The sequence below is a fragment of the Agelaius tricolor genome, unplaced genomic scaffold (genome assembly GCF_023055355.1).
Source record: "Agelaius tricolor isolate 1412-34295 unplaced genomic scaffold, bAgeTri1.0.p SCAF_10, whole genome shotgun sequence".
Lineage (NCBI taxonomy): Eukaryota > Metazoa > Chordata > Aves > Passeriformes > Icteridae > Agelaius > Agelaius tricolor.
In genome coordinates, this window is record NW_027269270.1 from 23,619,223 (window position 1) to 23,760,460 (window position 141,238).

Consider the following 141,238-nt stretch of genomic DNA (forward strand, 5'->3'; position numbering starts at 1 on the left):
GCTCAGGAACATTCATTGTATCAGCTACTTGCATCTGAGTTCCACCTTCAAGGAAATATGAATATTAATGAAATATAACTTCCAGGGACAGGTTCGCTGTCTGGCATGTGTCAGGAAGAACAAACCAGAATGTGTATATTTTTACCACATTTAGTCTTCTTAGGACTTCCTGGGAAGGAAAAAAATCCTTGCCTTTCCTACCAAAATCCTTGCCTTTCAGTCATGTATAGACACACATTGGAGGGATGCAGATGTAAAAGAAGCATGCTATCCATTTCTTGTAACTTTATTTAAGCTTTCTTTTCAACACAATGTTTCAGTATGTTTTCCCATTCAGAATCTGAGCCAGCCATATTAGCTTTCAGACAGGTTCAGATGAGTTTTCATCCTGTGTAACAGAATGAAAACCTGAGTATGATATGAAAGGCTCAAGAACTCAAAATTAGTTCATTGTACTTTGGATGAAGCAAATTTCAGATTCAGGAAAAAGGCACAAGTCAAATACAGCTTGACAAAGATTTATCATCTTAACAGAAATGTAAGAGTAAAAGAACTTCCTGAATGACAAAGTTTAGTCTCCTGCTAATACCTGCATGATATAATCCCTTAAGGAAAAATTTAAAAACAAAAGGATTTACTTCAAATGGACTTTTATTTTAAAAAGTAGAGTAGTACTTAGTAAAAAGGAAAAGACTCAAAGTTTTTCAGTCCTGGCATAAATAGGTAGGCAAGGGTTAAAACAGAGAACAACAGCTTTAGTGATGATCTTCTGTATAAAATCAAGGTGACTGAGGAATTTAAGGAGTGCAAGGTGAGAGGATCAGTCGCGTGCCCAGCAGAAGCAGATAGGAGCTGCTGCTCTCTTTTATTCTAACTGGAGAGGAACACAGGCAGTGGCACAGGAAAAGACTGTCTGCAGTGATAAAGCATCCTGTAAACCTTGTAATTCTGTGCCTCCTGTGAAGTATGCCAGAACTGCAGCAGAAGCAGCACACCCAGAACTGAGCGACACTTTGCCAAGGAAAGGCGCAAGCGCAGGAATGAAAGGGTTGCCATCCTCTCCTCACAGCTCCAATGCCTCACAGAGATAAAGGTTACCATGAGTAACAAGTCTCATCTCCCAGGGAGAGAACATGCACGCCACAGCTCCTCACATACGGAAAGCGGTAGTGGAGCAGTGGGCTGGGGGCACACACAGGCTCGGCATCAGCAGCACCAACAGAGCTGACTTCCCCGCTGTCACGGCGCCAGCTGCACAAGTTCCACGCTGTTCCTAACTGATCTCTCAGTAAATCTTCAGGAACGTGGAAGGAAAACTACACTCTGAAAAATTATGCACCCTACAAACAGGAACCCTTGCTGTGTCGTTTCAGAGAGCTTTGAAAATGCAAAAAATAGTAGGCTATAGGATCAAAAATAGTATTGGCTTTGCCTGGGGCCTTGGAGAACTTCTGAAGTCATAAGGTCATCAGAGCTTCTGTTTTCTTCAGAATTTGCCTCAATCCCTTGTAGCTACTTAATTAGACTGAAATAATCAAGAAACAATTGATTCTGCATCCCAATTTAACTTCCTGATGGAATATGAGTCCGTCACAAAAATTAAAGCATGAAGTAGAAGACGCACTTAATTAAATGTTTAGAAGCTTCAGGAATAGACTATTACATGAAGCAGAAAAAACAATCCTGCATTTTTCTTAGTATTTAATATTTCTCCTTGAGCATCTTATAATAATTGATATTTTGCTAACAATTAGCCAGCAAGGCCATCTTTGATGTGCAGAAGTATCCCAAAGAAGTCAGGAGCACTGAAGGTGATTTGATCATTCTAGGATTATTGAGGACGTAGGTGAAATTACTCTTCTTGTGTTGTTGCCTGATGCCCAGAGATAAATCTAGTTGATGTCAGATGCCCTCTGCCCTTGCTCTCCACAAGTTAAAAAAAATCCATGAGTAAAAGCAAGAGTATTTCAAGACTTCCTTGTTGAATGTTCTACATCTCTTTCTAGTTATTTTGCCATCATTAATTTTCCTCATAGTAAATACTCCGGGGCTTTTTGATGTGTGCTGGTAACAGTGTTGATAATTTAGGGATGTTTCCATTATTGCTGAGCAGCACTTGCACAGAGTCAAGGCCTTTTCTGCTCCTCACCCCACCCCACCAGTGAGGAGGCTGGGGGTGCACAAGAAGCTGGGAGGGGACACAGCCAGGACAGCTGATCCCAGCTGACCACAGGGAAATCCCATCCCATATGGCATCATGCTCAGCACATAGAGCTGGGGGAGGAAGGACAGGGAGATGTCCAGAGTGATGGAATTTGTATTCTCAAATCATCATTACATGTGATGGAGCCTGGCTGTCCTGGGAATGGCTGAACACGTCCCTCCCCATGGGAAGTGCTGTATGAATTCCTTGGTTTGGTGTCCTTGTGTGCAGGGCTTTTGCTTTGCCTATTAAGCTGTCTTTACTTTGACCCTGGAGTTTCCTCACTTTTATTCTTCCAATTCTGTCCCCCACCCCACTGCAGTGCTAATTGCTGACAGGGGTTAAACCATTATAAATACTTGCACTTTTCTCCCTTCTTCTTTCTCTCTTTTTGTCTGTCTACCTACTAATACACTGACAGGATTAATGTAATGCTTGATTGACTGCTTGTTGTCAATCAAGCCTCTCTGCCTTAACAACCAAACAGTCATTTAGGTAGCAAATTCTCTCATAAATAGGAAGTGTAATGGAGGGAAGGCTCAATTTAGCCTCCCAAGATTCATCCTTATAAAAGAGGGGACAAAAATGCTGTTTCTGATTTCATCTTTGTGTTTTGTTTTGTTTTGTTTTTTTAATCCAGAATATGCCTGTTAGCCATTTGTGATGTGCAGTACGTAGTAACTGATGCTCCCCACCTCTCCAACAGGCTTAGTGGTATTCCTCTTTCCCACTTAGGGAGATTGAATTTCTTCCCTGTTTTCACTAGTCTTATCCCCTCGGCAGCCCAGTAACCTGTGCAGCTGCAGCAGGGAGGGGGCGGGCGGTTCCCTCCCGCCTCTGCTGCTCCGCCGAGGCTGCGGCCGCATCCGTGTGCGCCGTGTGCCACCGCGCGGTGCGGCTGCGGCACTGCCGCCCGGGCACTGCCACCTGCAGCACTGCCACCCCGGCATTGCCACCCGGGCACTGCCACCCCGGCATTGCCACCCGGGCACTGCCACCTGCAGCACTGCCACCCCGGCATTGCCACCCGGGCACTGCCAACCCCGGCATTATCACCCGGGCACTGCCACCCGGCCACTGCCACCTGCAGCGCTGCCACCCGGGCACTGCCACCCGGGCACTGCCACCTGCAGCACTGCCACCCGGGCACTTCTACCTGCAGCACTGCCACCCGGGCACTGCCAACCCCGGCACTGCCACCCGGGCACTGCCACCTGCAGCACTGCCACCCCGGCATTGCCACCCGGGCACTGCCACCTGCAGCACTGCCACCCCCAGCACTGCCAACCCCAGCACTGCCAACCCCAGCACTGCCACCTGCACCCTGGCAGTGCCCTGAGCCAGCCCGGCTGCACACACAGCCCCCATCACTGCTGCCCCCCAGCCTGCCCTCGGCCCTGGGGACGGCTGCTCCTCCAAGGCTTCCCACAGACCATCAAAAGCTCCCACAGAGAAATTAGTGAGTGGCCAAGGCAGAGGATGGTGGGATCTGCCTAGAGGATTAGTGCCTGTCCTGACTCCCAGAAGGAGCAAAATGGGGACTCATTCTTTTTCTATAGAGCTGTCTTCACTTGGATTTGGGAAAGATACAAGGAAGCTGTATTGGTTTTTAAGCACTCTTTACCAAGTGATCAGCCCTTGTCAGGTCCATCAAGAACATAGGGATGTAGGGCACACAGTTGTCTCCTGCACTCTGTCTTGGCTGGCTTGTGCTAAATTCTGAACAACTTTTTCTAGTGCTTCTTGCTATGTAAGTAATGGCAACATTAGTGAGGTTAGAGACTCTAGAAAATACATGGCTAATGGCATTCTAGCATATTTTCTAAATTACATTATATTTTCCAGTAGGTTCTGACAGGGAATAATCTGTCTCATTATCCCGATTTTCTGTAACAGCAAAGTTTGCAGGACTGTAAGTATCTCCACCATTCTTTCCTTCAGTTTGAATTTGTTTGACACTGTGGAAGTTTTAAAGACCTGAAATTCCCATACATTTTAGAAAAATAAGAAAAGATCAGAGAGACTCTAGTAGAGCTTTTACCCAGAATAAAGAGCGGAGCATAAACTGACCCTTGATTAGACATCAAAGTATGCACTTGAGAGAGCAGCTGGAAGACAAAGTCCATAGAATCACCGTCTCCTTTTGATATGTTACTTGAAAAATGACATGTTATTCTCCCCTATGCGTGCAGAGACAAAGCAACATAAAGTGAACATCACAAGTGCTTCTCACACTGCTGCAATTTCCTAACGAGTCATTTTATAAGGTCATGGCGATACTCTGAAATTGTTAAAATGGCATCTGGGCTGCCTTTTGATCTAGAGGATTCCATTATCATTCCTTTTTTACAGTTTATTGTAGCAAGAAAGCACAGACCCTGAAAATCTATAATCCAATATTTGCTTCTCAGGAATATTTATATTCTTATAAATATACAAAGAAAGAATTCTTCCAGATAAATAATTTGTACTATAAAATTATTTCATGTAAGGCCAAATACAGAAATCCATGTTTCTAATGAAGTACAGTCTTCTGAGTGAGTTGTCACAATAAAGCAAACAAAACAATTTTAGAATAAAAATTCCTATTACCTACAGATAGTAGGAAAATCCTTAAATCAATTCAGAAGAAAGTGTCCCAAAAAAGGGCATGGACAAAATCACACACCAGAAAGAAGTGACATATTACTAGAAGATGGAAAAGGAGCCAACTGTATCAAATAATTCTGCAGTGCTTTGATTACTCTTTTTTTTTTTTTTTTTTTAATATATTTAGCTCTTTTGAATCATAGGTTTGAGACCCATGGTACAGCAGGAAGCACGTGCCCATGCTATATGCAAGCCAAACTAAGTTACACCCATACAGCTATACCTGTTCCTCTTGGCCCCTTTAAACTCTTCCTTCCTGCACTAATTGTCTTCATGAAGTTTTTCTTAGAGTCTCTGTTCTCTCTTTACTTTTTCCAAGTGATGAGAGGCTAAGGAGTCCATGACAAATAGCAATTCAGTCAGCTCTATCTTAACTACTTTTCACTTTTACCTTTATTTCATCTTCTCAATTTCATCTGCCTTTGACTCCCTGAAACACTTCAGTTTAGCTTGAAGATTTTTTCTTATTATTAATACAATGGCTCATTAGATTAATCTCTGCTTAAAATTCATGTCCTTCTCTCTCACCTCTGAGAGACAACCACTGAAAAGTGGCCTCCTCTGATATGTATTTTCTGGCTGTTGAAGGTCACTTTGTGAAAAACCTATTTCCTTCCCCAAAAGTCTAAAGATTCAGGATGAATGGATGATAATCCATATCCTGTCCTCTTCCTTTATAGCTTGTTGTTTTAGATTTGAGGGTTTGGGGGTTTTTTCAATCAAAGGAGATTTAGAAATGCTTGCAGGAATTCAGTATTTGTTATTCAAATTGTCTGTGCCACTGTCTTGACAAAGCAGCTGTGCTCTGAAAATGATGACATTTTACCCCTCTGGGCTAGAAAAGGAAACTTCTGTCCAGGCTACACAGATCTCTAGTGACATTAGAAGAGATTTTCATGAAGTGGAAGGCAAACACCATTAAAAGCTGTAATTTTTGCTCTTAAGAAATTATGCATATTTAACCAGATGTCTTTGAACTCATGCCACCTATGTAAAAAAAAACAAACAGCTTTTTTGAGAATTTGAGGATTATTTTACATGAGAATTTAATTTGCTTTAAAGGAAATGAATATGGATGAGGATATTTGAATAGGTTTGGTGTGTTTGTCAGTCACAACTGCCAAGCAGGGACTAATCTTGGTGATTAGTACGGGTAGTGATAAAAAATATGCTTGTACCCAATGTGCCTCCTGATTGGCAGTTTATTGCTCCTAGAGGACCAGATGTCAAAAGCCATATGCTAATACTCAGCACAGAACAATCCTCTGGTTTATGCTTTAAAATGCACCATCATCATATGTCAATATTCAGCAGAGAACAATCCTCTGGTTCATGCTGGAAAAGGCACCGTGGCTGTCACTGCTGAGCAGTGAGCGAGCAGCAGCCCTGGAGGACAAGAGCCCTTTCAGGCAAAAGCAGCATTTGCTGCAGCAGTTGGCAGAGGGGAAGCAGGGGCTCCTGGGGCTGCTCCAGGCTCTGCTGCCAACTCCTGGCATCCTATGGAGACCATCAGGGAAGGGGACATGAAATATTTTACCTAAACTGCACTTCATACTTATTTAAACCAGGAATTATTTTCTCTTTACACAGCATCTGGCATAGTGTGGTTCTGCCTCATTACTGGAGGTGCAGCAATGGAGTTACTAAATCAGAATTTAAAAGTGTGTTACGTGAGAAGTGCATTAAAAAGAAAAGAAAAAACCTTTGGATATCAATGACTTAAAATGTCTTCTGTTTATATAGGATCTGAGTTCGTGATCTTCTTGAGCAGGGGAAGTTTATATTTTTACTGGAATGATGAGTTTTGAATACAGAATTAACAATGAAACAAAAAACCTCCATTAACTGGTTTCTTTAAAAATAGAAGTGCAAGCAAAAGGAAAAAAAAAAAAAAGCATGGAGGAAGAAATACCCTTGAAGCATTTCACTTACATAAAAACAAAGCCAGCTTCTGCCTGCAGTTAAACCTTCCAGCCCCAAAATTCAGTGATACAAAGTTTGACTATAGGCAGAATTAGGACAGATTTATTCTGGTACCATTTTCCATATGCCAAATATATTAACCATAACTATTCCAGGTAATATTAGCCATAATGTCAAGGAAATAATTGCCAGAGCCATCAGCATTTGCTGTCCACCCAATCAAACCACAGGGACAGCAATGGGCAGGTCTCTCTCAGGACAAACCAGGCTGTAGAAATGCAGAGAGCCAACAAGATTTCCAGCCACTGCCAGCAATAAGCAAACCCACCACACCATTCTTTAAGGCAATGGTGTTCTGCAACACACTGCTGCAGTTTCCTTAGGATTACTCTGAAGTTTCAATTCCCTCTGATTTGATGGCTGCTGCAGAAAAAACTTCTATTTCAAAGATAGCTGAGGTAGCTCACAGTAGCTGGCCTTACAGGTGGTTAACCTGATTTTACATCCCATTCTATTGTACAGAGACTGAAACAAGCAGAGTTTTGTAGCTGTGCAGTTCCATCTCCAAGTGCATCTACAGCCACAGCCTAAATGGAAAGTGTGTCTTTGAAACATCTCCATTCCAGGCTGTATTTTGATGTAAGATGAGAATTAAAAAAGCCTTACAAAGAGAAGATCACTTGAGTTTTTTTCTTTAAGGAGAATACTCAGGTTTCAGTGTGTAGGAGCAAGAATTTCAAACTTTTGTAAAGTTTGGTGGATCTTGAAATGTACTCTGGAGTACATTTAAATTGGAGCAGATACTCAGTGATAGTCCTGAGTGCAGTTCCTGTGCAGCTGAATTACATCTGGCATGAGCTTCCCCTTACCTCTGGGCTTTGGAGAGCTCTGTCTCATTCTAAAGGAGAACTGTCAATATGCTCTGGGTGAAGGAGATATTAATCCCATTCTTATGCTATTCCCCTCTATTTTTTTTCTCAAAGTAGAAATATAGTGAGGTCATATGCTTCTTCATAATGATCATTTCCTTTGCACTATTTAATGAAGTTCTTTTCATGAGTTATGTAATTCCACACTAATTAAAGAGGGCTTAATAGACCATTACATCTCCCTTGTGTTCCTCTTGGAAGGTGTCATACACAGGGAGGACTGAACAGGAAGAAGCTCAGTGGGGGTAAATGAGCTTCTGGAGGCAAATGGTCCTGTGTATCTGTAGCAGACAGTGTTTGAGGACAAAGGTGTGTGTTCCATGCTCCATAGTATGTAGATTATGCTTATTTTACTGTTGTTCTCTCTTGGTTTTTAGCTTTGTTGGGAGAGGATCTTGACAGAACATGCTGGAAGGCCCTGGGCTTCAGAGGATGCTGTTGGAGCAAGAGGTATTGTTCACTGTGACAGTGCTGTTGGGACTGTGATGGCTGAGGTAAAAAAAAAGAGACTTATAATGGCATCTTCAGAGAGTGCATGTACTCCTGCACAAGTAAGTTTTGAGTTGTGGACTGTGTGGCCAGGGAATAATGCACAGATGGAGGTTTTTTACAGGGCTTTGAACTAGAGCTGGTTTGGAGCCTGCCAGCTGGGAAATGCAGGCAGAGTTGGCATGCAAACCCTGAGCCCCAAATTATTGATGTGTTCTGTAACACCTTAGTTTTAATGTATTTCTTGAGAGCTGGTTTAATATTTCACTAAAGGCTTTGACAAGGTGAAGCTTTAGCAAATTCCAGACTCATCTGCTGTTTTAGTCGGGTGAGCAGAATGTGCTTTAAGATGCTCCAATGATTTGTAAAAACTAGTCTTGGGCTCCCTGAATTTTCCCAGTGTTTTTCAGTCTGATAGTTTTATTAACTGCTTTTCAAGTACTGTATTATAAATCCATTAATTTATTTAGTTCAGGCTGTAATACTGACGTGGGTGGTGTTCTACAGCCCTGGCTTTTAAGAATAGTAGCTTAAGAGTTTATTGAAAAGACTAACAAAACTACAGTGGTTTGTTTATGGGCAACCAAACTTCTGTAAAGGATGTAGGCTAAAAAAGGGTGTTTTTCAATAAGTAGGATCACTTGCAGTTTGTTTTTTGTTTTACAAAGGGGGAGAAAAATCAGTCAGGATGAAACTGCATTGTGGTTTTCCTGTCACATAAATGAGAAATGCTGAAGCCTTCTCCTATGTATTATCAGTCCCTTAACAAAATTGTTTATGGTTAGGATGAGCTCTACATAGACACAGATATTTTTCTCATGTACTTTGATAAGGTGATTAAAATCAATGACTTAAAATGTCCAGAGCATTGCACCTCAAGAGAGCCCTGTCCCTGAAAGTGGTTTACAAAGTCACTTACAATCTTGCTGTGAATCATAATTGATTAGCTGTTTTAAACACCAAAATATTTATAAGAATCTAGCTGAAACTCATGAGCTGTCAAGATCTAAAGGGCTGAGGGATTTCTGAATTGTCTGCTATTAGATTGGATCAAACTTTTTTAAGAGGTAGGAATACAGGGAACCATAACTGCACACAGATAATTATCTCTAGGGATGTTAATTAATTTCTGCCTGCTAAAAATCACTTGACTTTGGACTTAACAAAGATGAAACTTCCTTTTCATTTGTTACAACTCCATATATTCTGCAGCATTAGTACTAATATAATAGACATATTTTATTTTTTCAGCATATACTCTAAGAGTTCATGTAATTTTCAAGTTTCTGATTACTCCAAACTTAATGATTCTGGGGAGAAAAATCTCTCAAGTTTGATTCACTAAGTCTTAACAAGTAATGCAGATGCTACAAGTCACAGTCTTGTAAGCCCTTAATTTACAATTCTTTTGAAGCACATTATATATCCAAGTCACCTTGCTAGCAAGTGCACTTGGTAGAGGGAGGATGATGCTCTCAGGGGGGTTATTCAGGCTCTGTTTGTTAAGCTGAATGACCCTGGTAGACTTAGAATGACCCTGGTGTGGCTGAGACTTTCAATATTTATTTGAAACCCCATTCTATATTCTGGTTGAACCTCCACTAAACCCAGAGCCTACTTCTAACTAGCTCATAACAAGGCTGATGTGTCACTTTGGGGAGGCCATAGGATCACTTTTTCAGTGGAGCTGGGGAATCCCTTTTTTCTGGAAGAGGCTCTGGGTAGGAACCATCTCCAAGTGCTCCAAGTGCCCTTGGCTGTGTTGAGCTGCCCAGGCCCCTGGGTGAAACACAAGCAGGGAGCAGAAACAAATGACTTGGAGCAGGGAGGAAGCTCAGGTTTGTGTGCTTTCATAATCTGTTTTTTGATACTGAAAACAGCATTCTGATGTCCTGAGGGATGCCTACCCAGGGTAAACTGAGAGTATATCTGGATATTGCTAGACTTGCCTTCTGAATGGGATGTTCTGAAAAATCAGTGCAGGCTGGACAGGATGTGGTCTCACCATTTTCCTGACACCCTGGTGGATTTTCACCTGAGGGAAAATTTCCTCATCCTGACATCATTCCTTGTGGGGTCTTTTGAAAAGCAGCTGTCATCTGGGCCTATTTTGTGTCCTCTTTCTGTCTCAGGGGAGAAGCAGATGGAAGCTTTGTGCTTCTTCTCTTTTTAGATACAGCATGTTAAGAACACAATGGCTTCTGTAACCAAGGGTGGCTCCTAGCCAGGCCAGAAGCCAAAACATTTGTTTGCCCCATATGTGGCCCAAGTGCTAAGTTTTAAGGAATGTCCCACAGCTCAAAGTATGGGTATATGAAGAGTTTGTGCTCTGTAAGACAGGTGTGATGAGCTGTTCCAGCTTCTGTGTGTAAGAGGAAGTGGCTGCTGTAGGTGCCTCTTCCGTGCCTACTTTGCCAGGGACCCTTGGCACACCTGGCAGCACTTCAGTCCCTCTCTTCTTCTGTTTATTTAGACCCAAATGTGTCAGAAACCCAACTCTTTCTTTTATCTTCTTTTGCTGAATTTATCATTTAGCATAGTCTGCATATCCTAATTGTAACCGCAAATTTTTAAAATTGGAGGGAGGACACAGTTTATCAGCACATTCATTTTGATTTCCCAAGTATTACTGTAGACAATATTCTCACAATTGTAACTCTTTGGAGGCCAAAGAAGTTAAAAGCATAGAAATATCACTAGAGCTCAACTGAATTACTTGTGCTAAAATAGCCCCATGCTCCTGCAGGGCACTGTGAATCATTTCACTTGCAGCTTTAATTTAGAAGTGTAAGTACTTTTTTCATCTCTCAATCCCTGCAAAGCTGTTTCTAAGGCAATTCCTGCAACTTTTGGACAGTCCAAATTGATCCCAGACTCAGAGCAGTCCTGAAATCCTTTACAGGTCCCCTTGACATCTGCTGTTCCCAAAACGGCTGGAGCGGCCATCTGTCAATTTTAAGCCTACAAATGTCAAGTAGCCAGGATGAAAACAACCAGGAGAGGGCTGCAAACTCTTCCCAGCTGTGTCTGTTGACTGAGTGAAAAACATCCTTTGCCTGTTTATATCTCATCTGTGGACTGTCACCATTGGTGTTCCTGGTCTCCCTGTTCTCCCCCTCTTCTGCCTCCTGACTGGTCCAGGTCTGCTCACAGCAGAGCTGCCTGCTCCTAGGTTCTTCTCCCCTAGTAAGGGAACAAGGAACCGAGCACACAAGGGATTAAATTGCAATGCTTTCTGATGCCAGAGGCTTTCTCTAGCTCTACTTAGGCTGCTTCATCCTGCCCGTGCTGGGAAGTGCTTGAACGTGAAGCATTCACACATTAGGTGGTGCTAAACTCCAATAAATGTGGGCAAAGTGATTTCTGCAGCTGTTTCTCATCTCATTTGCTGCCACTTGCCAAGGCTCTGGACTCATCCTCATGTTATGAATGCTGCCCTGAACAGAAGTGATTGCCAGTTCAGAAGCTTGCCAGTTTGCTGTTAAACTTGCCATCAAATAATTTGAGATTGAAACTTTCCTGAGTACTTTTTTTTCTTTCCAAAAAAATTACACCAAATATTACCAAGTTTAGGAGCCTGAATTTAATGTTTTGGAACTTTCCTGCTCCAAGCTACATCTCTGTTGCATTTAAGGGGCAACATAATAGTGAATCTGCTGTTGGGTATCTGGTAGAGCTTGAGACATGCTGCAGGACTATGAGGAGAGAAGGACATCTGTGGTCTTCCCTGTACACTGCTGAGCACAATTTTTTCATGCTCTGCACACACCCCCAGGCTGCATAAAAGGCCATGGGATGCAGCAAGAATTGGCATGGAGTACGTGGAACTTGCAGACACCTATCAGAGTTTGCTTGTAAAACATTTAAGACACACGGAAAGGTTCCTTTGTGTTCTGTTGCACAGGAGAAGCTTTGCCTTAGGAGATCAGGACCTTACAGGAAAATTGTGGACAATATTAGGAATGAAAGCATGTAAAATAGCTGAAGAGGTGCTTTGAAACAAGCTGCCAAGTAATGAATAATCACAGGGAACTTAAATGAGACTCACAGTACAGCCTTTTGTTTCTTAAGGCAAGCTATGTCTCTTGGACTTCTTTTCCTCTCTGAGAACAAAAGGCAGAATCAATAAGCCAGTCAAAGAGACTACTGGAAATTACTTTGAAGTTGGTGATGAAAGAGAATTTTCCTTCCTGTTTGAATTGCAGATTCCTTAACACAAAATGTGGCTGGATCACTTCCACCTCAACAAATCCACCTGAAGAGTCTGAGTTTTTATTCTACCCTAGCACCCAGCCCTCCTGAGCACCACTCCACCAAATGAGTTCAACCAGCTCAGTCTCTGCTGCAGACATTGCCTTTCAAAAGAGGAGCTGAATCTGCTGTTTCACCACCACAGCTCTCAGGAAGTTTTGCTGTGGCTATTTTTAAGTTGTTATATGTTATAGGGCGGGGTAGGGGGAGGTTGTTTCTCAAACAGTCCTAAGATCTTTAACCTTTTGGGTTTTGCCTTTAGTTTGTGTTCATGGGTTGAGAGAGCTGCAGAAGTACCATAATCATTACCAGTAAATTAAGAGTTAAGTTATATTAACATGTAAATAAGCACTTCATAGTTCCAAACACTCCAAATAGTTAATGAACTATTGGCTGGAAACTGGTTGGACCAAAAACCATATAATTCCTAAAGAAGAACAAGTGCTACAAATCATATGAGTCTTACTTTCACCTTTTAAACATATAACACAATGAAGATGGATCTCTTGACTTTCTAACTCAAACCTGAAGGACACCACCACTTTTTCCTGGCTGATTCTGGCAGCCAGGGGATGTTTGCTCAAGACTTGGCTCCTACTTTACAGACACTCAGTCTCTCTTCTGCAGTTTCAGAACTGCTCAAAGGCAGGGCACCAAGGGGAGTAACTGGTTGTGGTTATCCAGGGACTATTACATTTTAATCTTATGATGTTCTTATTCTTTACTGCCATTATGAGTTAGTAGCCATGACAGAGGCATGGGTGGTCTTTATTGGCATGCAGTCATGCAATACCAGATTGTCCTTGACCACTTCCACTTCAAACATATCCCTGACAGGGGTGGCTTGTATGCTCTGTATGTTTGCAGCACCTGGTAATTTCCTTTCCATTGAGGCTCACTAATTAATATTTTACTCCATTTAAATATGAGACCTTAAACATTAGAATACAAACTTCCAGATAGATGAGTAATTGGCAAGGCAGAATTTATGTAAGCTTTCTTAATCATAAAAATTACCTTGCTAACCCTGGATGGTGTGTAAACTAATCTTGCATCTTACTGCATAATCACTCAGGCTTCATTTGTTGAACTACAGCCTTTCAAACCACCAGGACCTGCTTTCTATCTGCAGAAGTTCATGCTGCCCTAGTGGGTCTCAGGAGAGCTGCCCACATCCCACCTAGCAGCTCCCTGTAGGTCCTGTTGGGTCCTTCAGTTAATCTCCTTTTAAGAGGGGAAATGCAGAATGACAAAACTTGGTCCCTCATCTTACTGATGGCAAGATGGACCCAGGATGAAGAGCATTTCAGAGGCCCAAGAGAAGACATCTCCACCTTCCCTCAGGTTCTCCCAAACACATTTCAAAAGACCAGGTATGCCACAGACTTTGAAGGAAGTTCACCCAGCAGAAGTGCTTTCATACTGCAAGTGACCTTAAACACCTGGGTTCCTTCTGAGCTAAGGTAAAGTTGCAGGGAGATTTCTTCAAGTGAAGGGTGGGGAACAAAAGGTTAACCAGCTGACTGCAAAGCCATTCCCTTTAACTGCAGGCAGGGAGGCATGCTGCATTTTTTATAGCTTGGGACAGAAAAGTGCACAGCATGGCATGGATGCAGAATAAATGTTTCATGAGTCTCCTAAGAGACTCCTCCCTGAGAGGAAGGAGCTGGCATGGTGGTGGCAGCCTCAGGGCCTGCAGGAGCAAGCCATGAAGTCTCTGGTAGCTGAGGCAGCTTTCTTAGAGGATCTTCCCCCTTGGGCTTCCATTGCTTTTCTTTAAATAAAACTTGGGCCCTTTCTTAGCAGAAGGGTGCTGTGCATCCAGCACACACTGCACTGGACACAGAGGCAGGCAGTACTGGAGATGTGTTTGATGCAGCTCTGTGAGCCTGCTGGCCCTGTACTTGTGAGCACATGAATAATTGAATGCTCTGTCAGACCATGCTCTTATTTTTAGTAGCATTGTTGCCAATACCCTTTGTGCTACAGAGATCTCTTTCTGCAGAAAGAATGTCATTTGCAATCTAATTTCAACATGGTTAGCAGAGTTTGCAAACACGATAATAGCCTTGGGAAAAATTGTTTCTATGAGAGAAGAACCTTTGGTTTAGTCTGAGACTGTTATTATTCTATCTCTCATGGTATCTCTGTTCTATGGCAGAAAGATTGCAAGGAATTTGTTACAGCTTGCAGTGAAAACAGATGGTGCAACAAAGGAGTCAAAAACCAGGGATAAGAAAATAGACTGTGTTATTAGATTAGATTATGTATATATTATTATCTGAGATACTTTGGTCAGTTCTTTAAAAATGTCAAGCATCAGCTTTCTGGTATCAAATGTAGATGTCAGGTAGGTTTTTTCAGAGTAACTAACTAAATTACTGCACATTCTTCCACAAAATCCCTTTGCTCCAGTTACCAGGGAACAATCTTTACCCTCTGACTGTTGCAAATCCCAAGGTACTTTCATAGTCCCACCACGAGAAGATGTCAAAAAAAAGAATTGTCCCCTGGCAACAGCATCATGATCTTCACCACTCATAAATGATGACACTCCACAAGCAAAGTAAAAAATTCATTCATCACTTCCCATGGTCAAGAGGTTCAGCCACCTCCAGTGTAAAAGCAACTGAAGAAAACAAACACCATCACACTGAACAGCCCCTTTCCTTCTCTCCCCAGCTTTATGCTGAGCCTACAGGATATCCCTGTGGCCAGTTGGTGTCCTCTGTCCCAGCAGTGTCTCTTTCCAGCTTCTTTTACCCACTCCCCAGCCTCCTCAGTGGTGGGGTGGGGAGCAGAAAAGGCCTTGGCTCTGTGTAAGCACTGCTCAATAGTAGCAAGAGGTGTGGAAAGGTGTTTAGGAGGCATCTGGATCTGCAGCTGGGAGATAAGGTTTAGTGGTGTAGGGGTTACAGTGATACCTGGTTTTACAGTTGGACTTGATGATCTCTTCCAACCTTCATGACTCTGCTGTTCTAGGAAAACATCCCTAAATTATCGACACACTGGCAGCACAAATCAAAACCATAGCCCCATACCAGCTACTATGAAAAAAATTAACTCCATCTCAGCCAAAACCAGCAGAATCACACTGAATAAAATAAAATATTAAAATATTAAACTATCCAAGTTGGCATGAAGAAACACATCTGGAAGCGTGGAATAACAAGGGTTGTGATGCTCACACTGCCTGGCACAGGGACCAGGCTGTGTCATTTATTCTGTACAGAACTTGAGCAGTACCTCAGTGTGCACATCTGGAGGCCAGGAGTGCCACCGCTACCTGTGTGAATATTTTGCTATTTGGTCTGGCCACAGACAGCTCCAGTGACCACTAAAACCCCGGTTTTGTCCTGGTCTCCGGGCATGGGGAGCTGCCCTGTGCCAGGAGCCGGCTGCAAGCTGCTGTTACGGGACTCTCCACTTCGCGTCCTCGCTCGCCTGCTTTTGGATCAACGAGGAAAAGGAAGGGCTCTCGTTTCAGGAAGGACAGAGGCTGACAAGCAAGAAGACCTGAGTTTACCCGCATTTTTTACGACAAGAATTAATCTGAAAAATTCAGTCCTCCCCAGGCTCTGACTGAGCACCTTGAGGTTGCAGCATCTTTCCCGATGCCTCTCGGGTTGGAATGGCTTCAGGATGGGACCCACACTGTGTAGACATTGTAACCCACATTCAGGGGCTTAACTTGGCTCCTCGAAGCCCGTGGAGTATGGCAGACTGACCTGTAGGGTCTGATACAGAGCTGAAAATCCCCGGGAATCCCCTCTGATCCAGACATGTCTGCCTCACCGTGGATAAACAAGTGTGAAGCTTTCACACCATGTCTGCTAATTGGGTACTGGGCAGAAGGTATTGGTCTCATTTTGAGTCCTGATTCTCTAAAGCATCAGTCTGTGCTTCTGCTGAAGGTAATTCTTCCCTTCCCTTCACCGATAACTAAACAATCCAACTGGGAAACGTCCCATAGACCTCTGTGTGTATTTCCACACGGAATGGAGGAAAAACCTGACTGAGTTTTCACAGCTGTCTCTGTTAAGCTCCTATTACTACCTTTAAAGTTCAACTAGCTTGTTAATAAAACCTCATTCCCTGGATGTTCTCAAGGGAGAATAAGTTCTGTGCAGACCAGCTCATGTATTGCAATCACCTCACAGGACATGTGTAATTGCAGGGGAATCTCCTCACACTTCTTCTTTGCCCAATTCCACAAACCTGAAATGGATCCCTTCATAATGGAAATTATTTTAGTAAATGTAATGGAAGAATTTATAACTAATTTTATAACTTTAGTATGATAACTATTGCTCAGCATCATGAAATGTCTTTGCAGCTTTTATATTATGATAACAAGGAGTGCACAGAACAATGCACCTGCTCCAAAAGTTTCCACCAGATTGGACAGAGGAGGATTGAACGTTGCTGAGCAGCCCTGGGCCATGCCATAATAATTCTTTCAGGAATCTTTCTCTACTTGGGAGTCTGGAGCCCTGAAAGTTTCAATTCTGTAGCTGGTAGGAGACAAAAACCTATTTTGAAACTGAAGTCTGTCATGAAGGAACAACATTGTATTTCATATTATCCTCCTTTTACCAAATTCTCCTATTTTAAGGTAAAAACCTGTGGGTTTTATTTCAGATCTTTTCTCCATACAAAAGCAAGAATATGAGACAATCCAGCCCTTCCATTTGTTCCAATCATAAAAACTATCTTGCCCTATTTCTTTTGTGAAACATTTCCAGCTTAAGTTTGCAGCATGTTGCTCAAGTACTGCCAATGCTGCTAAGGTAAACTTCAGAGGGATAAAATCATCCTGTTAATGGTAAACATTCATGGCATCAATTCAGGAGTTGGACTTTCACTCCTAATAATAATAATAAGAGGATTATCTCCTTCAGTTCCCATTCCTGTTCCCCAAACTCAATGCTCATCAGTCCAAAGTCTCTTAATTATTTTCTAGAGCTTCTGACTTTTGTTCAATGGAACATTACCTTGACCAATTGTATCTGTCAATATTTTATGTCTATTTAAATCCAGCATAATTCTCCTTTGCCATATAATTCTTGATTCCTTTTCTTTGTCCTGACAAATACCAGGACACAGGCCTTTAAGCTGGGGTTTTTTTTGCAAGATCAAGAACAAAACTGAAAAAACAGAAGCATTTATTTCTCCAAGATATAGAGCTAGAGCAACTAAAAGGTTTGGGCAGTCACTGATGTATTAGGTGTGAAATACCCACTACCTTTAACAAGGTGAATCTCTGACAGCAAAGCCTTTTATTCATGGCACCAGGGAGAACTGCATCCATGGGCCAATTTTCTGTGCAGCTGAAAATCACACTATATTTCTTTACAGAAAATGCACTTTCCTTGCAGGAACTGATTGTATTTGGGTGAGTTCTACTGAAGGAATTATTGCTATTTTAAAAATAACTGCTATTGGTTTTATTTTGATGTGGAATACAATAAAAACTAGGCCAAATTATGCAGGGTTACTATAATTATTTTGAAAGCTCAGCATGGAAAAATTTGTAACAGCTCATGTGCTCACATCAGGGTTCATTTCAATTTTACCCTCATGAACAGTTGTTCATTCATTGCTGATTGCAACAATCTTTTAATCAAGAAAACAGTGTGGATACTTTACTCCAGCTGGTAACAGGGACTGGGGGAAATGGTGAGATTAATTTTACAAGCTGAATTTGAGAACCAAATTCTTCAAAGTAGTAATACTTGCTAAATAGAAAGAAGTGGCTTTAAATATTCTTTAAAAGGAAAGGCAGTGTCAAATTCAGCCTTTAAGTAGTGTGTTGCAAATGTTCTTGTTAGTTATTGAATGGCTTCAATGGCCCAAGAAGCAGCAGTGGGAAGGTCTGTGTCACAGTCAGACCACAGAGGGAGCTTTTCCCCATTGCTGTTCATGTGGCAGCAATGGGCAGCAGCTCTGGTTTGCTTCACCAGCAACAAATTATAAATCACTAAATGAATGAGACAACACACAACAAAACAGCTGGAAGCCAGGATCTTCCCTTTCCTTCTCCTCAACATTGCAATTAGCTCATGCAGCGCTTATTTACTCTTCACTGTCCAACCCCAGCATCTGACTGACTACCTCAGAGCTGGTGTCATCTGACAGCAGAAAGGTGGACAGACATCTCTGTGCTTCCCAGAGAGGCAGATATAGGGAGAGGACAGATTACAAATCTTCTCTCTGTCCAAGTCCCATACTCCTTGCATGTTACTCACCATCACAGCTGTCTGGAAAGCACCTTTCAATATTTTCCCATTGTTAATGTGAAAGAGGGAACAAAGGCAGAGAATGTCTTTAGATGTTGTTGTCAACTTTTGTGGATTTTTACCTCTGGAAAACGTTGAGGTTAAAAGTACTAGAGGTATCCAGTGGAAGCAGGAGAATTCTTGATGAAACCTGGCTTAAGGGTTCCCCCCCCAAACACACACACACACACACATACATGTACTTTCTCAACAGAAAATGGTACTTCTGGAGGAAAGAACCCAAACTTTTCTGACCACTGTTTGATCAGCTCCAGGATGACAACGAATCCTTCAGATTATGATTATAGTCTGATGGATTATAGTCTGCATCATTATTTTTAAATAGGGCCCATCCAGATATTGCACAAGAAACAGCACTTGCATTGCAGAATTCCCTTGAAGAAGGACACATTTGGGCATCACTTGCACCAACACTGTTCTGCTTCAAGTTGCTGCAGGGCTCAGTTGCCTGCTCTTACTATGCTGGCTTGTGTTTGCTTTGTCTCTGCTGTTGAACAGTTTGGATCCATTCTTCCCAACAGGACACTGCTCCGAGAGCAGGATGCTAATTAGGCTTTTCAGATGGCCCATCTGAAGAGACAGCAGCAGAGTTTACCCCACAGACCTCACAACTGTTCTCAATGACCAGGTTTGGAAACATGTGAAGGAGATGCCCAAGAGATAATAATTTACTCTCAATTCAGTTTTCAGCAAATAAGCAGATTTGGAACCAGACAAATATCTGGTTTGCAGTCAGGAGATATGACTAAATAGTCTATGGGACACAGTGCTTGTATCAGTGATCTTGTACTCTAGCAAGCAGAGGAAAAACTGCATCAAAGATGTACTTTTTAACAGTAAAGTTCCACTGCAAAGTTATATACAAGTTGGGGGCTTTCTGTCAGTGTAAAAGGACAAGGCCCAGTCTCTTCAGCCTTCCCAGGCACAGCTGGAGTGACACCAGATATCAAAGGTGCAACTGATAGGCATCACTCCCCCTGCCCTGGTTAATGCTTAGTGGCTTCACTGGGGATCTTGCATACCTGCATAATTCAGGTTGGGGCTGGTCATCATTACTACAACAAAAAGCAAATGAGAAATCCCTGGTTAGGTGTGTTATTAGTATCTGTTTTCACAGATTGCTCTCCAGACTGATTTATTTGGTTTAGGGGGCTGTTTTTTCTACTGGCTCTTCTGGAATGCTAATAGGGACTGGGAAACTTGAACCTATTCAAATTGATCTCTTGATATTTCCCATTCATTTATGTATTGAGATTATTCCATAAAGAGGAAATATTTGGATTTTTCATACAGAATCAAGCAGCTTTGATATGCCATACTTTACCCCAGCCAGTATCTTCTACATAGAGGGAGTATAGATTGACCTCTGTCATGGTGATATTTTCCTTATCTTTTTAGCAGCATGAAAACTGGCAAGTAAATCTTCTATAGAAGCTCCCAGCACAAAAGTGAAAATGAAATATTTAATCCCCATGGAAACAGCTTATCATGGAAGGAGGATTTCCCCAAAAATCAGATTGTCAGCTTCCAAGAACACATCCTAAAAATGGTGATTTCACATCAAAGCTGAAAAGGCAAGTGGGAGGAGAGAGATTTGGAGGAGGAGGGGGAACCTGACTGCTGGTGTTCACCAGGCCTGTGCAGTCTCACCCTCCAGGACCTAGCTCCTCTGGATTTAGTGTGCATTTGAGCACTTCCTCAGATTTTAAGCACTATGGGCAGAAGTGGCATTGTTAGGTATTTAATCTGAAAGTAAAGAGGATTGTCTTTCTTCCTTTCAAATCTAAATCCCTTGTTAGCTTAATTTCTTAAGAGGGAAACACAATCAGATGAGGTTTTTTCCCCCCAGTGCAATTGAGAGTCAGGCTTCTTTTCTGTCCTTACTCCCAGAGAAAAGTTATAAAGGAATGCTTACTTTTATTTGTAGCTTTTTTCTGATCACTTAAGTGCACGTGATATGTCAGTCCCTTAAATCCCTTTATTCTGTGTCTGAGTCTGCACTCATCCGAGTATTTTGTTTTCAGTCTGCTGTGTCACTTCCCATTTTCCTCAGAGGTTCTCCTTTTACCTACAGCATTTTAAAGCTCATAAACCACATCCTATCACACAACCACACCATCTTCTCTTAAGTTTTAGATTTTCTAATCTACTTCTAGGCAGTGATCAATGCACTTGATTGCTCATGCCATCTACCAGTAGTGGAAGAAAGGAAAATCTGTCATGAATGGCCCAGACCACTTTTCACAATCCATGGTTGAACTAGGTCCTTCTGACTTTGTGTCCTGGAATTTATTTTCTTTCTGCAAGTCACTGAATTGTCCTCATATACTTTTATGATGATTCCTTAAGTGTCTCAAGTCATGATGGCACTTGGACTCCTCTTTTCTGTGGCTTCTCTGCTTTAGAAACAGTGCTCAGGCACTCAAGTTATTTAACTGTTCATGATCTTTGCACAGCTGAGGGAGAACAGATTGTTCCCAGCAAGTAGCCCACTTCAGAACCTTTTATTCCTAATCTCACTGATGTGGATCTTGGCTGATGTCTGAGTAAAAACTGACATTACTTGACAGCTGGTTTTGAAATGAACTGGCAGTTTCTATTTTCTAAAGGTATGTGGTTGATATGGAATACTGGAAATTTTGGTGACACATTCGTAACAGAGAAGAAGCCAAGGATGGAATTAGCATGCAATCTGAATTACTGCAGCATGATGAAACATCTCTTTAGATCAAATTAACCTCTTGTCAGTGCAAACCACCTCCATGTGTTCAAACTGTTTGGATTATTCCTTTGGAACCTGGACTGTTGCAGAATTCAAAAGATTACATTGTCAGATATAAAGACCTGTGCAAGCAACAGAATCCTTTGGACAAAGGGACTTTGGAGTGGCAATATACTGAGGGTGAGGTGGAGCCTCAGCACTGCAAGCAGCTTTGCATGTGCTCACCCAACCACATCCAAGCAGAGGCTCTTCAAGCATTGGAGGCCTTCATCCTCCACTGAAAGCCCGAGATCAGCTTTGCTTCTTGGAAAGACATATCTGTGGAAATGTCTGGCCTTCCAAAAACACCACCCAGTCCTAGTGAGTGAGGGGATGGGGGTGTGAAGGGCTTAGTCCTTCCTCGCTCAGGCAACATATCATTAACTTCTTTCTGAAAAGAAATAGTTCACTTTTATTAAAACTTGGCAGCAAACAGAAGTCTGAAGAGCAGCACAATCCCAGCAGAATCCCCATGAGGTGTCCATGTGGGGCATGGATGCTGGGCAAGCACTGTCTCTTCAGGCTGAAATCATTGCTCTGCCTTTGAAGCTGTTCCAAACCAACTCCCCTTGAGGAAGCACTGAAAAAGAGTGGACTTGTACCAACCATTTGGGGCAATTTTAGTGACTTCCATTCCAACACAGTCCTTCTTTGAGTAAGGAGTTTCAGTTTGTTTGTGACCTGATCTAATGCCTGCCTCATTCACTGAGCTGCAAGGTTGTCTCCTCAAATTTGCTTTGCTTGAAGGCTTTCCATCAATTGCCTGTAAAACAGTGAGGCAAAGAGCCTGTTTTCCCATTTCCCAGTGAGGCTTGTTTGACTGATGTTTGTAAAGCACATGGTAGTTTCTGCTTGGGGATTTCAAAGATTTGCACTTCTGCCTAGTCTAAGTACCCTGACCTCAGCAAAGTTATGAACCAGATTAATATCTCCATCTTGTGCTAGTAACTCCTAACTAATTTTATTAAATCCTTTCCAGACCCAGATCAATATCTGAAATGCACTCTGTCCTGTAATTAATCTGATGAGCCATGCTAGCCTTGCTTATAAGTCCCTTCAAATTTTTTCTTTAGAGATTTTTATTTTAAAAAATAAAATGGCTGGCTTAGAAGAAGCACAGTCATGATCTCTGTTTCTCAGTAGCTTTTTCATGCCCTTATTAAATCTCCTGTGCTGAGTGCATTCAGTAATTCAGTGATCCTGCCTGGTGAACAGGGCTGGACACCAGGTTCTTAGAGACCCTGCACGAGGGCACGTTTGGCAGTCTGATGGCTCACTGTGAAAGGAATCAATCAAAACAACCTGACAGATTTGTGGATTTGTTCCTCAGACACATAAATATGTGATGAAGTGTGTGGAACTACATGAGTTAGAGTAGTGTCAGTAGTCCTGGCTCCTGCCTCGTGCAGCCACGTGTCCTCACCAAGGCTTGGTCTGCTTCAGCTCTTGAGGACAGGGTCCACCTCTTGGCAAGGATGGTTTCCTGACACCTGGCTCTTTCAAAGTGAAGGGCTATTCAACAATCAGTGATAAACCACTAATCAGTGCTTAGTGCTACTAATTGATTAGGGCATTAGACCACCGTCCTTAAGCTTCATTGCTCTCCAGAAAATTATCTTTGTTTATTAATAGTATAGATGACAGCAGGACTTAGAAGTAAGCTTAGGAACAGAAGGAATGAACGGAGCAATATCCTGACCCAATTCTGTTGCCATTGACCAACAGTCACATAGCTCACGTACACGAGAGCGCAGGAAATTAACACTCCACTGTTGTGTGCAGGCTCAAACCCACAGCTGCTGGTCTGCTGATAGCAGTAATTTCCCGTCTGAGCAGTAGGCTGGACTGCAGACCTCCACAGGTCTCTCCCAACAAGCCTTTCCAGGAGTCTGTGACCCTGCCCAGGAGTCCTGTCCTGTTGCATGACACACAAATGTTCACACTCTAATGAGAAAGAAAGGGGTCTAAGGATGGGGAGAAGCTGTTGGATATACACACAGGGAATCATTACAGATCTGAAAATAATATTATGGTGTTGGTTTCTTTTCCTTCATTGGTCTTTAGTATTCTTCTTTGGAAGGGACTCAACTAATTGAAGACACCAAGGAAGTGCTGAAGAGCCTTTTGGCAACAAGGGCATCAAGCAAGGTAAGGCTGAGACAAAGCACTGAGATTCTGAGAGCAAAGCTACAAATATTTCCAGGTCCCTAGAGCTTTCTATGGAAGTCTGAAGTTTTCCCCATTTAAAGAGTGGGACCCACAAAGATTTTTGGCCTCAGATTTAAGATTTCTCCACGAGACACAAAGAATATTGCACAGCTCAAAATGCAGTATGTGCAATCACTGAGAAAGTGTCAGCTCTTGGACATTGCTGTTGCCCCTAAAGGAGGTCAAAGGCCCTGTGGGGAGATCCATGCCAACCTTTTTTATTATTTGAAGCTTATGTCATCATAGAATTGTTTAGGTTGAAAGAGAGATTTAAGATCATTGAGTCAAACCATTAACCCAGGTCTACCAAGGCCACCACTAAACCATGTCCCCAAGTGCCACATCCACACATCTCTTAAATGCCTCCAGGGACAGTGATTCAACCACTTCCTTGGGCAGCCTGTTCCAATGCTTAACAATCCTTCCAGTGAAGAAATTTTTCCTAATATCCAATCTAAACTCTCCCTGTTGCAATTTGAGGCCATTTCCTCTGTCCTGTCACCTGTTACCTGGGAGGGGAGAAGAGCGAAATGGGCCTTTTTGTCTCTTCTGAAGAGACTTAAGGCACTTAGGTCAATAAACAGTTCAGCTAATGCTTCAAGTTTGGCACAGCTCTAGAATGTTCTTGTGCCCAGTTCATGTATCTTGTAGCTGATACATATGCTAGTCTGGATTCAGAGCCCATTTAAGAACATCTTCCTTATCTCTGAGGGAATTTGCATGCTTCACTGTTCCCCTTGCACAATAAGGAAAGCCTGACCCTCCAGCTTGTGAAAATCACCCCACAGCTTGTGAAAATCACCCCACAGCTTGTGAAAATTACCCCACTTTTGCATCAAATTTTTTGCCTGGGTCTAGTGACCCAGCCAGCCCTGACTGGGAGAGATAACTTGACCAGCCAGAACCGTGCTGGGCTGAGAGGAAATTGGCAAACTCAGTTCTGCAAGGAGCTGCTCAGCTGGGCTGCTGCTGCTGCTGCTGTGTGGGATGTGAGGATAAGAAATCCTTCCAGGATGAGATCTGGGACACAGCCCGAGCCTGTGTGTGGGCTTCCCTACCAGGGTCACACAAGACCCCTGCTCCTGCAACAGAATTTGAGAGGAGTGCTCAGCATAGTTTGAATATCCCAGCGTGGGGTGGGGGTAAGGGAGCAGCTGGGGGGCTCTTCCTATCACCCTTCATCCTCATGGGAATTAAACATGAGAGCTAAGTGCTCCTTTTCTGAAGCTATTATTGGCAACCAATGCAAAATGTCCCTTTTCATGACAAGTAAATGACCTGCTAAGTACAAGCTATAAAAATTCAGGTCATGTTTTCTGTTTCATTAATATGCTGCCTGACAAAGCCTTTGCCTGCTGGGGCTCTCTGCTGGGGAATGGGAGTTCGAAAACCCTTAAGGATTTCTCACTGTCATTACGAGATAGAAAGGCAAACAGGCTTCTGAAGGAAAGACGGCTCCCAAAAGACAAGGCTTTGTGTCCTGATCTCATGAACAACCACAGGAGGAGGCAAGTAATGCCATTTACACACAGTCCCAGTAGTGTGGGGTTCGAATGCTTTTATGTTTCACTAATAGCTGGGCCTGACTGTCCCAGAAGTCAATAGAAGGTTCTTTTGATTGCAACAGGCAGTGGACCAAAAACGCTATTTAGACACAGAAATGTTTGTTAAGTTGGCAAGGAGGGGGAGAAGAACAATATTAATCAGAAGGAGAATTCAAGGGAGAGTCTCTCTGAAATGTTTTTCCAGAAAAATCATAGAAGGGTTTACATTGGAAAAGCTCTCTAAAATCCTCAAGTCCAGCCATTAACCCAGCACTGCCAAGGCCACCACTAAACCATGTTTCTAAGTGCCTCATCTAAACCTCTTTTAAATACTTCCAGGGCTGAAGACTCCACCACTTCATGGGCAGCCTGATCAAGGCCTGACCACCCTAACAGTGAATACTTTTTTTCTAACAAACATCCAATCTTAACCTTCCTTGGTACAACTTGAGGGCATTTTCTCCCATCCTGTCCCTGGCTGCCTGGGAGAACAGACTGACCCTCCCCTGGCTACAGGCTCCCTTCAGGGAGTTATAGAGGGCAATAAGGTTACCTCTGAGCCTCCTTTTCTTCAGGCTAAACACCCGCAGCTCCCTCAAATGCTTCTCATAGGACTTGTGCTTCAGACCTTTCACCAGCTCCCATAGTGACTGTAGTCTTTGGGTCAGCAGCATCAAGAATTTACTGGAGATTTTTTAATGTGGTTGTTCTTACCACATAAAAATGTATTTCAGAAATCAGAGAACTGTCTCTCTGCAGGAGACATCCAAGGTGGATTCAGAGGGTGCATCACTTCTAGCTGTAACTACAGGGATTTCCCATAAAGGATGTAGCAAAGCTGGACCTTCATTCTCATGCTTGGCTTAAGCTGGATGAATCTAAAGCTAGGTTCTGGACCTAAAATCTTTTTCCAGTGTAAGGAGTTTGAGCTTGAAGGACTTTGAAGAGCATTAGGTTTTGCTCTTAGCAATATTGAGTAGGATGTGTCCTGCCTTCCTGAGTATGTTCTCTGGGCTTGCAGGGTGGTAACTGATGTGCCTTGGGCTGAGGTTTGGCTTTCCACCTCCAGGTCAATTCCCATCTTCTCACCTGTCCTGCTTCCTCAACTACAAGCTGATAAAGTGAGTTTCATGTGGAGAGCATGGAGGCTGAGACACAGCAGGGAGATACAAAATGTAACCTGAATGCCATTCAAAGGGTTATAAACATATAATTTATAAATAAAAATCACTGCCATACAGAGGGCTATAAATATTTCCTTGAGCCACCAGGTATTTCCATGTTTGGCATCAAAATGTCCTGATGAATTACTTCTTGCCAAAGGCAGGTTTTAGGGACCTGGCTGCTTTGTGCCCTTTGTGTGGTTCACTACCATGTATTTTTTTCTCTGCAGTGCTCTTGCCCAGAATGCCAATGTTTTGGAGCAGCACTATCAGCCTCATTCCAGGGATACTCAGCCTGCAATGAATGCATTGATTCATAGTTTATTTTCAAAGCCAGAAGGAATTGCTATGCTGATCTGCTCTGACCTCAAGCATTCAGTGGGCACAGGAGTATTTATAGCTCTGTTTACAGCACTCTGCTCTGTATACAAGCAAACAGGGACAAGAGCAGGTTCCCTGTCCCAATGTAGGTTTGACAGCCACTACAAGTTCAACTGCTTTATTAAGGTATTGCCCTCAGTAACTGGCAGGGCAGATTAGAGAGAGCAATTCCAGAGCACGTGGGCAGGGAGTCACCCACACACAGCACTTGTGCATACAGTTATGGCCTGCCTGCAGCACAAGCAGAAATAAGCTCCAGGTGCAAGGACAGAGATCTGGGAAATCCTGGGCTTGTCTTTCTCAGTCTCCTTGCTAAGCCTGTCTTGTGTCTTCTCTTGGGGGATCCTCTGTCCTATGTTTTAACCATAGGGAAGCAGCTCAAAAGATGCATAAGATCACTGGATAAGATGACTGAAAAGAGCTTAGGAAAAAAAAATACCTTGTAGGGAGGTTCTAGAGAGCAGCAGGACAGAGCCACGACCAACTGCAGCTGTTTCAGCTCTCCCAGTATAATATGTCTCAGACACATATATGTGTGTTCCCTGCTTTGTACTCGGAGTCACGTGCCAGGACACAGTGTGTTCCAGAGCACACCACGCTGCTGCATTTCAGATGTGGTGATGAACAGACCTGCCCCAAGCTCAAGCAGTCCCAGAAGATAAGCTCACTTCTATGTGTGCAACTCAGACCATTAAAATGGAAACTGCTGAAAGTTACCTCACTTTCCACTTGCCAGGCCCTGTCTTCATGCCTTGCAGCACACAGCCAGTCTGCATGACCATTTGTCCTTCCCCTGAGCTTAACTCTGTTCCTGAGCTCCTGATGTGTGGTGAATGTCCAGCCAGAATCCTGAGCAACAACCAAATCTATTCATTAGACAGATTAGCTAGTTTTTCTTCCTGTTCAAGGTCAGATTTCTGCAGGTTAATGCCCTGGAACTGCCAGTGCAACATAAGACACCCGTGTCACTTTTCTCCCAGCAAAATGGAATTTGCTACATTCCTTAGAACATTATTTTCATAGCTAAATTTTGCTAGAGTTATGATTGACATGTGTCCTGTCAGGTTCAAATTCCCCTGAGAGCCTGCCTTTTTCACCAAACTGTATTTGTGAGTGAACACATAATTGTCCAACATTGTACAACCCTCGGATGAAATCCCCAAGAGGAAAAGTAATTGCTTTTTTACATGCACAAAAGTAAAATCAGCTGGAGCTAATGCTCTGATAGTTAAGAGAAGCAGTTATTAATTTTTCTGCATGGAGGCAGGACAGCCACCAAGGCCTTGCTACTGAATCTCACAGTCTTGCTCTTGGGCAAAGTATATGCAGTCATCTCTAATCTGTTCCATCTCTCCCCAAGCAGCTCACCCAGCAGAGTGAACAAATTGCCTGAAAATGTCGTCATCGGGCTTCATCTGGCACTATCTCTCCTTCTGTCTGGGTCATTGATTTCCTCATCTCCTCTGCCTTGAAACTCACATCACACATTAATTTGTGGCTCTCTGGTACTGAAGCAGCTGCACTGTGCCTTCACTGCTCAACACCAGCAGCTTTCAGCCTCTGAAGTGTCCTTCACTGCTGCTCACATGAAGACCTCCTGAATGTGTCTCAAGTGGCCTCCCTGCCTGCCACATAACAACATGTGCTCTGCCAGCTTTTGTTTCATCACAAGAGAGCTTAGAGCTCTTCTGCTTTCGGAAATTGGGTAAGATTCAGTCTCCTTCCTACAATGACTCAGTGTGCTGCAGAAATTACTCCTGCCTTGTATGAGCAGCTACTGTGGATCTCTCAGAGCTGTGCCAGTCTCTGCTAGCCACCAGCTGCCCTCTGGAGAGCAGAGCAAAGACCTGGGGCTGCTCCATGCTCTGGTCTTATGATTGCTAAATATAGTCCATTGATAAATAACATAAATGCATGAAGGGCACAAAATCAACAGTTGCTGCAGGTGCTAATGCAGCCTTTTCCTCTGTTCTTTCACCCGTCTCACTGATGCCTTTCAACATCACCCTTTGCATTTTGAGTAGGTATTGTAGCTTTGCACAGCTATTTCCAAGGATCTAATCTGGCCAGCAGATTGTGTTTGCAACCTCCTGCTTGTGTTTTATTAGGAGTAATAAAAGTCTCACCTTTCCTCAACACTCTTAAACTGAGTGCATCTGACATGGAAGTAAGTACAAGATGGTGAGACCTCAAATGTGAAGCCCTTACTCCTAAATTAATGGTGATCTTAATGGGAATAATTCCATTCAAAGGAAGTGTCAGATAAAATGAGTCCATTTCCTTAGGGAAGTGTGTTCTTTTATAAAGCTCTGCCAATCCTTGCTTTTTTAGAAACCAAATTGGCAGTCTCTTTGTTTCACATCCAAATTTCTGATCGTAGGCCTGGAGTATGTCTGGGAAAACATTTCTAGAGAATCCCCTGTTATAAATAACCTGGAGGAGGGAAGTATCCTTTATATCCTTCCTAGAACAAAGAGCAGCAGGCTGTAAAAGGGCATGGAGAAAGGGCTGATCTCTTGTACTAGAGAAAAAAAAATCTTGATCTTGAGGCTGATGTTTGCAGCATGTGCTCAGGATGAGTCACATGAAAGGCAAATTGAGATAAGAGCAAAGACTCCTGAAAGAAAATGGCCGATTTTAATCTCTGTATCCCAGTTTACATGGTCTTTGCTGTAGAAATAAAAGCTCTGCACTCCATTGTAATGTCTCCTTAAAAGATGCAGCACCATCAGCTCCCCTGAGGTTCCTATCTGTGCCCTCACTGTATGCTCCCTAAGCCTCTCAGGAGCTTTTTCTTTGTGACCCATTTATAGAGGGTGCTCATGGTCAGCCTGTCCCAGCCCTCCTGCAGCTGTCACAGCCACACCGTGTCCCATCTCCAGCCATGCTGACTCTGAAGAAGTCACATGAGAAATTTTATCAGTTTATGTAGTTTATGTAGTTGCATGGGAATATCACTAGATGTCCTCTACTGCTAAGCAGCTTCACTGTGTTCTGTGCCAAGCACCAGGGAAATCTGGTGAAATCAATCTCAGTTGTTATGGCTTCATTGTTCCTAGTCCATAGAAGCAGAGCAACACTGTTCATCCATAGCCTGAAAGTGTGATCTGTTTTCTCTGACCAACTGGACTCACAGTGGCAGCAAAGCTACTGCATTGGCTTCATGCAGGTTTGGAGTCAACTGGCTGTGTAGGAACACCTCAACGTTTTCCTTTGCAGGTCGTTTGAGATTGTGCCATCTGACAGCGCTCAGGATGTGGTCTCTGTGCTCTTCTCCAAACTCAACACCGAGGGTCAAGCCCACAGGGCTCTGCTCTAGCAGAGGATGGTGCTTTTATCTCCACAGGGTGCAGCAGGTACAGCTCCCTGCTCCAACCTGCCTGTCCTCCTGACAGTGATGCCAGCAGCACCTTGGGTTAGTTCCTGGGAGGGCCACTGCATCCCCTCAAACCCCATCTCCATCCCCTGACTTCCCTGAAGTGACCTCTTATCCCCGGCTATATGGCACCAGCAGGAACTTGTACTGACAAAAATCTTACTCATTGCACTGTTCCTGGAAGGAAAACTTTTTTCCTTTTTTTTTTATTTTTTCTTAAATTTTGTGCAAATAGTCTCTGTCTTGCTGCGGTGCTGTGCAAACCCTTGTGTTTGCAACCTCCTGCTGCAGAGCCTGGGCAAGGGAAGTGTCCCCAGCAGCCCAAAAGACAGCTGCCAACAAAACAAGCCAAGAGGCTCATGCTGCACTAACCCACTCAGCTTTAATATGGGATAATAAACAACCACATTCATCTAGACCTAATAGTGAAAAACTATGCTACATACATAATGCATCCTCTGATTTAGTGAGAGCTCGCCTGAAGTATAATCTGACTTGGGGAGTTCAGAGGTTGCACGGTCACTTTAATCTATTCACTGAAGCTGAAACAGACTGGAAATGTCATGTGCTTAAATCTGTATGGGGGAAATGCTGGCTGAAATTTTAAGGCACTCTTTTCTTTTAGCTTTCTATTTCATTCCAAGGTTTGAAGTGTCACCCATCCTGCACTCACATCCCCCAGGGAGGGCTGGTAAAGGGGAGGCTCTTGATGCCACTGCCTCTGCTGTCAAACTGAACATGATGTTTTGTTTGAGGGCTCCTTGGGGTGACTCAGCAGGATACAAAAATGCACTTAAAAAGGAGTTGTATTGTATAAGCGCTCAACTACAGCAGCAATTCCCCTTTAGCAATGTTGTTAACTAATACACACTACAAGAAATTTAAGGCTGCTCCAGATATTGGATGGAATTGAAAGAGGACTTTTTAGCTTTCCCCCATCCATAATTTTAGTATTTCTTATGGTAGGAAGGCTCCTGAGAACTCAGCAATAAACTGGACACCTTATGTAGAGGAGCCAGGCCACAGAATTTCTTGTTAAGTGTTACTGACTTTGGTATGAAATGCATCAGAGATTTTCAGGTTTAGATGTCTGAATGTTGGGCTTGGGTGGCAAATGCAGCTATCTCCACAGAAGCAAAAGTGTGCAGCTCTGAAGGGTGATTTGTTTGAGATGCCCAAATAGAAAGCTGGATGCTCAGATTTAAAGATCTAAACCTGAAATCTTTGGCCTACCAGTCTCAGGACTGCTGTGTCCCCGGCATTTAGTGACAGCATTTCCACACTTCTGAGGGTGTATAAATGACCTGCTGTGTGCAGCTTTGCCAGTTCTGCCCTCCCTGGTGGCAAGATGTGCTGATAGCAAAAACCAGATTCCTCGTAGCCAGTCGCCTCCATCACTGCACTGCAGTCTGCCCTGGGAAGATGAGGAGACTTTTGTCCTAGATGGAAAATTTGTAACCAACAGAGAAGCTGTTTCACATCAAATTCAGGTGTAAACATGTGACTCCTTTTGACAAATGCAAATCTTACAAACCCAGCTGTCAATTCACGTGAACAAAACACATCTGTCCCACAGTTTGGTTTGGAAACCTGTGGGGTTCTTCTGGTCTGCTCCCTCTCTCTTCTTCCATGCTGCTGGACCAATACAGGTTTTGAGGCAGATACTCACGTATCTTGTTTGTAAAATGGCAGTGCACTTCTCTCTGCCTCTTACACGTGTGGGAAAGATAGCACGGAGGCTGTCTTGTTCTGTGCATGCCGCAGCGCTGTGCCAGACTCCTTGGGTAGATCTTTCTGGGGACTACTGGAGTGTACACAATGCTCATTCAGCACAGAGACTGTTCACTTGGGTTAAGGAACCATTTTGAGTTCCTGTACCTCTGCGTAGCACACCACCATGGAGGTAAGCGCTGACCTAGCATGGTAAATCAGCAGGTGACTAAATGTACCCCTTGAGATGCTGTGGGCACTCAGTCTGTACCTGAGCACCACCCAGGGTTGTGCCCAAGGTGCTCCTGTGGTAGGACACATCCTTCCTGCCATGGATTATTCTCACACAGCCATCGCTAGCATCCTCTGTGAGGACAGCATGTGTCAGCAGGTGTGTGTAGCGGGAGCAGAGCTTTTGCTGGTGTCAGGTGCAAGGTCTGAGGTGGCAAAGGAGCCCACAGGTGGCATAGTCAGTGGTGCTTTGGTTCTGCCTCCCAGTGCCAGCCAAGGGCACACATGAGAGGAAAGGAAAGTAACCACTGCCCATGTGTTCCCTGAGTGCTATATAGCATGAGCTCTGGTGTATTAAAGACGAGTTCTCTTATTGGGATTAAAGTTGATGAGGCTTCCTCGTATTAAGTATGAATATATACAGATATATATATATATGGGGGAGGAGGAGAAGAGGGGTTGTGTGCGCACAGGAGCTGGTTCTCAAAGGCTCAGTGTGTGCCGTGTTCATGCGGCGTGAACGGTGCTTGTGACAGTGCGTGCCCTCCGGCTGCTGCCCCGTCCGTCAGACAGAACCGGCTCTTTACTCTCCTCCTCCTCCTCGTTTGCTGGCGTCTGCACAAACCCGGCGGCCGGAGGGTCGGTCCGCTCCCTTCAGCCACAGCCCCGTGGGGCCCGGGGTGCCGGGCGGGGAGAGCGGCCCGAGCGTTTTGGTTTAAGGTGCCGCCGCCGCTGCCGCCCCACTCCGCTCCACCTTAACGCGCGGCGGCGGCGGACGGGCCCATTGCCGCGCCGGGGGTCGGCGGGCCCGGGCCCCCGGGAGCCGCGCCGCCGCCGCGCCCGCCGGACAGCGGCCCCCACGCGCGGCCCGGGCGGCCATCGCGGCCGAGCCGCCGAGCCGCAGGTGACGGCGGGTCCCCGCACCGCCGCGAATCCCCCTCGGCGGCGCCCGGCCCGGCCCCCGGCGGCGGGGCCGGGCTATTTATAGCAGCCGCCGCGGCGATATAAGGGATGGCGGGCGCGGGCTGCGCTGCCGCGGCCGCCGGGGCCAGAGCGCTGCCGGGCCGCGGGCGCCTCAGGGCGGGCGCTGAGGGCGCGGCCCCGCAGCCCGGGGGAGCGGGCGGGGAGCGGGCTCGGAGCGGCGCCGCTCCGTTCTGTGAGCGGGGCGGGGGGACACGGCCGAACAAACAATAACCGGGTGCGATCTGCCCGTCCTCCGCGGGACAGCGCCGCGCACTTTCGGCACTCCACGCGTGACAATCCCGCGGGAGGGGCGGGACCGCCGGTAACCGCGGCGGGGCTTCCCCCTCTGCTTCTTTCCTCTCCCCACAGCGATTCCTGCTGAAATGCGGCGCCCCACGCTGGGATGAGCCCCGCCGTCGGGAGCAGCGCGCCCCGGGCACCGCAGCTTTCCCTGGCCGCAGCTCGGTGTCGGGAGGAAAGCGCTGTCGCTGCGGAGCCGCCGCTGGCGGCAGCGCCGGACGCCGGGCGAGGGACGGACGGTACGGACGGGGGCTTCGTGCGGCGGGCGGGCTGCGGGGGGCTCGGGGTCCCTGCCCCGCCGAGAGCCGGGGAAAGGGAATGTATGGCGCAATGGTCGGAACGCCGTGCGGTACGTGTCCGCTCCGGGGCGAGCGCTGGGGAGAGGGGTCGCTCTGAGTTACGCGGTGTAATGGAAGATCTTTGTAAGTTGAGGGTTTGTTGGGTTTTGCTTGTGTCAGGGGTTGTTCCCCCCGCCACAGATTCAGAGTCATGGTATTCTTTTACGTTCCTACACCGGGTGTGTTTGGATGTGATCTGGGTATGGCGAGGATTCTTATCTTACATTAAAATTGCTCTTGGATCACTGAGTACTTTGAATAAGCTTCCATAACTTTTAGAAGGATAGAGATGCTATCTTCAATTACAGAGAAAGGAGGAGGAGGAGGAGGTACGGGTTTGGGTTTGGTTGGTTTTGGTTTTTTGTTGGTTTTTTTTTCTGGTTTTACTTTACTTTTACTTTGCTTTTATACTTTCTGCTTTAAGACAACAAACTGAACCACAGATAGGACAAGGTTTTTTCAGACCTTGTGATTGGGATTGCTGGGGATTAGAAAGAAAACTTGTAAGTTTTTTGTTTGTTTATTTACTTTAATCAATGGCTCAAGAGCCCTAGAAACAACGTATGAAGCCCCGCTTCCTAGGCAGAGAGAAACTAAGATAAAGCCACGCTGGCTGCAAGCTGAGGAGCAAGTTAAGTGTTAGACCTCGAGTGGATCACTCTCAAGCATCCTGCACTGCTCTGCTCCAGTGACTCTCCTTGTCGTGCAGCAAACTGGGACTTCACACCAGCAGGTCCGAGTGGAGACAGGGCTTTTCTTGGAAGAGTAAAGCTCACAGGGGAGCCTTGACTCCGGCATGAGGCTTTTTCCCAGCACAGGGAACTGCAGCCCTTCAGCACTGTCAGCTGGCACTGATCTCCACTAATGCCACGGAAATACAAAAATCTAAGCCACCAACTCGTCAGGTAGCTTAAATCATCTAAATTCGGATTTTGTCGTCAGGCTTAAAGGGATGCTATTGACTGGCAGTGTTTATGTACATCTTACCTGGAAACTGTTGTTCATACAAGAGTTAATATTAAGAAAAGTGAATCAACTTTATAGTTGTATCAGCTATAGATGTATCAGCTTTCTGAGTTTTCACTCTGAAATTACCTGGTTAGCTCAGGCTCTTTTTGCATCAGAGAGATGCATTTCAAATGCCTAAAACTGGTATTTTTCTTTATGAAAGGTACTTGCCTCTTGCTCTGAATCTGTTAAAATGGATTTGCAAAAACGGGGTCTGTTAATTTAAGAAAGGCTAGGAGAAAGATAAGAGAAAGAACAAGGGGTGTGGCAAGGAAATTGCACGAAGTAACAGCTTTAAAGAGAAACTCTCTGTAGGAGAGCTTCAGACTGCCTGAGAGGTAAGATTTCTTTCCAGATATTTGAGTCTCAAAATACCAAGCTGACAGCATCTCCTTAAAAATAATAGTGTATGTAGAAAATAGGTATGAATAGCTTCATATTGTAGTTCTGCATCAATTTGTCTTTCTTTGATTTTGTTCCTCCATTCCAGGAGCTATCCAATATGATAGAATGTATACCCAGATTGCAGAGAGCCAAACACCCCACCAGCATCTCTCCTGAACTAGAGCAGCTGGGTCAGAGCTGGCCCAGCACCTCTTTTCAGAAATTATCTGAGAGACAGTTCTATTTATTGAAGTTTTTGGTGGGTGTTTTCGCAAGCTCCAAATTTTTTGCAGAGAATGCTAAGAATTGCAGGAACTAAATTTCCTTCTTTGGGGGGAACTTTTTGGTATGTGTTGCATTGGATGTTCTTTTCTTGACCTGAGGGTCTGAGGCTAACACTAGGGAGGAATAACATTGTATCAGAAGAAGGTGGTTAGAGAGGACTTTCTTCCTTCTCCCCACCTGTTTTTTTGGCTCTGGTGGACAAATGGCATTTGGGGACTGGAAGGAGGAGGATGAGTCCTGCACGTGAGCTGCTGTTGTCATTGGCAAAGGCAATGTAAGGCAGGTGGATGTAGGAAAAATGGGTGTGATGATTCATGATTGTTGTCATTGTGCTGGGGTTTCTTAGACTCCTCTTTAACAGCAGTGTCCTGTACCAAGTCCTCTCTGGCCCATTAGCAGCTCCATGTGCTCCTAGTGGTGTCTCTGGGCTGACAACATTTGAACAGAAACTCTACTCCCTTTTCTTAATTCTAGAAGGCTCCTTGAGGAAAACTGTTAAGCTTTATTCAATTCTGCCCTTTCATTTTTATCTTCCTTCCTTGGGTGTGAAGTCCTTTTTGTAGCTGGATTCAAGCCAAGAACTTCTACCCACAGCTGCCAAGCCTGGCATCCCTACTGGCTCCAGGTGAGTCAGTTCATGAGGATGAATCAGTATGCCCTGTAAAAGTTTTAGGCTCCAGACTTCAGCTTGACCACTCTTAATAATTTGGTTTTACCTGGTTTATTTGTTTGTCACTGCTTCAGCTAAGCTGTCACTTCTGGTGGCTCCTTGCTTCAGACTTGCTCAACCTTTGGAGCCATGCAGGGCCTTCAGTCAGTGTCCCTACACTTTGTGGAGCTGCATTTGCCTCAGCATTGTAACTTCTCCATGACCACTCATCCCTTTACCACTCTTACCTGCACAGGGGGAGTTAGGGGGGATTGCCTCAGCATGGGAATGGGCAGCTCTCAATGCAGGGAGTACTTCAGACTCTGGAGGTGCAGAATATCAACATGAATCCACAGGAATGAAGAGGGGACTGTTTTTGCATGGTGGAGGTGTTTGCATAAGCTTTTACAGTCATAAATAAGTAGATTGTGATTCAGGGGACAGATTCAATGTGAAAAATAGGGAATTAATTTTCAGGCTTCCAAGGCAGGGCTGAAGAAGAGAATGGTGTTAAAAGATATGGAAATGTACCTTGAAAGTAACCTTGCAAAGATGGATGACATTATTTTTGTTGTATGAAGCACCCAAATTTAACGGGGTATAAAGCAGAAGGCTTGGGAGGATTTGGTCCAAGTGAAAAGCGTGGGTCTGGCAGATGGGAGGAACATTAGCCCACTCCTTGGTGGAGTTATTGCTTCTTTCTCCTGTTGTTGCTTACAGGGGTGCTTGAGAGAAGATCCTTACTGGGGAGGGAAGAATAGCCTTCCTGTTCTACTTGAATGTCACTGGCTGTATTTTTCTCTGTGGGGAAACAAAGTTCCAGTGCTCCAGTGGGTCACATCCTGAGTGTCTGTATCCAAAGTAAATCTAGAGCAACACTGTCTACTTCAAAAATATCTGTAATAAGCCAAGACTGGCTCTTTCTGAACAGAGAGGATAAATGAGCGATTGTAACTTCAGATGCTGAATTTTTTGGCATACTTGGTTTTTTTCGAGATTTATGGCTCTTTTATTCTCTGTTTGAGAATGTAGTGGAGCAATTGCTGATCTGTGCATGTGTATGTGTGAGAAAATGTCAGTGGAGGAGTAATATATATGGAAATCTTGCATAGAGATACAGCAGGCAGTCAGTTTGCCATTAGATAATGAAATAATTGTACAAAAATATATCTCCTGAAATAACAATTGAGGGAAGGGGTAGGGACAGGGCTGGGGGAGGTTAACAATATTTTTGAGTAATTTGCTCTACTTAGAGTACTTGTTACTGACTCTCCTGCAGTTTTACTGCTCCAGACACTGCTTTTCCAGCGAGTGGTGCTTAGTGTTGCACAGGCAGGTAGGTTCCATCTGAGACGCCAGCCCAGTTCCTGGAGCTGGGTGAGGGGATGGGAAACTGTCCCCGAGTATTTTCTCTGTGACCTGGCCAACTCTTAGAGGTACCAATGAACCTGCCTTTCACTAAGTCCACTCTTCTTTCTAAAATGGGGTAGTAGAAGTTATTTCTTTGTGGGGTGTCTTGGGAGCATAAATATAGCTGAGATACTTCAGAAGGCATCTAAGTATTTGAGACAGTCTTGGATGAGATTCCCCTTCCTGCTACTTCTCTTCTGGCCAGAACTGACCAGCAGAAATGTTCACTGCTTGTACAATTTACATATTCATTTTTGGCTAAATTTTGTTAACCTTGAAATTTGACATTGATAGGCTCAAGTGTAAAATCTTTAACTACTTTCTTGTACTTTCTTCTACTATAGAGCGGCTTAAAAAGTTCCTGGCACTCTTTCACCTTCTCCCAAATAACACAATACTTGCCTTGCCTTCTCTTTGAGAAGGTCTGCTTCTGAAAAGAATGTTGTACCAAATATATAACTTTATTGCAAGGTGGTAAAAATTGTTTATTCTTTCTTCATCCCAGCTCTTGACTGCATCTGCCTAGTTCTTGGTCTAGAGATAAATGTCACTGAGGACTGCCTGGGGACTATTTTGCATCTGAATGGTGACTTGTAATGATTCAGGTAATGGGCCAGACCACTGTTTTATGTAGTAACTGGTGCTAGTCCACTGAAGTCCAAACAGCTTCTCCAAGTTTCTATCATCTCCAGTGAAAACAAGTGCAACAGCATCAGCTTGCAGCCAGTTTACAGTAAACCTGCTCCCTGGGCTGTGGGTTAACCTCCTTAAATATCCCTGTGGTCAGGTCTGTTAGTCTTGTATGTGAAAATAAGTCTTGGTGTGCTTTCTGATTTACTGAAGTGTAAATAAACCAAGAAGGTCTTTCACGTTCAGGCTCTCTCATCAGCATATATTAGTAACGCTCATCAGCTCTTGACTGGAACTTTGATGGCATAATTACTCTGAAGTGGTAACATATTCAAAACTACCTGTGTGACTTTGGGAGTTAGATTCCTCAGAGTCTTAGTCATTATTTTAAAAAGCAATTAGCTTTTTAAGCTACACACACTCCTGGAAGTTTTAAGCAAAGGCTTCTGTTTATCTTGTCTTTTAAATGCCAGTTTCTAGGATGAGAGTGGTGGCTCTACCACTCCACTTATTTCAGATATTAAATAAGAGTGTTGGAGAAACAATTAGAAAAATACTGTGGTAAATAAATTCTCATGGGTAATCTTACTAGAGAGGTCCAAGAGGTAAAAATGTACTTTTCAGTCACCTGACAGCAGGATGGATATGGGCATGCATTTTCAGCTATGTCTTCAGGACAGCTGAGAGGATGACTGATGTCTCAGCTGTTACTGTAGACAGAGCAAAGCATGTATTTCTCTAGACAGGATTTGGTGTGCTTAAACAGCTTGTGACTAGAGCAGTTCAAGTCACTGGGGCAAACATGGTTATCAGCAGAAGCAGATAAACTAAGAAAACAGTCTTGCATACTCTAATGTTTGTGTAGGTAAGATTTTAATTTGCTATCAGTCCTAGGGTTCTTTATGAGCAGTGATGGATTAGTCTTGATACTTCTGCAAGTTTTAAAGCATTCCTGTAACACTTGTAATGCAAAATCTATTTATTTTGCAGCATACCTGTGAGATAGGGACCTGCTATTTATCTCATTTGTACAGCTAGGGAACTGAAGTATTCAGTAAACCTAAGCACAGCATGAAGGATTGATCACACAAGAAAGTCTGCAGGAGGGTGCTCAAACAGTCTTAATTCTCATGAAAATCAACAAGCTCTGGTCCTTGCTTTTCCCATCTGATTCTTTCTCGTTGCTTCTGAAGTGGCTTGTGGCATTTGCTTGGCTAGACAACATGGGTTTGGCTTTTCTAAGGAAGAAAGCTCAAGCCTGGTGATGGAGGGAGGGAGGTCATGTGTGTCTGGGGAAGGTGAAGAGTGGGGAATCCCCCAGCTAGAGATTCCTCCACCACCACTACTTCAGTGAGTGGCTTCCCCAAGACTGGCACAGGCTGCTTCTCAGTTACTGAACTATGTTCCTCTCTGGCAAATCCCTGCTCTTCCTGTACCCAGAGCCAGCTCTGCTCCTCTTAATAAAGTTGGTATGAGTGGCTGGGTTGATGATGGAGCTTCCTGCCCAGCTCCATATCTGCTGCCACAATGCTGAGTCCCTGTGCTGCCTGGGTTCCGTGATGGAGCAGAGCTTCCACTGCTCCATCTCAGCCACGTGAGGGTCACCAGTGCTTGGAGTTTGGTGGAGGAAGTTGTCCAAAGCTGGCAGGAGGAATTTTCTGCCATGGTTGCATGATGAACAGTAACAATGTGAGTTTTATTGCTCAGAATGTGTCCACATTTATAGGATGCTATATTTAAAAAGGAGAAAAAATGAGTCATGGGGAGCTATGCTAATGCTAAGTATTTAAGTCTACCTCTTGTGAGACTGAAGGCAGTGGGAGTTGAGCAACATTCTTGTGAGGTGTCTAGAGGATTTATGGATCAAACTAAAGCCTGCTGAAGTCAGCTGTAAGTCATGCAGTGCCTTGCTTGGGGCCCGTGTCATGTCCTGTGTGTGGGTTACAGTGAAATATTCCTCTTGGGAAACCCAGGAGCGCTCTGTGCTGCCGGCTTCCCTGGGCTCGGGCAGGAGCTTGACTTGCTCCCAGTGGTTATTACTCTGCCACTGGGAAGTCACTCCTGGCTTGCTGCCAGGGCAGGAATGTTGCTGTGCCTCCCAGGCCATGCCTGCAGCACCATAGGTACGGTTACCTGTGCCCTGAGTGGGAGCAGGCAGAGCCTGGCATGTCTCAGCTTCTCCTGCACTCCCAAGGAGATGTAGTGTCAGGGTCTCCTGTGGTACAAGCTGCTGGAGCTTTCCTTTCAGAGCTGGCTAGGGTCACAGGGATGCCAGGGTTCAGATGCTTTCACTTCTGACATGTCTTGACACTAATTCAGTTGGCTTGCACTTAATTATGAAGTGCAAATGTTGGAGTTTGTTTTATTTAAAAGTTCCTTAATGAAATTGCGATCTGATTGAGAGCGCCAGTGAATTCAGCTTTCCAGGCGTCTGCTTGCCAGCATGCCTCAGCTCCTGTCACAGCTATAAGGAAGGACTGGGAGCAGGATTTCAGTGGTGGGTGAGCCAACAATGGAGTATGAAGAGGGACTCTGTGAACAAACCCTGACAGGGCCATGTGTCCAAAAAATGCAGATTTGGCAACAGCAAGAGGCTCTGCAGATCCTCTGTGTAATCCACATATTGGAAGGAGAAGGTTTTGAAGTGAGCAAAAAATAATTATTAAAGTGAAATCTTCAGCTTTATTGGACTTTTTAATTTCGTTTTCTTGTGATTTTTTTTGTTGGTTTTTTTTTTAAGAATTGGTCATATCAGTATGAAAGTGAATGTATTTAATCTTCCTTGGATATAGTTTTGGGTGGTGCACTATTGCAACCTCTTTTGTTTTCCAGTGCAAGGCATGCTCTGGTTTATGGAAACAAATACTTGTTCATCTTGCAAATATAAGAGGGGTTGAAAGGCTTTTGAATAGGGATCTGCTCTTTGCACTGCTGGAAGCACTAAGCCTCATGGTGAGCAACAGATGATAGGCAATAGCTGGAACAAACACCCACCCATTTCAGATTAAAAGGATGTTAATGGACATCAGTGTAGTGGGAATCACAGCCACTTTTTTCTTGAACTGGCCTTCCCACATAAAGAACAACTAAAACACCACTGTAGCATGCCTTCATGGTGACTTGGTACCTGGTGACTTCAAGGAAGCATTTAAAGGATTTTTCCCTGTAAACTTGTGATCTTGTGATACAAGTTGTTTACCAGTTGGCTGTTGAAACACTCACTCTGAAGGGGTACCAAATGACAAAAGTAACAGGATGCAGATGGAATTTAATCTCTTGGTCACATTCAGACACTATTATCGGGTCTATCATCTGTACTTAGCATACCCAGATAGCTCTTGAGTGGTCTGCATAGACAGCTGGCAGTTTAGTAGAGATTGTGATCTTCAGAAAATATGTAGCTGATGTCTTGTGTAATACTTGCTATGGAAGTATTGGTGTCACCAGCCTAAGTGCAACACTTGCAGAGCGGGGAACACATGTCTGTAAAGCAGGACTCTTTGGAAGTTGTTATTCAATACCCAAGCACTCAATCCCAGAAAGAGACCTAAGGGCATCCACAGAGCTTGTGCTGCAGGGTGATGAACTGGGAGCAGGGAGATCACTGAAGGAATCCCTTTGGCTCAGCAGTGCTTGCTGCTGGCTGCAGTTGCAGACTGAGGCTGGTTTGGTGGCTGCTGGTGTTTAGTAGGGACAAGAATCCCTAACTAACCTTGGAACAGGAGGAGACATGCCCCAGTGCTCTGGAAAAACCCTCAGCTGTTGTGAATTGTTTTTGTGCAGCAGTGCAAGGTCAAACACTGCTGTTTTAGCTCTCAGAATAGTGCATGATCTCGCTGTTAAGGTACCTGCCTGCATCTGACACAGCTGCCCTTGGAGAACAAGGCAGGTATTGCCTGAGCCCACTCTGTGCACTTCACCTGAAGAGAGACCTTGGTGGTAGCTGGGGAAGGATCACAGCTTGGAATTCGAGCATCCAGAGGTTGTGATCAGCTGGAGGACAAGGTGGACTTGAATAAGTACTTGCAGCAGTACTTCTCTAAGAAAATATTCTGTAGCTCAAGGGCAGAGTGCTTTGAGAGAGACTTCTGTTTCCTCCACATGCTGTGGATGCTTTCAGATCTAATCTGCAAACAGGGAATATGTCAGGCATGAGGAACTGTGCAGACCATTTGCTTTTCTTGAGCTCTGGGCAGGTCCAAAGAGATACTGAATGCTCTGTTGAGATGCTCTGCTGGGCATTGCTTCTTCTGTACATCCTGCAAAATAGGTCCAGGAAGCACAAGGATGCTGACAAGCTGCTGCATCACCCTTGTCCTGTGAGCAGCAAGGGTTTTGTTACATGAGATTTACTTGTGGAGTATTAAGTCTGTTTTCAAAAGTTTTCCTTGGACCAAACGCCTGTGGAGCATGAAAAGGCTTTCATGTTAATCAGCCAAGTTAGCTAAGAGAATATATAATTCCTTATTCTTTTTGCAATGTAGCAAGCCTGTTTAATTAGGCAATTGGGATTTGAATTATTAAATAACAGAACAGTTTCAACCTACTTTTCTGTTGGTAAAGATCTCCAGCAACCCTGTTTTTATTCCATGGATTTTTGAATTACGAGTTCCAAAAACTCTTTGAACCTCAGGAGGATGACTTACTGGATCCAGGAGGACAGAGAAATAGGACTCTTATTTTAAGGTCTGGTGAGCACAGCAAGTTACTTTCTGTTGTTTACATACCAGCCTCACAAGAATATGGAAATAAATTCTAGGCTATCGAAGCAAAGCAGAAAAATTGTGGTTTTGGGCATCTCCTGTGTTGAAGCATCTGTTTGGTTTTGTGCAGCATAAGAATAAATCCTTCTACTGCACAAAACTCTGGGAGTAGCTCTCTCTCTGATTTAGGGTGAAAGAGAATAGAGCAAAGTAACAGGAGCCACAGTTCATGTGGGCTTGGGAAGACTCTCGAAGATGAACTGGCCTAGCTGGGAGGTGAGAAGGGACAAAGAGGAGCTGTCTCAGCCAGAGCAATGAAGAGCTGCTGAATTTAGGCAGTGATTGGAGGTCTGCCACCTTCAAGGCAGTGACAAAAAGCCTGAGGAAATGCCTGCTGGAGTCCATGGTTGGGGCAGACATGCCAGCAGCCCTGGGCCGGGTGTCCTTGTGGGCAGCAGGAGGCGAGGGACTTGCTGACAAAGCCACTTGGACCCAAAAAACTCCTGAAATATCTCCCAGCCTCAAGCTCTCCAAGCCCTCCTGACCCTAGGCTAATGTATTCTGGCTCCTGTTTGGGACTGGTGCACTTCAAAAGCCTTGTTGAGTGGATGGGTGGGTAGAACTGGGACCCAAAATACCATTTCCCCTTCCTAAGGCTAGGCGTATACCAAACTTGTGTCTCTGTGTGGTAAAAGAATATGAACCAAAAGTGCTGAGAGATGCAGTGGTTAAATTGAAACCTGCTGTGACAGGATGAAAGTAATCTTGTCCCTCACAAGGCCTTAATGCTTTGGGGCTTTATTTATTTATTTATTTATTTTTTCAAGTGGCTGCCATCCATGCTGTCTCTATCTGTGATTTTAATAGAGATATTTTTATATGCAGACATGTGTCAAGATTAAATCACCCCATGTTATATTATCACTCACTAGGTTGATATAAAAAACCAATATCTATAGCTGTGTTTTATTTAAAATTTGAAGTCTGAATTGTCATTGAAGGTGCTGAAGTATAAGAGGATAACTGTGTTAGGGTCTGTGTCCCTTGCAGTACAAAGAAGGAAGGGTCAAATCCAAATTTTTTGCTGTTTCTATGAGTCTGGTATGTAAAATATGATGCAAATCAGAGATTTACATGGATTGCCAAGACTAAGGCTAATCCATAATCTCTTTGCTTGGTGTTTAAAAATAATGGCACTGTACCTGCATAGGAATGCCATATGAGATCTACCCTAAGGTTAGAGCAACATAATGCTGCATCCCACTGGTTTTGAGAAGAGACTTTGGTGTCTTGACTTGGTTACAACTTTGCAGCAGGGTAGCTGTACTTCAGAGCTGTGTGGTGGATGGAAATTATAAATGGGTCTTATGGCAGAACCTGAGACATTTCCTTGGAATTTCTCAGCCAAGGTTTTCAGGAGACTGAACAGGTTTCCTTGCTCAGATCCTTCTGAGTTTCAAACAGGAGAAGGAGAGCAGAGTAATTGAACCAAAGCAATGATTTGGAAGAGCTAATGAAGGACCAGGGATTCTTCTTTGAAGGTAGCGCTTGATTTACCTTACCTAGATACAGAAACTTTGTCCAGTTATTTGCTTTATTTGGTTCATGCGTGGCCTTACCTGTGAAGTGACCCTTCCCACTGCTCAGGTAAAGCAAAGTTCTGTACACTGCTAGGAGCTCTGAACCACTCAGCTACAGCTGCAGTGTCCAGTGGCATTGTAGTACCACTCACAGTGAGAGAAAGGTGGGTGTGCTCCAGCCCCAGAAAATGACAAGCAGCGTGGTGATACCAGTGTTGAACTGATGCTTTATCCCCTTGTCCCATCCAAGGTCCTTACTGGCCCTGTTGCCAAGACTCAGAGGTGTGTTCACTGCCTGTATTGCTCTGTAGCCCAGCACATCTTCTCATTCCTTTGGGACAGCATCCCCTCAGGGAATCTGACTGTGCAATTTCTGCAAATCTGTCAGTGTCAGCCTGATAATAAGACAGAAGGAGGCCTCATGTTGGGTGTGGAGCACTGAGTACCTTGAAAGCTGACTGCTGAAATGAGTATGACCAAGTGTGGTATGCTTCTCCCATGTGAAAACAGTTTATAGGGCAAAAGCAGATGTTATTGTTTGGTGTGTGTGAAAGATGCTTTGTGGCAGAAGCGGGTGTGCCTCTCTTTTCCTTTAACTGGCAAGAGAATCTGCTGTTCCGTTCTTCTTTTCTTTTTCTTTTTATTTTTTTTTTCTTTCCTCCATGCAATGGTAATTGAGTTTTGAAGGGGTTTATCTTTCCCTGAAGTTGTGGATGAATTTCTGATGTGATTGCACAGTGTAGTGGTGGCTGGAGCCGTGCTGTTGCCTTGTTCATCAGAGCTGCTTCACGAGAGTGCAGAATACTTCTGAGGTATGATTTCCCATCACATGCTAATCCAGTGAAGTGCTGTAGATTCACTTGCTGGCACTGTTTAAATCCATAATGCAGCACCACCTGCCAAACCACAGGGCATAATGGAAGTGTTAATGAATGTACATATATACCCTCCCACATGGCTGCAAGTTGAATGACTTAAGAGTCAAGGCAGAGAATTTAGGCTGAGTGTAGAAGGAACCAGAATTAGGGTATCCTGATGCAGATCTCAGCTGAAACTGGGGAGTGGGGAGTGGCCACAGGGGGTGTAAAATTGGGTCAGCTGACTTACAGGGTGCTTTCAGATGTGTTGATTTTCAGCTGCTGCTCTATGGATTCGTCCAGTCACAACACCTGAGATGTAACTTGGGCATTCAACACCAAAGTGCAGGTACTGAGCAGCACCAGCTGGGGCCCTCATACCTCTCTTCTGAGGGGTATTCTCATGGGGTGCTTCTCTCCAGTGCTGGCAGGGTGAAGGCACTTGATAGGAGAGTGGACTTGAGTCATGTAAGGCTAAACTCTGTTCCTCAGGGGTGGTTTGGCCAGCTGCCCACTGGTTTGAGTGTCAAGGTGTGTGTTTGCCACCAGGATGGCTTGTCCAGGCTGGCACAGAGCGGAAGGAGAATACCAAGGAAAGAGCTAAACAGGGACAGCCAAGGGGTTTGCCAAAGAGAGTGGCTAGGAAGAGGCAGCAGGGCTGGCCTGGCATATGGCTGGGATGTTGGCATTTCCTGCACCCTGTCCTCAGGCAGGTTCAGTGGAATGCTGTGGCTTTGCAAAACCCTGCATCACCATATGTGAGGCAGAGGAGGGGCCCGTGCATCCACCCCTCATCCCACTCCTCATCCCTGTACCCAGCCCTGAGTTCTGCCCACCCTCCTCTTTGAGACAAACAGTTGGATTTGCCAAGTATGGAGTCACCTCCCCAGCAGGCTGTTCGTAAATAAGAGGCTTATGCTCTTGGCAGACACTGTAACAAGCCTGGAAAAAATTACTGTTATGGGTCCTGGCCCAGTGATGAGATCTTGGAGTCTTCCAAGTGACAGAGTAATGACATGGACCTGGGAAATGCCTGGAATAGCCTTCCACACAGTTCTGGGATTTAGCGTCATTAGATTCTAAATAAAATAGGCCATGTGCCTATTTGGGTAAATTTGGGAGGCAGCTGTTCCTTCCTCTTCTGAAGTCCATGCTGGTGAAGCTCTACTAAATCTCCAGCATTACAGACCACCATACTCTCTGTTATTCTGTACTTGTGAGTATTAGATGTGTTGTGGGGAACCAGGGGGACTGTCCTTGATCCAAGACCGTGGGAAAATTTATAGAGAGCCGTTCAAGCCTGTCCTGTGCCTTGGGGTGTAGAACTATTGAAGAAATATCAGTGCTGCCCCACAGCTCACAGATAATTTCTGGGAACCTTGTGATGCAAAGTGAACAGGCAATGTGTCTTTTTCCATATGTTATGTACAATAGTATTTTTGCCTAGGAAGGACATAGACATGAGTCAAGTTTTGGAACAGACTTGCAGGCAGAGGAGAGATTTTGTAAATAGCCTGGAGATCCCTACTCTCCTCACCTTCCTTCATCTGTCCCTTGGACTTGGTAGGATTCACCCATCCCCTAGTGGAAATGCTATTACCAGGGAACTTCACAGCCTTTATCTCTTTGCAGCTGTCTAAGAGATGCAAAGTGTGTTTGCCAGGAGGGAAGGGAGTCTTTAAAAAGCCATTTACATCCTGAAAGACATCCGGTAGCAACACTGGAGATGTAAAAGCATTAAATACTGAATTGAGCCTGACTGGAAGACAAATGTGGAGCCAAATGCATTGATTGATTTGCAGAAGGGTGACTGGAATGAGGTGGCCCTGTACCCTTTCTATCCATTAATCATTTCCAAAGCATCCATGGGTGCCATGAAGTCTGTGCCTTGGAGCAGCCATGTGTGGACAGCATGGTGCCCATGAGGCTGCAGGGCAATGACCCTTCAAGGAGCTGGGCAGAGGGGTGGATGCACTCCTTGTTTGGCAGGGGCTTTGGGACTGATGTGGGAAAGGCAGGGTGGAGCAGTGAGGAGGTCCATGCTGGGCAGTCCTTGGTGCTGCTTAGGATCCCCTCACAGCTCCATGATGCAGCACAGGAATTTGTTGCCTAGACCACTTCCACCTGCCCAAGGTGATGCTGGGTGAGGCCAGGAGGGCTGTGCCATGCACATCTGGTTGCATTGCCAGTGTCCACATGCAGGCAGCAGAACATCTGGGCTGCAAACAGGACATTGCTAAAGCACTGGGCTATTGCTTCAGAAACGTCACTGGGCAGTATTAAGAGCAGCAAACCACCCAGGGCAGTGAATTTGGGGTCTTTTCTATTGGTGTGTCAGCAGACTGGGATGTTTAGGAGGGAAGCTGCCCATTTCCAGGGATTGTGCAAGCAGGAAGGGCAGCTATTGGAATTCGAAGCTGCTTCCTCCACTAAATTTGTTCTTGCTGTGTTATCTCTGCCTGGGCAGGGCAGGGGAACATCTTGGCAATCTGCTTTTTTGCTACAGTGTGTTTAGGTCAGCTTCATTGGTTCCATGATAACATAGGAGCGGCCTTCCTGGCCTCACTAGCAAAGAATTTGCAATAGTAATACAGGAATCTGTCATCCCCTGATGTCTCCTGAGAGTTTTGGAAATAAATGAGTAAGGAAAGAGATGGTGGATTTAAGCACACAAGAAGTAATGGAGGTAAGAGTAGCTGAGCCAAGCCCCAGTTACTGAGTATGATGCTCTCATTTCATACCTTGGCAAAAGGCTTGGATCAGCCTCCAGTGGACACCCCTAAACTGGCAACAATACAGTTTTATTTGAGGTCCTAGAGATAAAGGAATGGATCTTGTGTAGCTGCTTTCTGGTCGCATAACTGGATTCTTCTACAGAACTGGTAGTGGCAGAGCTGTAACTACAAATGACCCAAATCTGGCTGAAGTACTGCTTTTAAGAATAATAATAATAATAATAAAAAATCTGGCATCTGCACCTGACTGTTGGTTTGTCAGTGACAGAACTCTTCTTACATATTTTGAAAAGGGCACTACGTCACCCGGGGAAACGGGCTGAAGATTAATGGAGTTGTTGTGGGAGGTGGAGGAGGAGTTGGGAGAGGGAAGCAGAGTTGGTTTTGGATGACATTTGTCGTGTGATTGACTCATGCTGTGCTGCACTTTACATACATTGAGACACCGACAAGCACGTGCTTCCCAGTAAAAGCAAGTGAGTCCCTGAACCCAGGCTGGCCAGGGAAAGCTGCTGCTTAGCTCTTCAGCAAGGGCTCCTCCTTACATCACTTAGGGATTCGCAGAGGGGGAAGGTGGGGGGCTGCCTACTACCTAAGCCACTTCCAGTGACGTGGCTTTTTATTATTATTATTTGTTCAGGCTATAATTCTGTGTTCCCTGAAATAACTACCAAATATTCATCAGGCAGCTCCTGCCTTTAGCTGCCTTTGTGTGAATCTCAAGTGCTTCATTACTCCCCCGGTGCGTTTTCTTTCTCTTACAGTAAATCTGAGCAGCATCTGTGTGGTGGGGGAGGTGATGCAATTTTGGGTTGAAAGGGAGAAAAGGTCTGGCTGGCACAGGAAGCCAGTGAGCAGTTCAGGGAACATAACACTTGGGGTACAGCATCTTTTTGCACAGGAGGAGAATTGATGAGGCCACTTCCAGGACCCACAGTTAGATCCCCCCACATTCAAAGCCCAGCCAATTGCAGCTCTTCATTGCTTGGTAGAGGATTTTATTTTTAAACGACAGTTGGTTTAAGGCTTTCTTTTTTTCCCCCTCCCTTTTAGTAGCAATCTGATACTGCTTTGATCACTACTCCAAAAGGAAATGCCTGTAATTTCCTGTGCAGGTCTTACCAGGTGCTGGGCTCCATCAGATCCAGAAGCTGATGGGAGTTGGGAGCACCTGTTAGAATCTGCCTTCTTAGAAAACCTCAGAGACTTGAAATTTCATTTGTGTTTTGCAAAACCTAATGCCAGAGCTACAAAGGGCATCAGACTCTGGCTTCCCACGTGACAGATCTGTTCCATGCTGCCTTCCCACTGAAGACTGAACACAGTCCAGCTTTTGTTCAGTGTGTCCTTTTAGAGGCATTGACTGGGAAGGAAATCTGACAGACTGGAGAAAACTTGGCTAAGAGTTACTCATCTTTATTTAATAATAATTGGCAGGTTTTTTTCATACACCTACGAGACCTTTGGCTCTTGATGGTTTGGGACATGGTCATGCCTACTTGAGGGAGAAATTCCTGAAGTTCATTCAGTCCTGATCAGCATGACTCAAGGGAAGTAGCAGCCTCCTAAAAGGGCATGTCCTGTCTTTCAAGGATTCTTAGTTCCCAGCCCAAGGGATTGCCTACAACACATCAGGCTGAACTATTTTGGTACCTGGCTGGCGTCTCTGGGTGTGTCGTGGTGGTTGTGTGGCTGCAGCCAGCAGTCTGCAAGAGGAACAGAGAGGGAAGTGTTCAGATTTTGCAGAGTTTCAGCCCTGCAGGCACTGCGTGGAGCTGCTAATGCTTACAAAGTGGCTGGGTAAAAGGGTGTAATCGAGTGAGCTGTGGGCAGGGGAAGAGTTCTTAATTGCAACCGTAGGAGGAGTTGGCAGCCTCGGTGGCTGATAGTCTTCCTCAGGTGAGATTGGCCTCCTCAGGTATGCAGAGCTCTGTCAGGCCATGGGTGAGGAGCCATGGACCAAAACAAGCTGATGATAGGAAAATTGTCTTGGCCATGGGTTGATGGAATCATCAGCATCCGTGCCTATATATTAGTGTGTGCTAAATCATGGCCTGTCTTGCTGAAGTGGACATCAGCTCCCTAAAGTTGTCTGCTTTGGAGATCTGCAGCAGAGGAGGAGGGAGCTTGGTAGTTCCCACACAGGCCCTGCTGTAGCTTTTCTTGGAGGTTTTATAACAGAATTAAGCAATTTGTGTTGCATGTTGCCATAGAGACTGTAAATCACTGTCATGCTGGTCTTCTCAGCCAGGGAGCTGGTGTCTTTAATTGCACTAACCTCCCCTACAAATCCAGGGCTTGGTTCTGAGCTTGCTGACCTTCTGGAAGGGCCTCACCCTGGGAGCTCAGCCTTCTGGACAGCAGAGCAGAAATCAGGGAAAGGGGTGCCAGCACATTGAGTATCAACTATCTGGAGTCCATTTTATTTTTTATTATTGTCTTATGTGGCCACAGTTCTGCTCAGAAGCTGTGCTTGGACCCACTTGCATTCAGGGCAAGTTTTGTAATGAGGCTGGGGATTAGATACACTACCTACATTTTGCGGGCCAGCCATACAAACTAAGATGAATTTGGTGTTTTTATATTACTTGGCTGCTCCAAGGGGATAGCTCAGCCCTTCCACTCCACCTCCATGTCCAGACAGGTAAATGGGGTTTTATACAGTTTATTCTGCCTCCTAAAAGAAAATACTTTTTGCTGAGGAGGCTCAGTTTCAGTGACACCCTCGGACCAATGTTTCTTTTTTCTTCCCATCCACCTACCCCAGAAGTAGCCACACTTCTGACTGTCTCAGCATTACTGGCTTGTGCTGTCAGGCCACCAGTCTTGCCAGTGTGTATGAAGATGGTTGTATAAATGGCTGTATAAATCAGCCTCCTTCCAGTGATTAAACCCAGAGCCCTGACAGCATTTGCCAGCGTAGGGTATGGATCCTTCTCTTGGCTGCCTCAAAATAAACAACTATATAAATTGTAAGATGATTATCATCAGACCTTATTAGTGTATTACCACATGCTGCTTTGTATTCAGACAATAGATAAAAACATTTGTGCTTCACTTTTCTCAGTCAGATCTACAGCAAACACGCTGATTCTTGCTCCCATCTGAGGAGGACTGTGTCAGTACTCTTGCCAAAAACACATGAAAATTAGCCCAAGTCTTTTGCACTTGCCTGTAGCTCTGTGCACCTTTGTGAGTGTTCAGTCTTTTCCAGGAAATGATATATGTTGTTTTAAAGGTTTGAATCATGAGCTGGTTAAGTTCATAATCTTGTCAAGGCATGAGTTGTCTTCGTGCTTTGGTTATCAGGGCAGATGGAGGGGCAGAGGGATGGAAGTGCTTGACTTTCTGAAGGTTTTCTTTATGTGCGTGCATGGCTGGAGCATGAGACCTGTCATCTGAGTAGAAAGAGTCGTGTTTCCATGAGCAGCAAAAACAACCCTGCAGAAACATCTAAACTTGCTGCCTTTTGACACTCTGACGTTTTCATCTGTTGTGTTAGCATCACCTAAAATACAGGGAATTGTGCTCAACAGGCCAGCCTACAGTTCTTGACTTTTTTTTTTTTTCAATTGTTTTTTTTCAGTTCAGTTCTTGCTGTTTTCCCCAGGCTATGTAAGAGTCAGTCTGGTGGTTCAGACACACAGCATGACCAAACTTCTGGAAACAACGGGAAGCAAATGCCCCGATTCAGCCGATAAGCATGCTGGGCAGAGACACAGTTTGTACAATGGGCTAAACATTATCCTAGCACTTTGGGGAGCATTTCTTGCAAGATAAGCTTGAGGCTTCTTAGGAGTGGGTTAAAGGGCTGGCACAAAATGTCAGTAAAAATGTAATGCTTGTTGCCAAGCAGCAGCTTGTGGTTTTGTGAGGAGGTCAAAAATCGTGCACAAACGGAGTATGTTTTTCACATCCACAGACTGTCCCCTGCCATGTCAGTAACAATCAGTCTTTCATTCTGCCTGGCTGGAGCTGCTCTGCTGTGTAAAGAAGGATGGGGTGAAATTTTGGCCATGGGCAAAGCAAAAAATTGTCGTTAACTGTGTTGGAAGGAGAGGCAGAGCTTTAGCCAGGATCTGTGTCTCAAAAAGCCTGTGAGGATCATCTGACCCCAGAAGGATTACACAAAAATAAAACTTGGTCTTTCAAGCAAATATAAGACATTTAGTTGAAATTCATTGGTTTTTCAGTAGCTCAGCCTGCTGTGTATTGATGTGTGGTCTCCTAAATATGAGAAAGTGGCTTACTCAAAAATAGGGCTAAGAAACTTTTCCTTTGGGTTGTTGTGAGGAAATGCAGTGAGACTGTTTGAAACTTCAGCTGGTTTGGTCTTCTCCCCATCCAGCAGATGTTGCTTGCAGTGGAAATTCTTGCTATTCTCAAGAATTTCCTTCAAAGGTGGTTTAGAAACAAGCAGACTTGATCATGTTTCTTGCTCTGAAAATGTTGGCTGGTCTTAATTTGGACAAGAGGTCTTTGCTGTTCTTAGACTCAGAAATCTCATCCTCTGTCTCCTTATGGGCTTTTCTTTTTAGCGGTGGTATGGGGTCTCCAGTGTACTCAAAGAACATGATACCCCCAAGTTCACCAGGTCAAAAGTGCTTTTATGATTCAATATTTTGGATTCAACCAAAGTAATGATTATGGAGAAAGGGACTAGAGGAATCAAAAACTAGATTAGATGATTATGTTTTTGTGTTTTCACAAGAGCACAGTCAGCTTCTGTGGCACAGAGCACATCAGACTTGCTTGGTGGTTTCTAAGAATGAAAAAGTTGTCTTTTTAATGAAAAAGAAATCCCTAGGGTTATTGGGAAAGCCTCCAAAAGCTTGTGTTGGTTGGTGGGGATACAGGTTTGGAGCCAACAGTTTATGGAAGTCCCCTCAGAGCAGTCTTGGTCCCACCTCAGTGCTGACCCCAGCCGGTGCCTGCAGCCCAAAGGGCACCAGCAAAACCAGAATGTCTGGGAGCAGGTGCCTGCAGAAAGTGTCACCACAGCTGCTGCTGCACTGAGCAGTATTTTCAAGAAAACCAATACCAGGAAAATCAACTGCCTTGTCTTAAGCCTTATCATTATGATGAATATTTTTTTTCTCTTTAAGTGTGTGAAAGACCTCGCAGAAAATGTAACGGTCATTCAGATCTGGGAGGTGGCCACCTGTTTCCTCTGAGATCTGAGTCAGTATCACTGCTGCCCAAGGGTGGGTGGAGGGCACTTACATGCACAGAACCTCCTGTCTTCCTTCTCCTTAAGTGAGCAGTTTCTGCTGCTGAGTGTTGAAATGGGCCAGTCAGCAACGGCTGCCTCTTCTCCCTTCTCCACAAACCTGTGCTGTTGCCCAGTTTCAGCCAGGGAATTTTTTTCATTTTTCTTTTAGGAGGTAGCTCTGAGATGAGGGAAGCAGTGTGACCATGCTGCTGGGAAGCTGCTCTCTAGGCTGTGTCACAGCCACAGGCACCAGCCTTCCTGCCACAGCAGGGTTGAGGGTTTAAAAAAAAGGCAAAACAAAAACCACCTGTTATTCCTGGCCTGCTGCCTTCTTGGTTTTATTTCTCAAACTTGAAAGTGAGAGAGAAGAAAGCAGCTAAGTGCATTTTTGTGTGCTGTCAGAGCCGGGCTTGGACCTTTACCTCCAGTTTCATCCATCACCAGCAGTTCTGCCAGCAGATCTGGCCCTAGGATGTAACATACCATTTAATGTTTGCTATACCTTGGGTTAAGCAGTGAGGAATAGCACAACTCTGACTTATCAATGCGATTTGGTCACTGGCAACAGGAAACTGTTAGGAGCTTGATAAGGGCACTGAGCCAGGGTGATTTTTGTCATTGCTGTGTGGACTCAACCCCTGTAGGAAAAGTATGCAGTGGCATAGGTGTTGCATGTGCATTTGGTGACAATTAGCAATGCTTGCAGACAAACACGGCGCAGAGGTGGAGATCTCTGCATTTGTAAGTGCTGGGTGTGAGTTGCAGTAGAGCTGTTGGGAAGGATTGGTGCTGCTGCTCCTTTCCAAAAGGATTTTGGATGTCAGAGCTGCCTTCATTCTCACTTCTTAGGCAGCAGGTAAAAGCTGCCTAGTGCATATTTCCCACTTGTTGTTGCTGCTGAGTGATTGGAGATGATCTCTTTCTCCAGCAGGTGCAGCACACTGGCAGCATGGCTACAAGCGCCGTTCCCAGCGAAAACCTGCCCACATACAAGCTGGTGGTTGTTGGAGATGGTGGTGTGGGCAAGAGTGCTCTCACTATTCAGTTTTTCCAGAAGATTTTTGTGCCAGACTACGACCCAACTATTGAAGACTCCTACCTGAAGCACACGGAAATAGATGGGCAGTGGGCAATTCTTGATGGTAAGCAAGCTACTCTCATGATCCTCTTTCCCTTCTAGCTGAGCGCAATTGCAAATAGTCCTCAGTGTCTCCCACAGCATGTTGTGTCTCTGTCCCTCCTGCTCTGCTGTGGGCTGGCAGGATCTGGAGCTGCAGTGCATGGTCTGCAGCTGGTCTCCAGCAAAGCTTCTGCTTCCAGTTGCTTTGGTTCCAGTTCTGCACAGAAGTGTTTCTTGCAGGCCTGTGAAAACCTACAGATCCTCATTGACATTTGGAGTAGGCTTCTGCAGCCAGTGAATTACAGCCCTGCCAGGTGGAGGTGGCTATTGCTAATGAAACTTCATTGAGGCTGAACTTATTCCCTGGGAAATAACTGTGAGTGGGTAACTGAGTGAGTGTTTATAACCAGAAAGAATATTTAATCAAAACTGTTGTCCAGTGACAGTGAAGAATTTTTACAGCTCTTAAACTCAGTCATTCAGCATGATGTTTTCATGTTTAATTAGCTGTCTCATTTCAATATGGGTAGGGTAGCAGCCTGGAGATCTGTTGTAACCAAGTTTTCAGTTCTTTGAAGAAAAACTGCCTTTTTTTTTTTTAAATAAAACAACAACAGTGAAACACACAGGAAAAACACACACACACACACACACAAAAAACCTGCAAAAAAAACAAAACAAAAAAAAGCCCAAAAAAATCCCCAAACCAACCACCTTGATTAGCAGGTGAAGAGAAAGCCCTGTATTACCTAAAGCTGCAGCTTTTTCATTTATGCTTCATGAAGCAGACTAACTACAGCTACAAAGGGACTCTTGCTCTTAAATGTTGTTAAGTTTTGTTTTCATTTATAGAATAACTAGGTAGTACATAAAATCTAGCAAGTATTTTGTGCCTTAATTACCCAAGTTTATGTATGTGGCCACTAACATAACTGAGCTGAATTTAGCCTCACTTTTGCCAAGTTCTACTTCTGCCCTCTTATCGTGAAGGTGCTCAAGATCTTTGGTGTCTCTGCATAAGTGTCACTGGTGTGTGGGGACAGAAAGCTGGGGAATTGTCATGAGTGGTGGAATATGGGTGCTGGTGGGATTTGCTGTGAAGACTATTAGCTTGGTCTGGAAACCTGAGGTCTTAGTTGGGCTCTTAAGGATTTATCAGATATAATTTAGTGAGTACAAATGGCCACAAAGTCCTTAAAAGAACAGCTTTTATTCAGAATTTAAAAAAAACAAAACCAGCAAACAACAAAACGAGTTCATCTTGCCAACATTTGTTCATTTGAATATGTTAACAGTTGATATGAGGCAGTATTTGTGAAATTAGTGCTGAAATGTCTATTCTTGTCGTCTGCTTTAGAGATATCTGCTCCCAATTAATCATCTCATAATGTATACATGTACCTTTATTTTTAAAATGTCAGTCCTGTATAAAAGAAAAATCCAGTCCTGCTGTAAATTTAATTCATTATTTTGAGTCCAGAATCCAGCCCTCTAAAATGTGTGACCTTTATCTTCACTATATCACAACTGGTATGCCCCATGTCGTGATATATATACCAGCTGCTCTACCTGTTGGTGTTAGCTGAAACAGCCTTGGCTTTGCAAATTACTGAAAAGTAAAAAGGCATCTTTTACTGAGTATTTGGAATTTTTGTTTGTACAAAACAAACAAAACTTCAACAAAAACCCCAACCAAACCTGATCAGAGTGGGAGTGATGAAAGAAATTGTTTTCCAAGGAGCAGAAACTTAACCCTTTGTTTTAATGACAAAGCATTTCTTTTGCTCAGATGGAGCTTAATGGCTGTACTTGGGCTGAACAGAATTCAGCTGTGACCTTGAATGGCATTTTGGGAATCCCTGACTTCCAGGGCTTGTGTGCCCACAGATGCTTCACAGCCAGAGAAGTGAAACTGCAGCTGCTTCTCTTTGCTACCACTTGAGATTTTGAACAATCACAATTTTGGAAGAAAGGCAATATTCTTGCCTGAAAAAGGATGTGACCCTTCTCCATCTGCCCTGAAAAAGCAGGGCACCAGGACTGACTAACACTTGTGTCATTTGCCTCAGCTCTCTGTCACAGGCTTTGGATCTAGGCCATTCTCAGAGGTCACCATATCCTGGGACAGCTGCTCTGCTCTGGCTGCATGAATCACTTACGGGATAAAATTAGGTAGGGTCAAGATGCATCATGATAAATCCTAGACTTTCCAGTTGTTCTTTATGACCAAAGCCTTTACAAGCTGAGGTTTCATGCAGTGCTTGGTGGGCAGAAGCAGCTGCCCACCCCCAAAATAGGAACTAGTTTTGGAACATGAACAAACAAGTAAGGATGTAGCATGAGGAGCTCTGTAAGTTTTGAAATTTTCAGAAACAGTTATTATTAAAAAAAAAAATACATAGACATCCAACAACTTTAAAAAAAAAAGGGAAACAGCCCACCCTTTTCCAGGCTGTTGCCTGAGCAGTTCTGTACAAAGCATCTCAAACATTTTGTAACTGCACCAGCATTATGTTGTAAAAAAACCCTTCTGCTAGCCAGCTTGCATAAAGCATTTGGCTTCCCTCCATGAAGACCTTCACCCACATTTATTCAAGAGCACTAACTGCCTGCATGATGAAATGTTTGACTTGCATTTTTTTCTCTAGCTGAAATCTCTCAGTGAAAGTAGACTGAAATGGAATAAAATTTAAATCTTGGAGCAAAAGCTACATTCAAAATCTTCCTTTACTTGTTTGTTCTTTGGCTTGGGCATGTTCTATTTTTCTCACCAGGAGTTGTCTGTGATAGTTCCCTGCCTCCCAGAAGATTATGGGACCCGTGTTTGTTGTGTTCACGTTCCATACTACACAAACCCACTTTGTTGTTGACCTTATGCCAGCTTTAGAAGACCATCAATGCAGTGTTTAGAAGTGTTGTAGAGTGGAAGAGGGCACTTAACCTGAATCAAAGATGTGCAGGCAATTTGTGGCTAGCCCATTTTTTGGTTGCTGCTGCTCTAATGAGGCTTTAGGACCAACCTCCAATTTTCTCTGCATATGTTATCTTGGTTTATTCCCTGCTGGTAGTGCTGAAATCAGCACAGTGCTGTGTTCAGTGAAATGCACATAGGTGCTGTACAGACATGAGGGCAGAATTAAGTGAGGGCCAGGGTTAATCTGCTTTGATTAGCTCTTGCTCCAGTTGCATTGCTGTGATTAATTTTGCACATTCCTTTCTGTGTGCAGGCTAACTTAGCAAGTAGCAGAGGATTTCTTTTGGTGTGGCTGCAAAATGCCAGTCTGGAATTATTAATCTGGGCATGAAGCCAAAAGTGGAATACCTTAATATGGCAAAAAGTTCCCTATGGTTCAGAATTCCTTATGGTTCATACATCACACAGAGATAAAAAGGTGGCAAGCAAAGGGAGATGAAGAGATGACCACAAGCACATGGCTTGGTCTTGTTGGGAATTAGGCTGAACTCTTAGCTCTCAGTAGGGCTGTGCCAGTTGGTACGAGCCAAACAAGGAATTGTGTTGGCTGAAAGGAAGCTGTGGTCTCCCTTCTCTTCCCTTTCCTTTCCCTGGTATGATTTTGATCAAACTCTCACAGCCTAGAAGTTGTCTCTCTGCTCCTGAGGTTCAGTTTCCCTTCTAGTTCTCTTCCCAAGACCTCCTCCCAGTCCTGGGGTGCCCTTGTGCTGGGCTGGACCTGCACAGCCTGGTGTGCACCCCTGTGCATCACACCAGGCTCTATTCCTTCCCCCACACTCTATCTGCCCTTCCCACCTGTCTATCCCTTGCATCCCTTTTTGTTGAGGGTTTTTGCTGCTAGTCATTCCTGGGCACACTGTCTGCTTTTCTTCTGGGGAAACTTGAGATCAACTCAGCCACGAGGCCAGAGGGAGATCAAAGGTCACTTCAGATTTGCAGGCAGAAGGGTTGGTTTGTGGCTTGCTTTCTTCTCGTTTTTGTTAATTTAGAGTAGCATCACTGAGAGCATTAAAATTCAAGTTAAATTTGTACTTTCATTATTTTATTTGCGTGTACAGTATTTGCCCTCCCTTAATTGCTGGGATTTTGCAACAATAAAAGAGGGGGTTTTGTCTTGGGTTGGATTTTTTTCCTGCCAGGAAAATTTTGATGTTGCAACATGGAAAACACAAGGCTTTGAATACTTGCCCTTTGTTACAGAAAGGGCTCCTTTAAGGGCTTGCATCTTTTTTCTGTTTATTGATGTGGAAGCCTGTCTTCTTTTTGCTTAAAGAAAGGGCAATAATTCAAGTACTTGGGTTTTCCATGTTATAACATCTGTGTATTTAGCTAGGGCACAGAAGAAGGGCTCATAAAAGCCCCAGTGTTTTCCTGTCATGTGTTTTTTGCTGAGGAAAGCTGTCATGCCAGGGGCAGCGTGGCTGTGTCTGAGATGGAGCGGAAGCATCAGAGTGACCGAGTGAAGCATCTGCCTTGCTTTGCACATGGCAAGGGCACTTCATACCTCTTCAAGGTGACTTGGGGTGTGGGGACACAGAATAGGAGCTGTGACCCCAGTACCCAATCTGTGCAGTGCCCAGAATACCAATTCCTCAGGTGAAGCCAGTGGCTGATAGGAGTGCCCTCTCCCATGGTGCTGCTGATGGGAGACAGAGACTCTGGAGGTGGCTTTCCTCAGCCTGAGGCTCGTTAGTTTGACTTGGCAATTCAAGCTCAATTTTCCCATGAGCTTAGGTACCAAGCTGCAGGGCAGTGAAACCCAAAGGCTGAAGGACAGAAAATGGGTTGACATGCCTGTCAGTTCATCTTTATCCCCTCTAGATGCCATGGACAGTGGAGAAACTCTCTTGAGGTGACCTATACACCCTGCTGCCTGGCAAGGTAAAGATGTAGGAGGACATTTTGCCTAGATATGAAAAGAGAAGAGCTCATCTGCACAACCAGATCTGAGCTCCTGGAAGGCTGGGAATGCTGTGTTTGAACTGAATCCAGCCTAGGCTCCAGAAAAAGCCATGCCATTGCTGGCTTAGAGTTCACAGTGTGTCTCTGCCTATGGTTTAGATTCACCAAGTGCCTTTGTCTCTGGATGGGCACTTGGAGCACTGTCAGTTGCAGAGACATTGCCACATGGTACACCTTGAAGCACCAAGGGCTTCTATTTTGGACCACAAATTCCCGTGTATTCCTGGGTTCCTGTGCCTGCTCAGAAGTGCTCTCTAGGCAGCTGCACTCTTGCATAACCCATCAGGATTCACATAAAAATGGTATGGAGAGCTCTAGAGGGGCAGGATTCAATTAGCAAGGAGTTCATTACAGCAGCTGGGGATCACATCCACTGGAAACTGGAAAAGGCCATCTCTTCACTCAGCAACCTCTTACCTGCAAAGCAGGAGACATCCCTGCTGGGCTCTCACAGCCTAATTGCTCTTAGTTTAGTCTCCAGCTGGTCTCATGATAGCTCTAAATGGCTTTGCCCTCTTTGGATGTCTGTTCCTACATCATACATCATCCTTGGCTTCTCTCTCTTTCAGCTTATCCAAATGCTTTCATAATTGTTCCTCCTTGCTTCTTTGGTCAAATCTGTGAGAAGTTTACGAAGTTTTCTGTTGGAAGTCCCTGACTATGTGCAGCCTATGAGTCTGATTTCAGTTCTTGGAAGAATGAGGTAGCAGAAACCCCCTGTGCTTTGGTCCTTGTTTCTGTGCTGGCATTTATGTGCTGCCAGTTTATGAACTGGTGGCTTAAAGTGTACCAGCTCACAGTTCTCTGCTCATGGTTCTTTCTGTCTTCTGGCATCCTGTCTGTAGAAATAGGAATTTTAAAAGAAGGTGAATGCTGGCTAACATGCTAAATCTTCTAATCCCTTTGGGAAGACAATCACCTTCTGAGCTACCCCTTCCCAAGTTTCTCCTTGCTCCTTCCCATTTCTATAGGTAGGAGTTTTCATGAAGCTTTTATGCCACAAGGTACCACAAGCAAAGCCACTTATATCTGGCCCTTTTTTGGTGCTGATGCTTTTCAGGATGGGGTGCTTTCCTGCCCACAAAGGATCCAGATCCCTTTCCTCTGTTGTTTGCAATTCACAAAGCACAGAAGTGTTAGGCTGGGGGTTTGCCTTGATGAAGAGCACATTTAATGTTAAGACAAGGTCTTTCTCTGGCCATCTACACAATGCTTAACTTTGTATAAATAACCTTAACCTTCACACTGCTGTGTGTCTTTTACTTACACTTTCAAATTGCCATTTTAAATGCTGCCTGGACTTGCTCACCTTTTTATCAATGCTGCAAGTGAATTCCCTTTAAATAGCAGCTGCTGACACAGCAGCTCTGCCTGTGTTTAGTGTGATGGCCAAGATCCAGGCAAGATAGGAGAGTCCCATGCAGTGGGGTATCCCCACAGCCCCTACAGGGCTTGCTCCCTCTCCCAGGGGATGCAGAGCTTTGGAGAGGCAGCAGCTGGGGATGGGTTGATGGGTGCAAAGGCACAGCTGGAGGCTTCTTATGTGTTTCATGAGAAGTTTGCAAATGTGCCAGAGCAAGGGGAAGTCCCTAAGCAAATTACCATGCAGGATACAGCACATCCATCTCCACCTTCCTGCCCACAGCTTGTGCTGGAGCACCTGCCCTGTCTCAGGGGGAGGGAGGGCAGGAGGGCTCGGCTCTCAGTGGGGAGCTCTCCCACTCCCCCACAAGCTGGGTTTGTGTGCTGGCTGTCAGCTCTCAGCCCTGCCCTGACACCGTGTCTAGCTGCTGCAGGAGTCAGATGAGGGCAGCCCAGCCCCTCTGGACAGGTTGGGCAGGTAGGAGAGATCAATTTCCTATTCTGTCCCATCTCCAGATTCCTGGCCTTATTCCATGGTAGCAATTCTGCCCAGGGCATAGAAATTTACCAGCACATGCAGTCTCTTTGGGTTTTCTATTTCCTTTTTTTTTCTTTCTTTTCTGTACAGTCCTTAAGAATAGCTGAAATGCCTTTAAGTTGAGACCATTGTTTCCTAGATTTAGAGGGGAAGAGCAGGATAAAAGGCTATGAAGAGGCTCAGGTGACTTTCCAGCAATCTTGGCAAATAAGCCTAAATCTCAGGGTCTTTGCAAGAGCCTGAAAGCTCTTTTTACCTTAAGAGTTCATGAAAGCAGTCATTCAACACCAGTTAAGGCAGGAGAACATATGAGGCTGAAGGCTGTAAAGGGCCTGCCAGCACCAAGGATGGTCTCCAGGTCTTCCAGTGTAGCTGTCTCTCCTCCAGACACGCAGGGGAGGTGTGTGGCTGGCTCCTGGGGCGTGCTGTGACATGTAGCGTGTCCACCTGTGCTGATGCAGCAAAATGGTTTTTATCATGGTCCCATCTGGAAACTGGGGCAGCCTGAGCACTTCCCCTACAGGGAACACCTTGCTGGGTCTGTGGCTTGGTTCAGACCAGACAAACCTGTATGAAGCCCTGCTGCTCTGTCAGCAGTATGCTCCTGCCACTGTCTCCATCCATGGCTACCCTGGGCTTTCCCCATCACTTGTGGGAAGCAGATGTTTACACCACAGCTGTACAGCAGAGGCAAAACAGTTTTCCCACCCAACCCAGTTGACTGGGATGTGAAAATGCTTGCAGTCATCATGAAGGTCCCATGTTTGCCTCTGGGGTGCAATGATGCATTAGGACTAGTACTTCTGAGCAGCTGATGCACTCTGAGTGCACCCCATGTTGGTACTGGCACAGCCTAAACTGATGAACTCCTCTGCAAGTCCAGACAAAATCCTGGCTGTGCACAAAGCTGGGGCTCAGGAGCTAGCACTGATGTGTGGATGTGGTGTTTACCCAGAAGGCTGGGGTAGCTTGTTCCACAAGTGATGGGACCCCCTGCAAGACAGATCCATGGAGAACCAGTGAGTTATGGTTCCATTAAGTTTAATCTAGTGGGGAACAGCATCTGAGTGGCTGTCACAACTGAGGTGTTTTAGGGCATTTGAGCATGGATTTATTCACCAAAACGTGATCACTGTATTGGATGTGTAAGGTACTTAAAGCTTTTCCATCTGTTTTAGTTACCTCCTTAGTATCAGCACACCATTTGAGACTAAATATTTAAGGGGTGTTCCCCAAGGCTCACTCTGAAAGGACAAAATTGTCTAGAAATAATATCCAGGTGTTGAGAAAAGGAAAATGCTTGTAGCTTTTACTTTGGGTTGTCTCCCAGCTCTGCTTCACCAAGCATTTTGTAGGTTATCCCTGACATTTAAACTGGCTTTTAGCTAATCTTCCAGTCTTGGGTTTTCTTTTCTGGGAGAGGGGAAAGTTGGGAGGGTTGTGAAATACTTTGAGCTGTATCTTGCCAGAGGAGCAACTCTCCAAGTTCAGTGATCTGTATTTGGTACTGGAAAAGGAAAATTAAATCCAGAGTGTCATCTTCCCTTGCTCTCAACTTAGGCATACAAGGGCAAGTGAGGTCTGGGACAGAAACCCCCTTGTCAATCCAATGTGATTTCATCACATCTTTGCAGTCTTTGAGGAAGCCCAGCAGAGGCAGAAAGGCCACAGGACACATAGTGGTGCCAGCAGCTACAGGTCCCTCACAGTAATTGAAAACCTTTGTCTCTTCTGTCCTAGTTCTGGATACTGCAGGCCAAGAGGAGTTCAGTGCAATGCGGGAGCAGTACATGAGGACTGGAGATGGTTTCCTCATCGTCTACTCGGTGACAGACAAGGCCAGCTTCGAGCACGTGGACCGGTTCCACCAGCTGATCCTCAGAGTCAAGGACAGGTGGGTGCCACGGGGCTCCCCTCCATCCTGGGGGATGGCTGCACGTGTGACCCCAGCTTCTGCCTTCTGTGTGTCCTGAGACAAATCATAAGGTGGCATTTGTGGACCTCATGTGGTGAATAAGAAGGGGTTTACTTCTGATAAGCATGAAGGGCTTTCAGTGTGGAAAGGGTCAGTGGTGTTACAATGGAGTGAGAATGTGTCAGAAGGGAGAAACTTCTGCCAGAGCAGTGTGAGAAAGAGAGATCAGACACCTTTGAAGGTAACCAGCTCAGCTCTGAAGAGAGGGAAGGATGCTCTGTGCACAGTGCAGGCACTTCAGGATCACCAGCAAGGGTTCAGCAAGCATTTCAGCCCTAATTATTTTGTGTGTCCTGGTACCATCTTCCTGTCCCTGGCTTGTGCCAAACGCACCTTCGAAGGCCCTGCATTATTTGGGGATGTGAGCAAGTGTCTTGAAGGGGAAAAAACTTGTGCTGGAACTGTATTTGTTACCAGGGGTGTGAGGTAGTTAGTGCACTGTGCTCTGCAGTGAACAATTACATAGAATAAAACATCTGTTTGTGCCTGGGGAGACAGCAAGTAAGGTCGCCTCTCTCCTCCTTGCATGTGCAGGGCAGAAGGTAGCACTGGGAATTTAATCATGGTAAATAAATGTGTCCTGGCACAGTGAGGGGAAGCTGCTGGTTTATCTACAAGATAACTCCCTCTTCCCATCCTGGTTCAAGAGGCAATGGATCCATTCTCACTGGGTGGGGTGTGAATTAAGCCCTTATATGTCTGCAGCTTTGAATCACTTAGTTCTTCCGTTCATAATGACTTTTAATTATGGAAGTCATCAAGAAAAGTCACCAGAGGGTTTGGGCCTCGTTGCTGGCTTCCTTTCACAGCTCTGAATAACTTCCCCACAGGAAGGGTGGACTCCTATCATGTGAGGTTCACAGCTGACAGCTCTTCCAGTAAGGCATCCAAAGTGTAACCCACAAGAGTGAAAAGTAAAGGAAAATCCACCCTTTGATTTCATTGAAATGAAGAAGAATGTCAGTCCCTCAGTCAGCCTCTCAGATCACAGCAGCCTCAGCACTGCTGGCTTAGCTTGGGGCAAAGTAAATGTTTCTAAAAGCTGAAGGAGACGGGACAGAATTTCCTGTAACCTGCCCCAATCTGATGCTGATTTTATCTAATTTAACTTGGTGAAAATAAGATGTGGCATTCACTGTTTGCTCTGGACTGAAACTTTTGCCCTCCATACACGCTGTGCAGTGCTGCAGCAGCGTGTGAGAGGCAGGAAGTGAAACGGGCTGGCGAGGCTGTTTGTGCTCCCCGCTCAGCGCCGCTGCAAGCGTGAGGAGCGTATTAATGCTTCACCAAAACCTGAGCTGGGGCAGAAAATCACAGCAGTGGGAGCAACGTGAGTAAAAACCCTCCTGCTAAACCCACAGCGAGCTGGGAGCAGAGCATCACCCTGGTTTTCAGTCTGGCAGGCAGTTTTGGCAACTTAAAATCCAAAAGAATTGCAGGCTGCTGTGTTAGCAGGGCTGTTCAAAGCCTTCCTCCCATTTTCTTTCCACAACTTTCATTATAGTAAAATTTCCAACTGTAGCAGCTTTGTCCAACTTGCAGTTGTACAGCTTACAATAGGGAACGAAGTCCCCATAGAGTTTTATGCCTGATGTAAACAAGGAAAATGAGATACCATCCAAAAGTAATCCCTTTCTAATCAATGTGCTGCAAGCCACAAAGCAATCAAATAATTCAGACAAGCAAACATTTTGCTCCAGAAGGATCAGAGTCAAAATATATCAATGCTCAGGTATTAACATTAAATCACAGTCACATTATCAGAATGAATAACTCTAAGACTCATTTAAAATGCAGAGTGCAGTACAGTATTTTTCCAGCCAGAGCAATGGGGCAACATGCCAGAGGGAAGATGGAGCTCTTATCATCTCGATGAAAAATGACCCAGAAACGCTGTTTAAAAATCCAGAGTTACCAGGGAAGTGTTTTATACAGAAATTAGTATGGCCAGCTGCTCCTTACCCCAGTAAAATCAGCTCTGTTACAGCAGAGAACACTGGGATCATTTAGGAGGACTTAAATATAAGACAACAATACTGCAGTAAGTGTCAGTGATCAGAAGGGACCTCCTCCCTCCCAGCAGTGGCCAAGAGGCCCTGCAGCCGCTGATTGCTCTGTTTCATTAAGCCAGAGGAGAGAGTGTGGCACTGCCAACACTCCCTCCCATGGCTCCCAACCTTGGTTCTGTTTATCTCTGGAACAGTGGAGCTTTCTGCAGGGGGAGAGGGGGAGAGCCTTGCACAGGACATACTGTGGATAAATGGATCTCTTCTCAGGTGGTAGCTGAAGGCAGGCACTTACATGCCAGGTAGTTAAGGAAATACTGAGTATTATTACAGAGGGAGATGGGTTTGGTATTTTTTTCTGGGATTAGAAAGAGAAGATGGTAGGTTAGCACTGGAAGCTTAACAAATAGCACTGGAAGCTTAACAAATCTCTTTGGTTCCTTCCAGCCTCCTTCCAGCCACCACTGCCAAGCCCAGTTTGTCTTGGGGTAACAGCTGATGGGCTTCTCTTTGCACCCACTCATTTTCTCCACTATTTGATGCCCCTCTAAGCACTAGCTCCCAGAGTCCATCTTTCTGTCCCCCACAGTTGCTCTCAGTAGATGACCAGGAAAGAAATTACTCCAATTCTTCCATCATCCCTCAGTATCTTGCCAAGATATGCAGTCACTGAGATGCCTTAACTAATACAAAAGAGTCCCAGTCTCTTGTCCAAGATCTGTCTTTATGTCTCAGTTGATTTTCTGGCTAATTCTCTAGATCTTTCTTCACCTAGTTGGATCTTCAGGCTTAGTTATCATCAGGCATTGCAGAAATTGTGACAATAAGTTCCTGAAGTCTCTACAAATAACAAGGAATGTGTGCATGAATGCAACTTGTCAAGTAAATTTTTACAATATGAACATATGTATAGCACAGCCTGGGGGTTTCCTTTTTATTTCTTTACACATATGTGGTATGTCTGTAGCTGAATGTTAGATGATGTCAGAATCAAAAAGTGAAATTTATGCTCATAATTTTTGTTGTAGAGTGGTAATAATTGGGTGGTGGTTTTGATGTTTTCCAGGGAGTCTTTTCCAATGATTTTGGTGGCAAACAAAGTTGATCTAATGCACTTACGGAAAATTACAAGAGAACAGGGGCGAGAAATGGCAACAAAACATAACGTAAGTTTGCAGGATTATTTAATGGCTTATTTAAAGTCCTATTACAGGCATTCAGAATCGAAAGCTGTGCTCATTAGGAGCTGCATTAAAGCTTACAATGAAACATTTGTAAATACAGTTTTGACTACTACAAAGTAGCAGTTCTGCAGTTTCCTTCCAGTAGGGCCAATTCATCACTGAAACCAGAACCTCTGCTGTGCACCAGGCTGTAGGAGAGGTGTGGCCATCACTGGGACTTCTGTACAAGGTGTCTGAAAGTGCTGAGAAGTGTTCAGGATGAGGGAAGAAAGTGCACCTCCCTGGAGTGAAAAGGCAGAGTCAGGCATTAGGAGGTAAATCCAGGTGCCTGAGCTTGTTAAAGATAATGAAGTTAACAGGGTTGTTAAGCCTATATAAACCTGGCCCACCATCTCAGCTCTGCATTATTCATGCTGTTAGTTTAGCCTGAGAAATTGGTCTTAGATGGGTGTAGATCACATGCTGCTCCACTAATCACCTCGAAATGCCAGCAGCCCTGAATACCCAGAGGGATACAGCAACTCCCTTAGGAGGTGGAACTGAAGGAAAAGTTAAAGGCAAACAAGCCTGAGACCTCTTGGCAGCTTGCTGTGCCTAAAGGACAAGTGTGTGGTGGTTTCTAAGCAGACCTCGATGGGAGTTTGGCAGGGCAGGTTCACTCCCCCTCCCCACGGAATCTGGTTTCTGTCAGAGCCAGGACACCTAAACTGCAGCACAGCATGTTGTATCCATCTGTACACACACGCCTTGGAAAGGGCCATGCATGAAAATACCTTATCAGAGGCAGTTTTATAAATCTGCCAGTGTGCTGGACAAGCACTCTAGGAGGCCCCATCTGGCTGTCAGACTTTGAAGGGGAAGATCATTTTACACTGAAGGGGAATTGTAGTCATGAAATATTCATGCAGTAGTCCCAATAAAATGTGGCAAGCAAGAATTTTTGGCAAGTGCTGGTCTTTCAACAACCTTTGGCTATTTTCATGTCTGTGAGCAGAGCTCAGGGGGAGAGAACATCTGACAACATGAAGTCTGGGATTATTCTCCCCCAAACCCACACCTCAATAGCAGCTGTTTAGCCTGGTGCTTATTCCAGAACTTTTGTAAGCAGTCACTGACCTTGCTGCAAGCGTGAGGGTGTTGATAGCAGTGTCATGGCAACACTTTGTTTACCTGTATTTCTGTGGTATTAGCAGCCTGTTTCTCCAGCCTTCAGGCTTTTCATTTTGAAACTGGTATTATCACTGATCTCTTTCATGATACACTTCTCTCCTCCAGATTCCTTATATAGAAACCAGTGCCAAGGACCCACCTCTGAACGTGGACAAAGCCTTCCATGATCTCGTGAGGGTAATAAGGTAAGCTGCAAACTCCTCTCTTCCTTACTGCCCATGGATGGGATGTGCAGGAGTCATGGCCCAGAGAGTCAGGAGCCAACTTCTGGGGAGCCAGGTTTTCTTGGGGGTGGGATATTTCTGGTGTTTATTAACTTCCTTGTCCTGTATCTGCTTAGGTCTGTTACTAGCCCTTAGCTACCTGTGCAGGACATCGGTACCATGCCCAGTAAGAAGTAGCTGTGGCTGTAATGAAAATTTTTTATTCAATGAACAGTGCAAAACCTACTATAATGGTCAGCTCTAAAAGGCTGGCATTGAAAGCTCTGGACCAGTAATTTGGGTTTTCATAGTTTTGTCCTCTCAGGATCTTGCCTTGCTAGAAGTTAAAAAGGACCGGCAAAAAATTCTACAAAATTCTAATTCTGTAGGTGACTTCTAACATTTTCTGCTCACTAAATGGAAAAAATTAGGCCATTTTGTATGAGAAACTGCATGACCTAATGGCTAAGCCCCAGGTTTCCTCAGACTGCAGAGGTTTGTTCCCAGTTCTGGCATGAGCTGCCTTTGCTCGTTTTGGCAGACGCGCTCTCCGGGCGAACCCCTGCTCGGGCTGCCAGCAGGGAGGGACTGCCTTCCCAGAGCCCGGCTCCCCTGCAGGAAAAGAGCTGCACACACATCCCAGTATCTCCCTGATAACCTCAGTTCTCTCTGAGAAGATTTGTTTTTCTGGCACTAGTTGTCTGCCAGATTTTCTGGGCCCTCATTTTTCATGTTTTGGGAGGGCACTGAGCTGAAATCATGCTCCTCCCTGCCGCGCAAAGTGCCTCGCCCGGCAATTAAACCACAAGGCACTTATTCACAGCATATCTGTACTTGTGAATATCCTAGCAGAGCCTCAAGCCAGCCTCCATCAAAACCAGATGGTACTGCCCACTCTTCCCACATGTCTCAAAAGCAGAGGGCAGAAAGTCTTTGGAGAACTGAGTTGGAAGTGTCCCAAGCTCTTTCCCAACTGTTCTCTAACTCAGTATTAGCTGGCTGGATATTACTTTTGTGTTGCAGCAAGCTCTTACCACCATCTACTCTGCTCTGCAGGAAAGGAAAACAGCCAAAAAAGATGGAAAGGCTTTGTTTGCTTTCTCCACGTAACACAGCTCCAAGCAGGCTGAAAGGAGTATTGTAATGAGGCATTACTAATTTCAAGCCCTGAAAATGCACTCCATAACCTCAAAAATAAGTGGTACACCTCAGTTTCCTGAGTAGCTACTGTGAAATCCTTGCCAGCCTGTGATGTCAAGGGCACCAGCAATGTTGACAAGAGCTGGAACTTGGGTTAAGTCAGAGAGCAGGAAGATGCTGTGTGATCTGGCTGGTCATTGGCCACAAAGCAGCTTTGCTGGGTTTTTGGACGTTACAAACTGTCCATAGTCAAGGGTAGCATCACCCATCAGGTATTGTTTTTCTGGTTTTCAAGTAAGCTTTTTCAAATAAAATGCAAATTTCAGCTCCTTGATAACTGTCATTGACAAAGTGCTTTGCAAATGAAGTGCTTCCTCAGAGCCCTTGTGAGCTCTCAGGGTGAGGATGCTTGTTCAGGGTTGCACTGTTGGTGCTTCTTGCACTTGGCTGATTCCCAGTTTATTTAGCTTCATGCAAGAAACTGTTGTCTGGAAGTAATCCAGAAAGGAGCAGGGTGATTGAGTCCACTCAATGGATGTTTTAAATTTCCTGTGCCCCTTTTATGCTGCAGCAGTCCACACACAGGAACTGTCACAGCAGAAGCCCTGAGCAGGCCCAGGGTGTGGTTTCTGGATCTCTAAAACAGATCCAGAAGATCTAAAACAGATCCACGGCTTGTGGTCACTTAGTGTTTATCCAGATTTAAAGTATTTTTTTAAATTACATCTTTGTAGTTTTGAGCTTTAAAGTCTTACGTTTTCCACATCTCCAGCCCTCATATTCACCAAGAAAAAGTCTTACTAGTCAAGGTTGAGTTTTTCAGGTAGTTGCAAGAATTTGGAAGCTGAGGCTGTAAGAGAAACACCAGCTAAAGCCATAGTGATTTATGACCCAGTGATGTCTCATCCTGGTCTGGATTACTTGGTATGAACACTTGGTTCAATGCCTGGAATATTACATGACCAAGAGGCTGCTTTTGAACTGTTCAGACTCTCAGGTTTGAATCTATGGAAGCTGCTGGTGTCTGTATGTTTTATCTTGCACTAAAATCTGCATCTACAGGCTGCCTGTCAGGTGTTTGAGCTACAGAGCCTTCACTGGATTTGCACTGCTGGGCTGGCAGAGTAGCTGCTGCAGCTGGGTGCAGCTGCAAACAGGCATTTGGGCAGCACCTCACCTTACTGGACAGGGAGAAGCCCTGAACAGAATGCTTCAGAGGCTGCTCACAGCTCCAGGGCACACTGCTGGAGGGCTCTCAGCTGTGTGTTCCTGGTGGCTGTGACTTCAGACAGCCAGGAACATCTTTCTGGGGTCAGCTCATTCTCTGTGCACCAGTGCTCTTCACAACATCAGAGGAAGCCAGAGTCCCTTCAGCAGCAAACTCAGTTTATTTTTTATCTCCCCTCCATCACCAAGTCTGCATCAGTGCAGCTGGCTAAGGGCAATGCCAGCTGAATGGCAGAAGAATGTATTTCTCTGTGCTCTCTGTATCTCTCTCATCCTCTTCCCTACTGAGTGTCAGCAGTGTAATGGATGACATTGCATCACTTGGAGCATCCCTGTTTCCCTGAGGAGCCCCCATGGCAGGGGAAGGAGGCAGCAGTGCTCCATGGGTAGCTGGAGGCATAGTGCCCTGGCAGGACATACATCCCTGCCATTCTCCTTAATGGCTTCTTTCCTGAAGAATTCAGGCCAGGCCCAGCAGTGTGGCATGAAAAGCCATGCAGTGCTGGAAGGGTATATGGAGAAATGTATGCACATATGCACACCAAGATACTGCTCTACAGGCTGCCCAGGGCTCTGGATCCAGCCCAGCCTTATGTCTCACCTGCCTGCTTTCTTCTCTGTCTCCCAAAACAGGCAACAGATCCCAGAGAAAAGCCAGAAGAAGAAGAAAAAGACCAAATGGCGAGGGGACAGAGCCACGGGCTCCCACAAACTCCAGTGTGTGATTTTGTGACAGGACACCTTGGGAGTGCCTTGGATGCCTCCCTCCTCCCCTCCTGACCCCCCAGCAGCCCGGGTGAGGAGCTGCAGCCCGATGCTGATGCCCACAGGGCCCCGAGGCCCCCGGGCTCCTACGGCGGCTCAGACCCAGAGCGGGCGGCTCAAAGGGTCCAGACCCTGGAGAGGGGCTGCACGTCAGGGCCAGCGTGGGAGCTGTGTCAATGGGAGGCAGAAGGGATCAGCAGGACCTCAACTCTCAAACATCCCCAGCACCTTCCAGGGGCCTCCATGATGTTTATAAAAACAAAACAAAAAAAAACAAGGCAGAAGTTAAAAAAAAGTGTTGGTTTGATCTGCAAACATTTCTCTTTGTGACCCATTTCTGAACAGCCTTGAATAGACCCCCTGTTTGGTACAGTTGTCTGTGTTTGTGGGGGAAGGGAAAGGGTTTTTCTTTCTCTTAAGTTTTTTTTTGTCCTCTTCTTCTTTTTTGTTGTTTGCTCAGCAAGTGCTGGGTTGCAAAGAAACAACGGCCAGGCTTAGATTTTTTGCACTGGACTCTCTCTTGGGCAGCAGTGCCAAAACACAGCTTCATATGAAAGTGCATAGATTTGGAGGAAGAAAATTAATTCCAGCTGCTCTGGGTGCTCCAGACATTGTGTCAGACTCTGGAGGGTTGCCAGCTCACAGACCATAAACTCCAGTTTAGGAAAGGAGGTTTGGGCTTGGATTATATATTTTTTTCTTACCCTTTGTCAAGAGGTTTTGTTTCTGTTTTGTAACTTCGGACATGTCAAACTTAAGGCATTTTGTTAACCTTAAAGTATTTAAATTAAAGTAATTTACAAATGGAAGGGTATTTCATTTTTGGGGGAGGGGGGTGGAGGGGAAGGGAGAAAGGAAGTAAAATCTGAACTGAATTTGTTATTTGGGTGTTGAATTTCTCCCTCATAAATGCATGTAAAGTGGTGTGATCTAAATCACTCTATTATTCCTTAACCTTTCCCTGCAAAGCCACTCGTGGGTAGATTAATTGTTTTGCTTTTCCCAGGCTCATCTCACACACACAGGAAACAAAATCTGTTTATGGAGTTTGGCTCAATGTTTCTTCTTCTCCCTCCTTCGCCAAGTTGGTGACTTGAAAGGAAGAGGTGTTTTTAAAATGATTCAAGTGGGATGGGTCTCTTCATAAGCTGACTGTATCTAAAATGTCTCCCTGAAAACAGCAAGGACTAAATATGCCTTATGAAAAGACAAGGCAAAAACCCTGCAAGCATTCAAACTGCCATCTGTAGCACCAGAAATATGGCTGTGCACATCCTGGAGGGGCCACGTGTTCTTTCACACCTTTCCTGGCAGGAAGAACTGCAGTAGCAAATTTGTCTTTAATGGTATGTCATGTGCTGGATTGAATCCATTGGCTCCATTCACATGGTCACCAAATCTGTTTAAAAGTAGCAACTTGCTTTTCATCAGCTTGAATCCTATTCAAATATGCTTTGTGGGCATGATTTAAAATATTGGCAGAGTATGAATGCCTGAGATTTATGTGTCTGAGCACAGAAAATCCTGGTATTGGATATTGAAGATATCCATCCAAGATGATGATCATCACAAACTTAGTTGTCCGTACTTGTCTATTCGCCAGATTTCATTTCTTGATCCTTTGCCAGGCCACTTTTTAGAAGTGAGTTGGCTGCTGATTATTTTTCAGGTGAATGAGGGTAATGGAAACATGTTCTTAATTTGTCCAGTCTTCATTGCAGCCAGAAGATGGCAAAGGCCGGTGGCTGGCTCAGCAAGCTGCTTGGAGTAATGCTGGCTCTGCTGCCTCTGTCCCCTTTGGTGTGGTGACAGATGCTGGGGATGGATTAAGCAAAGGGATATTGGAAAGAAGTGTCTCTCACAGAACTCTTAGGTTGGATGTGGGCCATACACTTCAGTGAAGTAGCAACATGCTGTGTCAGCTGAGATGTGGCTCCCAACCATGGCAGCATTTCTCCCAGTGCTGGCTGAACAGAACTGCAGCAACTGAAGCCATCCACTTCAAATTCCGGTCCTTGAGACTTGCCTCTGCCTTCTGGAAGAAGATCTCCCTGTAGGCATTTCATTTGTTCTGCTTTGAAAACCTCCAGTAAATCAGAAATTGTCTGATGATCTTTGCAACCACCCCATTTCACCATCACCCCTGCAACCACTTCTCTACCAGAATCCCTGTCTAGCCTGACTGCTGGCTTAATAGTTTTAATTATACACTACTAATGCTATGGGATCCCACACAGAAGAAGATTGTGGCAATTTCAGGGAACTCTTTTAATGCCCCTTAGAGCCCTTCCACTTAAAAATAACTTGATTTCTGCTGAAACACCTCATCCTTATTATTTTTATCTAAACCCTTGGGAATGCTTGCCTGAAAACAGCATGTGTGTCTCTTGAGTCACATCTGCTGCGTACTCAGCACTGCATGTGAGAAATTATCTGCTTTTTCTAAAGCTTCTTAATTGTTTCTTCAATTCCTTTAGCAACTAACAGCTATTGCAGAATAATGGAGAGGAGGAGGAGGGGAAAGGGGCAAATGAACAACAGAATATGGAGTAGTGGCCAGTGGGGAAAGCATGGCTGTTTTCTTCTACGTTCATCAACTTGTTTATAGCAAGGAGTGTTTTCCAGCAAGGATTGTATCTCTGACAATTCTAGGGTGCTGAAAATAGCAAGGTATACAAAGCCTTCTGCCACCTAACCCACCCTGTCATATTCAGGGCTGCTGGGAAATGGAGAGCACAGCACCTACAAACCTGGTAGGGAGACACCAGTTGGTGACACAACAACTGCTGCTGTAGGTGGCTTATATTTTTTTATGGAGCATCCAATAGATAGGGACATTTTTGTTGTGGTCAGGGGCAGTCTGGAGAAGGATCCTGTAAGGGCACACATGGGGCTCATTGCCAAAGAGCTGATGGTCCAAGTGACCTAACATCATCTGATGTTAGACCTGACCTTGCTTTCAACACACAGTTTCAAACAAAATAAAAAGAGGAGTAAAACCTTACAGATTTATTGGTATTTAATAGCTGAATAACCTCCTTTTTCTATTTTAGACACTGAATAATATTTGTAGAACAACAAACCAAAAGTATTAAGCCACCTAAGTTTTGGCTTTGCAAAGGTGTCATCACCTCCCTGACCTGGGATCCCATAGCATCTGTACCACTGCCATCAGGTAAATCATGTTGCTGTTTCCTCTCTCTGGTCCTGCCTATAAGGCAGCCACTGGCTTTGTTTTCTTACCAACTTCTGAGGTGCAGGACATTTATTGTACCAAGCCAAGCCTGTTTGTTGACCTCATGTCTCTCAAAAGGGGGATAGGAAGGAAGAAAAGGAGAAGTACCTGGTTGAAATAAATACACATTCCTTTGGCATGAGCGAGTTTAATTGTCCCTCTCTGCCTGCCAACTCTAAATGGCACAAAAGCCTGATAACAGCAAAACCAAACACCACCACCCCACAGCTGAGGAGGCCAGCAGGTGGTGGCCACCTACAAACCTGCTGTCTTGGCTGCCTCAGCCAAGGCCAGGGCTGTCACTGGCAAAGCTGCTCTGTCATAGCCTGGGTACATATAAATAAACCATGTTCAGATGATGGTGCTCAGCAGCAAAACACTGGAGATGGTGAGCAAGAGAAGCAAGTATTTAACAAGGGGTTGAAATTGCTTGGTTTGGATCAGATGTTTCAGTTTAACAAGAGGCCATTGCCATTTCTTGCTCGGTTCCTTAATCTGCAATAATTAATTTGGCCAGCTCTTTTAACCTACAGCTGTACTAGAATTTGCAAAGTAGGACAGGCTGAGGGGTTTAGACATACATGGTGTGTCTTGTCTGGAGAGGAAATGAGCATTATTGGGCACAGAGAGGACAGCATTGTAATGCCGGGTCAGATTTTTTTGTTTTAGCTTGTTTCCATCCTCAGGCCAAAATGGACTGCCCAGTGATTTATTCAGCTCCAGTGATTTCAAGGGATGGTCCCTAAATGCTGCTGAAGTGCTTGGGAAGAAGGTGATCCTCCTGAAAGCTCTGCTAAGAGTAGAATATAATGGGGAACACAGAAGATAGTTTAAGAGACACAACTTACAGTCTACTCCAGATATCAGAGTTCAGATATTTATTAAAGAGGGAGACAGAGGGCTTGAGAGAAGTTTGCCATTAGGGAAATAGCCAAGGCCTTTGACAACTGCCACATCAACCTGTGTACCTTGGAATGGACAGAAGAGCTTTGTGTCTGGAAATCTGCTCTCTGTGAGCTGGGTTCAGTGCCAGCCTACTCTATCTGCTGCAGGCTGGGCAGGAAGGAGGAGCTTTAGTGCATTTATTAAGGACTGCATTAAAGTGCACAGCAAACATGACAGTGAAAAGGAGAGGAAGGATGCTGTGGCATGGGAAGTGTTGCTGTTCTTGGTCACTGCTCCCTGTGCTGGGAGGTCTCCAGCAGTCACACAGGCTAAATGGAGTGTTCTGCATTTATGCATTTAATGCCATCTGAAGGTGCCTGGGCCATCCAGGGCATTTACCTGTGAGTTTCAGCTATAACACAAGACCTGTGGGAAACCTGGGCCCTTCTGGAGCAGCAGCCACCAGCCAGGCAAGGATTCACCTGAGCATCACAAATGGCTCCACATGTGTACCTTGGGCAGCCAGTAGGTGCTCTGAGAATCCTCTTCTATTTCACAGCAGTGCTCTGAGAGAAGTCAGTGGATATTTCAAGAGTCTCTGGATATCCTAGTACTTCTCCTGCAAAGTGATGTCACCTGTGTTTTAGGTGACGATGCATCTAGACAAAGTCTGAAGTAGAGGTCACCAATTTTGTGAAATGTATGAATTGCATTTTGTAGCCTAGGCGATCTCATGAGTATCAGTTGCACAATTAGGCTGTAAATAATTCGATATTTGGCTATCAGGGATTCCATCAATATTATGCAGGCCTTTTGCTTCCTTTTCTCTGGCATGCAAGGGAAAGAAATATTTCACAGATGATCTCACAGATGGTTTCTGGGATGACACAGGACTTGCTTGCAGCAGGAGCAGGGAGAGTGATGCCTGCATGTGCTGGATCCCATGATAGGGAGGCACAAGGTGTTAGAGCAGAGAGGTAGGCTCTGTTCTCAGGGAGTTTCCCACCACTGTGGTAATCACTGCTGCTTCTCTCCAGCTCCAAGAAGGCACTCATGAGTGGCCAGCAGGTCAGGCAGGTCAAGACTTCCTGAGGCAGGAGAAACATGTAGGCACTGTGTCCCTGCTGTGCCAAAGGGAGGCACCAGGGAAGGAAGGCTCACACCCAGCAGTGGGACCTGCCAGGGGTTACTGCTAATGACAGGAGGGGGATGTTTAGCAGTACTGAGTGCAGAGAGACAGCCAAAATCCCCTAATCCTTGCAGTTTTGGGACAGCTTTTTAATTCTTTTGAATTTTGGGATCCCTTTGCCAAATCCTGGGGGATCAGCAACATCATGCCAAGCCAAACACAGCAGTGTGACTTGCCACAAACATTAGTGCTCCTCTGGTTTCCATCCCTCCTCCCAGGTCTCTCTCATGCAGACCAGGACATGTACAACATTGTCTGAGAGCTCGCACTGGGCATGTGGTCAGATCCAGGAGCCCAAGAGAGGGACTCAGGCAACATCCTGGATTTGGTCAATAAGAGAGCAGGGGTAAGAGGTGAAGGAAGGAGCTTTGTGAAACAGGACCCTGTTCTGTAAAGCCAAATCCTCTGCAAATCTGGGCAAGAGACATTGTACAGCCTGTGATTAAGACAATCTCTGCTGAGAAGTCAGCCCAGCTGAACGAGTCACGAGCTGCTCCTTGGGCTGCCACACACAGAGGGGGTTATCATGTGGCTGCTGTGACAGCAGCTCCTCTCACTACAGAAGTCAGGCCCAGCCAGCCCAGACCCAGGCAGATACTGGGCATGCCTCTTTGCAGCTCAATAGCCCATGTCCCCACAAAGCAGGGAGCTCTTTTCTGCCAGCTCCATAGTAAGAGCTGTGTTTCAAACAGTCCCTGGGATGGAGCCGACAGCAAGCAGGAAATTCGAAGTTAAGGCTGATGCTCCGGGCTTTGCTGACACAATTGTTGAGGTTGAACAAAGCACAATGATGTGAGCTGGGGACAGGGTGCTACTCACCCTCCCCTGGGAGCTTCCTGCCTTGCCTCGTCTCATCCCAGTCTCCAAACTTTCATGAAAGCTTGTGCTAGTTTCTGGCATTGAGTTTCCCACAGAGCTGGTCACAAAGATTTGTTCCCATGGTTTCCTTGCTTGGCTTGGTGAAGTCTCTTTGTCTCCCCCAGCACCCTTTGGGCAGCAGGGTAAGAGTGGTGCTGGGGGTGTCTGGGCAGCCTTTGGCAGAAGGTGCTTTGTGGGGAAGAGGAGGTTCAGCAGGAGACAGGGAAAGCAAAGCAGTCACATCATCAGCATAAAACACTTAAAGGCAAAGGTGGCACTCAGCTAGGTTTTTGTTGGTTTTACTTTAGCACATAAAAATTGTTCTGGGAAAATTCATGTGACACCTGCTACGATAAAAGAATAGAGAATAGAGAACTAGAATAGAACTAATGAAAGAAGTAGAGAACTAATGATTTTTCACTTCAGGATCTTAAAGCATTCAAGAAAAAATCCAACCTCTTGCAGTCAGGACTCTTAGAAGCAGCAGATCCTGTTCCATAGGCTGAAGAAATAAGAGCACAGACATCTGAAATGTAGACAAAGAACAGGGACTAGTGAGATGCCCAAACATCAAACACTGCTGGGACTTGTGACCAGTTTGCTTCAAGCTGTAAAACTATAATTAACATAGACTTAGCTGAAGATAAATATTAAATGCAAAAAGAAGAGGTCTAAGGCCAGCTATCTCAAGAGCTTCAGCCCCTGATAAAATCTGTAAATACCTACTAGATGTAGGCTGCTTTCATAAGTGGCATTTTCTCAATATTATCAAATGATTTTTCCCCCTAAGCAATCTATTTCCTCCCTAATTTAGGATTCATCTTATCGCATCATAGAGATAAACTAAAAATAGAAAAGGTCACAAGTTCTACTTTATTTAGGGGGAAAAAAATACCCTTTGTAAAATGCCTTTGGACTTATTTACATTACTGCTTTTGTTTTTCTTAGAGAACAAAAGCTTGACTCCTGCTTGTCCCATGGAGCCCTCAATACCAGTGACTGGATCAGGGACGGGCTGCCTGAGGAAATCAAACCTGTGAGCACCACGTGGAAGCTGTGTGAGCCCACAGATAAGTTGCTGGTTTAGGTTTCCAAGGGTTGGAGGCTACTGCTTAATTTTAAAATGACAGGTCCTGTGGTAATGTTCTCCTAAGACAACAACAAAGAAATGGCACCTCCTAATGCCAGTGACTGTCCCTCCCAGCAACCAGAGGGCCACCAGACCTGGCCATGTAAATAATGGCACTGATGTCTGTGTGGAAAAAACAACCTCTGCTTCTTGAGACAGGAGTTAGCACCAGCCTGACCAATGCTCCAGGCTGCTGCCTATTTGTTTATGTTTTATTGCCAACTAATGCCAAACTCCAGGCTTAGTCAGGTCTACCAATACTCCAAGTTGGATTTCCTCTTACTGTGACTAGTATGGGACTTGTAGCACTGAAAATTCACTGGAAAGTCAGTCTAGGCACAGCACAACATTTTGTTACTGCCCAGCTGCCTCTTGTCTGCAACAGCCTTTTACCACAGGCTCTGAAAAGGTGGGACAGAGCTGCTGCTGCTCCCTGGAGAGAGGTAAGTGCCTTGAATTTGATTGTGTGGGCCTGGGCCTGTGTCTGCTGCATGCCTCTATCATTAAGGGGATCTTAGCATCTCTTTAGGGCAATTTGGCTTTACAAGAAATGAATTATCTGCATTGACCAGCTGAGGGCAGGAACAATTTGTCTATGTTTTCAGGTGGTATCAGAATTAAGTGGTGGCTTATATATAGATTAAGCCTCAGGAGAGCATCTGTGATGAGAGATGACCTTACCTGCCAGGTGGACTGGCCTTGTCCCAGCCCAGGCTCTGTCAGTCACCTGCCCCTTGCAAAAATGTTCAGCAGCAAACACACACACGGGGTGGGTGGCACCTGGCATGAGCAGTGAAGTCAATGCAGCCCAGGACCCCTTCATGTGTGTGCAGTACATGTGCTGGCAGCAGGAGTGCTCAGCACCACTGGGCATGCACTGGGGTCCTTAGTAAGGGCACGTAAAGCTTTTCCAGGTGAGTCCTGCCTCCCTCTCTTGCCTGTTGGTGCAGAAAATAACCCAAAGAACAACTAAACAGCAGACAAAGAAAGCTTCCCTAACATCTTAGTCTTTGTGTCCCTTGTCAGTGAGGGCTGGGAGTAAAACTGTCCCAGACACAATGGTTAAAAAAATGCTGAAGGGGGAGAGTGTAACAGAGAAACTACAATGTGCACTTGTGCTGGTGGCGGATGTTTTTTATTACTGTTATTGGCTATTCAAACACTTACCCAAAAAAAGAAAAGGAGAAGTGGAGACAGCAGCCTCAAATCAAACAGAATTCAAACACTTCACAAACTTTTTCAAAATATATTAATCTTCCAAGTACTCTTTAGCCTGTTAGTTAGATTTAAATAATCATGACCTAGTACTTACTAAATAACTACAATCTTTTGAGAGTTCATATTTATAGTCCAGATCCCTGCAAAACAAAGGGCAGAAAGAAATCCCATTTGGATGTGAATATTTAATGCGGCATTTGGAAAGCTGCTGCACTGACACTAATTTGAGCAGATAATCAAATAAGTATTAAAACAAACAATTGTGCAGACATATAATTAGAACAGGAAAAGGTTCTAAGTTAAGCCAATAGAAAATAGTTTATAAAGCCCATTTGATCACAGCCTTTCAAACAGAACTGGAACAAAACACCAAGGCTGTTACTTTATATAATTTGGGATTATAGATCAGTGGAGGTACCAGCAGTGGCTGGAATGTAAATACAGGATGGATGCTGGGTCTGTTCCTCAGGGACGCATTTCAGAGCCTGCAAATGTTAACTGGAGCCTTTCTGTTATGTCAAACAGGCTTTGGGTCAGGATCCATCACCCTCTGATGAGGGAGTCCCACAATTCCTTTATTTGGCAGCTTGCAGGAGAAGCAGAAGTAAAACATATTGCAAAAGCCAGGCTCCAACAGGAGTTCTGTTCAATTATGTCTTAACATTAAACTGTAGCTAATGTGCTTTTACCAGATGTCCCGATGAAATACTATTACAAGCTGGTGCATTGCATTAATTAAAGTGAAATTTCATAATGAATTCTTTTTTCAAGGCAGCAGGGATGAATTGATGACCTACATAACCTCCCTTTGCTTTCCAAACTAATGAAATGAATCCCCCTGGTTGTGGCAGGGGAGCGGAGCAAGCTGTGCTTTGCATCCCAGCTACACACTGCGACAGGAAAAAATCTGGGCACTCTCCACAGAGATTATGGCTTGCCTTTCATTGTGTCTAGCAACAAGAGGGAACTTTCAGAGGCAGGAGGACTCTCCATTAAGGCACCTTGCATAACGGGAGGCTTTTGAAAGCTCCATTAAAATTCTTGGACAGTGCCCTCACAGAGAAGCTGGGGGATAAGCTGGCTGACCCTCTACCTTATAAACTGGCACAAATGCACAGACAGTTAAATGCACATTTGTTCAAGTTTAAGAGGCTTAGGGTATGTCATTAAAATATAATCCACAAGGGACAACAAACATGCCCACAGCTGGCAGGCTCAGACCCGTCTCTGCGGCGAGCGTGTCGGGAGAGAAGCGCGAGGATCAGCATCACACAGCCCGTGTGTGTGGGGAGCTGATGGGAGGAGGGGAGGCCTCTGTTCCCAGGCATATGTTTTTAAAAGAGAAAATATGCCTGTGAATTCTGATTATGCCTGTGTTAGTACATTTTGATCCATGGTGGTTTGAGATTAAAAGCGATTTATGGTGTTGCTAAGTCTCAGCAGTCTATATTTCACTGAGCCATTGCAGTGCAATCAAAACAGTGCCTCTACCAGTGCTGGATTGTGCCAGTGAGTCCTAATTGCCTGAAAGATAATGGTGTCATTAAAGTCTCTTGCCTCTGTGAGCCTTGTACTCCCCGACAGAAAAGATGCTTTTATTGTTGGTTTCAAAGGAGCCCTCAGTCACTGCTAAAGCACATTGTCCATTCAGAGGTACTGGGAGGCTCCATTCTGTAGCTCCTTTATTTCTCAACTTCTCCCTTCATAAGCAGTGGGCAGGCAAGAGCAATGGAGAGAAATGCAGAAAAAAATATTGACTTTTCAACAAGCAACACAAAATATAAATCAGATATGATTCAGTTAGACATCATAAGGGAAAGAATTGTCTAAGATCTTGCACTGGTTTAGGCTTCTAGCAACAGAAATGGAGAATGCTTATGTATAAGGAGACACACTCCACAAAAAATGCCTACTTCACCAATAATTTTCAAGTCAGTAGTCATTTTGACAGAAAAGCTATGACCAGCTTCTTTATTCATACAAGAGGCATGTGGCCTTGCAATTACACCTTAACTCATGGCCATTCTTCTTTCTGGACAATTTCAATTAAGAAATGACCTCTCCATAAAACATTCAGTTCTGCTACAAGATTTATTCCTGTCTTCATCTGGCAACATCTTCCTGAAAACCAGACAGACACTTATGCAGGTAAATTTATCACTTGTCTATTTATGGGTGTGAGTTTTCTTAAACAGAAGAAGGTTTTGCTATTATTATTTGCCTGTACTCTGAATCTTGTTATTTCTTGTGCTTTGAGAATCACCTTTCTGTTTGCTTTGCACAATGCCCTGCTCACTCATGGAGCCTGTCTTCACTGGCTCAGCAATACCAGACCACATACATATGACAGTGACATGCAGAGGAGCCTATAACAAGAGTTTTCTGTATTTGTGCCATCCAAAACTGAACAGAGATGTATTTAATCCCTAAGACCACAGCAGTGTCAGGACATGTCGTGTCTGCTGAGTACAGCAAGAAGCTTGGTTTGCACAGGGGCTGTAGTCCACCCAACCTGCTATCCTCATAAAATCCTTGCAGTTAAATTTACACTCAGCTACCCTTAACAGACTTAGGGAAGGCCATTATAACATAATCCAGAGTGCTCACCAAGGCATGCATTACACAAAAAATGCTTGGCATTGCTGCTGCAGGGCACTTTCAAGCAGAGAAGAGCCTCCACAAATCAGCACTCAGATAATTTTCCCTTCATACTTTCCTTCTCCTGGTCGGCCTTTCTCCTAGCTGTTGCTTTTACTCCTCCAGCTGTTATCTTTCCATCTTCTATCCATGTTATCCATCATGGTGGGTATAAGAGCCTTTCTTCGTCGCATCACATTTCCGGAGTACTTTGGAGTATTCTGTTGTAGTTTTGCCAGATTCTCCATTTGTTGAAGACTTACTGGCATTTAATGTTTTTTTTCTTTGCTGAAGCCTTTTGAATGTTGTATCTAAACTGCAGTTTTGCTCAGGGCTGTGCCTGTAAGGTGGCACCAGAGCAGGGGCTTTTTCTGAAGGCAGGAGGGGTCTCAGCTGGATGAGTTAGAGGAGCCTTTCACATGGAGGGCAGTAATTACACAGAAGAACTTAATGCTTCTTGCCTGAAATGTAAGTGGCAGAGGGCGAGTGTTTAAACCTCAAAACCAAATTTGGAGACTCCTCCTCTTCATACAATGCAGCAGCCTGGAAAGGGCCAAAGTGGTCATTGATAACCACACCAGAAAGCCCAGGGCAGCAGCGTGGGCAGCTCTCCCCAGCCTCTCAAATCCATTTGCGCACACCAGGCCCTGCCAGGGACTTGCTCTGATGCCCAAACCCTGGAAAATGTGAGCTCAGATCTTCATCTAGTGTATTGAAAATAGACAGAGTTTTACTTGTTTTTACAAAGAACCAGAGCACGAACAGCAGTAAACCCATGAGCCTTTTGCCTTAATCCCATTTCAGACACAAAAAAGAAACTCCTGCCTGACAGCCACAGCCTCTCTGGGAAAAGTCAGCTCTTCCTATGTTTCCCTAACTATATTTACTCTGCCATGTGCTGTCATCCTCCAATTCTCCTTGAGTGTCACTTGAAGAAAAAAATCTGTAGTGAATTATAATGACAATACATTGAAGATGGCTTACAGCAGAGAATGGCACTTCATAGCAGCAACTGTGACAAATCTGGGTTGGGAGAGAACATTGTGCATGTCCCAGAGATTAGAGCTTTTAAAATAAAAACCTCATTCGTGTTCCCTGGGGCTTTTTAATGAATTGCCACATGCAACAATGCCTTAAACGAATCATTGGTGATTATCCATCTGACTGTGGCTCAGTGATTACAGAATAAAAAAACAGGCAGCATCCTGAAAACTCTAAACCTACTTGAAGAGGTCTACTGATGCTAAGGATAGTCCTATTTAAAAGGCAAAGAAGTAGAGGTCACCAAAGGAGCAAACACCTTTAGAGAGGTGGGACGTCTTACTGTGGTTAACATTTCTCAGCAAGACAAAACTCCCACATCTGAGCCATGGACCAGTTGCACCACACACAGAATGAGGGCAATAAGTGCCAGTCAGATCCCAGGATGATTCAGACACCTGACTATATGAAACCCATGTTTTGCACTTCTGGCCAGAGCTAGAACAAGGCCAGGAGCAGCAGTACGGCTGGTGTGACCCAGAGGGAAGCGGTTCTTAGAGCACGAGGATGCAGTCCAGTGAGGGTTACAGGTCTTACATCAAGGACAATGGACGTCCTGTCCCATCCAGATATCTGCTTAAACACATCAACACTATGGCTTTTCCCTCTTGGACAGATATGCTGGTCACAGCATTTAACTCTGTGTTTGGCTTAGGGGTGCAGGGGAAGAGTCTAAACTACCACGGCTCCCTCTGCAGTTGCTGGGTGAGATGAGCTCCTCTCCTTTGTAACGCAGGCTGCCCTGTAGATCATGCTGCAGCAAAGTCTACCACTCTCCAGGGAATGTACAGGGGCTCTGGAGACTATAACCCAAAATGCCTCAGCTTGGGCTGTGCAAATACACACCACAGCACCAAGTAGCAGTGGAGACTTCCAGCTCCCTTTTCCATCTTTAACCACTTTTCCAATGCCTGTGCACTGGCACTCTGGGACTCTCCCAGTGCTCCACAGTCTGTACTGCCCTAACCACTCCTTTGGGTCCAGAAGCATGTTTTAAAGCATCCCAAACTTGATTGCTCTGAATAGCCTCTGCACATACAGAAGGAGGCTGATGCATCCCAATGCACTGGGCTTGCTGCTCATGGAACACAGTGTCCCTCTGCCTTTCCCAGGATGTCCGGATGCCCAGCAGCCTGCCTGGCACATTCCCAGATATCCACTAGCTCACTGCCTGTGCCACTGTGGAGCTGGCAGGTCCCCACACTTCCTCGACGTTCGCCCCGCATTCATTTTCTGTTGCTCCTGGGCTTGGCAGCTTCCAGGGTAAATCTGGGTCAACATCTTTCCATAGGATTTCTGTTCCCTTCCTGCCATGGCTGGCAGAAGGGGATGTGCCAGGACAGTACTGAAGAGCCATTGACTGATGAGGAAGGACAGGCAGGGAATGAGGGTTTTTTGGTTTAACTATGTCAAAGCTGTGCACAAACACAGACCCACAGGCATTGCAAGCAAATGTCAGTAACAATCAGAGGCTGATGTACAAAAATCTCTTGTTGTCTCCAAAAATTGCACAGATTCATTTGAATCCAGTGGGAAATTCAGTGTTTGCTTTTTTACTGTGAATAATAGCTATTCAGGTTTTCAAAATTTTAAGCCTTTATTCCTAATATATGTAACAAAGTAAGTTTAAAACCTTAGACCACTTCAACTCTGAATGCTGGGAAACCCACAGGAAAAAACAGTCTCAGCCCTATTTCTGTGCAGGAGGATCAGTATGAGTAAAAGCTCCTGTTAGTTCTCTCATGCTTTGCTCTTAGTAATTGGTTGATATTTTAGGAATGGAATAATCTGTGGAAGTTGCTTTCTGTAGCATGTGCTGCTAACCCTTTTTTTTTTTTTCTGTCAGAAAATCCTTTTGAAATTAGACCCAACTCCTGGAATCAACCCAGACACTGCTTTTCAAGCCAGAAGCATATGTATAAGCATCATCAATCATGCCACTGACTCTTATCACTACTCTACATTCACTTTCTACCTGGTTTGAATTCCTAATTGGCCCTGCTGAGCAACTTAGAGCCCTGAAGAAAGTGGTGGAAGGGAGGTGGGAGAGAATGTGACTTTCCAGCTGGGACTGGGAGGGTTTTCTGCAAATTACACTGATAAAGTCTGTTTCCTGGGGAAAATAGACAAGAAGCAGTTGGCAACAGGGTGAGTAAAAGTTGGATGCAATGGGGTATGATGTACAAAAGTGTGTACAACTGGCTCAATTATCATCTGAGCAGTTGGCCTGGCAGCTGCTTATATCATGTGTTTCAGGCTCGTGTACTGCAACGCAAGCACACGAGGAGTCACTTGGACAGGAACAGGGTAGATAATTCAGGAGACAAGGCTGGGTTTCTGATTTAAGTACAGGAGAAGTTCTGGAAAAGGCAGGTGATTTCCTGTGCCACCTAGAGCAGGATTTCTCTTTCTCTCCCTAGGAAAACACTGAAGTTCTCCCCACCCTCTAGCTGTCATTTACAGAAATCTCTTTCTCACAGTAAGCTTGTCCCAAGCTGCCTAAAACCATGCAAATTGGGTGGGAGCAGCCTCAGGGACTGGTGACCCAGGACATGCTGATGGCTCTGGCCTGTGCCAGGGCTGCCTCCTCAGGCAGGGATGGTGGGTCTCAGGTACAGCTCACCCAAACAGGGACTGGGGCTACCTCTCCATCTCAGGTGCAGAGTAAGCACCAATAGTGTGCACACAGAGCAGTTATTGCATTTGCCCCCCCTGCTGTCCCCCACCCTCTTCCCATTAAGCAGTCACACATGCTGCTGAAAGCCAGGGCAGCTGTATTCATCTATCAAAGCCTGTCAGCTTGAGAGCATAGGCTCTTCCCATTAATTAAGCAAATGTAATGTGATTAGCTAAGGCTGTAAATGTTTCTAGGCCCATTTAGGAAGCTACAAAACACTGAGCATCACCATCTCTTGTTTGCATGTGCTCGTGCTATGTGGGATGCTCCTCTGGGGCTGAGACTTAAGCTTTAAAATTTTTGTGTGTGAGAAAAAATAGGGAGGTGTAAGAGAAAGCACAAAAAATGGGTCATGTAGTTCTAAAACTGCTGTTTGAATCTGAAGAAGAAATTAGTTTCTGCACTTTTAAAAGACTTGCCTACTTTTTTTTTAATGGATGCAACAATAACTGCTGGAAGCTGAATTTTTGGTGAGAATCTATATAGCTCATTTAAGTTTTCTACTTGCTTTGATGAAAAATATATATTACTTAGCAGCTAAGTATCTAAACTGGGGTGCTTTAGGCTGTCAACCTGAAAGCAAATGGAACAGCCAGTGGGAAGTTGCACACAGAATAAGAAAATTCTTGAAGGAAATTTGAGCGTTATGAACTAGAGCTACTTAGGGATTTAAAGCTGAAGTGGGATGCCTAAATCTAATACTGTGATACTGAATGCAGCCCTTGCCAGACTTTCAGTGTGTGTGAACTCCAAAGGCTTAAAGCTCTCCAGATGTTTACAGTCATTTTGATCTCTGGGTCTCAAAAGTGCTCCCACCCCATCCAGGCTGAGCTGCTCAGGAATGTCATGTGAATCTGCAGCTCTTTGGGATCCAGAAATTTAGCATTTCTTTCCCCAGTTCCTTGCACAGGCCTAGCCTGGCAGGTATGCACTAAGAATACCTCAGACAAAGGGGGGCAGCTTAGACCACTCTTGAGCTCCTACAAGGACTTCCTAGAGGCTGCATCCACACATGGACCACAGCAAGGGAAGCCCAGTGCCTGATGTTTCACCATCTGTGGGTTCTGTGCCAGCTCTTGAGATCAAAGTCTTGGCACATCACATACTTTCATGTGGATGTTAAAAAGCCCTCAGGACTCAAATCATGAGAGTCATTTCCTGAAGCTGAATTCATTTAAATGAACCATTCCATCAGACACTGACATCCTCTCTAAAATCTCTTATATTGATCCAAATTCCCAACTTTGTTTCCAGAAATCTTTGTTTCCAGCGTGGGTGAAGAAGAAGCTACCATCATGGCAGGCAAGGCAAGAACAGGGATGAATGCCTGGTAAGTTCTTTTCCAGCAAGGCAAAAAGCTTTAGGGAGCCTGGGATAAGAAGGTGCTCCCTGCAATCCTTATCTCACTGCTCTCACAAACATCCTGGGGGACAAAGGGAGGAAAATGCTCCTTGAAATCACTTTAAAGCTTTCCCTGAAACGGGGCAGCACAGCAAAGAGCTGCTGCTCTCAGCAGTCAGGGCCAACAGAGAGCACATGGAGGAGTTTCATCAGTGGCACCTCAGAGCCTGGTGCTTTCTGAGGGATTGTTTCTTTGACTGCCCCAGCCTCTTCCCAGGGAACATTTCTAACTGCTGAGGTAGAAATGGAAGGGGGAAGAGAAAGCTGTTGCTCCAATTATCCTCTCATCTAGATGAATGTGTGATTAGACGTGAGGTTTGCCCTTATGGGGGGTCTGTGGTGCTTGAGACCAGACTGGGCTCAAGCCCAATCCCTGTCAAGAGCTGTTTGTGCAGCTGGGGCCACAGACACACCTGGGCCTTTCTCTTACAACACATAGCTGCAGTTGCTAGAAAGGCAGCAGCAATGCCACATTTTGTGTAGTTTCCTAATGTTGGGATCAGCAAGAAGCAGGATTCAGAGGAGATTCAAAGACCTCTCATCAAGACAGTGCCTTGCTTATAGGAGTTTTTGAGTGGAGAAATTTCCCATCTCTCTTGGATCAAAAGCAGGGAAAAGGACTACCAGGCTTATATGGCCAAGGAGCACTTAGAGAATAGGACAATGCTGGAGTTTCATGTTTTGGGCCTTCACCTGGCTGTTAGCATAACTGAGAGTAAACAGATCTATTGAAATACGGCAGCATCTCCTGGCAAATCCTTTTAATGCTGTTAGACCCAGGCTATCAAAGGTGATTCCAGTGAGTGTAAGACACCAAAATATCTCCTCTGACTTATTAGCTTTCAAAGAAAAACAGGTTATCAGTCTGATTTCTGGGGATGTGTTAGCACTGGAAGCAACACGGAGAAACCTAAGTGGCATTTGGACAAGGTACCCTTGGGTTCCCAGGCCTGGTAAAAACCATGGAAGCCTAACAAATGGGATGTTGTGAAACTCTACTAGGTGTCACTCTCCTTCTTCAGGCAAGATCCCCTGGAGTCTTATAATGCCCTTAAAAATCAGTGGTGCTTAGATGGCTGAATGCTTTCAGAAATCTGGCCTCCACCTTTCTCAGAAACGGGAAATTTTCCCTATGATTTATGCTATTGAGGTGTAGCCTCTGACAATAATAGTAGAAACCTAATTTTACTCAGAGGACTCAAAGAGCCTTTTTCATACCTCAGTTTGAGGTTGGCATTCAGTTAATGTTGATGTAATGTCTTTTTTAAAAAGACTGTAATTAAATTTACCGACACAGTCACCAAAGAGCCATTTATAAATTGTATATATAGCCGCAATTCAGCATCTGTTGTGACTATTTCATTGGGTTAGTCCTAACATCACAAGCTAATAATACTAGAAACAGGGCTATGGATAATTCACAAAGGACACTGCACTCAGTATATAGCTAACAGTGATTAAGTAGTCTGTGCTCTCAGAAGAAAGATAAGGGCCAAAAAGAATAGGTCCCTCGATAATATCAGGTAATTCTTTTATATGGTCCTTCATGACACAGGCATAAATCACAATAAAACCCATCTGCAGATCTAAGGGGTGAAATCATAAATCCTGCTTTATAAATGAAACCTGCACATCTGATAGTGTACATTGCTCCAGATTTACAGCAGCTGTAAATGATGTACAAAGGTTCACAAACCCATTTGCACTCCCTGGCTGAGGAGAAGGGAGGTGAGATTTTACTGGGAAGGAGAATATATTGGAAGATGCAATGAGAGGGACCATATGGGTGTGTGTGTGCAAGTGAGAAATGTGTCTTTTACACAGACTCGATTTTACATTTGAGACTCCCTCCTCTGTCCCCAGTTTCTGTAAATTCATGGTGCTGTGTTATGCCTTCCCATTCACTCCAGGTCTGACAGGGTAAATGCAGGTGATGGGGCCAAAGGCTCAGCATTTGCTGCTCACTGGAACAAACTGGGCTCAAATAAAACCTTTCATGCTGGCCAGCAGCCTGTGCCTTTTTTTCAGGCTGCAGCTTTGCCTGAAGCAGGTGATACCCAAGTGATCATTTAAGCAAGTGCAGGGTGATGATGATCCAGCACCTTTCCTGGTCATGGCCCATCTTCTGGACAAAGCTGGCCAGCTTGTCCAGCTGCTCCTTCTCCTCTGGGCACTGCAGGCTGCATCTCCCTGGCAGCTCCACCTTCCTCTGACCACAGAGCTGCCTCTCATGGGCAGCACCGAGCCCCCTTGGGGCCACTCCCCACTGCACCCACAACATGAAACATCTCTGGGGCTGCTCCCAGGATGGCAGGTTTGGGATTTTGGCTTGCCCAGCTCCTTGTGTTGCCGTAGCTCTCCCATGACTGCATTTTGCAGGGTGTGTACTTGTCTTTTCTATTGGCAGCACAAGACATTATTTGCCTGGTGCTCTTCTGTGGTTTGACAATGCTGAGCACAGGGTAGAGGCTGACTGGGCACATTTTCTCACCTGTGAAATGTTGTTATTTGGATTCCCTCTCTTTCACACTGATGCCTCTGCAGGGGCTAACAAGGGTTAAAGTATCTGTGCCAGCACTTCCCTCACACTCTGCTCCAGCTCAGACAGTTAAACCAAGGCATGGTCCAAAATGTGTGACTGATTCTTTCATTTTCATTGCTGGGACTGGGGCCTTGGAAATGCCCTGGGTTTCCTATAACATTTGCATTTCACATTCATTAGGATATTTTCCCAATGGCACTCTCGGAGTTTGGCTTCATATACCCAAAGAAAGATGGCCTTCCTCACACAGGCTTTTGCCACAAAAGTCTTCTCTAACCTTCATTTTTAGCACTTTACTGTGAAGTTCCAGTAAACTCTGCAGCCAAGGTTAGTGTAATCCAGCAGTGCTAACTTCTCTCCCTGTTTTGGTATTGCTGCCATCCCAAATTTACATTTCTAAATAATTGGGCCCAGCAGTGTTGCTTCTTTCAGAGCAGTTGGAGGTCCAAGGTGCGAGCTCTCTGTGTTTCCAAGTTTCATCTGTGTAAAGTTCAGCACCTCCTGAACAATCAAATACGTTCCTGTGTTTTCCTGTGAAATGCCTCAGGGAATGAATGTAACCAAAATGTCAGTCTGAGGAAGAAGTGTCTCCCAAAGAGCAAATAGTGCATGTAGAAATATGGACTCTGTTTCTCTAGGGGCACCTGCCAGAGATCAGACAATGCATATAAAGCTATTTGCTACCTGTCAGCTCCCCAGAAATCTTTCTTTTGAAGCTAGTAAAGACCACTTTATTTTATTACAGATTTCTTTTTTTTTTTCTTTCATACATAAATATAACATTCTAGCTTTTTAACATAGCTTCCTAGGACAACTGTATCCATGCAGTCCCTCTGTGGTCTGCTGTGGTAATCTGAATTTCTTGTCCATATAAACATGTATGGCAGACAAATGGAGGCTTCCAAGAGAAGTTTCCATAAGCTCAATGTAGAAATCTATGGCTGGAGAGAGATGATAAAGTTATTAATGCCTCTACTGAGGGAAAATTGAGGGCCATCCCTCTGCTTGCTGATGGCTGATTGCCCAGTGTAGCTTCAGATCAGCCAAATCCCGTAATGCCTTTTGACAAGGCAAGAGGAAAAATACATGATGGAGGGCAAGGAGGCAGCTGGGAAGTTGGCTTAGAAGACATATCATGAAGTGAAAGACAAGGACAAAAGAGAAAAAGGAGAGAAAAACATGGGGAAAATACCACAGAGAGGTGTGAGGAGCAAGGTGTGCTCTTTGGGATGTCCCAGGGAGCAGCAACAAAGAGATGGACTATTGCAGGGGGCAGTGCAGGAGCATGGACCACAAACTGCCAGTGGGTTTGCTTCTTGTGGAAGACTTATTTCAGTGGTGGTGGACCTGTGTTTCCATTGCCTCATTAGCCTCTACCTGGCCTCAAAGCCTAAAAGCAAGCAATGTGCCAGGTGCTTTTAGGCAAACTCTTTCTGAAATCCTATCTGTGGCTCCTGGAAGGCATTCCTGAGTGCTACCAGGGCTTCTCAGACCCCTCTCCCCTGCTGTGAGCACCTGCTTGATATATGAAAAAGGTTGTGAAAATGATGGTAGTGTTTTCTTCATTCAGAAGGTTTATAATATATTTGTCACCTTTTCATACTGCCTTATCTCTCTTCCTTCATTCAGAAGGTTTATAATATATTTGTCACCTTTTCATACTGCCTTATCTCTCTTCCTTGTTGCTGTAGTGTCCATAACTTGGCCCTTTGTCCAAGTCAGCTGAAAGCTATTGGAATTGTCAAGCAATTCAGAACCAATTACTGATACACACAAAGCTGCTTTCCCACTGCTGTCTTCATCAGTTTTGCTGACATTTGCAGCTAATGAGGACAGAACAACAGAGGGTCTAAATCAGTTGTCTTCCATATTTCCAGAGTTTAAAATACAGGAGAGCTATTAACTGCCCCTTTGTCCCACTTTAATGATTATTTTATTTTATTTCACTTTATTTTGTTTTATTTTTTTAGCAAGCACTCCAAATGGCTCGCCCTAGGCCAGCAGTTGTGGTCAGGGCTTACCTTACTGCCTGGGGCAGCAAGGCCAGTGGGGTGGCTCTGAGGAGTTAAGTCTCAGTGATATTTCTAGTAGATGTTTGTCGTGGTTCCTCGGGGCTAAAGGACGCAGGAGAAGTGCCCTGTGTTTTAGAAAACGTGAGGAGCACGAAGGGGCCTCCCCAGCTAACAGAGCTGGCACAGGGCAGGTCCTGGTTGCGTGCCCGGGAGCGGCGCTGCTCCAGGTCGCTGCCAGGGACTGTTTGTGTGAGCTGCAGCTTGAAGTTGGCCGAGGGGAGCTCTAGGCAAAGCTCTTTTGTTTAGGTGCTGGCTCAAGGTTCTGCTTGGACCAGAGCTGAGGAAAGAGCTTTAACCCCTCCAGCAGCCCACCAGCTACAGCCAAGAGGAATCACCAGTGGTCTTCTGGGCTATAAAGCAGGGGGGAGGTGGGCTCTGTGACCCTGAGGGAGCTGTTAATTCCCAGGGGTGCTCATCTGAACTGCTCTTGCCAGAAATCCAGAGGATAGGATGTGTTGTGCTTTAAGGGCCTCTTACTATTGAAACTTGAAGAGCAGTGCTTCTTGTTTGTCAGTGCAGCAGGGATAACTCAGCTTGCACCTCTTGGGACTTTTTCACATGAACATTAAGTACATGGTTTAGGACTTCCTCACCTCTCCTTCCATCCACACACAGTTTGCTGGAGGGAGCAGCTGCTCATGTCCCCCAGACAGCAAAGGACATTTGAAAGTGAGTTCTGTTACAGTTTCAGATATTAACAGATCTTTAAAGTGCACGTTTAATGCTGCTAACCCACTTCAAAGAGAAGCAGTACCTTCTAACCATCCTCCTCCATAACATCTGAAAGCTTTCCTAAATTCTTATTTCCCCTGAAAATTTGTTCACAGCCTTATAGACGTGTTGAGCATCTTAACCCTCCTGGATTTTCAGGGTGTCCCATCTCAAGAACTCAGCTGCCTGATTTCAACAGCCAGACCTGTTCCTTGTCTCTGTGCTCTGCTTTGATGGATCTGCTCAGCTTGTCCCTGACTGTTTGGATACTGTGGTTCTTCCTAATATTAGGAGCTGGCCAGGATGGGAGCACTGGACCTGACAGCTGTGGGCACTGTGGCCATGAAGGAGCAAACAAAGGCTTTTCTGTCTTGGGGGCTGTCAGTCTCCAGGCAGGGAAAGGATCACTTGCTGTTCCCTTCCCCTCCTGTTCCCTAAATGAATACAATACCCCATTTTAAACGTGCAAAACTTACCTTCCCCCACTTCAACTGAGCATCTGGGAGCTTAAAACGGACTCCACTAGTAAATAAAAAAGAAGCAGCTCGATTGGTTTTATAGCAGTAAAAGGGGGTTAATCACTAAAACGGCTTCTTCTGCTGCCATGGTTCAGATGAATGTGTTTAGCACAGCAAGCAGCCAGGGCACGCATTATGGCTCGTTCTGCAGCAGAGGAGGAGAGCTGCTCAGCCCATCAGCCCTCCGGGGCACAGCCTGCTGCCTGTGAGCACGGTGGCAGACTTCCTGCTGACTGCAGTGGAGCTGAGACTGTGCTGCAAATAAATATATGTGCTTCCAAAGGGTACAAGAGAGACAGATCAAACATGAGAGAGCTTTTCTGGTATCTAGTATGATCTTTTCCCTCTATTTCCTCCACGGATTTCCACAGCATTAAAGCTTCACTAAAAAGAAAGTGATTTAAAAATTGCATTTACCTAGAGCCTGTGACGATATGCAGCCATGTTGCCACATAAAATTCATGTGTATTCTCAGCTCCTATTGGAAAAAAGCTATCTGGGCTTCAGTTGTGGCATCTGTAGCACCTGGGCACAGTGATATCCACTCTGACTCTGCATGTGCAAGCCCTAGATCGAAAGCACCAGCAACTGGTAGCCAGTACCAGCTGACTGTTTGCAGCCTAGAGCCAAAGATAATTCAGGATAATTTTGTTAGTCTGGATGCAGGACTTGGAATATGTTAAATGAGTGGCTGTAGTCTGTATTTGTTCACACAGCAGCTGGAGCAGGGAATGTGAAGCCAAGGAGGGAAATGGGTATCACCTTCCAGGCAGGAGGGGAAATGCATGAAGGCTCAGTGTAACCTTTGGAGTCTAGAGTTTGGCTAAAACTTTAGGGGGGAACCTTTGAAATATAAAACATGAGGGGTTTTTATGTCCAACTTGTTGTTGGCATAAGGTAAAGCTGTTGGTAAATTATTGGTAACCAAATTTTGAAAGTATTGTATTCCATTAGCACACTGCTAGAAACTCTTCAAAAGCAGTTTTATGGGGTAGGGAGAAAAATGCAAGATAGATTTCCATTTCCTGAGTGAATAACTACAACAACTCCTCCAGAACAAATACTTGCATAGATGGCTAAAGGATTTGATTTCTGACATTTCATGTGCAGCAGTGGCATTCACTCCTGCACAGCAGACTCACTGTTCATAAACACAGCAGAAACTCATCATGTTTTGGTACTTATTGGCTTTGGTACTGGCTTTTTGCTGTGATGTTATTTATCCATTTTTCTGGCAAACTCTCACCTAAAACCCATTAAGATGCAAGATACCATTAACGTGTGACTCTCATCTCTTGTCAGTTCACCAGGAGACAGCCACCACAGCCCCTTTCCTACAGCATGCTGCTCATTTGAGAGGCTTTCCAACTAACCCTGGGGATCTCACCAAATCTGCACAGGTGGCTGTCAGACAGCCACACCACCCTCCCCTTCTTCACAGAAAGCAGTAAATGAAATCTCTACTTATTGACTGTAGCAGACAAGCCATTTCAGGTGCATGTGGAAGACAAAAGCCATTTGGTGGGTTTTCACTTCAGCAAAAAACTCTCACACCAGCTGCAACCCTCAGCTCTGCTCCCAAGCCCTGCACAAGCCTTCCCTCATCCCCTCCTCTCACAGTGCCAGTGCTGAGCAGGGAGATGCTGTGTGTATCTGCTCTCAGAGCAGCTCTCTAGGCTGGTGGGAACTGACAGATGGTTGCTCTGAGATATTTCCAAAAGAGGGAAAAAACAGGAGCCTCTCAACCCACTGCAAGTCCCTTGTTCTGGCTGCATTGGTAAGGCAACGTGCTTAAACGAACCAGGGGAAGCAAATTAAGTAAGGGGAAGGGTTAGGTTAAAGTAGGTCTCAAATCAGAGTCCTCAAGGCAAATTTTTGTGTAATCTAAGTTTCCATTCTCTTCCCCAATTGCTCAGCCGTTGCCCAATTTATGAGGGGAGCAGACCCAAGCAAATGATAATCAGAAAAATCTTGGGAACTTTTCCAGGAATCAGTGTTTCTCTTTTAGCCATGGCATTCAGATTTCTTATTTCTTCATTTGCCGTTTGGTTGAAAGGAGTAAGCATGTCCCAGCAACAGGCACTGAAATGGGAAGGCCTTGTGTCTGTGCTTGAATTCCTCACTGTTTCTTGCAGAAGGCTGCTGACACTGCTGGATGCCCAGGGGCTCTGTCAGAGCTGTCAGGGGCTCTGTCACAGCTGCTCTCACTCAGGGCTGGTGCTGCTGCTTTGTGGTGAGGCACCCTTACCCTGCCCCACTGCTGCTGCTTCCCTCTTCTCTGTGCTGTGGCTTTTCCACACATCCAAGGCTTCCCCAGTTTGTCTCTTCCCAACACTTTCCCTGGCCTCAGGTTAACCCCTGCACTGCCAGGATCCCTAGATTGCTGATGAAGGAGGAACTTTAGAGATTCCACGTCCCTACTGAGTGCTTTGCCTTCCAGTAGGTCTCAACTAATTTGAAGTGGATATGGAGCTATTATAACCCAAAAAAAGGCTGTTAGTGGGGAAGGGGAGTTGAAGGACAAAATACCAAAACACTGTGCCTTTGTAGCCCTGGGAAATACAGAGATGTCACAACTCTTTGGGAACAGTATTATGCCACTGACAAAAGCTATTTCAGCTTCTCCTTCTTATTTTTTAATGATATTAAATAGCATTCACTCTCTCTCCTCGGGGCACATTCTGGATAATTCGTATTTCACTGTAAACCAAAAGCGTTTCCACTAATCTCAGCAAAGACTGACTCAGTGGAAAGTAGGATTTTTAACCAGATAATTAGGGCATGAAAAACAGGGTGGTTGTCAGGCTTCAAAATTTTTCTCCAATATCTTTGCAATAATCTTTCTGCAAAGATGAACATGCAACAAAGGAACCTGCTTTAATAATTAACTCAACCCTCCCCTACATAAAAACTATGCTGATATCTAAATTAAACAACCAAAAGTCACTCTTAGAATGGCTACTTTGTTACACTGATATTTGTGATGATGAAAACATGGTCAATTTCAACACCTTGCAGCGCTCCTCATTGGCAGAGATTTGATGATGCCTTTTATAACTGACAATACAAAACACCAGACTGCTCAGTTTTTAGCCATGTTACCATTTGAAAGCAGTCTTATGCAACAACCCTGTCACCCACATCCTTCTTCTCCCAGTCCTATCACTGTCAGCTATATCACCCAAATTTAAAACAACTGATAGGGGAGGAAAATAGAATCTGAAATGTTATGCAGTGCCCACATATTTCATTAAATAAGGGTAGAAGACAAATGCTATTAAGGACTCAGCTTGCTGCACAGGGTGAAGGGAAGGCTGGGATGGAGATGACCCTTCCTAGATCTAGGAGGTTCCATGTTGGAACTCCGCCTGTACATGAACCCTCAGGAACAACATGTCTGTGGACTCATTGCTCAGGCTTTGATGTCTCTGTGCATGGCTTTCTTCCCACCCCATTTAACATTTTAGTTGAGAAGGCATCTTCCTAATGTGGGCTATAATCTCTGTTATTTCCACAGATCACTGATGGGACCACCAACAAGCGAGTGAGTACATCTGGGTTTCTGTTCCTCCACTTTCCTCCCCTGTCAGCAGTAGCAACTCTTTCCTCCTTTTCCTACCCCAGAGAAGCATAAACACCATGAACATTGTGAGCAACCCTCATTTACCACCTCTGTTCACTCCAATCCCAAATGTGTTTCTATGCTTACAACAGAAATACTCCAAACACTCTTTCAGTGCAGGTCCCCGCCTACAAGACAAAGACTCTGAACAAGTGTGTGCATCCTTGCACAGACCATGTTGTCCATGCATTTGCTATGGGCCTTTGGGGACCTGTCCTTTATAGAGCAAGTGCATTTTATATGATGCTTACACACCAGCACTTCACACTTCCTCCCCCACAGCCCCACATTAGTTTGCTCAGGTTGGTAATTCACCATTGCTTTGACATCTGGCACTCCAGTCAAAGCAGGATCTCACTTACTGAGGCTGCAAGGCAAGCACATCTCTGTTTCCCTACAGCTTTGTCACCTTATCATGTTTCACAGCAGAAAGTTCATTGCTGCCCCCATGACAAGGCTCTTCTGCTACTGAGGAAATGGTTTCCCATCAGGACTGCTCTGGCAGCAAAGCCTGTCCAAGAAGTTTGTCTGAGTTCAAGCTCCCACCTACAGGTGCTTCACCCCATTCAGGTGTGCTAAGCTAACTTTTTCCTGTAGTTATGCCCTCAAACGTTTTTTCTAAGTGGATTTGCTTCTGGGAAACTGTAATGTAGCATGTCACAGAGATTCAACTACTCTTGCCAAGCAAGTAAGATTTCCTCTTACACTATGCTTATAAAATACTAATGCACACACAGTGAAGCCTGGACTTCAAAAATAATTACCACCACAAAAAAAAAAAAAAAAAAAAGGCAATTTGGTATAATTTTGTATGTTTTGGATGGAAGAAAGGCTGATCAAACTTCTATTAAATTAGGGTTTACTCCTATGTTGCTACTAAATTAGGGTTTATTCCCATGCTTCCTACTCTACAATAAAGTATATTAATTTCCAGACCAGAATGTGCACATAGGAACTTACTCTGCCAAGCACAGAATGAATCAGAGGGAAATGAGAGGATCTAAGGACTCAGCTCAACTTTTCCCACTGTGCCCATTCACAGCTGCATTCAGTGGCACTAAGTCACAAGACAGATGTCCATCAGCCCTTCCACACATGACCCTGCCCCAGGAGCTCTGTGGTCAATGCCCCCAAACAAGACAAATCCTTCACAGAAGTACAAGAAAGTCAGTGCAGGAATGAGGGCACAGGTAAAGCAATTCTGTGTCTGAAATGTGATTTGTTGGGATCTGTCATCTCTTTTGTTGGAAATGAAATAATTATTTCAGCAATAACTGCTCTATCACACTATATATATATATATATATATATATATTAAAAAAACTAACAAAAACCAAAATCTTGAAATTATATAAGAAAAACAAAGCTAGAAAAATTTTAAACTTCCACCATTACCAGCCTCTCTTGGGATCTAGCTGATTTTATTTCCATCATCTTCCCCAACCATGCTATGTATTATTTCAGTCAATTTGATGTTGGGCAGTGTGGTTTCCTACCATTTAGGAGCAGGCTCTTATATTTGCTTTATAATTGTCAGTTGTCACTCTGTGTTTTTCCTGCTATCTGCTGCTTATGCTTTGGATTTCTTTCCCTCTCTTTGTTCCCAAATGCTGCAACTACAAACCAGATATCTGTAAACTTACAGCCATTCCTTCATTTACAGGGCAGGCACCAACACATCTCTGAGATCTGTCTGCAAGCATCCAAGCAAAAATCAATTCCAGACACACTGTATCAATTTCAGCACTATGTAGGAACTGGCAGAGTTTAAATCTCTTAGCTTTGTACATCTTGAATCAACTCTGCCTTTCCCTTGCATAGATACAAAGGCAGAATAATCTTCCTAACTTTGAGGGAGTTTAATTCAAGAGTACATCTGTCTAAAGAAATTAAATAGATGTGTTTCTCCCAATTAATACATTTTCTGAGGAAGGGGGAAGATGCAATCACTTCATTTTGACACTTCTAGTGACCATCAGCTAATTTTACCTTAGTCCCACATTCTCTGAAGGAATCACAATGGAATAAAAGCTTAATCTTGTTCTCATTCAAGTCAATAAAAATTTCCCATTGGTTTAAATTAGAGCATGAGTGATCCTGAAATATGAGTCAGAATTGCACAACTCAATTTTCATTGGGCTAGGCCTAAAGAATCTCCTTTAAACCACATACTCACTCAAGTTCCTCATGTGCAAAAATACTGGTTTACCAAATGAGTCCCCAAACCCTGACTCACTGAATTCCCACTGCAGTACTGTAAATATTACCTAGGGATTTAGAGATTTGTTCTTTCACCTTATAGCACCATCACTTTTTTCCTTCCCCAAGTCTTCTCCTCTGCAAGCCCCTACACTTTGCCCTGTGCCTTTATAGAAACAGCAAAAGCAATAAACTTTTGTTTCCCTCTACAAACATTATGAAGCTGCTTAATTATTAAAATGACTGTGTTGTTTCACTGGAGGGAAAAAGTCAAGCTCTGCATGTTCTAATTGTTTGTTTTCTTCTCAGTTTCCTTGGCATAGGTTTATTTTTTTTATAAAAGCTTAAGCAAACATTTCTTCAGGCTCAGAAATCAAAAAGTTCCTGGTGAATTAAACCAGTTGAGACTCACCAACCTGAATCTTTCCATGCAGACATGATGAGGGGAGGTGATTCCATTTTATGGTAAGATGTCTGCAGGACATCGATGAATCTCTGGAAGTGAAAGAATATTGTTGGCCTTTCAAACCCCAAGACTTACAGTCTAAAGCCTTCTTGAATCTGTAGCTGAGCTACAGACAGTGTATTGCAGAGAGGGTTTTCTAGTCAAGATGTAGCTGATGCTGTAATAAACTGTGGTTCACGAGATCTTTGTGGCTGCCAGGCCCTTGCCTGGGCCATCCAGCACAGCAGCAGCTGTGCAGAGAGGCTGTGCAGGCACAGCTTGCCACAGCACTCCTCACAGCAGTGACACAGGACATGGCTCCTGTCTGGAGAGACAGCTTCCTGTCAAAGAGCTCAGGCCCTAACTCTTGCCCCACATCACTCCTGCCCATGCTGGGAGCTGCCTGCAGGAGCTGCAGGCAGGAGAGAGCTCTCACTTCCCTCTCTTTATGAAAATTGTCATCACTAAGGTTTAAGCTCCCTTTCTCTTTTCCTTTTCAAGGCCCCTCAGGCTCAGCTCCAGCAGATGGGCAGCACAAACGTGGTGATTCCAGCATAGCTGAAGCCAGCATATGCAGGGGATTTGAGTGTGCTTCATGGATCCAGTCCAAATGTCAGCCAGCCTGGGAGGGGTTCCAGCCACAAATGAGTTCAGGACAAATGGCCAAAGTCTTTTTTCAGCCTGGAGAAAGTTGGCTTTGTGAAACATGCCCAGTGAAACCTGCACATATGGTAGCTTTAGCTGCAGAAGACTTCATGTGCATAATCCGCCTTCCCGCACTTCTGTCGCTGACAGCTGGGAGGTCACTATAATTATCCTGAATTTGGATGCTGAGCAGCACTCAGCACTTGTCTGTTTAGGGGAAGAGAGAAAATCTGTTTGCAAACGGCTTGTAGCTTAATGCCTTCAAAATGTGCCTGCCCCTTCTCCTTTATAAGGACTGTGCACTGGGAGATCAAGCAGAGGATTAATGGAGTGGGTACTCATCCACTGGAGGTTTTGTTAAAGCTGAGTCACAAAACCCGATTAGTCGTTGGGATGTCCAGGCAGGATTAATTTGGGATTGGAAATAGGCTGGTAAAGAAATGCTGGGTGTGTTTCTCCTCCTCCTCCTCTGTCAGTGCTGTGAGAAGATTTCGTGCGTGTGGGATGTGGTGTGATCAAGTGGCTAGTCCATGAGGGAGGTTCTCAGCAGCAAGTGGAATAAGACATGTTACTCTCTAAGCTGCAAGGAAAAACAGAAGGAAGGTCACTTTGTTCTCTCTTTGCAATATTTACCTGCTATTTTATCAGAACTGCAGAATCCTTCTCTATTAAAAAATTATCTGTACTCTTATCTTAGACTCTTGATGAAGCTGGGCAATTTTTAATCAGAGAGAGATACACTTAAGAGGTTATACAGTTTCTCAAACTTTTTTCATGACAGCTAAGTCCTGTTCAGTTTTTTATCAAGTAACACCCAAAAGATACTTAAAGAAGCCCAGAAGGATCCAAATTTAAGGCCAAGAAGACAGCAGAACTGTCCTGACCTTCCCTACTAGAAAGAGAGCACATCCTGTGTGCACTACTCAGGTTATAGCAATGCAAATTTTTCAGGATCAAGAATCTTTTGGGATGGTGGCAATCAGAGTGGGATGTGCACAGTGTGCACTTCCAAGTACATTCCTCAAAACCACATTTTTGTGTCAGTCCTTCCCTTGGAGGGCAGTAGGCTGGAGGACCTAAGAGGATGGACATGACAGGTCAGAAGCACCGTGGTGTTCCACAAGCAACTCCCAGAGTGGCAATTTGTAGAAGAACCTCCTGTACCTGGGACTTTCTCCAAATAACAATTAGACTTTCCAGGAAAGTACACACAAAAGCGTGATGTCGTGACTTCTGAGAACACAGCACTCTCTGCTTCAGAATTTGTCCTTAAAATGTACAGTGCCTTCAAACAAAGAGAACTGGGGCTTCTGTGTTTAACTCTGCTCCTACGCATAGTTACTCAATGTTCTTCAAAGTGGATGACATTACCTGCTCTCAGCTATGCAGGTGTACTGTGCAAGCAAGGAACTGTAACACAGAGCAGCAGGATGGCATCAGAAGGAGGGGTCTTTCATTTTTGACTTATTCGTGACCCATACAGCTAATTTAAATTATTTGTATAATTCTGTTTAGACAGAATGTGTTGATGTTTTGCTCTCTTAAACCCAGAGGGCATTTTTAGGTGATCTAATATGCTATTCCAATGCTTTCAATACTAGTTCTTGAATGAACTCTCTGATCACAGAATCATCAAATGGTTTGGGTTGAAAGAGACCTTAAAGATCATCTCTTTCCAACCCCTCCATCTTCTAGTAGACCAGGCTGCTCAGAGCCCACATCCAACCTGGCCTTGAAAACTTCTAGGGATGGGGCATCCACAGCTTCTCTGGGCAACCTGTGCCAGTGCCTCACCACCCTCACAGTGAAGAATTTCTTACTTATATCTAATCTAAACCTGTGCATTTGTCTGTCAAACAGAAGTATTTCCCATAAAATCTAAAGGGGTACAAAACTGTAAAGGGCAGATTTATAGTGACCTATTGTTTGTACTTGGGAGGAGAGGAGACCTTCTGGGTTAGCACAAAGCTTTAGAAAACAGAGGCCTGAAACACAGCTCTCTGCTCTGATGTCTTCCTGAAACAGCCCCTGGAGGAAAGTATAATTTATGAAGCACTGAGCTTGCAAGTTAAATGAGCCATGTTGTGTGATCTGTGCATTCAAGAACGGGCTCACTTCTTACATGATATGTGAGATGCCGCAGGCTGCTCTTAGAGAAGCGAGTGACACTCCTGGACCAAGATGATTCAGTGTTTCTGCTTTCCAAGTCCTGCTATTGTGCAGATATCAAAAGATGGAAGAGGCACAGCATACAATGTTTGTTGTGCACTGCAGTGAATCTCTTCCCAGTCATACAGCCAAGTTTGAAGCTAAATTCAAATGAAAACAATTCATTTCAATGAAGATAAATTGAAGTTTGCAAAAGATATTTCCCAGAGAGTGCAACTGAGACAGATGATTTCCTCATCATCTTTGGAAGGAGAAGGTCACTTGGGAAGAGGTGAGTGAAAATTAGTCAAGAGTGCCTGTCCAACAGCCTTTCACAGGGAACTGGATCAGATTCAGCTTTGGTGGATGAAAAATAGTGAGATAGGCATTCTGTCAGCTGCCCTTTCTCCCTTCCTGCCATCAGGGGATTCTCTGGTACCAAGCTTAAGCCTTTCTCCTAAGAATAATTATCAGATAGAAAACCCTGTGGACTCCTCCAAATACCTTAATTCTTTCAGTGCATAAGGTGCTGCCACTGGGGGTGACAAGATGAAACCACCCCTGGTGAACTGACAGGGCTAAGCCCATGCTGCTTTCTGCCAGCTTGTGATCCACTCCACTCTCTCATCACATGCACCAGTCAATGCCCATGCCAAAGCAGACAAATGCCTCTCACTCACTAGCTGGGAAGTACAGAGACATCTTTTCCTGTTTTCTGGACCATAAAGCACAGGGAAATGTGCCAAGGATTACCTGATCTGCTGGTGCTTTTTCCAGCAGAAACCCCCCAAAAGGTAGAAGGTAAGAACGACCTCTTGCAACTGCTGCCTTTTTTAGGGACAGTGGTGCCCAGGGCTGGCTGGCAGCTGATGGAAATGGGCATGAGTGGTACAGAGCCCAGCACCCAGAAGGTGCTGCAGGGGAGGGGCCACTGGTGCAGGGCACAGGTAAAATGCCAGGGGTCAGCTGGAAGAGGGAGGTGGCCATGTGTGCATTAAGGGTGAGTAAAATGGGAGAACTTATTAAATCATTGTAAGGCATTTCCCCCTGAACAGACATTCCTCAAGCAGAGGAAATGGAGGTGGAATTTGGGATGAGTTTTGAAACCATTCTTATCTATAATAATGCAACAATAATCAATAATCCTATTACTTGTGCTTCCCCCCATGGTGATCTTACTTGGCACACTGACTTTTTGGAGCCTTGTGTCCAACTTTATCTACACAGTGTTTAGGGCTCTGAACACATTTGGTTGTTGCATGAAGTCCCCAGCTACTTTAAACTAGTATTAATTGAAGACCAGCATAAGGAAGAACTGAAGAGTCTGTTTTTCAAAAGAAAAAGTCTCTTGGACAAGTCTAAGCAGATCACTCTTCTGCTTAGAAAAAGAGAGTAAACCCCAGGTTAAACCACTGAAGAGCACATGCAGCCCTAGTGACCTCCTGGGAAAGATTGTGAATTGAGATCCATCTGTGTGTTGTTTATCAAAACATGATTATGTCAACAAAAATGCACTTATTTTTCTCTGCTGCTTTTCTGACAATCTCTTGTAATTACCTTGGTTTGAGATAGCATTTGATAGCATCTAGCAGCTGAACAACCTTGATTGACACCTCTGATTACAAGAGACTAGATGGTGGGAAACCTGAAATTTAGCTTTATTTGCTTTAGAGTACTTACTCTTTTTATACTTGATCCAAAGCCCACTGGAGTCCAAATGAAAGTTTCCATTTCTTTAGGTTTTAGTTCAATACCTTTGCCAAAAGTCATTTAGTCACAGACTGACTACTAGCATATGGAATCAAAACCAATCTTACAAAGAGATGTTAAACAGTGTTTGTGGACAGCAGGGGCTCAGCATGGACTTTCACATGGGAGAAAGAGGCTCTCTAGGTCACTCCTGAGGTACTTTGGCAGGATAAAGAGTAGTACCACGAGTGCTCAAATGTTGCGTTGTCCATCTGGCACAATCACAGATTGATTCTTCAATGACCTCAATGCAGCAAACTTTCCCCTAACAAACCCTGATTCTGTTATTTCTTGTCTGGACCTAGAGTAACTTGGGAATGCAGATTGTTAGAGCTTAAACATGTAGTCTCTGAAAAACAAACCTGCAGGCAGGTTTTGTTACAGCCATTTAAATGGATTAACTCTAATACAGACGAAGTTGGTTACTCTATTTATTTCCCCCTGCCCTGTTTTCATGCGTATTATCTTACTTCCTGCAATCCCAGTGGCATAGAAATCAAGCATCTCCTCATTAAAATTCAGAGCTGATAATTTTGGCATCCTCTGTGCAATAATCAGCTTTATTTCAGATTGCACATAGCCTACATTTTGTACCATAGACAGCTTTACAGAGTAAAGCAAGATATATAGTGGCCAAATAAAAGATGAAAGGAGCAGGTTGAACCTTTCAGGCACAGAGGGTTTTTGGCTAGAAGGTCTGCCAGGACTACATTGTCCTTGTGGTCATTATCATAACAGGGTTTTTAGGTTTAGAGTTTTTATTAGACTTTCCCCAATACTAACAACAGTATACACACAATTGAGATCTTGATTTTTGTGTAAAATGGCTAACTAGTACTGCTCACATCTTTAGAAATGGTCCTTAAGATTTGTAAATTTGCAGGTTAGAAAGGAAACAAGACTCAGGTGGCCTAGATCATGAGATGAATCAATTAAACTGGGGTACATTTAAGGGAGAGAGAGAAGTTGTTAGTGAATGAAGTCTGGTTTGGAAAAAAAGGGTATTTCTGTTTGGTCTTTGTATTGGGCTTTTTTTTTTCTCCCTATGTTGCCGGTTGTTCTGCAAATGAAGCTTTTCACACTGCTCCTGACTTACTGCATTACTGAGGATAGGCTTGGACAACAAACAGGTTTGTTAATTTCTTTTCATTTAAAATTTTTTTTTTGGTCTGCACTATAGTTTCTGTCTGTGTGTGCATTTCCATGAAAATTGTTCGTTCCCATTCTTCCTTAGCATGGAACAAAAACAAGTACCTGAATGTTCTCCAAGAGTACTCAGGAACAGTCTTCCTGTCCTGTAACTGGATGGAATGTTGACATCTGTGTGCATAAAATCATGGTATCAGAGGGATCTGTGAGCTATAGTCAGCTCTTGCTGGTTAGAGTGCTGTTTTGCAAGTTCTCCTAAACTTAAATCTGTTAACTTCGAATGAGTAAATCCTGTGACATAAAAAGATACATTTATTACAATTCTTTTCTGTGTTTGAGCTGTGGACACCATGACTCCTGACCTGGTTCTTAGATGTTGTCCCTCATCTGTGAAGTTGCTCTCTGTAAACCACTTTGGCTATCTGTAGCACTTGATATGGCTGCTCCTGACTTTAACATTAAATTATCTATGACATGCTATCCAGTGAGTAGTTATATTATGTGTTAAGTTTTCCTTTGTTTTTATGGGTAATATGGACTGCTCCTTCAAATGCAGCTTCCAGCTTTTTGATTGACTCTCCAGTTTGTCAGGTCCCATGTGATTCTCCAGATGCAATTGTGCAATCAGTCACTGTTATCAGCTCCAGATTAGCAGGGAGATTGGTTTGCATTCATCAGAAGTATTCTTGGCATTTACCAACTTGTGTTTCAGAATGCGGATTATTGGCTATCCCTGTGTCTTCCCATGTGACATACAAATGTAAACTTCAGTGCTAATACCTCTTGCAGGTGTGGCCTAACAATCACAGGTCCCTGCCTTGCATATTCTTAGTCATAGAGTTTCATACTTGTTTATCTGCACCTAGAATTTTATCCTCACCATAGTCCACTTTCTCAGTCCTTTGTTTATATTTTAAGGTGAAGAATACCTTCAATTGGGGAAAAACAATGGTTTCTACTTTGGGTTTTATTAATAAATTGTTAGGAGGCTTGAAGAGAATGTAACACCACTGACACAAACAACAGACTCTCTGAAACAAAACTGGTTTCTGCATACCAATGCACATCTCCTTTTGTAGGATGCTGGATGGGTTGAAGTTTGTCTCTGGGTTTTTATGGTTATTTCTCCTCATACAGAGTTATTTGGAGGATATTGTTTTATACCATGAATATGCTTTATCACTTTAAAGGATGCTGAACCTGCGGTCCTTCACTTTTCAGTACTGAGATCTGGATGATTTTAGTTTTGGGCAACTCTTGGAAGACAGCAAAAAATTTGTTGTGGTGTGACTGTGGGTGGCAATAACATCAGTTGTGTAGATCTTCAATGCTTATTTTAAAAGGTACTCACAACATCTTTCTTTAGAGCTTACTTTCAAAGATTGGGATGCTCATGCTGCAAGCCAGCTATAGGAAATTGTGTGTAGCCTGCACTTCATTAGGCATCATCAGCAATATATAATTGGAGTGGCAGTAGATGTATAAATGAACTTGATATTATGGTATCTGGATTTCACTTTAGCAGCTATCCTGAAAAAGCTATTGACCTGGAAAGCTAGTATTTGATTAAAGAGATGCTCATAAACCATGTAAACAAACTTATCTGTTTCAAAACAAATTTACTGCTTAAACAGGAACGAGTCTCTCTGGATGATACTGCTTTCTTAAGACCTTTTATCTGAGAGAGGATCTCTTCAAAACTTAATTTATTTGCAAGCACACATGAACTGATCCAGTTATATATAAAGCTGCAATATGTGCAGTCTCAGAGATCTGTGCAGTCTGAAATACAGCTCAAAAAGTTTCTTAAAGTACTGGAAGATCCTTAAGTGACTGATGAAATAGAAAACATGGACTGTTCAGTGGCCGAACACGTTTTCCCAAGAAGAGTGTGTGGGATCAGACCCCTTCCCTCCTACACACTGCCATACCACAGTGCTAAAGCAGACAGATTTCACCTGGTTTGCAGGGTGGTTGGTTTATGGAGAACAGCTTTGGTTTACTGTAGCTGCTCCCTGCTTCACACACTCTGTGTAAGACTTGATCAGCTCCCACTCAGAAGCTGTTATTTTTCTCCTGTTACACATGCTGTCCAAGAAAAAAGCTGTGTGTTACAGCTATACGTGATCCCATCTTCTCATGATGACCTTTTCTGAAGTATTTTAAAGTAAGACCTCTGACTGAGGGGAAAAAAAAGTAGGTGCCACTTTGAGAGAGGGTAAAAAAACTGTAGGCAGGTGTCTTTGAATTAGAAACTCAACAGACTGGGCCTGAGTCTCCAGCTCCCCACCAAAGCACTGGGCAGTCAGTAGGGTAACATAAAGAAAATGCTGGATTTCCAGTGCTAAAGAAAATGATTTGTGCATTAACAGAATGTGTCTTCTGTTACTGTTATCAGCATGAGTCTCCTTTTCCTAGACAGTAAAAATGTGGATCTGAGCTTTGGTAATAACACTGAATAAGACAAGTCTTAAACAGATTGAATTAATAGGAATCCAATGTTCCAAATAGATCTCACTTTAACATTCATCTTGCATTTTCTCATAATTTAATTCTGTTATTTCTAGTGATAGCTCTTCCCTAGAACTGGGATGTCTTTTCAACTGACTTGAGGCAGAGTGGAATCTCTGGTCTGGTACTACAGTAGAATGTACTGGTTTTTAGACTAGCTGGTATTCTGTTTGTAGCTTCCACAGCTTTTAATGAGACAGGAAAAATTACCCTTATCTGCAGTGATAAGGACCTTCCTGGAAGGTCACAGCATTTGTGAAGTAATCCAACCATGGAGTAATGCTCAGTGACCACCTAGGCTGATTGACTCAGTGAAACAGCCCCAATTTCTACTTGCTTTCAAGTATCATTACCTTTGCAGTAACTTCAAATATTCCCAAGGTTAGACAGTATGATTCAATCTGTTAAATATTATACCACTGCCTCAAAGAATTGGCATCCTCTCCTTCCCAAGACACACTTCTTCCAATTCTGAAGGGAAATGGTGCTAATTAGCTGTATTATGAAGATATGACATCTTAATTCACTACAGTACCTTCCTTTTAGGAGAGCTAGCTAAATGCAGGACCAGAGCTCTTTAAAATAACTGTATTAGTTATAGACAGTGAACAATTGTCCTGGTTAACAGCTTGGCTCATGTGCACTGCCAAGAAAACCCAGGCTAGACAATGAACTTATGTTTGTCAGTTTTCATTTGATTTCATCAAATGACATCAAAATGGTGTCTGTAACACAACTAATGCAATATGGTATAGGGTCTGTCTGCACACTACACCTGAAGTAGTTTTAAATAGCAGTAGACTACTTGCAGAACCATGGGCTTCAGCATGAATTGATTTGACCAGATGCTGCAAGTGGTTTTGCTCCTCAGCTCTCTGCTGCAGGTATCCAGATTTTCTACTAGCACCCGTGTTCACCTGCTGGATATCACAGAATCAGCAAGTTTGGAACAGATCTTCATGATCATCCAGTCCAACCATCAATGTAGCACCACCATAGTCACTCCTAAACAAGGTGGATGTGTGTATTAACCTCAGCAGAGATTGCAAAGCACATTCAGATCAAGGATTGTTTGATGATTATGCTCAAAGGAATCCTGCTTGAAGGAAGGATTTTCTATTTTACTTCACAGGGTGCTCACTCTTTATCAGCTTCTGGTACATCCAGATAGAGGTGAGGGAGCTTGTACAATTAGCCCCCAGATCTGAAAATGCAGTAGCAAAGAGATAAAAACCTGCATTTTCCCTTTTCTGTGTCTGCTGCCACAGAGAGCCTGTCTGAGGTTTAGGCAGGTCTGGATCAGCAAATCAATACTTCAAAAACTCTGGAAAGAAAAGTTAGTCCCAGAGCTGTGTAGCCATCCAAATGACTTGCAGCCTCTTTATGGCTTCCAAAACACTAGTTTTTCATTCCCTGATCAGTTCCAAGCTGTGATATAGTAGGGAAGAAAATATCTTCCCAGTTCTTTAAAGACTCTCTGCTTTACTGTGATCTATATACCTGCCAATACCAACAACAAAATTAGTCATCTTTTTAGTCCTTCTTAAATATATATATATAAATACAGGGATTTGAAGGTTTGATTTGAGACCAGAAATATAACTACCTCTTCTCATGGCTGTGTTTCTGAATGTTTATCCTTTATTATGCTTGTCTACATCACCCATCTTGAGAGGAAACACAAGGTACTATCTTTAATAACATGAACATACCCCAGGTATAAGAAAAATAGTTGTGAATAGTTCATCTTTTTCAACAGAAGAGGTCTAACAAGGAGATGGGAACTTTTTTTTCCTACTACTTCTTATACATGGCTTTGATTATCAGCATAAGAATGCCATTCCAGCCAAACCTTGTCCGTAAACCTGATAGAAAGGAAAATGTGGTTTCTAATCTGCGTTAACTGAGCCAAAAGCAAAATCCTGGCATACAGGCAAAATTTGCAGTTGTGTTCCCCATCAGCTGGTGAGTGTGAATGTTCCATGGGTGGAACACATGGGACTATGAGGCACAGTGGGAATGGGACATGCAAGGATATATTATCAATATTGGCTGCTACCTCCCCTTTCCAGCAACAGAAACTGCTGAGATCTGAAGAGCTGCACCTTCATGCTTTTGCTCAATGCTGTGTATGCTTCAATCCCACTGTCACTGTGCTATTTGCTGCAATTTGGAGATGGGCAACTTGCTCAGAATGACAGCTGGAAAGCCCATCTTGCCACAAGCTCTTCTTCCCCTTCAGTGCAGTTCAAGTACGAACAGGCTCAACCTTTTGGCACCTGTCAAGAACATTAAAGGTCACTTAATACAGCAATTTTCAATGCATTTTGTGCTGAGCTGGAAGTAGTTCCAGCACAGGCCATTGTAAGTCACTTTAGTACAGGTACTTCCTAGGCATATGTTTTGCTTCAGAGCATTGCACTGCTTCTGCATGTTCATTACTGAAGCACTGCATTCAGCAATACTGAAAAGTGGGCCAGGGAGCTGCTCTTAAAAGAAGGCTCACAAGTCATACCCTTCCTTCACAGTAGGATCTCCCCCAGATCAATCAACACATCTCACTTCAGGATCTTTTTGCCCTCTAACATTCCCTCTGTTCTTCATCAGACTTCTCTGTCCTCATGTCCTGTAAAACTCCCTAATGTCCACACTCCAGTTCCCTGGCTTTCATGATTGCATCCATAGGTAACTGGTGGATGATCTGTGTCCTGTAGGCTTTGGAATCTCTCTCCTCCTGCTGCTATCAATGCAACTCTATAGACATACATAGTGTAATTTCCTAATCCCAGACTCCTGCAACCTCTCTTTCATCTGACACCTGGGACATACAATATTGCATAAATTTGTGCCAAAATTATAAGGTTCCCTCTGTTAAAGCTCATACCTAGAGGATGGATTGTGGAAAAACTTGTATAAAAGGGCAGATAAATCAGATAAACAGACTCCATGAAGTAAGAAGATGTTGAGGGGAGACATGTCTACATCTTGGGCTCGTGGACACTCACTGACCACATTTACATTTCCACTTTGGAAATCACATGAGCAAAACAGACTGCAAGACCATATAAATCATTAAGCAAAATGAATGATTTTCAGTTCTGTATTTAAATGTCAGACTTTTTCCTAATGTAGCAACAAGGCTTCATACATACAGATTTCAAGTTAGAGAGGCAGATGATGGTAGGTACCTCTATCTTATGGTAAAATATGCGAGAGAACTGGATCATGTTCCTGAATGAGTAAGGCAGAGCGCGTCCTACAGCACCACCTAGCAGGCTAATTTAGAAGTGGTCCATATCCCTGGATCCATGACTGCTATGATGTGTATGCGCATTAAAACCAGGGCGCCCTTCAGTCTTGTTTCACTTTCCTTGGTGTAACAGCTGCTTCTTGAAACCAGAACCGCGCCAGCCTGGTGATTAGTAAAGCCGGGGTGCTGTTTCTCCAAGTTGTATTAATTATAAATCTCTTAAGAGAAACCATAGTAAGAATGCAATGCCAGATTTTTGAGGTTTAGTGTAAGAAATCTTTGTTTTCTAGATCTCTCCACCTGGTGCAGACGCACCTCCCAAAGTCAGATTTCACAAACCCACCCAACCTTTTCTCTGTATTCACCAGCAGGATAAGTAAGTCTCAGTGTGATGAGGGATTTTTAAAGACTGAGAGTCTCTGTGTATTTCAGTTAGTGGGAGTCTGTTGTCTGTCATCACCTACATACAAGTTTTCTTTGTGCATCTGCATGAAGTGTGAATACCAATGCCAGCTTACAAATTGTAAGTTTTGGCAGATGATGAAGCTCCATGCTGAGGCTGCAGAACAAAGACTGTAACAGCTCTCTGCTGATATAAAGAGGGATGTGAAGTTTTTTAGGTTTTTTGGTTGGTTGGTTGGTTTTTTGGGTTTTTTTTTGTTTTGTTTTGGGTTTTGTGTTATTTTTTTTTTCTGGCTGCCTCATACCTTGTTAGAATCTTGGCACTTCTCAGAGCTTTCAATGCCCCCATTCTGCTTGATAACCTAGCAGAAAATGATGCCTTTTTGTCGGTTACTATGTTTTATGGTGCTAATGGTGAGATAAACGTGATGCATAAGAGGGTCTGATGGGTGACAGAGCTGGCAAAAAGTGGCTTACAGGGGGACAGGTGAAAAAGATGGGATCTTTTCTCTGACTTCTCCCTTTGGGTGGCAGCAAACTATTCACCTGCCTTGCCATACTGCATAAAACCATAACCTAAGGGTAGAACTGTGCCCTGTCACAATGGAGTGTGTTTTCTTAGCAACCTGTTTATTGGAAGTTAAAACCAAGGTTGCCATTTCCAGCTTCTGTTCACAACAGGCTATGCCTAGCCAGGCCTGTTTAGTACTAGCATTTCTAAAAATCAGGTCATCTAGTGGGAAAAACATAGGATAAATTTATTCATTAGGATACTTTCATGAAAGTCCTAAAAATCCCCATGAATTTGAATTAGAACTCCTAAGCAGTCAGTTTACAATCTTAATCCTTTAATGTGAACTCGAGTGTCATGCTAAAATGTCTGGGAACTAAACCTTTACTGTAAGAAATGCTTCACTCAGGGGCTGCTGCAAAGAAAGCAAGATCTGTCAAAATTAATCACAAGTAGAAAGTAGGAACAGCTTGCTTTTATTTCTATTCTGTTGCCTCTCACCCAGCATAACTTCCATTTGGATAGTGAAAAATTATTACCTTATGACTGCCCGGTGTGGAGGAACACTTTAAAACAATCATCCAGCACGAGTGCAAGCTTCCTATAAATGAGACAAACCCAACCTTTCACTATCTCCATCCCAAATAAAGCCCTAACCTGGCCAAAACCTATTCTGTATTCTGTCTTTGCAAGGACAGCACATCCCAGGGGCAAGGCTGGACTTCCCAGAGCTCAGCCCTGGATGCTGGTGCTTCCAAAGGGTGCTGCTCTGCCACCCACCTCCTCTTATTCCACGTCTTTCCAGGGCCTTCGGGGTGCCCAGGCTGTAGATCAAATCCACAAGGGCTTACTGAGAAACCACACTGGCCATATGCTTTGAACAAACAGTAACTGTAAAGCAAATTTTAAAAAATCCCTGCGTATGTTATTTTACCACAAGGAATGACAGATAAATCCTACACGATGGATGCCAGCTCTGCCACTTGCTGCCTTAGCGGCAAGCATTCCTGCCCTGCAGTGGAGAGAGCTGAATTAACAATACAGATGTAAAGTATTTCGCAGGAAGAACGTTGGGAGTTAGAACACAGAAAAAAGTCATGAGGCGGGCAGAGAGCGGCAGTCCCTGCCTCACGCTGCGGCTGCCCTTGGAGGGGTGGGGGGGGGGGGGGTGTCTCTTCCTCTTCGCCTGCAGGGGCAGCGGGTCGGACCTTCCCCTCGGTCCGTTCGCCCGAGGCCAGGTTCAGAGGGTCGGATCCTCCCCTCGGTCCGTTCGCCCGAGGCCAGGTTCAGAGGGTCGGATCCTCCCCTCGGTCCGTTCGCCCGAGGCCAGGTTCAGAGGGTCGGACCCTCCCCTCGGTGCGTTCGCCCTGAGGCCAGGTTCAGAGGGTCGGATCCTCCCCTCGGTCCGTTCGCCCTGAGGCCAGGTTCAGAGGGTCGGATCCTCCCCTCGGTGCGTTCGCCCTGAGGCCAGGTTCAGAGGGTCGGATGCGCCCCTCGGTGCGTTCGCCCGAGGCCAGCCCCGGGCTGTGCCACTGCAGCCACACCCGGCCGCTGTGAGGGGAGCCGAGCCCCGCCCGCCATGGCGCCTCCGCCCGCCCCTTCCGCCCGCAGCCCCGCCTCGGCCCGGGACCCGCGGTAGGTGCTGGGCGGCCGCGGGGCGGGGGGGCCCGGGGCTGTGCATTTGTATCACTCTCCTCTGCTATGTTTTTAATTTCGTGACAGCCGGAGCCCTGGAGGCGGGTCCGGCCCGCGCCCTCTTTCCTGATGGATCGTGCCTTAAGCTGGGCTTTCCCTTCGACTACGTGCGATCTTAAAGCAATAAATTCAGTAACACACACGTGTTATGGCCAAACCTGCCCAGATATCCCTCATCTGAACTTTAGCTGATGCAGATCTCTGAGTTCAAGTGAGAATTAAGTGCTTGTGACACCTCAGAGATAGAAAGTATTTCAGCATGTGGGGGAGGGCGCCATGTAACCGTGGCTTCATGGTTACTAAACGATTAAATTAGCAGGATATGGGCCACATAAATTGCCTTGCAGTTTCCGGTTGCTATCCTCATACATAAATTGCATAAAGTTTATGAATAAAATAAAGATGTTGTGCACGGTTAGGGTTGCAGTGGGATATCTGCAGGAGCTGAGCATCTGCACTGAGCCCTGAGGAAGGTTTGGAAGCATAAATGCTAAAATGTTTTGTGGGCAGTTTTCCTTTTATTTTCCTGATTATTAACTATTATGAGAAAACAAATGTGGCATTTCCTGCTTACTTTTGCATTCGATGTGCACTATCACATTTGACCGTGCAAGGAAGGAGTTTTTATTAGGTAATGCAAGAAAGGAGAGTGGAGTTTTCAGTGTGGTCTGTCCTTCCCCACACGGGTGTGGATGTAAGCTGAAGGAGGACTTTTTCCTTGAAGCATTTCTAATCTTAAAACGATGTTATCTGTCTCCAGTGGGAGGGCATTCTCTGACAGGAGAAACCTGTGAAGTCCCTGCCTCAGCTTCACATGAGGATCAAGTGGTAGGCTCCCTACAATCATCCCCTTGGAAGTGCTTCCCCCTGCACTGTAAATGACATGACCTTTTCCATCAGATCTAAATACCAGATTTGCTGAGAGGTCATAAACTTCAAAATGGTCGTTTGATATTAAGTACTACCATTTTCTGGTTTTTAGTTCTATTATCAAGGAGATTTTCTCCTGAAATTTGGTTTCATCCAAGGTCTTGGCTCTTTGGCGTGTTTTTCTTAAATAAGATTGTCAAAAAAAACCCCACCTCTGTCTTCAGCAGAATATAAGAATACCACTAGTTATTACACTAAAAAATACATATTAAATTACTGTATGATTACATACATCATTGTTTTTATTAAGCACTCAGTGTGTGTTTAGTGCAGCATAAATATTAAACAAGATTATTCTCCCCCTGGTGGGTTTACAGTCTGAAAGATCTTCATAGGAAGGAGTAGTAATAACATATCATTAAAACACCCCTTTAAATTAATCTCTTTTTGTTTCCCTGTGGTTAACTTTCATTTGCTCTTGATCATGACTGGTGTGTCCTGGCATGTTCCTGTGGTGCTGTTTGATGATGTTACAGACCCCAGTTGTCCACTCTGCCCCTCTGTGAGAAGTTCTTGTTCAGCACATGTGGAAGGAGAGCATGTGTCCCTGCTTCAGCTGCTGCCACACAGAGCCCAGCAGCATAGCTGAGACCCACCTTTGATGGCACTGCACGCTCAGACTTTGGTTGTATCAAAGCTCAGTTCCCTTCTTCCACCTTGGCTTTCTGTGAGGACAGCTGGAAACACTCATGTCTTTAACAGCTGCAGCAAGATTCTGTGAAGCTCGTATGTGAAAGCCCTGAGAGAAGAGACTCTGCAAATGGAAAAAGTGGTGCCCAGTTTTCACTGATTTCTGCTGGATTTAGGTGCCTAATTCACTTTTATACCCTCTCAGTAGGATTTTTCTAGGCAGGAATTTTGTATCCAATAGAATTTTTTTTAAGAGGAAATTGGAGCTTTCCTGGGAAGAGCATGTAGTACGGCTTGGACCATAAAAAGAACTGATGTTTCCCAAGGGAAGCATGACTCTTGAACTGAATGAGTTGGCAGGTTTGAAAGTTTTGAAGTTTATTTGCTTACTTAAAGAGTCATAACATAGTCGTAGGCCCTGAAACAATTTATCTTCCAGTTTCTGCTCTAGACTGAACATAGTATTTGTCAGAGAAATTATTTCAGAGTCAAATTTTTAAAAGTAGCTGCTGAAAGCATGCTGCTTTCTGAAAATACCTTTTTGCTGAATAAGCTAGAACCACTGCCTGGGAGTTTAAATCTGAAAGAAAAGAAAAAAAATGTATAGAAAGCACATACTGTTTCTTGTTGGTTTTTGATTGTTTGTTTTTTGTTGGGTTTTTTGTTTGTTTGTTTTGTTGGTTTTTTTTTTTTTTTTGATACTGAGCTTGACTAGCCATGAGAACAAACTCCTAAAGGAAAATTCTGTCTCCTGAAATTTTTCAAATCAAAATGTGATCCTGTTTGGAAAGTTGTTGTCAAACTCAGCTTATTGAATTTAGTATTCAGGTTACTGATTAAAATTTTTGCAGCTCTACTGTAGAGGAGGTTGGCATAGACTGATCTAATTATTGGCTCTTTCTGACCTCAATACCTGTAGACTGTATAGTGGAAGGCAGGACTGGGATTGTGCTAGCAAGGACTAGACAAGTATGTTGGGTAAATACAGGGTATGTATTGATTGCTGGGGGAGGAGGAAGTATGGTGGCTTTAGTATTGTCTTTATTGTGGTAAATTGATTTACTGGAGGAAAGGGAGAAGTTAATTCTTCATATCAATCATCCTGTGTTGCAAGGCCCAAAAAATTGTGTATCTCTTCCTCTTGTAAAATTGTTTTGCGTTTTGTTAATGTAAAAAATTGTTTCTTTGGTTATTGTGCTCTGCTTCTTCTCATGTTTTCTGCTTTGGTTGTTTGGGGTTTTTTTTAGCACTAGAGAGATGACAAGCCTATCTATGCACACTTTAATTCCTGGTTTTGTGTTACAAACAGGTTAGGATTTGACTATGGCAGTGCGGTTCCTGTGGAAGGCATCAGTGTGGTTCAAGAAGCACAAGATCACTGTGTTGGCCGTTTCTTGCATGGGACTGCTTGGCACTAACCTTTCCTATCACGTGTTTCCTGAGCAGACATTCAAACTGCTGCATGAGTGCTGGTCAGAGGGGCAGCCAGCTGAGCTTTCGGAGAAGCTCTGTGGTGTGTTTCAGGATGTCCTTCAAGATACTGGTGTGAAGTCCACTGGCTCCTACAGAGCCTTTGCAGCTTCTAGCTTCCACCCTGTGAGCGCTGGAATTCCCTGGCTGCCTGAAGGCTGTTTGGTGGGCATCCCGCCTAACTTTGATAGCACAGCTGAGGATAAAAAAGGAATAGTCAGCCATGTTGTTGTAATAAATGGCAAGGAAGTAGACTGGGAGAGCAGTGAAGGTGTGGCTTTGAAGGAAGCTCTCACATTTTCCCTTAAAGCTCAGAAGTTTGCCATTGCCAGAGAAGTTGTGTACTTGCAGAATGGCAGCCCTTTAGCAAGTGCAGTTGTGGCTCCGACTTGCTTGGCTGGGACGGTTGTCTGTGGGAGCGCTCTAAAGCTGCTGCTGGGGTTATCCAGGGGCCCTGTGATCCTCCGGGGCCTCTGTAACCTTGTCACTGCCATGGGAGGACTGCTCTGCTACTATGTCTCTTCTGATGCCATCACCTATCAGCTGGACTGCAGGGCCGACTCGAAGGCAGCCAGGCTTTCCAAGGACTATGCCAGCGGTGGCCTTGAATTTTATGATAAAATCTTGTCCCGCAACAGGATTTTTCGTGGTCTGATGGGCAAAGAAGGGATGAAAATGTATGCCCCGAGTGGTAACCTTTTCCCAAGGCACTGGTTCAGAATAAAGTATACCCCATACACTTACCGGAGAACTTTGATTCTTAATGTTTTAAGAGAGCTCCAGGCATCTGATGGGAGTGCTTGAATTTTAAACTTGTGAATTATGTATTTTGGAACACTGCTGTGCTGCTTTTTTTCTTTTTTTTTTTCTTCTGTATCTTCATTAGAATTTTGGGGTTTATTTTTGCATATAGTTCAGAAAGAGTTATTGCACGTTTCTTGAATAAAGAATTCTCTCTTAAAATATTAAAGATTTGCTTCCAAAGTGCTCGGTTCTGTGTGCATCTCAAATCACAAGACTGCTGAGAAGGGAAACTTTTCAGACACTGATCTGGAAGTTCTGCTGTGCTGCTTTGCCTTCCTGCCATTTCAGTCTGGCAAATTGCAAGGTGCAAGTCCAGCGGAGGTTTTGGGATCATTATAATTTAAACTGAGGTGTTTGCTCTTTCTCCTGTAGAACAACACAGATATTTTAAAAAATGGGCAGTCTGTATCATGTGATTACATAAATATCAAGACAGAGTGTTTCTGTTCTGTGTAAGTTCTTGTGCTGTGTATATTCTTATGCTGCAGTCACCATTCTTCATGGTGAGACATTAGTTATGCTGCAATTCCTACCAGTACAGACAGTTTATTACCAGCACCTGCATAATTTGCTTAAATCTAGTTCTCTCTCTAGTACATGGTGACTGCAATGTCCCCAGGAGTGGTAGTGTGTAAGAGGACTGTCCTGGATTGTCTTCTCATAAGTAGGATAAGCATGTTGAGAAAAGGTTTTTCTGCTTGCTTTGGTAGAGTTTTTTGTTTCATTTAAAAATACGTGTAGATGTATGTCACCTGCTATGTCAGTGATGGCAAGGTATGAGACATAAGTCTGACATTTGGTGCAGAAACTGGTGAGGTCTTGGATGCAGAGTTGCCAAAGGAGATTATTCTCCTGTATCCAAAGGAGAGTATTCTCCTGGCTCAACAAGATTTTGTCTGGCAGGCCAAGCTTTACCCAGGATTACTTATCTTCTGGAGGAGTCTTTAGTGCATGGGCAGTAAGCTTTCCACTATAGTCTCACCTTGATTTTCAAGGTGATAGTTTTCAAACTTTGTGGCTCCTTCTTTCCTATGTTTCTATTGCTGTTCCAGTAGCTCTCCCTGGTGATGTCAACGTAGTTCTCATCTCTGTCGTCATTCTCACCAGTAGCTTCTGTTATTTTCTGACTTTTCAGTCAGAGATGTGCTGAGTGTCCTCTCTGCCCTGGCTTTGTCCTTTCTTCATCTGCCTCAATAAGAACTGTCACACCTGTGTTTGCTCAAAGCATTACTGAGTTCTGTTTCCCTTTTGAATCACATGGTGACATAAAATTGATATTCTGGCTGCTGAAGCACTGCTGTTGCTTTCCATTGCTGAAGCCATGTGTGTGAGATGTTTGAGTTTCTGCTGAAGTAATCTGTGCCATATGCTTCTGAAACATCACCTATTGCTTGCACTTGTCCTCAGCAGGTCATGAGATATCTCTCTGGTGTTTTTCTGGCTGTAAGGCATAAGGCTATTGTTTTTGTGTCCTTTTGTGAAAGAGTGATAAAATTTCCTGGTCTGTGGAATAAGAAGAGACTTTACTTTTAGGCAGGGGTCTTTAAAAGCTTTGAGCTTTTTTTTTTTTTTTTTTTTACTTGTCTTCCAGATAAATCCAATATAAGGCATCACAGAAGTTTGTTGGTAGTGACATAGGGACTCAAGATTGGAAAATAATTCCTGGTTTATATAGTCTGTGAGTTTATTTCATCCTCCTGTTACTCCTTCAGACAAATCTAAACTCTGAAATATTCTGAGGGAGAACTTAGCCCCTTTAGTTTATGTGGTTGAAGGAGCTGCTGCTACATAAAGAGTGCAGAGAGGAAATCAAGGCCTTCTTGGAGATTTACAACAAGTAACAGTTTAAACAAAATGAAATTAAAGTAATCTGCTTGTCTTCTATCACTCTTTACCGTTGCTTTTCATCATGATGCCTGCAGCTAGTGTGGTTATTTGACATTGTTGGGGTGTAAAGCCCCAGTGGTGCTAATGGGTTTTGCAGCTATGCACTTCACTAGACTCTTGCAGTGGGATTCTCCAAGAAGCTCCATGTATCTATAAATGCTGGGTCCCATTTAACCTTCTCTGAACTGGCTGTGGCACATTGGTGTTGATAAGGAAGGGCTGGCTAGCACTAAGATGCATGACCCTTCTTTCCACAGACAGATTCTTGCCAAGGGCTTACACACCTCCCTCTCTATACAGTTGAGCATAGTGTCAATACAGGGAAAACAGGAACTGCAATCACAATTGCTTAGTAAGATTTCCCTGAACTTTGGGAATGTGCAGGTAGTCCTGGAAAAGATTTTTGTGTGTATGTGTTGCTAGGTAATTGCTGTGTGCAAAATCACCCGTGCTATTTGGCAAGTAAGGATAGCACAGCTCAAATACATGGCCATGACAGTACTCGTGAAAAGTCTTTTGTTATACTGCAGGTGTTTTCCTGTAGGTAGAACTATCATTGAAATCAAACGTGAACTCTACATACTGGTAATAAAAATGGTCTGGTTGAGAGTATCCCGGAATTAAAGGTGGAAATGGAAATGTTCCATATTAAGAATGGTCTGATGTAGAAAAGCAAGTTCATTCAATGGCCCAGAAAAGGCCAAACAAATCAGTTTTCAGTAAATCGTGTGATATAGCCTCCCCCAGCTCTGAAGCTAAAAATCTGAGGAATTTGAAGAACTTGTTTTAGCATTAACTGGCTTGTCTTTTGCTGCTCAGACAAGGCACACTTTGTACAAATTTTTGTGTAGAAAAGCAACAAAAAATGTTAAGCTAAAAGGAATTGCTAGGAGATGTAGATAAAAGAAGTCTAAGTCTAGAAACTGTAAAAGCAAAGATGTCAGTGGAATAATGAGCTCTCATAAAAATGGATACTATCTACAGATATGAACCTCTCTGTCTGGTGAAGTGATTAAAGGATGAAGAAGTATAAGTAGCAAATGACCAAAATGAGCTGCTAGTTTAAATTTAGATAAAATCTGGTTTAAAGAGGGATTTGCTTGACTGGTTTATTTGTGTTATTATCCTGAATGTTCTATGTAACCGAAAAGAAAATGATCCTTGTAACTTCTTTTTTATATAAATGCAATTCTTGCTGCTTCATAAAGCTTTAGTGGGTGATGCTGCAAGAGATGAGGGTTGGTCACCAAGGTGCTTTGCTCAGAATTCCCACTGAAGTGTAAAAAATGTACTCCAGGACCTGACTCACGTATTTCTTTATCCTAAAAATTGCAGTTTCTTGTTGTGGAGGTATTTTCAGCTTGTTTAATGGTCAAAAAGATAAAGTTGTCTGAAAAGAGCAATATTGAGACCTAGACAGTTTTCTTGAAGACAAACAAGTGGAAGTCACCTGATTACAGCAATTCCAGAATCAGCTGCTATGGGTATCTGGCTTCTCTAGCAGTTTACAGAAGCAGGAGCTTTGGAAAGAGGGAAATCTCTACCCAGGTGGCACTGAGTAAAGCATGTGGACTTGCCCAGAGGAGTTCAGTTGAAGGGCAGTGGTCCTTTAGAAAAGAGCCTTTTTTATTACAGTAGAGCACTGCTATCACCCCATTTCACATTAAAGTGGTTTCCAGAATTTGACAGGTAAGATGGTGAGAGAGCTGACTGCAGAGCTGTGGAGCTTCTTGCCCTGCAGGGAAAGCTGGTGGTGTTGGGAGAAGTGATGCTGAGAAGAGCCTACTACTGTTTTGCCCTTGGCTGCAGCAGTTGTGAAACAACCACAGTGACAAAGTGTGGCTTGCATGGGTGGGGTGTGAATTTGAATGTATGAATCAAATCATAATGACTGAAACACAAGTGGCTTTCACCAGAGGAACAAATGCAGAGGATCCATCAAGGAGTGCATACTGCTATGTGCAGAATGTGGACCCTATCCTGCAACTATTATCTGCTCCTGTTCACTAAAAGCTCCATGTAGCAAGTGTGATTACATTCATATAAAAATCAGTAAGTTGCAGGCAGTCTGCTATCCATGCATCCAGTCTCTCCTTGATTTCACTCATCTCAGCTGGAAGGCTATATTATTCTGCCTTTGAAGCAGAACAATGCTGATGTAGGAAGACATACTTAAGATCTTGGAATAAGGAGGGCACCTTCAGGAAGAGAGAAATTTGGTTGTTGTCAAAACCAGACTAAAGAATAGAAAAAACTTATTATTCTCCAGGAATTGGTATGTTAGACAAATTAAACTGAAGGCACTGAGAAATGGCTTATGGATGTTTTGCTGGGCATCTTTTTCACTGACAATATATTGGTTTGTTAAGTTGAAGTGAGTATATTTGGGCTGCTCAAACTGCCAAATCTATAAAGTGGAGAAAATTACTAAAATTTGGCCAGAAATCCATCTGGTTTTCCCATCTGGAAAAGTACAAGCCAAACTCTTAAGCTTCATAGCCAGAAATGAACATTGGAATATCTCTGCAGTTGGAAGTATTTACTGTCCTCTGTAAGACCAAGTTTGCCAAAATCTACCAGGTCTTCAATTTTGAGAGAAAGTGTGTTCTTAAAAACTCAGTTTTGTGTCCAAAAATGCACTTTGATAAACACAGCCAACCCAGGTGTACTTTTTTTGATTCCTACCTTAGTTTTTCTGTAGGAAAAACATACTGATAGAAGAATTTGTGGTGCTCTCAGCTTGTCTTGAAAAAATAATTGTCCCCCAAATCATGCTTACTGGAGAACTTTTTCCTGTTTATTTTTTTTTTTTCCTCCCATGGTTGAACTTCCATCATCTGGAAAGTTGATCCCCTTTCCAGTCCTGACCTGGTTTCTCAGAATCGCTTTCTGCTTTGGTTTGCAGGAGTATTACCTTGTTAATGTAGTCAAGGTGTTAACAGCTTCTTTCAATATAAATAAGTAACAGATGAAGCTGAAGCTGTGTCCTCCTTTGTGTATAATAAAACTGCTTCTGTAGAAGTCTTGCAAAAGCAGCTCTCATTAGGGTGACTAAGAGTATTTAGAAAACACAAGACATTGTGAGCCTGATCCCAGGTTCACAGTTCCAGCAGTTCTTGCAGAATGAACATGAAGAAAGGAAATGCAGTATCCAAACAACTTTTATCCAGTAACTGTTTAGTGGTTTAGTGCAGACCTGCTGACCTCTAGAAGCTTTGTTTCTATCATATGCTGGAAATTTTCCAGTGGGAATGTTGTTGTTTCTTCATTCTCTGTTTCATTTCCCCTTGCTCTGTTACTCTAATTGCCTCTTCTGCCTACTGACTCATCTTACAAACTGCTTTAGCTTGCTCAAGCAAGATTTGTGAACTTTTTAGTGCTCACTTGCTGCTTGCACTTTCATTTGCACCTCCTACTTTTTCCTACAGTACTTACCTGCCAAAGACCACAGTAGCTTCCATTTTCCTGTGTTTTACTACATTTAGTCTACATGTTTTCTCAGGGAAAAATGCTTTTGACTACATGAAAAATAGGCATTGTAGTTAAAATCTTTCCTATTTTGCCATAAGAAAATAATTTGATGTTACTTTTGAAATTTCCACTTAGCATTACTCTTTAGAAGATGTATTTCTTATTTGCTGTCTATGGCACCCAGTTCACTTTTGATCTTAATTTGCCTCTGTCACTTTTAAGCCCTTAGAAACTTTCTTTCCTGTTCCTGAAAATTGCAGGGTATTTCATATACTTCTGACTAGGTGAGGTATTGTGAGTTGAAAAGTTATAACTTATGCAGTGCTGTTAGCTGCTTGTACTTAGGCACATCCATGTGCTGGTTTTGAGAATTGTGGATTCTTATATTGCCAGTTACACTGAGGACTTCATACATGGGTTTTAATTACCTGCCACAAGCAGCAGAGGGGTGTCCTGGGTTTTGTCTGCTGAAAAGAACACTTACTTTTGATAAAATATTTTTCATGAGTCTTGCAAGGATGAGGGGTTTGGAATGAGGAAGGAAAGTGTAGGCAAAACCAAAGAAAATAATCCCACGTTCCTTACATGCTCTAAGTCTTGATGTTGTTACAGAGATGTGTACTGCACAAGAATTGCAATGCATTCTGTAACCAATTGCATCTGATTTCTGCGTTGTCTGTTCAGTGCATCCTCAAGCAGCACCTTTTCCATCCTTCTCAGCTCCTTGTATGCAGGCCTCTTCCAAGTATTCCAGGTAACACAAAGCTTCTGCTTCAGCCCCCTTACCCAAACCAGTTGCTCTTCAGTGCTCCTTTGCCCTGGAAGCAGCTGCTGCTCTGCCACTGCAGATGTCACTGAAGCAAGCCCTGATTTAGAGGAGATGAAAACTCAGTGTGATGGTTCCCTCTCCAACTTGCACTGAGCAACATGTGGCAGTTCAATATCCCAATGGCACTACCAGGTGTGCTGATCCAAAAAGCCCATGCTACTGCTTATTTCCAGCCAAAGAAAATGGAACTTTGCAGAGTTCTGTTACCACAAATATAGTGGTCAATATCAATGTGAATTGGCTAAGACTGAAGCCATAATTTGTGATATAAAAATCTGAAGTGGGATTTTAGAAGTGCAAACTAGTCAATTACACCACTGTAGCTATTAAGAGATACAACTTATGAGGAAATAAAGATAAAACTATAACTTGCATTAGTATTTTAAAGCACATTGATTCTTAAATTAATTACTGCACAATGAAATACTGGAACAGTTTCTCAGGGAAGATTTAAAATTAGGATTAAGCCATGTTGTAAATAACAAGCCTGGTTTTTTTTTTTTAATCTTTTCTCCCCCATTTTTTTATTCTTCATTTTCTGACTAGACTGGAGGCAGCTATATAAATATTTCACACAACAGAGCAGGGTAAGAATTACTCTGTAGAAAGTTTTCCTTGTAAGATCTTTTCTCATTTGGGATGAGTTTCATTGCCTCAGTGACCATGTTTTAAAAGCATGTTATATAATTCTCTGTAGATACCCATAGACAGATGTATTTATGGTTTTTGGAAACTTCATGTAATTTAGGCATAAATCTTGAAGTGTGTTTTATAGTTCCTCATTAATAATAGTTGAGAATTATGCTCATCTAAGGCAGCACACATAAATTCTTAATGTTCAGACATTCATTATATGCCTGTGATGGTTAGAAGTTGCCATAGGAAAATAAAAGCCAGTGATCCCAAAGATTATTTTTATATATTCTTTTAAGCAACTTGGAAAATTGTGTTCATCCCCTAACAGTTATTTTCCTTTGATTTCCACATTCTTCATCTTAACCTAAAGATATCATACTGAATATTGAAAAAGTCAAGTCAGCAACCAGACAAACTTTTTATTGAAGTTTTCATTAAGCATGGTAGAACCTTATAAAAGGAAATGCTGAATCCATCATTTTATGGAAGTTATAAATTCAGGTAATTTTTTTGCAATTGCAATTTAGAGATCCTAATCATGTTTGCCTATATCTTATATGAAGACAGCTGTGGCACAGTTGCAGGTGGCTGGATGAAAACTTGGCATGTGTACGATGGCTTTACACCTGTGAAGCAGGTGAAAAGACAAAGGTTTTTTCTTGCTTTTCTGGCCAGAAGATAATTTATGTATTGCAAATTTAAGTCATGCTTTAGCAATTGCAAATTGAGCTGTAAAAACATTTCTTTCATTTTTTTTTTTTTTACTTTCCAGTAGCAGAACTGGATATATAGAGGCATGGAAATGATCTGAGAGCTGAATGAGAAGAAGAGTAATTGGGATTTTCTACATATTAGGGATTTCTTTCAGTTAGTATTAAAGGAAAAAATCTCTGCTGAGACCTCACAATAGATGAATCAAAAAGGTACATTTTCTTCTGGAGTCACAGGGGACTAGATCTTTTTTTCTGCTTATGCAGAAAAAAATGCAGTAGCCAAGCATGATGCCATTTTCTGAACAAGCAGTTCAGCTGGCACACACATTTATTACTTCCTTGATCCCCATAAAAAATTTGCTTGCACTGGAGAAGTGTTATGTAGAAATACTAAAGGGAAGTTCACCTGTAGCACAGATTTCCCAAATTTTAGCATGGCTGTCTCTGAAGTTTGTTTTATTCTGAGGCTGGAAAAAGATTTGATGCAGCTTTGAACTCTGCAAAAATGTATGTGTGCATGTTCTGTGATTGGATATGTCCAATTTTTTTCTCCTTTTACTGAACATTGTCATGTTGGACTTTACAATATGTTGTCTGGTCTGAAATAATTGTTCCTTAGCTGTTTTTTATAGGTGTTTGGGTGCATGTTGGCTTCAGCCTAAACTATGAAAGCTTCTGGAAAAGAACAGACCTACTATGCACTAGTTTTATTTCCTGGTGTTGCTCTGATTTTAATCTTAAAGATTTTCTACTCAATTTGGCTTTGAATGGTACAGAGAGAGCCAATATTGATGGCCAAATCCAACAGAGGTGCTTTCCTCAAACCAGCAGGAGGCATGGCTGATGCTGTGATACAAATTGGAAGCCAGGGAAGGTGCATCACCCCAGCACAAGCTCTGCTTACCTGGCAGGCAGAATGCCAGGCTCTGCAAGTGACCCGATCGTGCTGCTGCCGAGCAGGGAAGATTCCTGCTCAGCCCCTGGGTCACTGCTCCTGGATCTGGGGAGGGGATCAGACTGCTCTGTGCTCAGAGCCACCCAAAGCTTGGCCCATTACCACTGGGATCTGGGATGTCCTTTTATCACATGGCTGCAGGAGGTGACACTGTGCCCACTGTGTTGTGCCACATGTTAGCGTGCGTGTTGAGAATATAGATCTGTGCTAAATCGTCTCTTCAGGCTTATGATTTGTAGATTTAAACCATAATCTCCTGGAGATTATATGAGAGAGGGAGTTGCAGGCACGAATGGATGAAGGGGATCCCAGTGTCATGGTGCAGGAGGAAATTTAGGAATTGTGGCTTTGGAAGAGGAAGAGACAGAGGGAATATTATGGTGGGTTAAACAGAATGGGGACTGGGATACTTGTGTCATGCAATCCAAGGAATATTTCCATCATATTCATTGTAGCTAATGTGGAAAGTGTTTAACTCCTTGGGAAACAAGGGACTGAAACCAAGTAATCCCACAAGGTGGCTGACCTCACCACAAAGCACTAATCGGGTTTTCCTTGGACGGATTATTTTCAGCAGTGTGGAACAATGTACCCTCTGCCTCCTTCTCAAGTCTTATTTTACCTTGGGTTTTCTTTTTATGTTGGCTTCCTAAAAAGAAAAAAAAAAGAAAAAAGAATCAAACCAACACTTTCATTGCTACTAAATAGGTTATGGAGAGGAAAAAGACTGCTAAATTATGATCAAAAAAGCCCCTTTCTATAGACTTTGGCACAGAAATATTATCACCTTGTGTCTTTTACAATTTTCTATCTTTACAGCACTTTTTAGTACTTTGTAATTTCCTTTGGATTAGTCTCCATCCAGGCTATCAAAGAGCATGCAATATAAATTTCTTATTGCATGAACAGGTTCCATGAAAAGCAACGTGCCAAATACAGATTATGTTGTAGCTGTTTTATTTTCTTGGTGTTTAATGTGTGCATCCATCACACCATCAGAAACTCATTGTACATTTTGTAACTCAGCTATTAAAGGTTTTCCACCCTGCAGTTTGTGGATGGGTTCATGGGCTGTCAGCTATGAAACAGTGATTCCCTAGCTTAAAAATTACTGCTCAATGTCCCTATAAATAATTTAAGGAAAATCACAAATTCAGAAGTTTTCCCCTGCCCTGTTTCTGGGGGCAGGGGAATAAATATATTGTGGACCAAAGAGCAGTGGTTTGCCAGGCAGAGAACATCCAGGGAAGCCTCTGTGTGTCAGATGTGAACTTTGTGTCCCTCTTTGCAGGCAGGCAGTCACACATGTACTGGCAGCAAATCAGTGATGAGCATATATGCTTGAGTAACTCCTGCCCAGTGGGGATAACACTTGACATTCTCTCTGAAAGAGAACTTTTTTTCAGGAATTCAGCAAGGCACAAAGACTTTGAGGACATGACTGCTTTTCCTGGAATTAACAGGCTGAATGGAGTTGCAGGCTGAGATTCTTTGGTTCACCTAATGTTACATCTGCCATGTATAATCCTGGGATTTTAAGTGCCCAGGCCATGCTGATAGGAAAGCTAGTATCTAGCTCAAGGGCTTGATTAATGAGAGTCAAACCAAGGGCAAGGGAGACTGGCCCAAGGTTGCTGTCATCTAATTAATAAGACTAAAATGAAGAGTCTGCATTGTGGCAACTCTGAATTATTTATTTACCACAGAGGGACAGGATACCATTTGAGTCAAGAGGGTTTGGCCAGACACTGGCTTTGCTTAAAGCCTGGTGTAAGGCATATGCAGCAGGTGTCTTGTCTTGCCAACTGAGCCATTTTCTTTTTCCCATGGAGCCCTGGCCCTTTAGCAGCCCAGATGTTGGTCCCTCAGAAGGAACTGAGTGATCCTTCTCTAAGAGGCAAGACTTTTATTTGTGCCAAATTTGCCACTCAAAAAAAATAGGGTAGTTCCAAGGTGCCTTCAATGTTCTGTCCCTAAAAATTTCTGTTTGACCAATAATGGAGAAAAATGATCAGCACAGCATTGCTATTTCTCTGTAGTATCTGTTTGCCAAGTAAATGGTACCATAGGTTTGATGTGTAGATTATTTTCAGGCAGCTCTCAGTTTGTGCTTACCAAGATAGCAGGGGAACAGGTGCCACATCCTGGCCATGGCTCCTACCTGGATTTTCAGAGTGCTTTGTGTGCCAGCCCAGCATGGGCTGGTGAGAGTGGCAGGCACCATTCCAGTCCCCCGACCTCAAAGCAGAATGGGTTTTGTGCACCGTCAGCCTAAAGATCCTGTATTTGGTCTGGTTTGTTTGGTGACTGGCTTTAACAAAAATTAATATCATAGGGAAAAGCATTTTGTCCAGTTAAGTATTCACCATCACCAAACTGGTTGCTGCCACCCAACTTTCCAAGTATCTCATGTAACTTCACTCATAGGATGAGGATATCTTCTATTTGGAGATGTTTGTCTGATGTCTGTCCAGCATATTTAATCTTTCTTGTATAACAGAGGACCACTAACATGATATAGTTTTCTAGACAGACAGAATCCACTTTCTTTATGCAAATATGTTATTTGGAGTCAACAAGAAATAGAATGGTTGCACTGGAAAAGGGTCGCTATCTGTGAGTTCAGAGACAGAAGGGTTTTGCTGCAGAACAGTAAGAGAGCTTGAGACTGTTTAAAACTATAATCTTTTAATGTGCTAAATCTCAGTTCCCTGAACTCACAGTCTTTTTATATTATGGTAAGCTTGTCATAACTTGCAGATGTAGGCTGGTAAATAATCTTATATTTAGCAAATGGGAAAAGAAAATTAAACTTTCCCTGTAGAATTTTTTTCTACTTAAACTTACTGGAAAAATGCAAGATGACATGAACTGTGAAGTACCAAGACAGCAAATTTAGATCAGCTTTTTCCTGGGGATGAATATTCAAGGACACTGAAGCATTTCTGCTTCAATTCTGAAAAAGATGCAGACAAAGTAAATACTAGGTTTGCACTGATTTCTTTTCTTTGCACATCAGGTACCAAGGCTTTTGCCAGTTTTTATTTTGGCATGCCTAATTATGAGGTTTGCTTGCCAAGGCTGTAGAGAAACATCATTTGTTGGCAAGATGGACTAGATGACATAATGTTCATGGCTGTTCCTTGCTGCAGCTACTTTACTTCTGCTAAACATTGCAGCACTGTTGTTTGGAGGTTTTGTTATTGCCCACTGAAGTAAAAGCTACTTGCTTATGATAAAATAAAGTGCAATGTATTTGAAAGATATGAGCATTTATCAAAGCTCTATTCACAGGGTTTGGGTGTCTGTGGGTCACATTTTCAAAGGTGCCTAAAAACATAATAAACATGTGGAGAAACATGAAGTGACTGAGAGGCTAAGTGATAGTTTGCTCTTTGAACCCAATCTCCTGGTAATGAATGTTTCTCTACTGAGCAAAAGGATTTGGAAGAACAGATTTCCACCTATTTTACCACGTGAGAAAAATCTATTAATCTCTCTCCCCTCTGCAGGGGTGCTATAAATGCACCAAACCATGAAGTTAAGTGTTTTTATACCTTGTAATGATAAATTGTCCATGTTACTCTTCTTTTAAAAGCAGGAACTATATAAGGCACTTCTTCAGGAAATTGGCTCTCTCCTCATTAAACTAATCTTTTACCCCAGAACATGGAGTATTCCACGTGTTCACAATCACTAAAACATGCTCTCACCATTAAGTTGTTAATGAAGGTACCTAAGTAAGAGATACCATTACAGTCATTACCTAGTGACAAGATATAAAATTATTCTGACACCTCATCTTTTAGGCTGAATTCTGTTCTCATTTGGTGTTTCATTATCAAGATAGGAATTAAAATAATACAGACAGGGTTTAGCAAATTTGTTTCTGATCTTGAAGCCATATGGTCCTGTTTCATGATGGTAACTGCTGCGACCTTCATCTGTAAGCAGAAGAGTGGCAGTAAATAAAGATGTTAAATAATTCCTATGGTTATTGTTCTAAAAAACATGACATAGGTGAATGGGAAATTGCCTAAACTAGAACTGGATAATCACCATTCACTTTGGCTGTCCCTAGACCACAGGATCCTATCCTAATCCCCTCTCTCTCCATCACCTGAGATTTAGATCTGGCCAGAACCTGTGCTGCTATTATCTTTTCTTTCTTGACACATCAGTGTTTTCTTTTAAAAGTAGCTATGACTTACAGTTTTCTATGTTCAAAAATTACAAAGTCATAAATATCTGACTGATCTGTCTGATCAGAGATCACAACAGACTTTTAGGTAGCTGGCAGAGTAGACAGAGACCCTGTTCTGTGAATTTGCTTTTTGTTTGTTTATTTATTTTGAGGACAACATGTAGTAATGTGCATTATATTTAAGTAATGTGTGCATGTGTTCGATGTGTTTATTTTCTTTTGCTTCAGCTGCAGTGATCAGCAAATGCAAGTGCAAAGCTGAGTAGAGGTAAATTGTAATGCTAGTAAATGGTTTGCCAGAGCCTCATTACTGGGAGGAAGCAGTAATGCCAGTTTGCAGCTAGCAGCATTTTTAAAGTAGCATTTCATTCTAGCAGAAGGGAGCTTGATCTGCTGCAGGAGAGTAACATCTGTGCACACGCTGTAGGGTGCACCTGCACCAGCATTTCCGTTTGGTCCTGGAGCGTGATTCTGAAATGTCTCTCCTAACTCTGCTGAGTGTTACTCCCCATCCCCTTGGCTGGTTATCCAGTGTCACCCAGAGCCCCCATGTTCCTGCACACCCCACAGCAGGCCAACAGCCTGACCTGTAAAAGCCTTGCCCCAGAGGGCTGCAGCACAGGCACCACGTTTTTTCACACGGTGCATTTGAAAAAAACCAGCTCCCTGTTGTGGCATTACCATAGCAGCAGTAATAACAGTAATAATGACAGTAATGATGGTGTCTCACAATAAGAAGGGCCATCCTGTAATGTGTGTGTGACCTTTCTAAGAGGGAGGGAGCCCTGATCCTTATGGACACAAGCCAGCCTGTGCCTCCAGGAGCTGGGAATCACGGGCCACATTTTACCTCACGGTATGCACATCTTGTCTATAATTTATAAGAAGAAATACTTTCCCTCAAACTTGGAAGTACAGGCTGTCCACAAAGTTTTGCACCACAAAATGCCAGGGCTATCCTGTTTTGACCACTGATGACAAAGGTGAATTTTGTTCATGGTGATGGTGTGTTTATATTTGAAAATTAAAGGAAAGGAGACAAAAGTAGCCCCTGCATGTCTTGGAGAATATTTGCACGACTGGAGAATTATTTAGAGTTTTGTATGTACAGTCCTGCAAGAGCAGCATTTGATCAGAAATTGAGGACTAATTGCAAGCAAATATAAACTGGTGAATCTCAAACAAATAGACAAGAAAATATGAGATTGAGTGTATTCAGGCATTAAAAGAAGAAAAGGACAGAAAGACCAAAACCAACATAAAGAATGTCAATCAATGGAATAAGGACATAGAACTGATACATATGCATTGACTTCATATTTTGAACTTTTGAGTCACTTTTCCTTGGTTTCCTGTTTTTTTTTTATCTCCATGTTGATGCGAGAAATATTGTGATAGCATAGAGATCCACTGTGTGCAAGAGTTTGCATGTATGAAGCTGAGATTGCAAGTACTTTGGGGCTAACACCAAGTCTGTTTATTAGCCTAGAGACAAACAAGCTCCATGAATACCATTTATTCATTTGTAATGATTAAATAACACAAAGGAAATTGATTTGGAAATAACTATTCAAAGGAAGAAAGAGCTAATATTTCAATGCAACATTTGCATGAAGAATTATTTGCAAGGTGTTATTCAAACATACATCAAGGTACTGAATAAGGAAAATATTTATCCATAATAAGTATTTGATAAAAATATTGCCCAGCTTTGCAATGAATAATTCAGTCTGCATTAGTAAGATGTGCATGACTCTGCACATTATTCATATCTTTATAAATGCTATGGTAAATTGCTACAGGTTAATACGTACTTACATCTTTTTCTGTGTAGAATGCTATTAGGTCCAATTTCTCAAAGGAGTTGAGCCACCCAGAAGTTTAAATATGATAATGAGTTGCAGGTACTAAATCTATGTGTAAATCAGGCCATGGTGCTGTTAGTCACAGGGAGGCTGTTTGGGACTTGCATGGAGGAGCAATGCAGCAGCCCAAACCAGCGATATGTTTTGTAGGACTCTGTGTGTGTTCATTTCACCCTAAACATCCTTTTCTTACCAATACAAAAGGCATGTTTAAAATGGATACAATTCAGTGTTTAAAAGATGATTAGAATCTGAACAGATTGCTGATGGGAAATACCAAAGGATGGATAAGATTGGTTATTGGACACTGTGATGAAAGATGAAACCCTTGTGAAAAACAAGACACAATAATCTAGAAAGCTCACGCAAAAAGATCTCCCCACCATGTTTCTTCTTCTCTTTCATTATAATTGACATTTAGGCAGGCAGTGGGAGTCAAGCAATGTAAATAGCTGTGAATCTGGCATCCTGTTGTTAAGCCCTGGACAGGCAGTGAACAAACCCATGTTCCAAGCCACAGAGGTGTATATGAGGTATGTGTAAGAGAAAAAAAAGAAAAATATATTGTGGAAGAGTAATAACATTTCCTTTAGATTTAGATTTTTAAAAGCTTGTCATTCTAAAGCAAACTGCAATTGCTTGATTCCAAAAACTGTGTGAGAGGATTTAAAGTTAAGCTGGTTCGATTATTCACCCTCTGACTTCAAAGAGCTCTCTAGACTGTATCAGCCCATATGTCTGGTTAAAAGTTTGCATCTGTTGTAAAGCAGTTTTGATAACACAGCAGTCATACTGCCATAATGAAGATATATTAATAATAGAACATTAGGAAAACGTTGTATCTATTAATATCTCTCTGCTTATCTTTATGCACATCCCAACGGACCATTATTTCTGTACATTGAACTATCCAGTGACCTTAGAGTGGGGATGTACACATTGTGCTAGTGAAACATGAGTTATTTTATCAGGAAGCCAGGCCTCGAAGTTCACTGTAAAAAAAGCAGGGCAATACAGTGCAGGCCACCAAAAGCACAGGAACACGATGTCAGCAGGGCCTTGAAGGCACAGGACATTACCAGAAGCCTAAAGTACACATCACAATTAGTAAATTACTTTTCTCAAGAGAAATGAAATCTTGAGAGCTGGCTGAAACCAGTTTTAGGGACTAACTGGGACATGTGTTGAGTTGTGTAACAGCCTATTGCAGCTGGCTGGCAGCACAGGTGGAGGCTCCTGTAGATGGAACAAAAGATTGCAATAAAACCAAATAGTCACACAGGAATCTTATTTCAGAATTGGGTATGCAAATTGATCACTCTGATATCCTCTATGGATGCATATTTAAAATTATTTCATCATTGTATTTGCTCTTGTGATGTATTGCTTTTGTTTGGTTTGAGCCTTTGGTTTAATTTGGGTGCAGAAAGCAATACCCTTTGGTTTTTCTTGGAAAACAAACATCTAACTGCTGTATTGCTTAAAACACCTTTGCTTTATACAAAGTTTGCAGACCTTCATCATCCCTGATGATGCCATTCCATATGTCCAATTCTAGCATAATTGGCATTGTAAATCACTTGAAAAGACTGCAAGAAGCAGATATGTTTAGACATAAATATGGGTTTACAGCCTATATGGTCTTTGTAGGAACAAAATTCTTGTGACTTGATTTTTAAGCTAAAGAAAATTCATGTGCCTTTTCTACCTGCTTTTATTTTGTGCTGACATAGGCTGATATAGCAAATAAATAAATAATGTCTGCACAAAGCTGTACTAGAATCATGTAGGTTTTATAGCATGGTCACACCTAAACAGCTTGATGATGTTGAGTATGTAAATTAAAGATGTTCTTGCTGCATAAAAAGATGCTGCATGTTGTAAGTGACAAAGCTGAAACACTGACTTACAAATTAGCCGTGCCATCCGGTGAGCTTGTTAAGCAGCATCCCCTCAGGAGACAGCAGTAAATGTGAATGATCAGCCATGAATCCACTTAGTGGATATCCTGTAAGGATTCATTTTGAGCTCACATTTTTTATCTGCAGACAGTTCTGAAAAACAGTATCTCTGAAATGATTCCTTAGTGCAGACATTTGGTACAGGACTGCTGTTACAACTCCAGGACCACCTTTTTCTCAAAGTAATAATAAAGGATTTGACTAGGAAATAATGTGAGCAGGATTCTGATCCACCAGAAGTTGACAGTGCATGTCAGCTGTGGGTACCGGCAGCCAGCCTCCCTTGGGATCACACAGGACTCTGCGTTAAGGCAAATCTGCTTTCCCCCTCCCTTGAGACAGAAGTTCCAACCTGCAGAAACAGCACAACTTCACACTTCAGCTCTTATTGACACCTCATTGCCAGAGGCATTACTCTTTCATTTTGAGACCTTCTTACCGCTTTTCCAGATTCGACCTGCTTTTTCTTTTCTTCTTGACAACTAGTGTTACATGCTATTCTAAATGAGACACTTAAACATTCTCTGAGATGCCTTCTCAGAGCTCTTCTTTGGGGTTTTTTCCCTGTGTTGTACCTGATGTTATCCACACAAGTAGTCTGTGTTTTTAGGAAGTCATTGATCTCTGCTGTATCAAATCTTAGCATGTTCATTAAGGACTTCTTTCAAACGGGCAAAATCCTCTCCACTTTTCCTTTCTATCCTTGGTATCTGGCCTCTGGCTAATGTATTCTGTCTCCTCACGCTGCCTCCCTCAGCAGCCTTCATTCTGGAAAGCTTTGCTTGGTAAGTACCTGACTTCCTCCGAAGACCCCTCTAGGAGAAAATGAGGTGCTATTGGCAAGCTGAGGAATAAATAGCTGCATCCTCCATGCTGAGACAGGACAGAGTGCCTTCAGACCAACTCCAGGGTAGCTCACGCTGCGGATCGGAGCAGGCTCTGACACGAGGTTATGTAGTCCAAGTCACAGTTCTGTAGGGTGTTTTAGTCACCTCAGCTCTAACAGGCTGTGTGATGTAAAAGCAAAAATGCATCTATTTTGCTGAATGTCTGAGCAGTTGAATCTTAAATATATTTTCCATTTATATTTTCTCTTGAGAGGCTATTCGTGCAATAATAACCTGAATTGGTTTGTACTGAAAAGACCTACTCTTATGCCATTTCTCAGCTTCAGAAACTATGTTTAAATTTTATTCTAGCAGGATCTAATTCTTTATTTCACTCAAGCCAAACCCAAGATGTTCACGCTGCTAAAAACAAACAACAACCAAAGAAACCTCAACCTGGCAGTTTCAGCACAATTTTAACAGTATTAAATGATGCATTAGCCAAGACCTCATTACTCGCACCAGATATAGATAGCATGGTGTGTTATAACTATTAGCAAAACTGACCTTCAGTTGTGAAATTAATAGATTTGAGGCACATTTGGCCAAACTTCTACACTTAGTTTGGCAGAGCATCCCCTGAGGCTACTCTGAGATACGCAGCACCTTGGCAGTACTGCTGGCATTTCAAAGCTGATAGTATAGAGCTGTATTCTCCTCCTAAGGTGGGGTGTGAAGGTAGAAATCACAAGTGATTAGCCTTCAGGTGGGCTCAGAGCACCTCCCTATGTGGACCTTATTCCAGGGTTAGTTCCAACATTTGGGGCCAGGTGAGGTTACAGGGACCAGTCAATCTGACCATCCATCAGAGAACTACACCCACTGCAGTTGGTAAATTTGCCTCATACAAATTATATTGCTGCACCTGGGCTGCTTTCAATTGAGCACTATATTTCCCTCTTTATTTGTGCCTCAGCTTTGGCAAAATCACTAATATACAGTGACAAAAAGCTCCACAAAAAATACTGTGAGCCTTGGGTAAAATGCCAAGAAGTGTAATTACTGATGTGCACAACAAACCATTTCACTTGTGGTGGAAGTGTGATCCTAGCATTGGCTTTTTCCATTAAACTTTGTGTATGATGCATTAACAGTGCTTCAGTGGGTGGATATAAAAATCTGTCACTTGTTAGAGCTGCCTCAGTGCCTGCCTTCTGACAGCCTCCAAACCTGTGCTGTGCTCTGCCAGGGGGTATTGCAGTGGTGTGAGAAATGATCACTTTGACACATGAGAAACCAGATAGTCAGAGGGGACATGGCAGCACATCCTGTGTGCAAGATTGCACCTGCCACATCACCCTGAATGGTGCAGGCAAGGGAGTCAGGGGGTGGCAAAGTGGGCAGGAATTAAATGAGGAATCTATCCCCTGAGATGGGGAGCTGACAGTGCCAGTATGCCAGTGTATCCTGGCACTGCATGTGGGGCACAACCTGCTATGCTTAAAGTTGGGTGAAGCCCTTTGTCTCATCCTCATATGAAAGCACTGATACAAGGCATGAATGAAAAAAGAGCATTCCCACAGTTCCTATTTCTTTGTAAGGACATTTTCTAAATCCCTAAATATAACTTCTGTGTTATCCACTTGGTCCACCTGCCAGCACATTTGCTTTTGAAACACACTTCGTAAATGGTTGCTTCATGTGGCTTAGCCATGCTGCATAAAGTTTTAATTTCCTCCCTGCACCACATTCAGAGGTTCTTTACTTTCCCTAAAATATGTGTGAGGTGTCTCACTAGGATCTTCAGATCCACAAAAAGGACAGCAAAAGGAGTCAATGGCACACTGGACTCTCCATCTTCCAGAGGTGGAAGTTTTCGGAAGGAACAAAGTGTAACAAGAGTCGAGGATGCGCTTTTAGATGCTGTGGTTAGAGGGCTGGGAGGGCAAGAAGAGGTGGGAGAGTGCATCAGAATCCACGCAGCATTTGGATGAATCCAGAAATAATGGACTTGGTCTTGTACCAGCCCAACATATGATCAGTCTGGAAAAACTTGCTCAAGTTCAAGAGGTTACAGACAAAATAGTTAGCAAAAGATAGAGTGGAACTGGGAGAGAAGCAGGGAGGATTGGGAGAGTGAGAGGGGATAATGTGAAGGACTAAGTTTTTGTAGATTGTGGTTTAACCCCAGCCAACAACTCAGCCCCACACAGCTGCTCGCTCACTGCCCTTGGTGGGATGGGGGAAGAGAATTGGAAGGGTGAGAAAACTCTTGGGTTAAGAAAAGTACAGTTAAATAACCAAAATAAGATTAAATTGATAAGAACTTGTAGCAAAAATTCTTTTTTTTTGAATTTATGAAAGAGACAGAAATAGAACCCCAGAAAGACAGGTGATGAAAAAAACCCCAGCTGCTCACCACCAACAGACCAATGCTCAGCCTGTTCCTGAGCAATGTCCCCTCACCAACGTCCCCCAGCTCCGTCTGCCGAGCATGATGCCATATGGGATGGGACATCCATGGGGTCACTTGGGGTCAGCTGTCCTGGCTCTGTCCCCTCCCAGCTCCTTGAGCACGTCCCAGCCATTTCACTGGTGGGTGGTGCAGAAAAGGCCTTGACCATGTATGTGCTGCTCAGCAATAATGGAAACACTGTGAATTATGAGCACTGCTTGCAGCACAAATACCAACCACAGCCTCGAAGCAGCTACTGTGAAGAAACTGAGCTCTACCCCAGCCCAAGCCAGCACAGTGCAAAAGCAGTGCAGTATTTCTTGAATGTGCTAAATGGAAAAGTGGTAATCTGCAGGGTTTATCATATGGTCAGTTTACGTGTGCATGTGTGCATGCATTTTCCAGTTCTTGATACCTGCAAGTGGTATCACTCATCCAGACTTTCCTGGGACTAGTTCTACCATAAAATGACAGGCACTCAACAATTGTGATTTGAAGATAAGTTAAATTTTAGTATCAGCAGTGCATCGTTCTACATGGCTTGGGGCAGTGTGATTCATCACATGCAAGGCAAGAATATTAACTAATCTTATAGGAATATAAATGTGTTGAAGAAATTAGGCCTCAAAAATGACTTCCTTGTTTTCAGTAATTCCTATTACTATTTCTTTTTAAGTAAAATTCCAATACTGCAAACTGCAACACTTCCTGGCTTTGTTGCGGTTTCTTGTATGGAGCAAAAAAGGTCCACGTAATGTTTGGGTTTCTCCCTACAAATGGCAAGAATAAGCTCCAACCCAGGGACTTTGAAAACGAAATGCTTCCTCCCTGGTATTCCTTAGCAAGCAAAATTTCTCCACCCAAAAATTGTCTGATGCTGTGCAAACACAGAAGCCAGCAGAAGTGGAAAAGAAACACAGGGATATTTTTGCTTTCTTCCCTAGTACAGGCAGATAAAGAGCAATATTTGTCTGCACACATGAGATCACTTAAATTTTTGTAGTACCCTATCAAATTTGTATTCCTCCTATCTCCCCCACTGGCAATAACATGCCACCAAATGAGTTCTCTAAGTCACCCCTTGTGATGCTGCCTCTGTTGGTCTGACTCCACAGAGTCACCTGTGTGGTCCTGCCTGCAGTTACCAGCAGCTTCGTGGAGGTGCTCAGCAGGGCCATGGGAGAGGCTGCCCAGCCTTGCTGGTTCTCTTGTGATGGTCTCTCTCCAGTCTGTTCTCTTGCCATGAACCACCTCTCACAGGGGAGACCTGGAGCAGCCCTTGAACTTGCTGCTCCACTCAGAAGACTGAAATCCCTGCCTGAACAGCAGAGGTGTGAATCTGCTGCTGCCCAGCCACATCTGCCCTTCCCCGTGGTCTGTGCCCCCCATGTGTCTCCAGCTTTGCCAGGAGGATCCTTACGGCTGCTCCTCAGCCTGACCTCTCTGTTGGAAGGCTGCCAGCAAAATTAGAAATGAATTTCAGGTCTAGTGGTGGTTTTACGCGATGCAACTGCTTGTCTGCTGGGAGCATGATTCAATTCCCAGAGTCACTGGGCACTGAACAGACTGTGCAGAGTAACAGTTTTCAATCAATACTGACCTGAGCTGGAGATGAACCCATCTGGAAAAGATGAAAGCTCTGCAAAGCTCCCATTTACAATTCCCTTTGACATGCTGATTCCCTGCCACTGGCCGATCCCTTCCTTCCCAGGTTCATTATGAAGCAAACTCTATTTCATTTAGGTCATGACCTTATGTCTGATTTTTCAGAGAATTATGACCTACTTTGAGGCTGGGCTTCGTGCTTGTTTTTAAGTCTTCAGATGGAGTAAATAGAAAGTAAGTTAATTACCTGAAGACAAGCATTTATTTTTAGTACTTTTAATAATTTATTTTTAATATTTTTAATAGCTTCTCGGTATAACCAGTGCAATGTAAAAATATTTAGGGCCCTTCTTAGTAAATTTGTGGCTTTTATTCCTAACCTTGACTTTTACTCCTCACTGCAGAGTATTACATTAAATTCTGCCAAAATGAAACCTCTGGCCTGAAACACTGTAGAGTCCATAGCTTAGAATAAATAATGCTGCATCTTGCCACTGGCTAAACTGATCTAAGCTTAACCATGTCTACAGGAAGAAAAGAAAAACAAAAAAGGAGATTCCCCCTCACCATGCTCTTAATCCACCTTTCTCTATACTAATCTGAAGATGAGCTTGTGAATGGTCAATAAGGAGGCCAGGGCCCAGTTTGCTGAGCATGTGGCCTAGATCCTCAGCTGATGTATATAATTTATATTTTGAACCTCATCACACCAGCAGCAGATTATGTTCCTGAACAGTAAATATTGACTGCCATTAGGCCCTGTTGAGCTTCAACAAACCATTCTTTTCTATTCTAGTTCTTTTCCCAGATTAAGACCAGATAAGCAAATTAAAGCATGTCACAGCAGGACAGGCCAATATAGCAGGGTTTTGAAGCTGTGTTTTGATTTTTGCTGGAAAGGAAGTATATCACTGATGCTGTACCTTAACCAGGTCATATTGCAGTTTTCTCAAATTACATTTACCCCTTTCTTGAAACAATAGAGGTGCTGCTAATTGGGTTATAACACACAGCACATTTCTGAATAGTGTGGTACATAATAAATAGACCTTTAGGAATGGGGGGTAACCAAAGACCTGATAGAGACACAGCCCTGAAGACCTCAATTAGCTGAAACAGTCTCCGACCTTCACTTTGCTTTGTCCAAGTAGAGCCTCCAAGACAGGCTGGAACACATTTATCCAATAAACTTGTCACATGAGAAAGGCTCTGCAGCAGTGCTTGGTTGGGCCTGCCTGCACTGAGAGGTAAGAGGATCTCAGGTTGTTTACCAGAAGGTGTTGCACAACACACAAGTTAAAACCAGGCTGGCAGGCTCTGTGGGAGCCACACTGCATAGCACTTCCCCAGCTGCCAGGGTCAAAGGCTTGCATAACATCAAGAAAAGTAATGTGTATCTGTGATATTATTTGAAGAAGCTTCATAAAAAAAAATAATCTAGTGTAATTTTCCAGCTCAGCATGCAATTTTGAATTTCTAAGATACAAAGAGAAAAAAGGACTAGCTCATTGTATTGGCATATATTATTTGGTTAATTTTAGATTTTGTGGCACTCTCAGTAAACCATTTCACACATTTAGGTGATTTCTTGATACAATTGCATATGAATAATAATGCCAGTAAACACAAATTTGCTTTATCCCTCTTTCATGCAGTGCCAAGTAAGAATCTCTGATGAAGTCAGAGCAGTTACTCCAATGTGAAATGCACGAGTCTCACCCTTACACCACACAGAGCAATGCTGTCACTGTTTTATTTTAAACACACTAGTCTGCACTAAGTCTTCAAATTTATGTTATTTGACTCAATAAATGTTTGATGGTCTCAGTGTAGCATCTAGTGGAGAAAGGGTAAATAACAGAAAAAATGCAAAGCAGAACAGTGCCATTAACCCTGGTGCACGGTGGGGATGAAAGTGTGCCCTGTTGGGGAGGGAGAATACTGAGAATACTCCCTCAGATCGTTCAGTGGAACACTTTGGGGGTTTCTGCAAAGTGGCTGCAGTTAACTGGGTACAGTACAAGGCTTCTAATCCAGGTAGAGCAGGATGGTATCACTGGCCTGAATTCAGCTCAGGACAGTCTCTGTGTCTGAGGTACACAATTGCTATGAAGGCAAATTGTCCTTTAGAAACTTCCCTACTTAGTTTAAATTTGCTTTTGCTGCAGCAATAATGTTTCTGTCCTGGCTTAGTCAGTTTTGTGTTTTTTGAGTTCATGCTAATACAGTCTCCAATTAAACTACAGAGCCAGAGCTGCTGTTCCCCAAATTTTGTCCTGACTTAGCCCTTGCACAACCTGAACGATGTCAGTGTTTCTGCAGCAGCTGGTCACACTGGAAACACCACAGCCAGATCTGGCTCACAGGGGACTTGGCTCAGGACTGGTCCAGGACCCATGATGCAGCCAGACCTTGCAGGGCTCAGGGAAGTTGTGAATGCACAAGCAAAGCAGGAATTGTTCCCACTGCCTTTGCATATTTAATCTGGGATTCAAGGGCTTAGCTTTCGAGACATACCAAATCTCAGCAGGTCCTGAAAATGGGGTCCTCTGTGTAATTACTTAACAGTAGCAAAAAAAAGCTTAATGTAACATTTTTAATATAATTTTTTCAGAATGTTATTACTATATTCTGTTTATAAACAAATTAGAGTAGCATATCCATGGCAAAAGAGAAGAAATCTTAATTTTCAATAACTGTGACCTTAACAGAGTAAAGAATAGAAGGCTTGTTTTATAATTATTTTCTTTAAACTTTATT

At 43.8% G+C, this 141,238-nt stretch overlaps 2 protein-coding genes across 10 annotated transcripts; both read left to right on the forward strand.

Annotated features, from left to right (window-relative positions):
• Positions 1-33,002: 33,002 nt before the first annotated feature.
• MRAS (muscle RAS oncogene homolog) lies at positions 33,003-71,606 on the forward strand. 2 transcript variants are annotated; one of them, XM_071435231.1, is made up of 7 exons: positions 33,003-33,021; positions 33,450-33,619; positions 54,100-54,313; positions 62,868-63,021; positions 66,175-66,274; positions 67,568-67,647; positions 70,666-71,606. In XM_071435231.1, the coding sequence occupies exons 3-7, from the start codon at positions 54,121-54,123 to the stop codon at positions 70,763-70,765; spliced, it is 627 nt and encodes a 208-aa protein (XP_071291332.1). In that variant the 5' UTR covers positions 33,003-33,021; positions 33,450-33,619; positions 54,100-54,120; the 3' UTR covers positions 70,766-71,606. The 2 variants fall into 2 exon arrangements, with proteins under 2 accessions (XP_071291332.1, XP_071291333.1); XM_071435232.1 differs by lacking the exon at positions 33,003-33,021 and having other exon boundaries at positions 33,134-33,619; positions 54,103-54,313.
• A 144-nt stretch (positions 71,607-71,750) lies between these two features.
• Positions 71,751-117,526, forward strand: TMEM177 (transmembrane protein 177). Of its 8 annotated transcripts, XM_071435225.1 has the most exons (7): positions 71,751-72,143; positions 73,851-73,972; positions 77,913-78,536; positions 81,363-81,459; positions 84,836-85,137; positions 86,921-86,996; positions 116,106-117,526. In XM_071435225.1, the coding sequence occupies exon 7, from the start codon at positions 116,120-116,122 to the stop codon at positions 117,068-117,070; it is 951 nt and encodes a 316-aa protein (XP_071291326.1). In that variant the 5' UTR covers positions 71,751-72,143; positions 73,851-73,972; positions 77,913-78,536; positions 81,363-81,459; positions 84,836-85,137; positions 86,921-86,996; positions 116,106-116,119; the 3' UTR covers positions 117,071-117,526. The 8 variants fall into 8 exon arrangements, with proteins under 8 accessions (XP_071291326.1, XP_071291323.1, XP_071291324.1 ...); XM_071435222.1 differs by having other exon boundaries at positions 71,751-73,972; XM_071435223.1 differs by lacking the exon at positions 81,363-81,459 and having other exon boundaries at positions 71,751-73,972.
• The last annotated feature ends 23,712 nt before the right edge of the window (positions 117,527-141,238 follow it).

Coding starts and splice junctions, on each gene's coding strand:
- MRAS (XM_071435231.1), top strand. CDS start 54,121: ATGGCTACAAGCGCCGTTCCCAGCGAAAACCTGCCCACATACAAGCTG. Junction 63,022..66,174: donor ATCCTCAGAGTCAAGGACAG/GTGGGTGCCACG, acceptor GATGTTTTCCAG/GGAGTCTTTTCCAATGATTT. Junction 67,648..70,665: donor GATCTCGTGAGGGTAATAAG/GTAAGCTGCAAA, acceptor CTCCCAAAACAG/GCAACAGATCCCAGAGAAAA.
- TMEM177 (XM_071435222.1), top strand. CDS start 116,120: ATGGCAGTGCGGTTCCTGTGGAAGGCATCAGTGTGGTTCAAGAAGCAC.